The 121,896-nt window shown below is 37.5% G+C and overlaps 5 protein-coding genes and 1 long non-coding RNA gene across 8 annotated transcripts; 3 read left to right on the top strand and 3 right to left on the bottom strand.

Moving 5' to 3' along the window:
- Positions 1 to 262: 262 nt before the first annotated feature.
- Positions 263 to 40,954, top strand: LOC131435515 (epidermal growth factor-like protein 7). Its single transcript, XM_058603501.1, has 8 exons — positions 263 to 1,267; positions 25,431 to 25,541; positions 25,676 to 25,776; positions 25,844 to 26,065; positions 26,123 to 26,214; positions 26,315 to 26,425; positions 26,508 to 26,678; positions 40,602 to 40,954. The coding sequence occupies exons 1-7, from the start codon at positions 738 to 740 to the stop codon at positions 26,553 to 26,555; spliced, it is 1,215 nt and encodes a 404-aa protein (XP_058459484.1). The 5' UTR covers positions 263 to 737; the 3' UTR covers positions 26,556 to 26,678; positions 40,602 to 40,954.
- LOC131435514 (uncharacterized) lies at positions 40,768 to 43,032 on the bottom strand. 3 transcript variants are annotated; one of them, XM_058603498.1, is made up of 3 exons: positions 42,938 to 43,032; positions 42,653 to 42,870; positions 40,768 to 42,109 (listed from the first exon to the last, which is right to left on the bottom strand). In XM_058603498.1, exons 2-3 carry the CDS (start codon positions 42,820 to 42,822, stop codon positions 40,960 to 40,962), a joined length of 1,320 nt encoding a protein of 439 aa, XP_058459481.1. In that variant the 5' UTR covers positions 42,823 to 42,870; positions 42,938 to 43,032; the 3' UTR covers positions 40,768 to 40,959. The 3 variants fall into 3 exon arrangements, with proteins under 3 accessions (XP_058459481.1, XP_058459483.1, XP_058459482.1); XM_058603500.1 differs by lacking the exons at positions 42,653 to 42,870; positions 42,938 to 43,032 and adding an exon at positions 42,254 to 42,538; XM_058603499.1 differs by lacking the exons at positions 42,653 to 42,870; positions 42,938 to 43,032 and adding an exon at positions 42,312 to 42,537.
- Positions 43,033 to 47,128: 4,096 nt separating this feature from the next.
- LOC131436629 (syntaxin-17) lies at positions 47,129 to 48,976 on the top strand. The gene is made up of 2 exons (XM_058605457.1): positions 47,129 to 47,711; positions 47,836 to 48,976. The coding sequence occupies exons 1-2, from the start codon at positions 47,387 to 47,389 to the stop codon at positions 48,441 to 48,443; spliced, it is 933 nt and encodes a 310-aa protein (XP_058461440.1). The 5' UTR covers positions 47,129 to 47,386; the 3' UTR covers positions 48,444 to 48,976.
- Positions 48,780 to 49,572, bottom strand: LOC131436630 (protein LLP homolog). The gene is made up of 2 exons (XM_058605459.1): positions 49,278 to 49,572; positions 48,780 to 49,213 (listed from the first exon to the last, which is right to left on the bottom strand). Exons 1-2 carry the CDS (start codon positions 49,446 to 49,448, stop codon positions 48,920 to 48,922), a joined length of 465 nt encoding a protein of 154 aa, XP_058461442.1. The 5' UTR covers positions 49,449 to 49,572; the 3' UTR covers positions 48,780 to 48,919.
- Positions 49,573 to 52,122: 2,550 nt separating this feature from the next.
- On the bottom strand, positions 52,123 to 53,639 carry LOC131438743 (uncharacterized). Its single transcript, XR_009230981.1, has 3 exons — positions 53,300 to 53,639; positions 53,020 to 53,210; positions 52,123 to 52,959 (listed from the first exon to the last, which is right to left on the bottom strand). It is a non-coding gene; the product is annotated as an uncharacterized LOC131438743 (long non-coding RNA).
- Positions 53,640 to 114,700: 61,061 nt separating this feature from the next.
- Positions 114,701 to 116,770, top strand: LOC131438946 (uncharacterized). Its single transcript, XM_058609360.1, has 3 exons — positions 114,701 to 115,426; positions 115,489 to 115,644; positions 115,704 to 116,770. The coding sequence occupies exons 1-3, from the start codon at positions 115,349 to 115,351 to the stop codon at positions 115,998 to 116,000; spliced, it is 531 nt and encodes a 176-aa protein (XP_058465343.1). The 5' UTR covers positions 114,701 to 115,348; the 3' UTR covers positions 116,001 to 116,770.
- Positions 116,771 to 121,896: the final 5,126 nt, after the last annotated feature.

Raw genomic sequence — 121,896 nt, 5'->3', positions numbered from 1 at the left:
ATTTGATGCTGCTGTGCATCACGAGGATCCTAAGCAATCCCATCGTGTGCGTAGGTACAATATCACTGTAGAGCATCGCATGCCTGCATGAGAGCCAGTGCGAGGTGGAGAGTCCGTTCGAGGTTGCTGGTTGAGAGAATTCCGCAAAAGGAACAACAAAACAGCATAAAGCCGATACACGTTCCACGGCAGAAAGGCGTCCACGGTTCAGACAAGAAAAATAAATGTTGAAAATTGCACACTGTACATTATTAAATTCTCAGATTACGTCTCTGCTCGGGTTTAGTAAGGTAGAGACTCTCGGTCTGACCGGATAAGCGTGTGTGCCAGTCGCGATCTGAAGGGTCTGCTTAGGGATCAACACGCGCTATAAACACGATCGTACCAATCGGACTGTGATGCTGTGTTCTTCTGCTGGCAAGGGCTCGATTTAGATGTTGAAATAAAGCAAAGAGTTGGTTGAAATCGGCGTCTTCCGTGTTTTAACTTGAGTGCGAGCAAATTACATGGTTTCAAAATCAGTAGCAGCTACAAAATTGCCAAACCCAGTGCACTTATTGTGAATTCTTGCGGGTCAGTGAGTCAATCTGAAGGGAGATTTTTTGTTGTTGTGTTCTGATTGAGTGCTGATTGCGAAGTGTTTAGAGATAATTATAAGTTGTTTGATTTTCATTCGTTGTCTATCGCCGGTGATCTTGGAAGTCTGGGCCAGGGGCAGCTTTCATTGCAATTGCAAAATGGGCAAATTGCGGAATAAATCGTTACTAGCAGTGATGGCGGTGGTGGTGATTAGTACGATTGGTTGTCAAGCGTATCAGCATTCCGGTAGTGATTATAGTGAAACCCTGACTCAGCAGCCGGAAAAGCGGTTAGTGCATCGTCATCACAGTCATCACCAGCGTCAACATCAGCAGCACCGATTGAACTCGATATCCTTAGGTCACAGAAATTCCTCTCGCTATTCGCTAATTGGACCCTCAAGTACCGGAAACGATTACCCAGCAGCTCAACTGATACATAATTATCACCTACATCAGTCAGCTGGCAACATTGGCCATCAACAGAATGGTTGGCATCACCACAGGACATCGGCATCGGATCATTCCAATCATCCACCAAGTAATAGTAATCAAGGTTTTCGGTGGAAACCTGCGGCTGTAGCTACCACAACAAGCCGTCCGATCAATTCCGCTGGCAACACGGCTGGTGTGCGACACGTGAAGCGCATGCTAAAGCATAACAACCATCACCACAGGAATATGACCGGGTAAGGATGTTTCTCACAACCCTTCAGTATGGTTTTGTTGTTTTCGATAGCATCGTTGTTAAACAGTGCACAGAAGCTGCACACACCTAAGAAGAAGAAGACCTGTTTCACGTGTTTTTTTTTGCGGAACACCAACCAGCATTTCGGACGTTTTGTTTTGACATTGAGTTTCTGGCTCGCCAGGCAAGTTTTTCCTTCCTCCGCCCATCCGCAGAAGATTAGCGGCGGAATGTAGCTGAGCTAAGCGTACCCAGGAACATTGTGTACATTATCCGACGAACTGTCGGTGTCCCGCCGACATATTAATGTTGTTTGATTGGACAAGAATGTTTATTTGCTTGAGGCTGAACAGACTACATTCCGAACCTGCATCTGCATCTCGTTGCAGTTTCGCTGGTATTAAGATTACCAGTGGTGTTTGGCTAAAATTTGCTGCTAGGTTCCAATCTATTGCTTTACTGTTTGGTAGGTCATTGGTTACCTGACAGACTGAGTCATTTGATGTTTTTGGTACTCCAGTAAAAATGAACATTAGTTGAATCTAAAACTTAATTGAAATCCATTGATCTTCAAATGAAAAAGACTGCATTCAAAAAATAAACTCAACTCTGTTTCTAAATATATTGAAAAAAGAAGAGTTGTGAAGTTCAATTTCTCGTTCCAAATATGTGCATGAAATTAGCTGTAAATTATCGAAATATTTCTATCTGTGTAGATAACCAATTTGTTCGTGTTAACTCACAGAATGTGTGAAAATTATTTAAGCCAAAATCGAGTTACAATGAGAAAAAAAATTTAGCTGCCGAAAAAGTTTTTTTTTAACTATTTACTCTCGATCATGTTTCGGAGGTCATTACATTTTTTGAGCTTTTCTTGACAATATTTATTTTTCCCAGTCCTGTGTTTAATTCTTGCGAATCCTATGCGTTTATTGCATTGTGTGAAGCTTCTAGAAAGTTTGTTGGTTATGTTCGTGAGGATTGGAATTCGGGTAGAAAATTAAGGTGGTGTGGCGTCTATCCCTTACAATTGGTATAAACGCCACAAGCAATTCAGGGTGAGATTCATAAATTCATTTTTTTTAGAAAAGCCATGAAGTAAAAATTACTTCATTAACAATCTCACGATCATGACGTTTGTCTTATGTTTGCTTAGTGATTATAGTTGCCTATGAGTTGAAACACAACAATAAACGATAACCTTTTCGTACAAATATATCGAATAATAATTTTAAAATAACATCAAAAATGTAAAAAGTTTTTTTTTCTCTAACAAATTTTATTTTATGACCCAAAATAACTTTTCGGTATGTGGTTGTATCCTTCAACTTTTAATAACAATAAGTTAGGTTCTAATTCAGCAAATAGTTTTGAAGAAAAGTCGATTTTTAAAAAGGCAGGTGGGTAATACCACAGACATAACTGGAGGACGTGAGTACGTAAAGGGTGATTTTTTAAGTGGTATAAGATTTGATTTTCAAGTAAAAAAACAACAAATTTGAGAAAATTTGTGAAATCTTTATTGGAATCGATAGAACGATTAATATAATTTAATGTTTGAAGACGATTTTATGCAGCACCGGCACCGCTTTAGATGGCCCATGTGCAAGGTCCAATTTTCGCACACTTTCTCCCCCTCTGGGAAATTTTTTTAACCCTCCCCCCCCCTGGGAAATTTTTCAACAGTAAGTTTAATGAACAATGGAGTACTTTTTATATAAAAGTGCAAATAATTTGACTTTTCTTTCAGATTTTCGCACGTTCTCCGCCCCCTCTCTGCTTTGAATGCACACCCCCTCTAGAATCCCCCCCTCCTCTTGAATGATTCCTGCGCACGAGCCTGCCAATTGTGTTTATACGATTGTAAAAAGAACCGATTTGCGGAGTTTATCCGTGGGGTGGGGTGATGATAAGCTCGAATACATATTAATCCACAAGCCGAAATGCATTTGCACAGATTTAGTGCTGTAGGTCCTGACTCCGAGGAACACAAATTGACAAAATGCTCTAGTTGATATTGTTTTTGAGCGGTAAATGGTCCCTGTTCCAATCACGAGATACAAATTCGAGTTGTCTGCATAAATATATTTGATTTGAAATCGTTTCCTAAAATCTTATGAAACACAATTAGAACATAATTTAAAGAGACAGGGTCTCAAATTATTGCCTTGTGGTAGCTGTGATTAGATGAGAAGAATAATGTGAATAGCAAAAATTCCTAATTACTATCTTGCGGAACCCCTGATTAGCTCGAAAAATGTGATGATACAACTTTCTTCATTTTCACTCACAAAAATTTTCCTGAAAGATACGGATTTAATCAGGACACAACTCGTGCAGTCGAGTCGCAATAGTTTGAACAGAAGTATTCTGTGATGGATTATATCAAACGCTGCTCTAAGGTCAACGTAGACGGCATCCATCTGAGTCTTAGCCTTCGTGCAAGCGATAAACTTGGACGAAATAGTTCTTAAATTTGTTGTAATTTTCAACGGATATTTCTTGCAGAACCACAAGTTGGTAGAATAAGTCTCAATATAGCACCACAAAAAAAAACTCAATAAGATACGAACTTTCGATAATTTGTCATGTTCCACCGATTGTCATTCTAGAATAAGAGTTACATGAACGATCTGAAATTTTGCTAACCTAAATGATCGACTGAAAATAATACTCAATAAACGAACTAAAAGCAGCAATACAACTAAGCTGTGATATTGGAAAATATTCATATTGGACCATAATTCAGCATCTGCAAGAGTGCAAAATGCTTTGCTTGCGACAAATCTGATGACATTTAATCTAAGCATGAGACTAAAGGAAATACAACTACTAAAATCTCTTAAGAAATGTGTTAATTCATTAATTAATTAATTAATGAAATAATTGAAATTACTACTGTTCTATTGCTAAAGGATACTAAAAATATCACAAGGTACATTTCATACGTCCAAGGACGTGTAGTTTCCAACAACTTGCGGCTTCGTTGTGAAAAATACAGGTTTCATGAGACCTGTTCAAATCATTGTTCATCATGAACTAAAACGTTTTCTTACCTTTCCAAAACTTTAGGAATTTCAGAACGAAAATTCTCGACTCTTGAGCTCAAGAACAAATCGAACTATTCCTCGATTATCTCGACCGGAGCAAAAAGTTTTCCTGTAAGAGTTCAGATATTGGTAGTCGGATAGCGCCAAGTCTAGATGATAAAGTGAGTGGGACAGAATTACCCTTCAATGATAATTCGAACATGTTTAGATTGGAACCGCACCATCAGCGTCATCAAAAATCTTTCTTCATGCCATCAGAATTAGCATTTCTCGATCAAATTTTCAATCAAATAAAATGTATCAGAACTTGAGTTTTCGGAAAAAACTCATAACGTTGGTTTACTTTTTTATCATTTCTTTTTGCGCGTTAGACGAAAAAGATGGTAACGACCGCGTTTTCTCACAAAGAGCTGCTAGCTATTGCAGCGGAATATCATCATCGCTAAGAATTGATCGGCGAAATTCCAAATTGGATCTATGGTTCAACGGATATGCTATTATGGCACTACAGTAAACCGCCAAGTGAGGGAAAACTACAGGGGGCATAAGAAAATTAGTTTTAATTATTCGGTTCTTTTAAGGACCAGTAAATCGATCTCAGAGATCTGATTACGATATTTTATTCCGTTGAAATAATAGAATCAGTAGTGAAATAAATATTCAAAATAATGACAAACGCATTTTTGCTCTTGTTAGGCCCACAAATATTAATGAAAAAGAACGGTGATGCTGATATTTGAGCAGAACCTTTCTACGCAACCATAATTAAATCGGAAAAATCATCAATCAATATTGAACAAAATAATTGATCGGTTCTCTTAGGGTCCAGTGAATCGATCACAAAGAACTTAAAATAAAATAAATACGTCGATAATAATTGCTGGAGATACAAATTTGCACTCTTCAAAGCAAGATAATACTAAATTTATTGATTCCTTGAGCAACTACAGGTAGATACAATACTTCGTACATTGATTTTAAATTTTATAGATCTATTATATCTTTGATCTAACTAACAGATTAAGGCTACACTTATTCTCACTGCCAATGACAGATAGTCATATAGTGTAATAAAAGTGATTTGACTAGGCCACATGAAATGCTTCATGCATGCATACTTGAAAGCAGTAGTATTGATATACTGTCAAAATTCGTGTACAATTTTTTTCGTGGTCTACAATTTAAAAAAGTTCAGAAAATACTTTTGAAGAGTTCTGTTGCACAATACTACTACATTGATACGCAACATTAGATTTTTGGAATATTCTACAATATTTTAGATAAACTCAAATTGAATAACTTTGCCGAATATATAAACTCTCTATCTCTCATAGTTGAGAAGATATAGATGGTACTATTTTATGCAAACAAAAACAAAATTTACATGACTTTTTGTGTTTTTACAGTAAGGTTTGGAACGTGGTTTGTCACTTGAAAATAATCTTTATACTCTGCTGAGTAACTATCGTGAAGACATCAGACAACTCGAATCAACCGTTATAGCACATCAAAAGGATGTCACATCATATTACTTTCACTAGCAGCAGTGGTGCTAGATATATTAAGAAATGAGCCATTGTTCGGATCTTGTGCCGCTTTTCCAATAACTTTTTCTACAAACGTTGGATTGTTTCGCAGTCAAACTTAGATTCAGACTCACTAGATTCACAGGTCCCATAGTCCCATATTTTGCTATTGAATTTTATGTTTGTCCTACTTTCGGTTCCGGAATTACATGGTTCCAAAAATGGAACTCACTTCTCTGCAACAGTTGAACCGATTTACACAAATCATGATTCAAATTAAAACTCTCATTGTCTTAAAAGATACTGTGCAATTTCATCCAGAACCGACTTCCGGTTCCGAAATTACAGGTCGATAAGTGGCAAAGCTTTCTAACTGTCATACAAAATGATGCAAAACGGGTACGCATCGGTACGTCCTGGCACGGAATAAGAAAACACCACCGTCTAGCACACAGAGTGTTTTGTTTAATTTTGTATAGCGTGCAGAGTTGCCACATTTGAATCTATATCAACTTGACAAAACTGTTTAAAATTTGAAAAGGTTATGGTACTTTATACGCAAAGAAAGTTTTTGATTTTATTCAAGTTTGACAAAAAAATACTTGACAGAATTTTCTAGTGATGTTATTGAAAATATAGTAATATGAGAAAGGCATTATTACACAACTAGGTGGATTGAAAAAAGGTTTTTCATAGCAAATATCACTTCAACACATTTATGTCTTTCAATGCCTTCCCTAATATGAAACCTTCTCAGCTATCAATCACCGATCTCACCATCATTGCTTACTGCGACTCGTAACACTTCCTTGTTTACCAAAGCAACCTGACGAGTGAAAAAGCTACTTGAAGTAGCATAAAGTATAGACATTGAGAGAGACCCTGCTGTATAATTTAATCGGTGAGCTGTCAGTGACAGCGAAAATGCTATCCGATAGGAAATGGTTGTGGAAATTTGTCCAAAAATGTATGTATGAAGTGGTTTGCTCATTTCACATAACTACAGTAGCTTGGAGCAAGTTTTCATAGAGACCTCAGTATACGGAAACATTGAATCAGTTGGTATTGGCTGAAGTAAATTCATTTCTCACCTGATGCACTGATTCCGCACAGTGAAGTCTATAAGATCAATTGCCTTATACCTGAGTTTAGTCACTTTTTCCACATAAATAATTTTCCATTCTGATTTCAATGGATGAGACAACATGTCAAATACGATGGGAAACGAATCGCTTCGGTAAAAGATCAACGAAGAACGGGACCATGGACGACGAACTGTGACAGGACTGTAAAAATATCGTAACCGATCTAGTACTCATTTGTCGGCATAGCCGAAGCTAGCCAAGACACGTGTATGTCATTAGCAATATATCAAACCAACCAATTGAAAGTGCCAGGTTGAACCCATCGCAGAGCCACTAATTCGTTCCAACTGGTTCCCGAATTCGTAGCGAGCAACGTGTGAAGTGAAGCGAACGGAGTGGGCAATGACTCACCGCACCGTAGATCAAGTTGAGGTCGGCCAAACAAAACATTGTTCGATAGTGTTTTGAAGTTGTTGAGAGCTGGGTTCAAATTAGTAGAAACTAATGAGGGTGTTCAACGATGGTGTAGAATCCTCGCTCAAATTAATGGAGTGAAAAAACAACCAGTACAGAAATAGGATTATCTTTTAGCACTAGAAGACATGTTCCGGCAGTTGGCATGTTTTCGTTCGCTAAATTATGTGGTCTGGTCGCTATACGTTACAGCATAGTACTAAACTGTTTTTGCTTCAATTAGCTGCGAACTAGTTTAGTGATGTTTAAAAAAAGAGGTGAGTTGCGCAGAAAAAAACACGTCAGCACCTTCTGAGCTAATGTCGTCGATAGCTAGTTAAGCAAAACTGGTTAGCGGTTCTGTTTGTTGCATTTCGTCTTCCACTCAACAATGCAAAGCAGTTTAAATTGATCTGCTAGAGTCAGGCCCGTACCCAGGATTTCGTTCCGGGAGGGGCCAGCTGACTTCAACAGTTCCGGAGGCATCAGAAAAAGCGACCAAAAACGTCGAAATGGCACTCACATCGATTTTTCAGATATTTATTGGCCTATATTGGCCTGTATTGACATTTATTCGAGATCCAACTTCCAGGTCCGTGAAGAGTGTTGAAAATTTTAGAAGTAACGATGAAATCATCCTAACGAAAAATGTGTGTTTTACTGAGACTGAATGACTAGAGAAAGTCATTCTCACACCACTAGGTGGATTAAGAAACGACTTTTTTTCTATTTGGTTAGCTATACAGGGACGGCAATTCACGTTACAAATTGTAAGACACAAAAAATATTCAAATGCAGCTTTTTAAACGAACGGTACAAATTTCATATCTGAGTTTTACTTAACAAAATATTACTGATATGAAACATTTCAAACTTTCTATGATGTTCGATAAGTAGCATACTTGTTACCGGAATTATTTTCAAAATATGGGACTTGTTGCATATCATGGAGCGCATCGACTCAGCTTGAAGAGGTCGGAAAAAGTTTTAATGTGTGCGAACCTCTCAACGCACCTCAATTTTATCGAATATGGCCGAACCGATTTTTACAATATAAACCTTTTTTAAAAAATTCTATCGGGTCATTGATAAATATCGGAGATCAAAAGGCAGACACTTCTAGTTCCGGGAATATAAGGTTGTAAGTGACGTAACCGACAAATCGAACGTTTGTTCTATTCGATCTATTTTCTCAAAGATGGCTCAACTAATTTCATTGTTTAAGAAAACACTTTCACTTCATTGATGAAGTTTGAAGACCAAATTGAAGATACTTTCCGGCGAGATGTGTACAAGTAACCTAACCGACAAACCGACGATTTTAGCCGGCTCGCTTGAAAACTATACACTATGAAAAAGTCATGTTATTTTATATCTTGTAAGATGCACATAAATGGAGCGTCGCAGTTCACGCAAATTTACATGCAAGAACATGTAGGGTAAAGTGTTATAATATGCCCCCTTTAAGAAAACATTGTGATATTTCTAAATGTACTGATATATTTTCTTCTAAAATGTAGGTATTTGTTTGCAATACGCCTGAGGAACATAATTTTCAATGATTCCGGTAGAAGTGATGAGAATTGATTGATACAAACACACATTTTCTAAAACGACCACATTCTCAGTTTTTTCGCTTGTCGTGGGCATAATGCCGCAGCAACCGTATAATATGCCTCACAACAAATCAGTGGCATGCCACACAACAATGATGCAATATGCAATATGCAATATGGGCATATTATATGCCCCTTGAAATGTCGATATAGAAGAAAAGCAGATAAAGAAGTTATTCTTTGCATCAGAAATCAAGTGCAAAATCAATTAATTACAATTGGAAACCAACATATTAGATCCTCCCAACGCTACTTTTTGTTTGAATAACAGTTATAAATCTTCAAAACAATATTTTAACTCGAAGCACACTGTTGAATCGAAGGTTGGTCATAATGTCCGTAGGGTGACTGTTATGAGAAAATTCGAATATAAAAGAAATAGTTTTGTTTCTCTGGATTTTTATACTGTAAATAGAGACATTAGCACTGCTAAAAGTTAATTACAAAGTAGCAACCGGCCATTCGACGTTTTCTACGGTTAAAATGCTTGTTTAATCGAAACAAAACCTTGCATCGAAAAGCTGCCTAATGATATTTTCAGTTTTTTCATATTTTCCAGCAAACGACAACTGACAATCTTGCATAGCAGAAAGATCTTACGAAAAGATAGTGTTAGTGATGAAATTTTTGTTTAGAAAAATTTTGAATACTTTAAAAAGGAATGGGGCTCGGGTTCGGGTCTGGTACGAGTATTTTTTATCATATTCGATCAAGTACCGGTCGGTTTCGGGTTCAAGAAATTGCTTACCCGTCAATCTCTAGTGTTGACATCTTTTATTTCTGATATGGGCGGTCAGATCCCACATGACGATCTACACATCCGTATATAGACAGCAGTCAAACTTTTACTCTAGTTTCGCCTAAAATGCTTCCTTCTACGCATGTTTCTCTCACTTCACACATCTTATCGCCGGAAAATATGAAGCCAGCAGTTAGTTATAATTCTTTTCAACCCCAGTTTTAACCACTATGATCTTTCGCCGAGGCATTGAACTAGTATCCAGCTTGTAGTTGGCTTCACCGCTCGAGATGGTCTTCAAAGTATGGTTCTTCCAGTCTCTCTCTCAGCGCATCTTCAGCATTGCTACCTGTGCGGTGAAACTTTATTTCAATCGAATAATTTTAGAAGAAAATGAAAATTATAGCCGTTGACTGTCAGCATATCGCTTCTCATTCATTTTACTTTTGTTGCCGAAGCTCCCAGAAACCATCGTCAATTGGATAACTGTACCTAGTTACTTGATGTTTTGCTTGCTCAGTTTGTAGTGCCAAGTTGTCTACCTGGTTCATTGTCGTCCTTGTCTTCACTGTGGGTAATGAGCAAGTGCGAATGAGTTAGCATAAACAGAGGGCTCTCATTAGAGTTTTCAATTATCACCAGCAAGTTAAAATCGATAATTTCGCCTGTTTGAAATGTATTAAGATGTGTTTCGAAATATTAAAAATGAAAACTAAAAGAGGGAACAATTAATTTATGTTTTTTTTTGTAATTGATATTTCAGTTATCATGACTGGCTTACCTTTCATCCATTATCTTCAACTAATTTGAATGTTTACATAAACCTCACATGAAGGTCGCTCTCTCATTCAATTGTAAGAGATATTTTGTTACTTTAGGAGATAAACTGACGGTGGTTAAACTGAGCTTCGGTGGGAAGAGAAACGAATGAAGGATGAAGCCCATTCTGGTGCGACAGCGAAGGTTGTGTGTTAGAATGTGATGTTTACAGCAGTAATGCTACAACGTCGAAGTTCGTTCAGCAGAGCGAACTCGAACCACCCATCTAAACGTAACGATCTAATCTAGCATATTCCGAGTTTCCAATCGGAGTTTTCATCATAACTAGATCTATACCGTGTGTTTCGGACCTTTTTTTCCTTTGTTTAATAGACAGCCATATTCTGGCGACTCTACCTAGTCTCGTAGTGGAGCTACCACCTTGAAGCTACTGAGATCCAGTTTCGGTTGTCTCGCGACATCGTATCGGGAACTTAGTTGGGCATAAATCATTTCAACATTACAATTAAAATTAAATAATTATTTGCAAATCTTGCGTATGAGCAGTTGAAATGCAAATGGCAGCAGTCATCTAAAAATGATACAAACGTTTCATTATTTTATTCCTCCTGAGAAAAAATAAAGTATTCACGATTCAGTGCGAAACAGAGAACTCATCAATTTACAACTGATTCGATCGAAAAGCATAGAAGGCGGGATCAAAGCCCTCAGGCTGACCAATCGTTGGGATATCACATGTACTGAAACAAATGCACTACTGCATCAGATAACGGAGAATGATGAGTAAATATGACTTTAATATTTGCATCCACTTCCAGATGAGATAATTGGTTTGTTGATTATTCAAACATTCAACATTGTATATCACAAGTCCAACTGGTGTCATCAACATTCGGCGGCGCATGACTTTTCTATTTCGAGCATCCCCGTGTACGTACAACTTTTGGTAAGGATTACACATGTCTAGCAGAGTAACGAATAACGATCAAACGATGAAGGAACTAAGATGAATGTCTAGACTGTCGTGGATATGCTAAGAAAAAAAAAACGAGATAAATAATGTAAAATAATTCATTTGGGAACGAACCATCAGTGATTGAGACCGTGTAATTACGTGGTGGTAGATTTTACCAATTAGTTACATAAAGATTGGAGCATCACATCGGAATTAATCAGCCTCAGGCCGGTGATTCTCAACAAGAATCATCCCACAAATGTGTGAAATCGTAACCAACCGAGATACCATCTCGCAAAACAAATAACAAACTGCTTGTACTAAAAAAAGTGAAGAACACATCAACGCAAGATCGTTTATTGTTGTTTGCAGGATAAAGATTGCTCCGGGGTAGAATTAAATGTAAATAACCAAGAATAGGTGTTTAAGAGGAAACAACATGAACCCTGGAGATGCTTATTGATCGAAAGAATTGCATTTTGCAGTTAAGTGCTGTTAAGTATGGGAAAATAAAACATGCACAAATGATGTGTGGGTAGATCGATTTTTCCGAGTACGCTGGAGTATAGCATTTCTAGCAGTGAGAAATAAAGTGGGATGTTTTTGTCCCTATCATATACAACCGGTTCCAACAGCTGCATGTTCACACATTGACACGACGTTTTTAATATATTTCCAACTTTGATAGTCATACTGAAAGTATCACTTTTTTTTTTAAACATACTTCGTTCGATGGGTAATATATTTCTAAGGCATGCGGCATCAATCAATCTATCTCACACCTCCTGTCACATCAACTCACGAGAAGCGGCGAATTTGCATACATATAATGCTTACCGTATGCCTCGGGCAGTAGATTTCTGCATCATTACCTCGTGGCACACGTTCATCAGTCATGTAAAAGAGCATTTGTTGATGCAATTGCAACTGCGCTTAGGCGCTAGCGCATACCACTTAAACATTCAGCGTTGATCAGACGAATGGCGCACGCAAGGAAACCAACCACCCGGTCGAGGGGAGGATTGCAGAAAATCTACGGCCGATGCGTATGCTACTTCTCAAGATCAAGTTCTTAAAATAATCCTGACGCTCATAGACAATAGCACGTGAGTTTCTAGTACCACTTGGAGAATCCATGCAGTAAACTCAGCCCTGATAACAGCCGCTTGGTCTCAACGAATAGTGAATAACCGTTCAACCCTATTGCGGGTGGGATTGAATTTTCACGGTCCATTGGGAAAGTTATGATGTGATAACGGATCGATAGAATGGATTTTCATTATTTTTCTCTCGTTCGGCATCTGCTTGCCGAGTCAGTAAAGGCGGTCCTCTAGAGTGACGGCTTTTTTCTAATGTTATTGTGGGCTAATATGAAAAACCGTTGAATGAGTAATATATTTCATATCTCTTTGGAACACATTTTTCGAATATTTTTTAAGTCATCAAACAGAATATTTTTGGAGATACACTGATTAGAAAAAAGAGGTGACTGTTTTGATTTTCTGAAATCTTAAAAGCCGGGTGGGTAATGTCAGAGACATAATCGGATTGACGTGAATACGAATAATTTCCTCTAATGTAATGAACAGTAACATATCTGACACCACTTTCATATTCGCCATAGTTTCCAAACCGCATTGAAATCACACAATGCATTTTTCTCGAACTCAATGCAGCTAAATGTTGGTTTTATTTCCACTCGTTCGGTGCGAAGCTCGCACTGCGAACGGTTCGATTATTTTCACTTCCAAATTTCATATTTCAACAGTTGAATGATTCTTATAGCTCTCCTGTAAACGTATAGAAGTGCCAATTTGTATTTTTTTCTTTCGTTGCTCACTTTTCGATGTGTTTTGCTCCAATGCAATATAATACTTTGCGATGAACCTATTTATTAAGTCACTTCGATGCTCCACAATATTGATGTCATTTCCCTCAAAAGTACAACGCAGAAACAGCAGAATATTTCTTCTTCAATCGAAACTGAAAGCTGGGATTAGATACTGAATCTGGCACTGAAATCTGAACCTAGCACTGGAACTATACTTACTATACTTGCACTAGATTCTGGAACTGAGTTCTGGACCTTAACCAATCGAAATGAGCCAACTGCGCAGTGTCACTTACTACCTCAAAACCGTCGTTGAGAGTACGATAAAGGCAAATACGCGTCATGAGTTTTCCTCTTCGACACTCGTTGATACCATACATTTAAGAAAACTTTAATTTTGAATTTTTTGTGGTTATGTCATACAACTGAAAGTTTTATCATAAATTGGTGATCATATTTCCTATGGCATGTAGCAATACTTATTTTGATACGTTTAATGCAGCAAGAGATATTCACGATCAAAAACTGATCACTTTCCCAGAGACTCAATTTTGAAATGGCGTCCCATAGTAAAGTAAGATGTATTTTTGTCAAAAATTATAATTCATCATTTTATTTGCAACATTTGGGAATCGGCACGGAACTGAACTAAAGAAAAATTTTTTTTTTCCAAACTTTTTAAGAAAAGAATCCACTTTAGTAGGGTGCAGGGCCGCAGAAAAAGTTTTTCACTTAGTTAGGGGCACACAAACAAGTGTTGACCCCGGGCCCATTAATAAGTAAGAGCAGTTCTGGTTGGATGCCAAATAAAAAAGTGTTATCTCTATTTTCGAAAATCGGTAGTGCTCAAGTGATTAAGCATCTACAAAAAATTGGGCTAAATCAAATAGAAGTGGTAAGTTGAGCCGTTGGTAAGATTGAATATTCTCGATCTTGAAAAACCACATGAAATCATTTTTGAAATTTTTTCACCAGAGCTCGATTTTTTGATTCCGGAAATTTCATGCCTTTGCCCCCTTTGATTATTTTTCAAGGCCGAAAATGATGAAACTTTGACCGCCGGGCGGCAGGATTTGCCACTTACTTATATCCGTTTTAGCTCAAATTTAGCATTGAGACATAGTATTTGTTAAAATAATTGCAACCAGTTTATCACAATCACGTAACTCTACATTAAGGACTGAGGTCAGTGTGTTTTAGGGTGTTTTAGAGGACTATCTATTTTCACGCTTCAAATCTGATTTTCTAAGAAACGGTGACGAATTTCTAAAAAACCCAACTGACAATCGCTTAGAAAATTAGTTTTATTCTGTGAAAACTACAGAATGAATCATTCGGCTTTAGCGGTCGGGAAAGTTTTTTTTTCTGAAGGAAGAATAACATAGCTGAAAATGCCTTCTTTCAATTTGTTCATTGAATATCTCACCTTCAAAAGCATGGATCAAAAATCAATCCTGACAATGTCTAGATAATTTAACATATATGTTGTCGCGATAAAAGCGAAGTGATTGTTATATTTGTGAAGAAAAGTCGATTTCTATGGCGGCGCCATTGTTTTCTGCTCCAGTTCCCTGGTAACGTAACGAAACATGAGAGAGAAATGAAATCGGCTCAAAAAGGCTGCCAAACAAGCGGTAGCTTTATTGGATTTTATGTGACTTGTAACCGAAAATATTAAAACTTTCTTGCCCGGCCACATCGAGAGTCATTTTGCACATTTGCGAGAGAGCATGGATGGAAATGTAATGCGCAGAGCGAGCCACGTGGTTATACGCGACCTACTGACCTCAGCCCTTTGGTTGAGGCCATTGTTCTTCTGGCTAGCAAATAACATTACCTACAAATTGAAACAGTTTTGAGCTAAGTTTAGAAGAATTTTCTCTTATTTGGCATTGTTACACGAAATGACGGATAGCAATTTCACCCTATAATTCCGAAACCGGCAACCGTATCCAAAAAAATATTCTACACAAACTTCGTGACTATCAGACTTGAAGTACTTTTGGTACTTCCGGGATCGATACTGAAGTCCAGTATACCACAAATCAAAGTAGGCCTGCATAACTGAAGAATCACACCGCTAATTGAAAGTACTGCGCTTGATTTTCCAGTGTCATGTAGAGAAAAACTTTCTTGAAATTGACATTTATATACTTCTCAATTCCGGATCCGAAAGTCGTATCCGAAGAAAATTCGATAGTGTACTAGGGAGCTGTAAGACCTTCTATTGAACCCTAAACTTGTGAAAAATAGTCCGGAAAATCAAGTGCACTTTTTTCATTTTTTTTTGCTCATTTTACGCTTATTTTACTTCGGAGTTGGAAGTCGGATTTGGATGAAATTCAATCGCAGGCTTTGTTCAAGAAAATCTGTTAAGCGGTATCTGAGGAAATCAAATGCACTTTTTTAATTTTTTTTAAAATTTGACCCGAACTCCCGAACTAAAAGTGCGATCCGGATAAAAATCAGCAGCCGGTTATGGGACCAGTGATGGAACTCACTCACACACAGACATTTCGCTATCTCGACGAACTGAGTCGAATGGTATACCGTTTCACAAAATTTAGGATGGCACTTTTTTATTGGCGTACTATAGCGTAGCTTTCGAAGTGCTGTTCTGACAACTCAATGGTAGTCGTATAGAGCACTGTTCGACGAACTTCCCGTTTTCAAGTATCGTCCATCGTTTACTACCAATGTTGCTCGAATGTCAAAAATGCAACGAACGCCAATGATCATCGTTCGCTTCCCTTCGCCTTTGTTCGATAATCGCTCTGATATTCGGACTTGTCCGTATATTCGGGCGCGAACGAAGCCAACGCTGCTTCGTTGCTCGCATGAAGATCTATTCCTTGCAGTTGTTATTGGCATGACTTAACGCGAATATGGAACGAATATTCATGCAGCGATCATCGTAAAAACCTAATTCGCGATGATCGTTCGTGCTGTCTTTGGAACAAGCTAATTAAGACGTGTATTAGTATATTCGGGTTCACTACGATTATTGCTTATTTATTTTCACCGTTCTCTCTTTCGTGCAGTGAATAAATCAACGTTATTCGAGACGTGCGTAAGTAATAGAAGAATATTCGCGGCGAAGATCGATGAATGAGTTAGTTACACGAAGAATATGTGCAACATTGTTTACTACCAGTAATCAGAAGGAGCATTGTCAAGAGAATATGGCGGGTGCGGCAAAATGTTCCACTTGAGCGCTTCCAAATATTTTTTCAAAACTTTTGCGACATGAACCCGAGCGTTGTCATGCAGGAGAATAATTTTATCATGTCTTGTATTCCGGCCGTGCATCTCGTAATGCACGGCTCGAATGCATCAATCGCAAATCTTGAATTTTGGAACCATCTCAAACGACGTTTTCCAACATATACTCATCATACCTGTTCCGAAAATACGCAAATTGTATGGGTTTCAATGGAACCCCAATGAACCGGAAGTGGTTATTTTGGTTTTCTTAACCACCTCAAACATCGTTTTTCGGTACCTACGCATCAATCCGTTCACAAATACAAAATACACATATTGAAGTGGTTTTCAGGAAATATCAATAAACCGGAAGCGGTCATGTTGGATTTTGAAACGACTCCAAACATCATTTTCTTGCACTTTCCCTTCACATACATTCCGAAAAGATCCATATGATCTCCATTTTTGAGGTTTCCACATGCATTACACAAAACTTTTTTACCAAATTTAATTTCAAATAACGTAAACTTTTTCCACGAACTGACTTGTATGTATTCAAAGTTAAGAACGGGACAAAATAAACGATATAGTTAACTTATTTTCAACACAAACACTATATTGTTGTGCTCGCTGTGTGCCATCTCATCTGGTTGAAAAACAAAATTTATCTGGACCACTTTTGAGGAATTTCTAGCAACAATAAGTATTAACCAACTTTGATTACCTCATCAGGTATGAACATGAATGGCCCAACACTAACAAAAACATTTCATTTGAACAACGTGAACAGGATACTGGCTATTGTTTTCGAACTGCTACTGACTGGTGTTCGAGAAAAAGGCGGGTGGGTAATGTCAGAAACATAACAGAAGTACCTGACAATGGCTCCGCAAAAATTCTGGTTCGGAATCCAGTTCTAAAGAACTTAGTTCATGAATTTCGCTCTATAATTCTGGAACTCATTCAGGAATTAAATTATGAAATTAAATTAAGTAATTATATTATGGTTTATAAGTCAGTTCAGTCAGTTGATGACAGAAAACACGAATGGTTCGACATTCCGCATGATTCAAAACTTCCCTCATTCCCCTACAATATAGGTCTAATAGCACTATTTCTGTTACCATCTGATCCGAAAGTGTACAAATGTCGTCCGGGAAGAAACTAAGAGTCAAATATTTTTATAAGTCATGGATACCATCCCTGAAAACTTTTCTTTCTGGCGTGTCTAACCATCCGACGAGCCCTTTTTCCTGCTGAGCGGAAAATAAGTGTTCCATCGCCGACGCAAAGCGTCGATAGTCGGCCGGGGCTGGATCTGGAGAGTACTTTGGGAGCGGAAATGTTATCCTGTTTAGTTCTTCTAATGTGTTCTTAATTAGTTTGGACCTAACTTTCAAGCTATGAGACGGCACATCGTCGATTTTCGCATTACAAATGTTCAAATATTTGTATCCCATTAGAATGTTTCTTTCTCATTTTTTATCACCTATTCAAAAAAAATCTGGTTGGATAGTGGCGTTAGATGCCATTTTTCACCAATTTTGATTCAACAAATCGCTAAATATATGGTATGTATGTGATATGTGTACGTCTTTTATATGCATGAAGAAGAGCTTACCAAAGGCACGGGTTTCATACTTCTGTTGGCTGTTGCACCGTCAGGTTCACGATCCGTCTACAAGCCAAATTCTTTAACATATAAATAATTGAGCAAGCACCAATTAACTTATTTTTAACACATTATATTATGCACATTTTTCGTTTGTCGATGCTGCCAATGCATTATAGCTCCGATTCTATTATTGGCAATGATTCTATTTAGATTGAATTTGTGCATTGAAAAAGTGAATGGTGAATTTATTATTTGTCATTGACACTAGTTTCATTGGAATGGTGCATGTCGTAATTATAAATTTGCATTGGCCTGTTGAAATTTCTCCTCATTTATCAATGACGCATGCAGAACTATAAAACCGGCACTAGTTGGTTGATGGCCGTCATTTGGAATAACACTTCGATTTAACGATATCAGTTAACTTCCATCTCATGAAGTGGCATCCTACATCATGCTCGGCTGCACAACATGAACGAGATCTTGTTTTCGCACATAATATATAGCATTTTACCATAAAAACGAACCACCCATCGATCGTGACTCTCGTTAGACTAGGAGATTCCCGACGTATTAATCTCGTGCTATAACTGTTTCAATGGCTTTTATTAACATCAACCGCGGGCTTGACTATCTTCTCGAGATTGTCTTGTCGCACGCGTTTATCACACATGTCCTGCAAACAGCGCTCTTTTTCGCACCCTGTTTCACAAACGACCTCTCCCTCTCTCTCTCTGCCCTAGATGCCGGCTATAAATACTCGTCTCGCCGAAAATGACATTCCAGGAATTGCATAGGTCTTCTTCAACGAACTCGCAAACGCACTGCTGATAGTCGAGTATTGCAAATTGTTATTGCCACGGATGCACACATTGAACCGTTAGCCGTCGCATCTCAGCTGATTTCATTGTCACTTTACGAACGCTGCCACAAACGACGCTTTGCAGAATAACGAACCGCGGCATGTCGCGACGCTCAATTAGTCCAAAACATACTAAAAACTGATCGTATTAAACGGGCATCTCGCAGACCCGGTTTTTGAAATGTAGAAAAAACGAAAAACAATCAAGCATTGGATAGACGGACGCGTCGCGTCGTTTCATTCATTTTCCGTGCCATTGACGGTGGTTAAATATTGATCAAAAATTTCGTACCGATAGGGTTTGGAACCGAAAAAGCTTAATCATTTCTTGCTCCACAGTGTATTGCAACCTTCTATATTCAGCCAGAAAACACCAGCTAGCGGTTGAGGGTTCTTACGTCGTAACAGTTGCTTCCACTCTTCTGCCTCCTTGGTCCAATATCGCAAACACCGTGTCTGCCGAGACTCAAGTGCAAATAAATAAAATATCATTCGGACAGATACACCGCGTTAAACCAGCCACTCTACTGGACATCAGTGAAGTAAGGAAAGGATTTGGAATCTCCCGAAAATACAAAATTTAAAACAGACAGGAGAAATAGTGCACGGAGAGCTCACAGATCACGAAAATGCAATATTGAAATTGTTGTTTTTAGTTTTGACCAATATATCTGTTGTTTTTTTATAACCAGCTAGGTACACAAAATTGTTGTTTTCAAATGCTGTCAGTTGGCTGAAAATGAAGACATCAAAAAGCAAAAAATAAGTTTTCATAGTGCTATTTTGTCGTCGACTTACTTTACTATGGGGCACCTTTTCAAAACTAGCCACATGGAAGAATGGGTAGAACTTAATCGTGAATATCTCGACTTGTGTTAATGGCAGCAACATAATTCTTTCACTATATCATCACAAATATGATCACGAATTTAGGATATTTTTAACAGTGTGAGATAACCACAAACAAATCAAAAATTAAGTTTTCTCAAAATTTGAAAACAACGCGGAAAACTCTTTACTTTCGCTTGGGTTTTTCGCGCAAGGACGACGATTTTGAGGTAGTCAGGCACATATCTTCAACTGAACCTTATAAAAGGGGAACCGTGGTCGAAAATCGATCATTTTTTTTTTGTGCCTTGGATGGAAGCAGACATCGGGGCGAGAAGACGCATTCAAACAGCGGCATCGGAGAGCGCACCTTCTGCGTGGTTAAAAACCTCAAACGTTCAGGTCGTAGTTCTCATTTGCCTTCCGGTCGTCAAGGCGAGAAGACGCAATAAATCAGTTTCGCGTCATTTGACACTGCGAGCGGAATGCTATTGCATCATACAACAGAGCTGCACGTCGTTTGCATTCGAGAGAAAGAAAACGAAAAGTGGACAACATTATATCGAATCAGCCGTTCTAATTGCTCTTAATGTTATCTAAAGAACTATTAAGATTACTTCTTGGCAAATCGAAGGTAAAAATTATCAGTTTAGTGAAAATCCAAAATAATTTGATTTGCTTCGTGCACTTTTCTATGTGCGAAAATGGTTGGAGGAAAATGTTCCGAACTGTGCTAAATATGGTAGAGAATTCCACAATTTGGTCCTTCTAAAAGGCAGAAATAAATCCTGTACATAGTTTCTTCCAATGAAATATGGAAATCCAAAATGAGATAATCGACATTAAAAATCGTTCAAAATTCTAGAAGTGAAAAGGCGGAAAGTTTCACAATTCTCACAATCGATTCACTATCAATTCGAAAGTGTAAAGAAATCATGTCAGTTTTATTCGTATTCACGACTTCCAGTTATGTTTCTGACATTACACACCCGTACTTTTATTTTTATCGTTTTTAATGACAAGTAAACGTCACTTCCATGTGAATGCAAACAAAACATGATTTGATTCAATCGCGAAACGAGTTCATTTTGTTATGTTAAACAACAAACTTTTTAGCACTTGAAAATTGAAGCACTATTGATGGCAATGATAATGTTTTGATATTCTTGCAAATTGATCAGAAACGCTGCTCCATCATGTTTCGATCCATTTTGCGTGTGGAGTAAAAGATGACCTGTGAACATTATGCTTATAACATCTATCTCGGAAACTGCAAATTCTTGTTGTTTTTCCACCTAACCTCTTACCGTTTTCATTATATTCAATCACATTGGAACGTTGCTTTTATTTCAAGGTAGTAAAAATATATTTTTAAATATCCATTGCAATACAATTAACTTAATAATAGATAAAATGAAATAAGAGGGGCTTCTTTCTTCTACTCTGCTCGCAGCTGACATTCGTCACGCTGCTGCTGCGGAAAGGGCTAGTAAAGGGCTTCTTTCTTGTGGGGTTGAAATCATGTGATTTCCAAGAGAATTTTTTGACAGTTGTGTAAAAGGTACGCAGTTGAATTTCTACACTGTTAGTAAAAAGGGTTCATTGATAATACACTGAGGTCTTTTTAATGCGGTTTTTTAAGCGGCTTTTTACGCGTATTTCCGAAGCAACGTGGCTTTTTACGTGTATTTCCGAGGTTATGTGATTTTCTTAATTTAACTACAGATGAAATATAACAGCCACATTTTACATGGTCTTTACATGGTCACTCATGAAAACACACTCTTGAAATTGATAATTTCAAACTTATAACCCTGTTTTTCTAGAACCAGAATTCGAACTGAAATAAAAATCAAAAATTGTCTGCAAAATCTTAAGATCTTCTATTTGAACTCAGTGTATATGAATTGGGTCAGCCACGCTACGCTCGTTGTAAATCTCAAAAATGTTTTCAGGAAGCTCCGGCATTTTCCCTCCTAAAAGAAAAAAAAAAGTTCTACACTAACGAAACACGAATTTATGAGACTACACTCCTAGCAAAAATTGTTTAAATTCACGTCTTCTGAGACCGACAAATTTAATGTATTCTGATATAGTTTTTAGTGCTGAAACATATGAGTTTCCAATTCTACTTCAAAGGTGGGTCATGTTTAGCATATCATTAAATCATTCAGGTAAAACTTCATTTTATTAATTATGTTCTTGTGAATTTTGTCATATGTGGATTAGCGTCTCAAGCTAATTTATTAAATTTTAACTGTGTGTTGGCTTTGGTATGATCCACAATAATGTTTCGGTCTTCTTCCAGCTTTAAAAGCCTGAAGCTGTGTATTTCGCAGAGTAGTTCATCATAACTTGACTGTAATTACCATATTAACTCTGAACCATTATTACATCTCCCCGGATAGTCCGAAAACAATTAAATTTATACGCTAAATACATGAATATGATAAGAATCAACTATTTTACCTGAGAAAGATACAACCGAATCGTAACGATGTATTTAATGATAATTACCAAATCATACTTTATTATCGGTGCAACGTTATAATTCTGGAAGTAAAAAAACAAACCTTAAACAAATAGCACAATATATCAACTCGTGAGAACGATTTTAGATATTTAGGAGCGTGAAGTTTTATTCGTATTCACATCTTCTAGCTATGTCTTTGACATTACCCACCCATTTTTTTTGTTTGGATAAATTCTGTTATGAATTTGAACACAAACAAATTCATTCATATTACTAATTTTGAGCACAAATTCAAATTGTTTCGGTTATTTCAGATAAACCTGACCCAACGCTTACGTTGCAGCCAATTGATATTCAAACTTGTTTCACAACCCAATAGTAGCTTTCAAGCGAGCATAAGCTTGTTAAAATTGGTTCAGCCATCTCAGAGAACTTCTCAGCCATCTCAGAGAAATTGTGCGGAGAGAAAAGTCTTTAAAAATGTGCACACATAAACAGACATTTTTCGATCTCGTCGAGCTGAGTTTTGGTTCATGTGCTGTCCGACATCGCTACCGCTCGTTCGGACTAAATAAAGCAAAGAAATCTAGCTTTGAGTAGACCGGGCAAACGAGGCGGTTACAGGTTTGTATGCAAGAGGCCGCCTCTTCCGACGGCAGGTCGGCTCAGCGGCTTTGTGCCATCGAACCATCTTGGCTTCGGTTATGTGGCTGTGCCACATCAGTTATACAGGAGACATAACATACAGGAAACATGACTCTTTCGGCCAAATGATCCTTTCGGCGAAATGACCTATTCGGCGAAACGACTTTCGGTGAAATGGCATTCGGCGAAACGACTTTCGGCGAAATGGCTTTAGGCGAAATGACCCTTTAGGCGAAATGATCCTGTCGGCGAAACGACTTTCGGCGAAATGACCTTTTCTGCGAAACGACTTTCGGTGAAATGGCATTTGGCGAAACTACTTTCGGCAAAATGACCCGCTCCCAAATTTACGTGCTATGAGATTGCGAGATGGTAATGCATTTGACATATTCCATATACTTTGAAGACGTTTGGAAAAAAATTCAGTTGATTTGAGTTTAAACGACTAGAAAACCTTACAAATATGAAGAAAAAAAACCATATTCTTGCATTGTCATCAAGTGTATGATTGAAAACTGCCCAATATATTTGATAATTTTAGATAAAATTTTATATATTTTGTACACACACAAATTTTATTTGAATGATACTACCTGTACAAGCTGACAATTATGATCAATTTCAATCAAAATTTATTAATTAACTCTAAATCCAACCATTAAAATTAAGAATTTTGTTGTGTGAATAACACCCAAGCTCAATTCTACGAAACACATATATCATTTTAAAATTATTGGTTGATTAATATTAATCAAACATAGTGCAGAAAATCACAAAACAATTCTGAATTAAATCTAAGTTAAATAAAAAATTTAACCCACTTTCGTTCGCTTTTTCCCACAACTCGTTAGAGTAACATTTTCTGTTCACCGATTCCAGAAGTTTGATTAAAAACTACAGTTACTGGACATAGTTCAGTTTCGACTTACTTTTGTTATATTAATTAAATTACATGCATCTTTCAATTGACATGACTTTTAAACAGGATTATAAAAGGATTATCAGCGCTAATATGTTTACGAACATCGATAACTACCTTTAAATAAAAAGAAAAGTATTCGAAATTTCAAAGTCGATAGCAATAAAGCTTACTAATAATTTCTTATAGAGTTTGGTGGCTTTCGATCTCGCTTGCTTTGGTTTTATAATGCAAAACTTCTCGATAATCTAATACTTCTTCGAGTGAAGTCGAACGGGGTGGAAACGGATCTGTTATGTTAGTCTAATATCAACAGGCTATCTGATAAAAAATAAATATCCAACTCTTTTGTATTTTTTCCACTCTTTCGTATTTTTTAAATGCATACCCTACTTACACTAAAAATTGTTCAACAGGAACTCGTCCATATTGCATAAGAAATGCATGTTGGAAACTGGCTAATCTAATTTCAAAGCAAACTACATTCCAATGAACCGAAGTTATGTGGGTTAATCTTATTAAAATATCGAACAGTAAATTACATCCAACCCGAAATTAATATCCCCAACAGCTGACAACAAAATAGAAATACAGCCGGTCGAACAGATCGTCTCGTATACTCAATATACTCTCCATGTTTCAATATACATGCACCGCCCACTTCATTCAGATGTAGATACTTAGTTAATTCAGCGCAAACCATTTCGGTGCCAAATCCGAAAACAACTCCAAATGGTCTATTAATATGGATTCGATGTTTTGGCGCGCTGAGAAAAGGTGCTAACAAACCAACTTCAACGGTTTAGTGACAGTAAAATATGAATCACGTGACTGATTGGAATCCAATCTAGTTCAGAATTTAGACAGAACTTGCAGACGGTTAGAGTATAAACTCAAATAGCTGCTAGTAATCAAACAGTTCATTAAGTGTCAAGTAATAAACTCGTTACTAACTGACAACCGAGCGCCGGAACAATCATCGAGACAAATGTGACAGCTCAGTCTGAGGGAGTGGAAGTGGTACTGTTTGGGTTTTGTTTCGGTTTCCATCAGAGGCTGACAAATGGTACTATTACTGATTTTCTTAGTGACTGTTAGCCCTAGAGCCGTTTAGTTTATGATCATAAAGATCCAATCCTTTGCTTTATGGCCGATTCGTTATGCAAATCAGCTCCCATATAGGATTAGCATACGATTGTTTCCTGTGAGTAGTAAATTTCTTCGAGGCAACTGTGTGAATTTCAATGCAGCTCCATGTCTGAGCGTGAGATGAAATTTATTATTTTCTAGACCGCCGTCTGCTAGGCTATTTTAATTATTAGGAATCTTCCGTACCCGATGAGCAGCAGTATAGCCAGTGACATATTTGGTCAGACATGCCCTCATTTGTACGTTGCGATTGTGACCACAGGATGCTGTGGTTTGTTGCCTGGCAATGACGATGTGCGATCAAGTATGGCTAGTAGGAAATGTGCAACCAAAACATCAGTGTCCGATATATTTCTTCCAGATTTCACCAGCTCATGAACGGAGGGCCGATTTATCGATCACTAATCTTCTACCCGTATGTCTGCCAATTTCAGCAAAAACGTGTGCACCGAGAAGCGAATCGTCCAAGTGCCCGTCTACAGGAAATCGACCGTGAAACACTTTGTTCAGCCTTGTCTGGACCAGAAGCTGTGCACCGGCATCCGGTAATGTATCAATCACGATCCATCGGTTTCTATCCTATGCAATATGTTTGCAAAATTTGTAGGATAAATGAATCAGGATTATCATTGTCAAATGCTATTGAACTTGTCTGGTTCTAATCGAAATTTGCTTTTAGTACCAACTACGAACCTACCTATCATTCGGTCAAAAAGGAAATCTACATCTGCTGCTCCGGTTGGAAAACCACAACCACAATTGCCGATGGTTGTCTGAGTCGTAAGTTCGGTTTTCACACCTAGAGGACTAACAGTACGAAAAATACAGAATTCTGATTTCCCGATAGCCATCTGCCGATCCGAGTGCCGTAATGGTGGTCGTTGTACCGCTCCAGACACCTGTAGCTGTCCGGCGGGGTTCACGGGATCTCAGTGCGAGGAGGACATCAACGAATGCAAGCAGCACAAACCATGCGATCAAACGTGCTACAACACGGAAGGTTCGTACTATTGCACCTGCCGGGACGGTTTCATACTGCAAGCGGATCGCCAGAGCTGCAGGAGGGATGGTAAGCTTTTCGTCATTTTCAATCGATGGGATTCTACAAAATTTCCGTATGTCATAGAAACAATCAACGACGTTGCCATCGAGGCGAGGGATATGGAAAACGATGTCGATTATGACAGCCTGGATACCCGGTTAACGAAACTGGAGAAGGTATAATTCATGCAAGTTTTTTTTTGTAACATATAATTGAGCATTTTCAATAGAGTTCCCATTCGGTTCCACATGCTGTTAATCCCCATCCATTCCACAGATAATCTTTAGTGATGATCGTAGATCACAATCGGAGAATCATGAGCTCAACAAGAAGGTTCAGTACGCGCTCGATGCCGTTTCTGCGCTAAGATCGCAAATCTCTCGGCTGGTACGTACCACCCTACGGTATTAGTTTACATAAAACGCTTGACCAAACTGTCACGTATGTTTTCTCGTTTTCATGCTTATAGTCACAAAGGCTTTATCCGACGGTAAACTACGGGACTAGACTCAACTGATCGGACGGAGTGAGTGAACGCAATTTAAATGATTGCATATTGCATAGGTTGTTAGGCTCGCTACTCTCTGACGTAGGATGTATTTATTGTAATTATTTGTAGGCAGTTTCTCTTTTAAATAAGGTAAGTAGCTTCGATCGATCGGGTGTGATGCTTTTACGTACATGCATACTATAAGGTTTAATTTCGACTAGGACTTTACGAGTTCTTCTGAGAACATTCATGTTTCTTACTACCATAAGGGTTCTAGTTCAAGCGACCCAACCAAATTTTCAATGTAAAATGATCTTACTAAAAGAACGTTAAATAAAGACTGTCCCAGAAAGTATGTACGCAACCAAAAACCGCTGCCATTTCGCAATGGTTCAGAATCTGTCAATTTTTATGGCTGCGTCCTGTTGTTTACACCCTTCTCTAAGCACTTGTGCAGTTGTTTATTCGTTTTCATTAGTTTGTTTCGAAATGCGTGGACTTTCAGCAGAACAACGTCGAAAAATTGTGCACAAATGGTGCACAGAACGCGGACTGTCACTGAGAAAGATAGCAAAAATGGAAGGAGTAAGTGAAAAAGCCGTGCGAAATGCAATCAGGAAGTTCGGTGAGGATAACACCTTTGAGGATAAACCGAAAACGGGTCGAAAAAAAGGTTCTGCTAACCCTCAGTTGGATAAACGTATACTGAAAGCGTTCGAGAAAAAGAAGGAGGTTTCAGTTCGGGATGTGGCCAAAAAAGTGGGCACTTCGAAGTTAAATGTTCTTCGTGCTAATGAACGTTTGAATCTTCGAACCTATAAGAAGCAGAAACAACCAAAACGTAGTCCGAAACAAGAAGCATCGATCAGGCCGAGGGTTCGAAAGCTGTGCAATACGATTCTTGCTGGAAATTTGAACTGCATAATCATGGACGACGAAACCTACGTGAAACTCGATTACAAATCCTTGCCGGGACCACAATATTTTACGGTGCGAGAAGGGCAAGTGTTAAACCAGTCCGAGACATCGATTGAAGTCGAAAAATTTGGTAAGAAAGCTATGGTCTGGTAAGCAATTTGTAGCTGCGGTAAGATTTCGAAACCCTTCACCACCACTGCTTCAATAAACAGCGAAATATACATCAAGGAAAGTTTACAAAAACGACTGATACCCCTGATTCGCCACAAGAATCCTGTTGTATTCTGGCTAGATCTTGCTTCTTGCCACTACTCGAAATCAACGGTAGAACGGTATACTACCAAAAATGTAACTTTTGTCCCAAAGGCCATAAATCCACCAAATTGCCCACAACTTCGACTAATTGAGGAGTTTGAACATCTAACACTTGTGAATTGTTTACAGCGACATCAAAGTGCGTCCATACTTTATGGAACAGTCTTTATGAAATATCGGATAGATGAATCAGAAGTCCATTAGCAATTGTGCAGCTTTTCGATGTATTATGAAGGAAATCTCACTTTATATACATATACAAAACAATCTAACATGCTTCAGGGAATTGGATATTCTGAAATGAACATTGATGAATTGTTTAATTTTAAAGAATCTAAATGAGATCATGGGCACCCAAGAATTATCTGAAAAGAAAATATTGTAATATTGTATATAATCATATAATTCACAGAAAATTGACATACTATGATAAGATCTGCAGAAGAACTTGCACATCCAAAACCTCCTCGGAAAAGGTCTTAATGTCTACCAACGTCACCGATGATCCATCCAAAAACTACCTGAAGTTCAGGCCTCAAGATCTACCAGTGTAACGAAGTGCATTAACGAACTTGTCGTTCTCGGTTCATATTCGTGATGTCACATGCGATCAATAGGACAATTGTGATTGCTCTAGGCTATCCAAAAACTGTCTGGACTATAAAGACCTGCTCTCACTGAAATTCTCGAACGACTTTGAATGTTCCGAGTAAAGGTCAAAAAACACAAGTAAGCAGTATGTAGCTCTACGACTATGAGCAGCACTGAAAAACTATATATTGACTGCTAAATGCTCGAGTTGATCTTAAGACCTGTTTTCACCGAAATTCTTGGACGACTGAGAACCTACCTGGAATAGCTATAAATAGACAAGTAAACAATGTGCTGCTCTGAATGTATGAACCATAAACAAAAATTGCAGTTCTTGTTGTGACACAGTGTAGTCCCTAAGGACAATACTCCAAGTAGTTCTTGGACATTGTAACATCTCTTAAGCATTTCCATAGTCTTAGAACATACTCAGAGGCTCCTGAAGCATCGGACGTAGTAGAATTATTCATGTTATTTACACTAAAATCAAATGAAATTTGAAAAATCCTTTTTCACACGAGAAATTTTAAATAACGCGATGAAGTTCCAGTGTATAAACATGCAGAGAAACAAAACCATTTCTTTAATATACTAATTTTCTCAAAAGGGTCACTTCACGGACATTATGCTCCACCCAGGACCGGTGAAACATTTTAAGTCCCGGTGGGTAATTTTTCGTAACCGGGAGAACGACCCACTATTTTCAAGCACTACTGTGGGCAAAAAGTAGTAAGACTTTTGAATTATATTTCACGCGGAAAACTTATTCGTCGAAACTTTTGCCTTTCTCATATAGAAAGGTTATGCAATCACTATGAAAACCGACTTTTTAGCCTAGGCCCGGAGGGCCGAATGTCATATACCATTTGACTCAGCTCGACGATCTGAGCAAATGTCTGTGTGTTTCTGTATGTGTGTGTATGTAACAAAAATGTGCACTCGATTTTCTCGGAGATGGCTGGACCGATTTTGACAAACTTAAATTTAAATGAAAGGTCTTACAACCACATATAATCCTACCAAATTTCATTCGGATACGACTTCCGGTTCTGGAATTACAGATTACTGGGAATAAAATTTTTTTTCAGGTATGTGTTTTTATACATGACATGGAAAATTCAATCCAATACTTTCAATTAGCCGTATAAGTTGGACAGATTTGCTTAGTTGATGACCAAATGAATGGATTTTGGGTATACCGAATCTTCGTTCCAGATTCCGGAAATATCGAAAAAAAGTAATCGTGTACTATAAACCGGAAATTACTCCAATTTCTTAGAAACGGCTGAACCGGCTTTCATAATCTTAGATTCGAATGAAAACTCTCTTGGTCCCATAGCCTGTTATGAAATATGGTGCAGATCGAACTTTCGGCTTGGGAGTAACAGGGTAAAATGTGCAAAAATATGAAAAAGTGCACTCGAACACCTAGTGTGATATTCTCGATTACGCAGATATCCACTTACCGTCATTCCGCACTCTCACCCACTGCTACACGCTAACCCGATTATACTCATACTCAATGTGGATATCACATAATTCAGGACACCACACCTACACGCTCTTTGAACATAACTCATGGTTTGAGTTGCGATTACTCAAATTCATAAACTGGAACAATATGTCAAAATTTGAGTATGGATTTGAGTAAAGTAAACTCGTTGCCATGAGTTCTCTCGCATTTATTCATACATTAGAGTAAGCGTTGAGTTTTTAAATATTTGAGTGAAAAAATACTTCTTGCTGTTCAAAGCGTTTTCATTCTCGGAATATTCTTATCGAAATAAAGAATTCAAGAATACGTCGTTTTCCATTGCCGTCTCTAGATCCGGTTCTGAAAACATGAATCAACGTCAATCATCGATATTTTGTGGTTTCAATTATGCTTAGTGAAAAGCCCAACATAAGGATATTAAAATAATTCAATTTTGACTCCTAACCGTTCAATAGGAAACGGTTTTGAATCACTATTTTGCACATCCAAAAGAAAGATGAATATCTTTTTATATGAAAATAACGAAGAAAAGTTTCTTCATTTTGAGAGCAAGGAACTTAAATATTGAGTTGAACTTACTCATATTTTGAACAAAATATTTGTTTCTTATTTTAAATACAAATTACTCAAGTTTTGACAATTTCGTCCCTTAACTCAAAAATGAGTAGATAGGTGGTAACTCAAGTTTAGAGTAAGTGCACTTTTAATGAATTTGAGTGATGTATCACTCAATTTTGAGTTATGTTCAATGAGGGTGTAGGGGACAGGTCCACCGATTTTGTCGTGAATTACCATGGGGCGACTTTTCAAGATATACCCTCTGAAAAAATTCAATATTCAATTTTTGCTTTTCTCATATAAAAAGATATGCAATCTTTGTGAAACCCGACTTTTGTACTGAGGCCCGTATGACCGAGTGTCATACATTATTATGTCGTTTTTCATTGATTCCACTCGCTCGGTGCCCGTGTTTTGCCCTGACAGCCGATCAATGAAACGGTTTTGTAAAGTTTGGTTTGCACGCATGCTGCTCGGAAAAGAAAACACAGTGCACCTGTTTTGATTGCCCGACTGCACGAAAAGTGCACGAATCGAGCAAAACACTCCACGAGTGTTCTCAATGAAAAACGGCATTAGACTCAGTTCGTCGAGTAGCAAAATGTATGTGTGTGTGAGTGTGTACGTGTGTATGTAACGTTTTTTCGCACTCACTTTTCTCGGAGTTGGCTGAGCCGATTTTCGCAAGCTTAGATCCAAATAGGTCTTATGATCTCATACAATTTTTTTTGGATTTTGTTTGGATAGGACTTCCGGTTCCGGCCATCTGGAGGTTTGTTCTCAACAAAAACATACACGGTTCGAAACTATTCTCGTCTTTTCTGTGAGAGGCCTCGGACTTTTCACTCCATGTAGTATCAAAGAAGAAAATCAATTATAAGAGCATTCTGGTTATAAGTTGATGGACTAAATTGATCGTCGTGTCGATTTAGCCACGATACGCTTTGAGCGATGATACGTTTAATTCATGCGGTTGAAATTTTACACGGCTTATTTTGAACCTCAATTTCACCTTAATGCCCGTTCATACCAAACATTTTAGAAAACTTCAGTGTTGAGTTATTTGTAGTACTCTCATACTGTTTTCCACATATTTCCGATGGTATGGAGAACATGTTGCTGCCCTAAATACAAGAGATATTGACGATGGTGTTCTGCCCATTCTTGTACAGTGAATTTTGAAAAGCCGCCCCATGGTATGGACGTATTCACGTCAAAATAATTACGTCACTTGTACGATTAAATCTCCGAAACTTTTCGTGTCAGCCATATGATCTTCGAAATCGACCTAGAGCCCATTTGATTTTCGAATGGTTCAATAGTAACTTCAAAACGAGCATAAGTTTGTTGAAATCGGTTCTACCATCTCTGAGAAAAATCTTCGAAAAGTACACACAAACATTTTCCGATCCCGTCGAGCTGAGTCGGATGGTATATAACACTGAATTTCCGAGGCTCCGTTTGAAAGTCGGGTTTTCCAACAATTCTATCACCTTTTTATAGAGAAAGGCAGAACAGAAAATAATATTTGCCTACATGATGTGATTATAAATAATTATAATGATTATAATAACAAAATCTGTTTTAATCCACCTAGTGGTGTAATGATGTCATTCTCAGATTACTAATAACATCATAAATATTGCAGTGGAATTCTAAAAACAACTTTCCCTTGAATAGAAACAGGAAAGTTTCTTCGAACGGAATCTAGCAAAATCTACAAATCCACAACAAATTTATGGATTATGTATGAAACCGTGAGACTTTAAATATGTGAAAATCGATTAGACCATCTTGAAGGAAAATGAGTGATATCCTTTTTGCAGTTTTGACCACTATTTCCAATACTTCCGAATCCGAATTCCGAGGAACGGAATATCCGAAGTTGGCTCGTGCAGCGAGTAACAAATAAGACCTACAAATTGGAACAGTTCTGAACCTATAGTTAAAAGAATCTTCCCTCCTTTTACTTCGTAGCTTTAGGTGACGATATGAAAGTTTTAACGCGTAATCCAGTAGTTCCTGAATCAGAAGTCGGATCTAGATGAAATTCAGGAATTTCATATGGGGCCATGAGACCTTTAACTTGAACCTAAATTCGTGGAAAGCAGTCACACCATCTCTGAGAAAATAGACTGTAGTTTCAATTTGGAGCATATTAACCTTACGTAACAGCTATAGACCTAGAGTGTCCTTTGCTGTATCAAGAATACGTCTCCACATAACTCGGTCCATGGCTGCTCGTCGCCAGCCACTCAAGGCACGGATGCTTCTGAGATTATCCTCCACTTGATCGATCCACCTTGCTCGCTGCGCTCCTCTTCTTCTTGTACCAGTCGGATTAGATTCAAGAACCATTTTCACTGGGCTGTCGTCCGACATCCTTATGACATGCCCAGCCCATCGTAGACGTCCGATTTTAACTGTCCGTACGACGGGTGGTTCCCCTAGCAGCAGTTGCAATTCGTGATTCATACGCCGTCTCCACGTTCCGTCTACCATCTGCACTCCGCCATAGATGGTCCTCAGTACTTTTCTTTCGAAAACAGTGAGGGCGCGTTGGTCCTCTGCCAACATAGTCCAGGTCTCGTGGCAATAGAGAACAACCGGTCTAATGAGCGTTTTGTAGATGGTCAATTTCGTGCGGTGGCGTACTTTTCTCGATCGAAGGGTTTTTTTGAGTCCAAAGTATGCACGATTCCCTGCCCAAATACGTCTATGAATTTCTCTGCTGGTGTCATTATCGGCGGTCACCAGTGAGCCCAAACACACGAACTCGTCAACCACCTCGATACCGTCACCGTCTATCAATATTCGTGGTGGGAGGCTTAGTGTTTCTTCTCTAGAGCCTCTTCCTCTCATGTATTTTGTTTTTGACGCATTTATGGCCAGTCCGATACGACTAGCCTCAGCTTTCAGTCCGATGCAGGTTTCCGTGATCTTCTCAAGGTTACGTGTCACAATATCAATATCGTCAACAAAGCCAAAAAGTTGTACGGACTTTCGGAAGATCGTGCCACTCGTGTCGATCCTCGCTCTTCGAATCACACCTTCCAGGGCAATATTGAACAAGATACCAGAAAGTCCATCACCTTGACGTAGCCCTCAATTTGGAGCATTGAAAGCACCGAAAATAGTGTTCCAATGCTCAATTTGGAGCATTGGAACACTATTTTCGGTTCTCTCACTCTATATCGATTAAACCAACTAAATGAAATCTAACGAAATAAGCGAATACTCGTTTCTGTTACTTATTTATATGTAACTCAAGCTAAACAACATGAATCGGCAGCATGAAACACGTAGTAGGATTATTATTATTGTTATAATTATTATCATTTACAATGATTTTCATAACAGTATGTAGTTGAAAATGGTTCTGACAGTGTAAAGTGACGTCTCTACTCAGTATTGTTTGGCAAATCTGTCACGAACGCCATTTTGATGAGATAAAAATCGGAACTTCAAAATCAGCTGAATGCAACCTAAACAAACAATCAATCACTAATGCAATTGTTTTACGGTTCACCTTGTTTAGTGCACGAAAATTAGAGAATTTTGGGTCGACTCTCTCACAATAACTTGTCGGTTTACCTAAAATACAGTAGATAGTGTTTTGGGATATCAAACGGAAGTAATTTTCACAATTTGAGAGTCGCGATGAGTATCAAAACATCGCAGTGTTTGGGGCTCAAAACGTGAGGGGCTCAACGTAATCGGTGTTCTTTCAAATTGCTGGTGCTAATATACCGGTGTCAGATAACTGCCCAAAATTTCGATCTACATTCACTCTTTTGATGATAATGATGATGATTTGGCAATTTTTAAAGAACTATAAGATCTTTCATTTGAATCTTAGTTTGTGAAAATCGGTTAAGCCATTTTCGAGAAATTGCTTTTAGCACATTTTTCCCTTAATTTTCAAATATTATCCTGTAACTCCGGAACCGAAAGTTGGATCCAAATGAAATTCTACAGCAGTCTATGGGGTTATATCACCTTCATTTGAATCTAAGTTTGTGAGAAAAGTGATTGCGTATTTTCGTTACATACACCCTCATTGAACATAACTCAAAATTGAGTGACACATCACTCAAATTAATAAAAAGTGCACGTACTCTAAACTTGAGTTACCACCTATCTAATCAATTTTGGCTTAAGGGACGAAATTGTCAAAACTTGAGTAATTTTTACTCAAAATAAGAAAATAATATTTTGTTCAAAATTTGAGTAAGTTCAACTCAAAATTTGAGTTCTTTCCTCTCAAAATGAAGAAATTTTTTTTCGTAATTTTCATATACAAAGTTATTCTTCTTTCTTTTGAATGCGCAAAATAGTGATTCAAACCCGTTTCCTTTTGAACGGGTTGGAGTCAAAATTGAATTATTTTGATATCCTTATGTTGCGCTTTTCACTAAGCATAATTGAAACCACAAAACATCCATGATTGACGATGATTCATGTTTTCAAAACCGGCAATGGAAAACGACGTATTCTTGCATTCTTTATTTCGATAAGAGTATTCCGAGAATGAAAACGCACTGAACTGCAAGAAGTATTTTTTTCACTCAAATGTTTAAAACCTCAACGCTTACTCTAATGTATGAATAAATGCGAGAGAACGCATAGCAACAAGTTTATTTTACTCAAATCCATACTCAAATTTTGACATATTGTTTCAGTTTATGAATTTGAGTAATCGCAACTCAAACCATGAGTTATGTTCAAAGAGCGTGTACGTACACACATACTAGAGATGGTCGGGTATAGAAATTCTTATACCCGAACCCGACCCGTACCCGAGTGATCAGCAAAAAAAATTACCCGTACCCGACCCGTACCCGATTAAAAATTTAAAAAATTACCCGTACCCGACCCGTACCCGATCAATAATAAAAAAAAATTACCCGTACCCGACCCGTACCCGATAAAAAATAAAAAATTTTACCCGTACCCGACCCGTACCCGATTAAAAATTACCTGTACCCGTACCCGACCCGAATGAGTAGTAAAAAGTTTACCAAAATTCAGGATGGAAAAAATAAAGTGTTTTAGATAGCGAGCTAGATAGAGCGTATCAGGCTCTAGTTTGTCAGTAAAATACATTAAAATGCTTGTTTACATTTAAACATATAAACAAAGACAAATAATAAAGACATGTATGTGCTTACAAATCTATATATATAAAAATGGATGTAAGTTTGTATGTTTGTAACGCGATAACTTCGGAACTACTGAACGGATTGCCACCAAACTTGGCACAGGTACTTCTTGTATTTCAGAGATGGTTTAGGGAGTATATTTATATGGGAGGGAGCGTAGCACGTGTCATTACCAAGGGCGGTCATGAAAAAATTCATATAACTTGACAAGAGTCGATACGTTTTGAAGACCGTAGAAACATTTTGCATACCTTAGATATGACTATATGGGGGGTGGATGAAGCAAGTGTCTTTAAATAGGGGGGTGTAGTGTTTAAAACGGCATAATTCCGAAACTACTGAACGGATTGCCACCAAACGTGGCACAGATACTTCTTGCTCTTCTGAGATGGTCATAAGGATATTTTAATGGGGGAGAGAGCGTATTAAGTGTTCTTAACAGGGGGAGGTCATGAAAAAAATTGACTAATTTGACGAGAATAGATACTTTTTTAAGACCATAGAAACATTTTGCATGTATTAGATATGATTATATGGGGGGTGGATGTAGTAAGTGTCTTTAAAAAGGGGGGTGTAATGTTTGTAATGACATAACTCAGGAATTACTGAACGGATTGCTATCAAACTTGGCACATGTACTTCTTGCTCTTCAGAGATGGTCATAAGCGTATTTTTATGGGGAGATGGAGCGTAGCAAGTGTCATAACAAAGGAGGGGTCATGAAAAAATTCATGTAACTTGATGAAAACCGATATTTTTTGAAGATCTTAGAAACATTTTGAATACCGTAGATATAATTTAATGAGGGATGGATGCAGCAAGTGCCTTTAAAAGAAGGGTGTAATGTTTGTAATGGCATAACTTCAAAACTATTTAACGGATTGCTATCAAACCTGGTACATGTACTTCTTGCTCTTCAGAGATGGTCATAAAAATATTTCCATGGGGGAAGGGAGCGTGGGAAGTGTCCTTAACAAAGGTGGTCATTTAAATATTATCTAATTTGACAAAAATCGGTACTTTTTGAAGACACTTTTGCACAACTTAGATAAGATTATAAGGATATTCTGTGAAGAGAGGCTGTAGTAAGTGCCTCTAAAAAAGGAGTGTAATGTTTGTAACGGCATAATTCCGGAACTATTGCACGAATTGCTATAAAATTTGGTACAGTTATTTCTTGCTCTTCAGAAATAGTCATAAAGGTATTATTATAGGGGAGGAAGCGTAGCAATTATCATTAACAGGAGGAGGCATGAAAAAAATTCAAAAATTTGACAAGAATCGATAACATTTTCAATACCTTAGATATGATAGATATGGGGAGTGGATGTAGCAAGTGCATTTAAAAAGGGGGATGTAACGGCATAGCTCCGACACTACTTAACGGATTGCTATCACACTTGGCATAGGTGCTTTTTGCTCTTCAGAGATAGTTGTAAGGGTATTTTTAAGGGGGAGAGCGTAGCAACTATCCTTAACAGGGGTCATGAAAAAATTTATTTAATTTGACGAGAATCGATACTTTTTGAAGACCATAGATACTTTTTGCGCAACTTAGAGAATCGACATTTAGACTAGAAGGAGGGTTTTTGAAAATAAATTTTATTCTCCCATTTTTTATAAAACAAGAGAGTGGCAAGAATTTCAAGGTCGTATTTTTCTTTAAATAATTTTAAAAGTTCTGGTTCCATTTTGCGGGGAATTCAAAGAACTAAGGGAAAATAGTCTTTGTCTGTTTATGAACGTGAGTGTATTCAAGTCTCAGCATAACTACAAAACAACTAAACGAATCGCCATCAAGTTTGGCACATGTACCAAAGGTGGGAATCGATATTTTTTGAAAAGCATAGATACTTACTACACTACTCAGGGTAATCATGAAAGAGATCTGTAGTACGTTCACTGACAAATTTCTAGCAACTAAATGAGGTTTGTCGAGAAATGAAATTTATGATTATTGAGAGATCTGAGATGGGGCACTGATCATTCGCAATTTGAACATGAACGGAGTATTGTTCGATCGGGTTTCCGTCTAAGTTATGTTTCACTACAAGAGTATTTCACTAAGCAGGACAACTTCGAGAAGTTTTTTCGGTCTTCCCTTCACGAAACATTTCCGAGCAACGCCGGGTAATTCAGCTAGTATTAAATAAAAATCTGGTCCGTTCCCGGTCTTCTGAAATGACCGCACTCACCGCTTGGTGGAGCGCGAGATTAATTGCATTGTTATCATTTCGACCAAAGTGTGCCATGAAATCTCAATATATACAAATGAGCTAACGTATCGAAAGGGTTCTCACGGTTTGACATTGGCATTATGAATGCGATGATGGGAACTCAGCAGTGCAACCAATTTATCACCATTGGTGCCAGTTTCACGGAGGACCGTAGATGTGCGCCAAAAAAAGATCGTGACTGTCATGTCTGGAAATTCGTTTGTGATATAAATACACTGTGAAGCATGAATAGATTTCCAATGTCTTTGGTACTTTATACTCATTTACAAATGTCAACAAAAGGGAGTAATATCTACTCAAATTTTTCGAGAAGCATATTTATACAAAATGTCGTAATACCCATTCTATTCAATTTTTGGTAGGTATGGTTTTTACGAAACAGTGCGACTTTTGATCCAATTCTTTAGAACCACAAGTAAGCGTGCTCATTATCTTGACACACAAATAAAAATTCACATTAGAATCACTTGAAAAATCACGAACATCCCCTAAAATTGATAGAGTATCATCGGTTCGTTTACGTGAATTGACCAAACATCGAATAATTCACGTGTATTCCCGGTGTGAAAAATTCAATTTTGAAAATGGTGAACTGTGAGTCCTTCAAGTGTTAGTAGTTTGAACATTTGTAGGTACTTTGTAGGTACACGTGAAAATTAAGGAGATATTCACAAAAGAGAAAGTAAACAAAGAGAAACTCTCATTGGTTTATGTGCCCTTATGAAATGTTGACATCGAACTGGCAATATAGCTCAACTTGCTGTGCCATCAATCGGTGTCATTTCAAGTGAGGTGACACCACCCAGAAGTGAAGAATAAGAAGAACTTCTATGCAGATTTTCTGAAATAAATGTTCATGTTTTTATGGTTAGAATACTAATGATTTATATGTAAATTTTGAAAATCTCCAACCAATATTTAAAATAACAGTTTTCTGGTATCTGAATGTGATATGAGTACTACACTACATTTTATATATTAATCAAATAATTTTTACTGGATTGTGCATTAAACAGCTTTAAAATGGGAGCCCGCCTGGGTTCGATTCCCAACCCCGCACATAGGGTCAGAAAGTTTTTCTGGCCCGAAGAGGTGAATGACATTAATGTTAAAGCCTCTATAATTGAAACAAAAAAAAAATGGGAGTCCATTAAAACCTACGTGGAAAGTAGGGTCTGACCGCAACATCTTAGAGCTAAGGCAGTGTATCTTATCAAATATGTTATAAAAAAGTAGGGTGGAAAATATTCACATAACTTTTCACGTAACTATGATTGATCGTTTTTTTTAAAGGAAGAAAAGAAATGTTTTTTTCTGGAAAAAGATGCCAGTTTTCAGGTCTGGTTCTAGGCGCGAATGTCAAAACCCCTTGAATCAAATTGTTTATTTTTCGGAACAACTGTTTTGCAATAAAAAATTCTCGTCAACGTGTAAACATATTTATGTGAAGTACAAATGCTCGGGTAATCGATCAGAAAAAAAAATTTACCCGTACCCGACCCGTACCCGAGTGAGTAGTAAATTTTTTTACCCGACCCGACCCGTACCCGAGTAAGCAGTAAATTTTTTTTACCCGTACCCGACCCGTACCCGATCGAAAATAAAAATTTTTACCCGTACCCGACCAAAAACCCGTCGGGTACGGGTACGGGTCGGGTTTCGGGTAAAATACCCGATACCCGACCATCTCTAACACATACCCCCGCCTCGACTAAAAAGACTGCTAAGTGAATGCTAAGTGAAATCTAATCACAAAGCATGTGTAGGAATGCTGTTTGAAATATATTACTCCCTGTTTAACTTTTATTTCATATACAGTAGTATCAGTTCAATGGTGCATGAGAAGTAAATCAACCGGCTTCTATTCAAACAAAGTCTTTTTTTTTATAATAAACTTTTTGCTGAACTTTTTACATGTTGGTAAAAATGTTTAAGCGTCATATCATTTGAACTTGTAGGCATAGCTAATTTGATGGCCGGAAAAACGTTTTTACGACTGTGACGATCACCGGGTTCCGGCTGTGGAAACAGATTTTCAGAACAGAACTTCAATACGAAACTTGCATCGATTTCTCATGAAATAATAATGAGAAAGGCCGCCATCTCGGCCTGAACAAGTAACAGCCGGTTGAAAGTCCAGCAATCGCCAATTCAGCTCTGTTTGCATTGTTCAATAGAATTTCTTTCACTATTTGTTTGAACCGAAGTGCATTTGTCCTATTAGATCCAATTTAACTTTCAGTTACCGTGTTCAGAAACCTAGGAGGTCACAGAATCTCTGAGTCGATATCTTTTATTAGGGTTCCTCGTTCCAAAAGCTACATAACTGAAGCGTTTTTTTTATTTTGTTGACCGAGACGTTAGCCCGTTACTTATGGCTGTATCGGACGAGACAGGAAAACGAACTGAAATTTCTCTTCTCTAGGCTTGATTATTCCGAGCAACACTTTTCCGATTCTGTGCATTCAATTAGATTCAACTTTTTCTATATCTAACGGTTCAAGTTAAACTGCTAAGGTGCACTCGCAATTCAATTTGAACTGCTATGCACAGACGAGTTGGAGACAAACTTACAATTTAGTCAGAATATCTGCGATCTTTTCCCTTCATACACCCTGACTCTGTATTTCGTTTGAGTCTGATTATTTCGTTCGACGACGAAGTTTTGCATTTTGCATCTGGCTCATGTTCGAGTTTTCCAGACAAAAGTATTACTCGATCGAATAACAGAATAGCGAACTATGCTCTTTTTTATGTTGCTATCCCATAACTAAACGTATCTTTGTAATACTTTCAGATTATAACCAAATGTGTTTCGGCAATAAGAGTCCCACCGTGTGAGATAATAATGCTGCCATCGAACATTGAGCGATCGTGAACAGGAACCAAAAAGTGAGAAATGGATATCATAGTATGTCTGTAGGAAATCAATAACTGTAGTACCAGTGCAAACCGATCCGGGATTGAATATTTTCTTTAGACACTAAAGAAAAAAATACTATATTTATTGTCCTTACATATCTAAGAGCAGACGTGAGTAAAAGGAAAAATAAATGTAACGGTTCAAATGGAAAAAAAATCCGAAAAAATTTCCTCGAATTATCTTGACTACAAGCTAGTGATAAGTTTGTGTGAAGAAACGTAAAACAATCTCCTCACTCCGACCAACTGTTGAAGAGTTCCGGATACACTATGTTTTTCCAGTAGTCCATCGCTTTGTTTAGCTTGTTGACGGCAAAGTTGCGGTTCAAATTGAACGAGTGCATGAAGATTTCGTTGTTCGTTTCGAAGTTAGGATCGGCCACACACACCACACCCGCCGTTTTGCCGTGCATGTACATGTGAATCTGAATCTCCATGTAGTACTTCTCACATATCGAACCGTTTTCTGTGACGTACTTCTGCATATGATCCTGTGACTTTGGACATTTAATTTCAATCACGTGCGATTGGCAGATACCATCAGGGACGTCAAAAATGATTGGATAGTTGGGGTTCAGGGTGATCTTGCAGTTCTCGTACTTGGTTTTGGTATACTTTTCAAGCCTTTGTCGAACGGCCAACTTTTTGCGTTGGGTTACCGGATCGATCTCTTTGTGGCAGCCAAGGATAGTTTCATACAATACGGCTTGAGTGACATTCAGATTAATACAGTCCGATACCTTGGCGCTGGTGATTCGAGCGTAACGCAGTTCCAAGTACCAAGGATTGAATCTTGGCGTGAACTTGGTTTTGTCAGCTAACACGGCGTTCGATGAGGATATTATGCTGTGTGCGTACTCGAAGAACTGTGCCGTGTCGAATTTGTTCTTGACAGCCATCATGATCATTTCGTGCACGGATAAGTTCGCAAATTTTTTGTTCGTGGATGAGAAATTCCATCGCAGCGGACAATCGATATCTTCAGTCTGTAAAATACGAACTATCTCGCGAATAAAATTCTTCGCTTTAGTTTTGTTCAGCGGTGGTTTCGGTGGAATGTTTTCCAATTCAGCTGACAGTGGTCCCCGGAAGTAGCAAACCACTTCGCTGCAGTCGTCCGCTTCTCCCTTGCAATGCAACCAACTAAGGAAGCTGATTGCGTGGCGACAGTCACCAGTGTCGTCACATCCGGAACATTCAATCGACAGTATTCGATCTCCCTGCTCATCAACGACTACCGTTAGTTGGTAAGCTTTCGCTTCTTCGCCGTTCGTGCCCGTTATGATTTGACCCTTCACTGTGCACTGTCGATCATCTCGCTTCAACTGTACATAGCAAATCGAGTCCACCAAGTATTCCGGCTTGCTAGCTGCCATCGATTGTCTGAAAGGGTGGTTATTGTTTAGTTATCTATGAATGCAGAATAACATAAAAATATTCGTGTTTATTTTTAATTTGGGCTAGCTATATAACCTTCAACAATCGAACGAAACACATTAATTTAGCAGGTTCTAGCTATGAACTTACATCATTTTTGAAAAAGATATGCTGTGGGACTAGCATTCATTTCGTTTTTAACACTTACTTTCGATTCTCAAGCATTTGTTACATCATCTGTTGGTTAATCACAAATCTATTCGATCGCATCGAATGGTATATTACAATTAATAAAACAAAGCATAGAACATAATCAATAACAGATTTCTAAAATGATTCCGTCAGCGAAATCTGACTTCGCTGTCAACGCGACATCAGTCAAATGCAGCAAAAGCAACACAAACTTTGCAAAAATGGCATCCTTCAATAATCTGCCAGTCCAGCCGCTATGCGGACAAGATGTCAATTTTTGGATTGACGTCTTGTCTGACACAGAAAAGTTCGTTGGAACTCAAGACCGGTCATGTCGACGCTGAGGTGCATACTCACAGAATCTTTACGGCATTTGGATTTTCCGTGGCGGTCTGCATCAGTTGGACAAAGTAGTTCCACAGCATTTCACTGTTGACGCTCGGTAAATTGTTCGAGTAGGCTTTGGTGAAGCCATTTCCGAGTGCTAGGCAGGTGTCGTTCGTTTCGTAGCCGGTGTCCACCTCCATAGTTGCTAAGTTCTTGCGCAATTTATTCGCGTAGTTCACGAAAATATTCTGCCACAACAGAAGCAAGGTATGTTTTAAAGTTTCAGTGAAAATATTTTGTAAACAGTTTGTTTACCTGGACTCAGCAACGAGTGACGATGGCTTGATTTTTTTCTCGTCAACCAGATAGCTTTTTTGGGTGGGTCGTCTACAAATTACGAAACTTTTGAGCTTTGTTAAGGGATAACCTCGTACCGAAGCCCCGTACATGCTGCCGTAAAACTACTCAATACTAGGTGCTTTACATGAAATTTCCAAATTCTCGGTTAATTTTTCAAAAAAGCGTATAAGCAAGTGACAGTTTCTCTTTGTTTTCTTTCTCTTCTATTAATTACCAAGCGGTTTCCACGTTCATCACTCAACTCTTTGCATGAAATGATACCCGAAACTTTCGACTTTCAAACAGAATAGTGATATCAAAGGAAATCTTTTTAATCACATCACAATAATCGAAAGAAAGAGTGATTAAATAGAAACTGTCACTTGCTTATACGCCCTAATGAAAAATCAACCGAGAATTAAGTACGATTCGGACGGTACGTCATCTTCCGTAAGTACCCGTTAATGAATATTATACTACCCATATCGAACCAAACTGGGAAAACTCATTTAATGGCTAAAAGACTTTTGTTTAAAAGTGGGTGTCGTGACTTTTATTCTTCATTTCCGCCATCTTACACACACCACACAGATGAATACGTCCGTTCACCTCGAATAATATCCATGTATGTCAAAATAAGGGTAATTTATACTCAGATTTCAATAAAAGAAACTGGGTGAAAAAGTAGCAATAATTTAGAACATTTACAGGCAGTAGGTGGTTTAAAACATTTATCAATGTCAAATTTACGACAGATGCACGTTACACTGATTTTTCTGCATTTTACCTTTAAATGAACAAAGAACACGAGTTCAGAAGGGTAGAACGATTACTGTATGATTTAATTTTGTAGGCAAACGCGTCCAGAAAATTTGCATTTTTTTGATAAATTTGACGGGATTAGCAAATTAAACACTGCGACCAATTTAAAGGACGTATCGATATCGTTGACTGCTTTCTACAGGGAACAATGGTGCTAGGAGATGGATATTCAAATCTGGAATAATGATCAACGTTTCAAATAAGCGTGCTGATTGTGCATAAGACCTTTGGCGAATACTTTTTTTAAGTCAACTTCCTTATCGAAGCTGGTAGCATTGAAGCTGAATTGAAGCTCATCCATTTTTTCAAACGTAACCTTTGTTATTCAACTTTTAAGAAATTGCAAACAAACGCTTTTAAAGAATCTCAAGCCGCTAAAAACTTTTCAACGATTAAGGTCAAATGTAGCGTCATAAATTGCGCTCAAAATTTCATCCAAAGCCAAATTTTTCATATATCTCACTATGGCGCTGTTTCAATATCTCCATACAGTGAGGTCTTTATGATTGCTTTCTATATTACTAAACTCAAGGAGTTGAGAACGCAGAGTGCTACAAGAAACGCTTCAACGTTTACTGTATGAATGAATCATTTACCGTTTTTGTAGATTAACCGGTATTATCAACGAAAACATGTTTTACTTCATAAATATGTTTCGATTCTTATTTATCACATCCTAATTAGAGTTAAACAAAGTTTTGATTTACAATGTAACTATTTAATTCAATAGTTGCAAAACCTTGCGTTACAAAAAGTGGGTGAGTAATGTCACAGACTTAACTGGAGGACGTGAATAACTGTAAAACTGGCATGTTTCTTTCACACTTTCGAATACAGATAATTACAGAGAGCAACCTGAGCGTTTTAATGTTTTACACCACGCAGAAGATTTGTTGGGGCTGCTTTTTGTGGAATGTCATCAAGATGTCTAGTTCCGTCTAAAACTTGATTGATTTTCGATCATAGTTTACATTTTATATTTGCCCAGTTGTTACACTTTGGGACTAATATGTGCCTGACTACCAGAGCTAATAAAAGTCATTTTCATTGATTCAAAATAGACGAAAATGACAAGAAGTTACTGTCACTCTCAGCTTCGCTTGCGAACTATGAGAACGAAATCTATGTCCAGTCTATGACATAAGCGGAACAGTAGTTTCAAAATTGTATTTTTTTCTTTCTTTTGCTCTTTCAGACGTTTGCAGTTTTCAGTGAAAATCCCATAGTATAAAGTGTCGATATTCAATCGAAGCTATGAGAATCGAAAATGACAGAAAGAGGTTTCACAAGAACTTTCACCTGTTGGTGCTCGAATTTGTAGTAGTTTCGGTTTCCAAAGAGGTTCTGGGATGTAATTATTTCGATTTGTCATATTTAAGTCACTTTTTATAGCCAAGCTTCACAGATTTTCAAAACATCGATGAAGGAATGAGAATTGAATTTCCGCTGATGCTCCCTGAAGACGTTAGTTTGGTTTCGTTTTGTCATAGAGGAAAGGGTGACGTGGGCAATTGTACTCTCTCTTATTTTCAATGAGAAACGAGAATGATTCATCTCTCTCCATTTGTTTTGGTGTCGGTCATTTACGAGTGAGACAGTAAAATATTGAAAATGAGTTCGTTGGAATGGTTTCTTTCTTTGAGAATGCATGACAATTTTAAGCTCTGCTGACTACCAACCGTTGTCGTGGGTATGAGCAAACCAAGCAAGCGTAATGAGTTTTCTTCATTGTTTCGAAAAGTTTGAGATAACTTGACTTTTGAATTGTTTATGGTTATCTTACACTATAAAAATTTTTATCATAAATTGCTGACCATATTTCTGATAGCATGGGGACAGAATTGTGTAGTTGCGTCTAGTACCCATTTTCCACAAGCGAGTTTTGAGAAGGCGCCCCATAGTAAATCATGTTTGATCAGTGAAACGGTCACTGAATATTCGGCAACCCAATAAAACGAAAAAATGAAAATATAAATTACCGAATCATCAGTAATTGAAAATCTAGTCGATTAATTTTGTTTGTGATTTCTCAACATTATAAACACGCCATTTAGGATCAAAAATTCATTTTATTAACATTTAAAGGAGGCTTACAAATTTGTTGCCAGCATGTAGCTTACAAAAAAGTATTAAAAAAATTTGTCGGAAGGCTCGCATTTGATACCGAATACTGTAAAAACCATGCAGAGTTTTAAATGCTGACAGTATTTCCGGTCCTATGGGAATTATTACATCTCTCCAAACTAATGGCAGTCTCCTTCGCCAAATTCCTCAGACATCACTACCATCAGCGGCCTTTCCGGATGCCTTGAGTCGAGCTGGAAATATGAAAATAAATATACATATTGATTTCTGGTTTACACAAATTTTCAATATTTAATAATACGGTATACGGTATCGTTCAAATACGGTATTGTTCAAATATACGGTATTGTTCAAATAAACTTACTTTGATCCATTGAATTATTCCATGCATTGGGTTATTTTTTCGCATATCCCCCAAAGTTTTGTCTCAAGGACGCTTTAAGCCCCGAGTTGGGTGTTTTCCCTTATAATCGCGAGTGCTCTGATAAAGTCGCTTTTTATAAAGCGAAACATTCAAGCTATTTATTCAATATTTTTACTTGCAAGTGGTTCCACACTTCTTCGAAGATTATCCATTTTTTCATTAGAGAATTTCATCAGAAAATAATCGCGCAATGCGAAGCGAAAATGTTACGCGGCAATAAATGACAGCTGTTGTGCTGAATCTCGGCAACAGCTAGCGCATATTCCGAAATCTCGGCAAACGTCTCTGCTGATGTCGGCATATCTGTTGTTTACTGATAAATTCAGCAAGCAATTATGCCAAGTTTCGGCAAAGTGAAGCATTTTACCGAAATATCAGTGAATGCATTTAACAAAGCTCAGAAACATGCGTATTGATTACTGAGCAATCAGCAAATTTACGTGTTGCTGATCAGTTTCGGCATTTTATTATGCCGAGCTCAAGAAATGGTTTTAAGTGTGTACTGTAAATAAACCGTGTTTGAAATGATCGGTAGAATAACATTCAATGTTGTAATATTACGCGAAATAGATTATAGAATTATGCTCTTTTAGTGTTGGATTTTTGATATGTTTCTCAAAATATCTAAAATAAATTATGATTTTACGTTGTCCATCTACGTGCGTCGATTTTGCTAATATGTCACTGCATATTCCAAAGGCGATAATTACGATTTTATTTGCTGTGTAGATTAAAAAAATCTAATATAGTTGCTATTTTTCAAGGGACGTGTAGGTTTGAATTGGTGGGTGAACGTAGCTCATTGAAATCGTCCCCTCTTTTAAAGGCGACTATGAGCGAATGTCAGTGAGATTTTTAATATTTCTCAGAAAGAGAAAAATATAAACAAATAAATCTGCTAGAACAAAAGAAAACTGTGATCGCAGTGAAACTTGAGCAAAAACAAATTCGAAACATCGCTTTCGTCATTCAGACTAATTGCGCGATTTGAACCTTTGTGTTATGTTTGAAACGGAAATCGATAGCTTGTATGAAATTTGTGTTTACTGAGTCAAACAAGTGAAAATCAGGCGAAACAAACACAAGCTCCAATAATGGACTCCGTCACAGATGAAAACGACAAAATTTCGCTAAAACTTGCCGAAATATCAATCGAAAAGTTCAACCAGTCTATTCCGCAGTATTTGAGTTTACTGAAAAATCACAAATGCAACATCGAAAAAGCAGGTTCGCTGAAAGATTGGGATCGAATCAAACGAGAGCAAATCAACGCGACGCGTGTGATCAAGCAGATGAAATACTTGATACTGGAAATTGATAAGGTGCGCAGTAGGGTCAAGGAAAATGAATTGGATCGTTTCGACGAGGGTATCGACGGGGCCAAAAAGATGGCTTTCGCTGGGATGGGGGAGTATTTAGGTGAGTAATGCCTTGACAAATGCGGGAAACTGATGAATGACCTTGTACGTTTCACGTTGTTTATTTGACTCTCATTGAATTACGTTGCAACTGTAATAGTTGATACTTGGAATGTTTTTTCTAGATATGCAGCAAAAATTTGCCTCCCGGTCGCAATCTCTGAACAGTTTTCATGATGATGATCACGGACATTTAGAAGAGCAGGACAATCGATACGGAAATCAATTGGCACAAGTTTCTAAAATAACCAGCAGTTATGACCGTGAAGAGGACGAACTGCGGCAACGGGCTGAATGTTTGAAAGAGATGGAAAAACTCCAGCAAGAAATTGTCGACATTCAAGATTTATACCAGGCAGTTCACACGATGGCTCATGGTCAGGCGCAGTTTGTCGATGCGGTGGAGGAAAATGTTGAGGTAACACAGGTCCACGTAGAAGCAGGAGAAACTGCTCTTAGGAAAGCTCTCCGCTACAAAAAAGCCATCTATCCTATGTGTGGCGCATTGCTGGGATCTTGCATAGGCGGTCCAATTGGTTTGTTCGTGGGACTCAAAGCTGGAGGGTTGGCAGCGATCGGTGGTGGGTTAGTGGGATTCGCGGGGGGAAAGTTTGTCAAAAACGAAGACGAACTGGATTGCTCCGATACCGAGGATAAAGCGGTTGAAGTGGAAGCAAATGGAGTTGCAGTGACTCAACAGGAATTGTCGCCGATATGTGAACCGAATGAATGACGACTGGGACGTTTTTGTACCGTTCAGTAGATTGACTAAATGTTGGTTATTCATTGGCTGTTAGAATTGCTATTCCCTGATAGGAAAGCAATGTTAAACATTATTGTTAATTGATGCTTAGTGTCTAAAAAGTGTCTCTCTATGGTTCAGACGATGACCTGGAGATTCATCGCTTTACTGGATTTCAGATTTATTTAACGACAGTAACATTAATAGAAAAACGACCTACATCACTTCGATGTTATTCAGTTGGAACTTTCGAAACTTCAACTGCCGTGAAAACAAGAACCTATTCATCATGAGAGCTGACAATAGAAGTTTGCTTGTAGAGAATGGTTATTTTGTGTTAATTATTTCATTCATAAACTTTATTTCTGATTTTCTTGTCCGGTCTGGAGACAAGAAATGAATAGAGTAGTATAATCCAAACATTTATGAATATAAGCAAGTATTGAAACGAAATGGGAATAAATTCCTTAAACGATATTCCTCCAGTTGCAAGTTTCATCAATAAAATGCATCTTTCTACCCGGTCGGCCGCGTTTCTTTTTGATTTTACCTTCCCGAATAAGTTTCTTCCTGCGTTCCTTTTTAGCGTTGTACCAAACTGGGTACTGGCCGAACTGATCTTGCTTCGTTTTAGCATTATATCGATGTTTAATCTTCGACTGTTGATTTTCGACCTCGACATAATCTTCCGTATCGATCAAGTTTTTTGTTTCTTGTTTGAAAATATCTTCTAAGGTCTCAGATTTGATTTTTTCTTCTTCCTGAAAGTTCAGAATGAGTTTTAAAAAACTGCAAGAAATCAAAGTTTCGCAGCACAGTACAAACCTGTTTACGCTTCTGTTGTTCAGTGATCTCCTTCACCTTCTCCATCAGATCCATGCCATCTTCATCAATGAGGCCTAGTGTTTTCTTCAATTTTTTCAGCTCTTTTTGTTTGTTCTTCACGCGGCGGATCCGGTTATTTTTATCCCGCCGGGATTTCGAGCGTGCCGTCATGATTATGCTTGTGAGTTCAGCCGAAAATCAAAGAAAGGAATAACTTTTTATTAACATTTAAGAATTACGACTCAAAAACGTGTTTTGAATCGACTGCTGCATGCAGCGAAAAGAAAGACAGAAATTGATACTGTCAAATGACAGCTCGTTTGTAACCAAAATGATTGTCAAACGCGCAGGGTTTGTGGATATACGCTAAAACAGTACCATTAAAAATGACCTTCTTCCGTCGTTAATTTACTACCCAATATTTGATTGAAATATTTCAAAGCAGATCGATGAAATCAACCAGATGCATCATTTTGATACACAGCCAGAGCCATCTATTGATAAATAGCACAAATCTGCATGATTTTTCCATGGCATTTTGAATCTTGGCCTTTAGAGTGAAATAATTCTCGTTGATAGATCACGGCAGATGTTCAAATTCGAGATAATTAAACCAGAAATAGAATATTTACCAAATCGCAAGATTCCTCTCTATATATGTTAGCACAATCTAAACGGAACTGATAAAATGGAGCGAAATAGACGAATTGAACGGCAGAAGAAATACGACGGAGTTTCTCACATTCGCGTGTAGGGATGTTGGAATATCGATCGATTGGTAGGGTAAACGATTAATAACTCCGTAGGTAGACTGGAATTTAAGTTTATTGAGAATATCATTCGATTATAAAAATAATCGAATATTTCGAAAAATCCTAATTTTTAATTATCGAACGATCAATTGATTAATATTAAATCGATTGGCTTGAGAATTTTATTCGGCTGTTAAATTATCGAGTTGTACGAAAAATCTGACATCCTTTCCCGCTTGATAGAAATTCAGGTAGCCGACAGAACACTAGAATCGGTCGAAATGGCATTGACAGAACATTTCAAAAGGTCATAAAAGCAGATGAGAGTTATACAAATGTTAGAAAATTATTTAATTAGGCTTTATGACAGTTCATCAAAAAATGTCAGCATTAAATACGAACCAACTTCGGTCGATACCAGGATTAATTTAAGAATTTCTTTAGTCAGATATTATTCCGCACCGGACGTCAGAATTTTCCGTGACGTTGACGTTGAGTGTCTCCATAACTGCAAATGGTGCTCTTGATTTAAAATTGAAAAAAAACTTGACCTTGTGTCGGCATTAGGTTTGACTTTCTAGAAGTGTGAAAATAAAAAATTAAAACGAAGTGTACTGCTAAATTTTGCAAAATAATTTTTGTTTTGATAAAACACTTATCGCTAATTGTTAGTTTTTCTAATTTGCTTGAAAAGCAAATATTCGAATGATGCTTTGCATTGTGCAAAAAAATTGAATTTATTTTTTTGAACGATAGTTCTGAACAAAAGTCCCATAAATTGTATTTTTTCATCCGTTAAACCCTCATCCAGGGCATTAGTCAACGAACAATAAACGAGTTTTGACGAAATCAATTGACCAAAAAGCCATCTTTTGATTTGAAATAATTTGTATATGACACCCAAGTAATGAGCAAGTCCCATATTAACCCTAAATATATATATATATATATATATATATATATATATATATATATATATATATATATATATATATATATATATATATATATATATATATATATATATATATATATATATATATAAATATATATAAATATATATAAATAAATCCATTGTCATACATTCGCTCTGTTCGCACAGCTAATAAAAGCCATGTTCAATGACTCAAAATAGACGAAAATAACAAGAAATAAATATCACTTTCAGCACCGTTTGCCGATTATTAGAACGAGATTCACGTTCAAATCGGTTTCTGGGGTGTAATTACTTCGATTTATCATGTTTTAGACATTCTTTATAGTCAAACGTTGCATATTTTCATGAAAAATGAGAATTGAAATTCGACTGATTCTATCTGCAGACCAGAGATGCCATTTATAAAGATTTTTCTGTATTATACAGATTTTTACATGCTCATACAGATTTAATAAAGAGTACAGATTTTATACAGATTTCCTCAATTTAATACAGATTTATTCAGATCTCACAGAAAGTTAGAAAGAACAACTTAAACTGTTCTGTTTGAGCTATCTTTTAGTATTTGATTCCAGTGACGAGATAAACGTCTGTCAATCAATGGACAAATCACAAATTGATATGGAAATCTGTTGTGAAATCCATTTATATTATAATTTGAAACAAATTTGAACTGATATTCAAGGAAGTAATGACATCATGAAACTTTACCGTCAAACTGAGAGCTGTATGACCGGACTTGACGTTGCATATTGGGCGTTGAAATTTTATGTCAAATAATGAAGTCAACAATTTATAAAATAAAAACAAAAAACTAAGAATAAACGTTGAATATTCTTGTGAGCGCGGCAATGACTGATTGAATCTACCATCCTACAACCACGTTATATTGGAATAACATCTTTTGGCACCATTTTGTGATAAGAATTTCATTTTATTAGTGAATACAGATTAATACAGATTTTTATACAAAGCAATACAGATTTTCTATAAAAATATCTGGCATCTCTGCTGCAGACGTTAATTTGTTAGCGGAACGAGTGACGTTAGCATTGATACTCTCTTTTGTTGCAATGAGAGATGAAAATGCTACTGCTCTCTTCGTTTGTTTTGAAGGTGATAATTTACGAATAGCGGCCCTTAAGCGGCCCTTTCACGTGACAATATTATTGTCAATCCAGGTATTGTCAATATCGTCAATCCAAATGGCTTGGTACCTTGAGTCCGCGTTTTTCGAAAAAATCAAGGGTTTGGAACTTTAATATTGCAACTGAATATTGAAACATATGAGAGAAAAGGTCATTGTACATATTTAACTGTTTCCTCTCTGGAGAGAAAATATTGTAGGATTGATGAACAGTTTTGATTTTTTGACAATATTTTCGTCAATCCAATGAAGTTTCCACTACACGATCAAAAGTATTGTCAATACTCCTTGAATTGACAATAGTATTGTCTCGTGTAAGGGCCGCAAATGAGACGGTAATAAACCGAATATGGATTGGATCCTTTCATTGATAATACGTGACAATGTTAAATTCTGAGGCACATATAAGGCTCGGTAGTTATTGGAAAACAAAAGCCAATAGTTTAGTTGAGTTTTATTTTCGAAAACATCTTAGCAGGGTAGTTTTATAGATTGTATGTACTGCACTATTGCCATCTTTTTCAATCAGGACTTAAATCCAAACAAAATTTTATGTGTATTGAACGTACGATTTCAATTTAACTTTGCACGAAACACTGCATAGAATTCGGATTGAAAAAGACTCCTGCGCAGATAAATGACTTACTGATTAGAAGCAAGTGTTCGTTCGTACATCAATAAGTACATAATTTATCGTAATTACCTTATACTCAGGGCGCCATATTAAAACTAACCGCATCCCCATTATTCTATCCGTCAATCAAAATGCCACAATAACCTATCAATTTATTGGTTTGCCGATTGATTTGTGGGGGTTTGGTTCGATTGGCCTCATATATCTGTGAGCTAAAAATGACAAGAGAGATAGTAAAACCACAGTTAAACCAATATTATCATATGTATTACGTTTAGGTTTAAAAAATGTTCATGCGGTTAGAGAATATCAACACTCCAACCGGCAATTAGTTTAGCCATTGTGCCTCTTTGAATCGATTTGACGAGACAGCGATTAGAGCCCATAAATATCATCACTCTGGCCATTATCGTTTTCATCAAGCGGCCATCAGCAACCACGGGCAACAATTTCGCAACAATTCCTACAAATGAGTATTATTTGTGAACATTTATTATAACATATTTAATTACAATGCTCGAAAACCGAGACATTGAACAAAAAAAAAACTACCACCGCATTTGGAAGCGATCAGGATGTTCTTGAGCTCACGTCCCCGTTAGTAAGCAGAAAAAAACTCCAACACACCGGCTAATAGCGTGTACGCATGGACGATTTTTTTCGCAATAAAAAAAAATTCGCATGCGTCCTCAAGTGGCCGCACCTGGGACGATTTATTTCTTCACTGCTGCCGAAGAATTCTTCTTTCCATCGGAGCTTCCAGCTAAACGGATGGAAGGAAACGTCGCAATCCATGGCGAACAAAAAAATCTACACAAGAGGCCATCGAAATGCCGGGGCTCCTTGCTGCCCGGTCGAAGGACGACCACGACTTGCACGGCAGCCGTGCAGTTTGACCTCATTTCGAAGGAGTGAATATGAATGTACGCATGCATGGCTACCGTTGGAATGTGCTTCAACGGTGCTGAGATGTACCAGGAATTGGCATGACGGAAAATTTCAGTTCGATTTCAGTTAACTTGGTACGTCACTTTTTGCATTGTTTTTTTTCTTCTGTCGGTGCAGTTTGTCGGCTTTGTTCATTTGGATTGCTGCTAGTTTCATTGAAATGAATTGAACAATTTTCAGGTGTTCTCCATTTTCTATAATTGATCTCGAATTGTAGCATAAAAAACGTAGTATAGATAAACAAATGATGGCTAAGCCCCCTGGTAGGTTTTGTTTAGCTTTGGGTTTCATTAAAAATTTCTTAGTTTTCATTGATTGGTTAATTTCAGGAGAATTTTTATCGGAACAGCCGGAATTACAGCAGCAGTGGAGCATCTCGGTTTTATACTCGTTCCAGTTGATCGCCGTATCTCCGAAAATGTTCCGTGCAATGACTTCAAAAAAAATCCAAATGTGTCCAAAAAAGATGTGATATTCGGAAATCCGTGAAACTTTGTTTTTGGAAAGCTTTGCAGATTTCCATTAAAAAATTGCACACAAAATCCGCCTGAAAAAGAACTCAATGTATTACCTGGATTCCACTTCCGATTCCAGGATTATAGGAGTGACGAGTACGCGAAAAAAGTGTAAATTAGGCTTAAGATTACTTCAATTTTTAGGTCAAGTTAGTTGTTAATCATACGAACCGACTTTTGCCATTTCGGACCACTGCCGGAAATAGTGGTCAGGAACTACAAAAAGGACCCACGTTGGCGGTTCAATGCATACGGCGCGGGCCTTACAAGTCAGTTGTCAAGAAGGATTCATAGTGTCAGTAGGATCGTAGTGCGCTAAGAATCGGCTGCGCGAAGTCTGTTTAAACAGAAAGGCCAAATTCCACAAAAGGAATGTAATGCCACGACTTTGCTTTGCTAGTTTCAAAAAGGAATTCGAAAAAAATTGAAAGGTTATCAAATTCTTGGAAAACATTCAATTTTCCTTTAACTCTAGTTCTTGAACACCATGTACTTGTACAGGAAACTATTTTCGAGTTACAACGGAGAAAGTGCATGCACAAAATTATTAAAAGAACGATGAAAAACCTTTCTCAAATTTGTGAAAATTTCTTTCTCTTACCATTTAAATAGTCTCATTGAAACTTCCGTAACAGTTTATCCTCGGCCATTAGTATTGTGAGCTTATCAAATTAACAATTCCATTGCACAGAGCTACACCAAACTTTTGATGAGTGCTACACCAGAAAAAGTGTAGCACTGCACAGTGGGTAAAATACCCAGCAAACCCGCAAAAAAAACGGGAACCATGGAAAAAGGCAACAAACAAGAGTGTTTCTTATGTAAAAAAATCCAAGAAATTCAATGGAATGGTTTTTAATGGCCGCACGAACCGCCATCCTGCTCGTTTTACCCAAAATGCCCAGAAGTTTTAGGGGTTTCTGTAGTATTTGTTCTGTAACTTGTAAAGAAATAGAGTGCGGTCTACTGAAATAGCTTGATTTTATGTAAAAATGTCTGGAAAATCGAATGGAAGAATGTACACTGGCCGCACAGAACGTTTTGGTGGCTATTTTAGCGTAATTCCTCCAATATGTGGAATTTTCATCTAAATCACCCTTAAGTCTTAAGCGAACTACGTTGAAAGCATACGAAAACTATCTTATATTATGTAAAAAAGTCTCCAGAATCGAATGCCAGAATTTATACTGGCCGCACGAAACGTTTTGGTGACTATTTTACCCCAATTCCTCTATTTCATGATTTCTTATTGTAAATCGTCCTTAAATCTCGGTAAAACTTATTGCAATTTTACTAAATCTAGCTTATCTTAAAGAAAAAAGTCTGTAGAACCGAAAGGAAGAACCTACACTGGCCGCACGAAACGTTTTGATGACTATTTTACCCCATTTCTCCATTTTATGGTATTTTATTGTAAATCGATCTTAAATCAAGGCAAATCTTATTGGAAGTTTACTAAATCTAGCTTATCTTATAGAAAAAAGTCTGTAGAATCGAATGGAAGAACCTACACTGGCCGCACGAAACGTTTTGATGACTATTTTACCGAGATTTAAGGACGATTTACAATAAGATATCATGAAATTTCGTTTCGTGCGGCCAGTGTAGGTTCTTCCGTTCGATTCTCCAGACTTTTTGACATAATATAAGACAGTTTTCGTATGCATTCAACGTGGTTCGCTAAGGACTTAAGGGTGATTTAGATGAAAATTTCACATATTGGAGGAATTGAGGTAAAATAGCCACCAAAGCGCTTCGTGCGGCCAGTGTGGGTTTTTCTAATCGATTCTCCAGACTTTTTTTTACATGAAAGTAGGCTATTCCAGAATACCGCACTTGACTTCTTTTCAAGTTACAGAGCGAATGTTATAGGAAACCCTAAAACTGCAGTACATTTGGGGTAAAACGAGCAGGATTGCGATTCGTGCGGCCATTGTAAACCATTCCATTGAATTCCTTGGACATTTTTACATAACAAACGCTTTAGTTTGTTGACCTATCTCAATTAGTTCATGAGTTATAGAATTCTTTGCGGGTTTTCATAGATTTTTTTCCCACTGTGCACTGGTGTAAAGTGTAATTGGTAAAAACGAAAACGACATTAGATGCAGGAAATCGGTTCAGCCATCTACGAGACAATTGAGTGACACTATTTTATTTTCGTTACACATATCATGCTGTACTTCCGGAACCAGAAGTCAAATCTAAATGAAATTCAGGAACTGAATGTAAGAGATTATATGACCTTTTATATGAATCTAAATTTGTTGAGATCGGTTAAGTCTCCGAGAAAATTGAATGTCACACACTTACTAATCTCGACGAACTTTTTGTTTTGTTCTTGTTTTATTGAAAAATTTGCGTTCTTTCATAAAATCGAGCCGAAACACTTAAAAAATATAAATGTCAAACATTTTTTGTAAATCCTGAGCATTTTTGTGAAAAAACTTTTTTGTTTATTATTTTCCCATTTTCACTCATACTTGAATAAACTTCATCAGTTGTAAGTTGCAACATATCAACAGATACTATAATAATCCCTCTTCGATATTCCTGGTAAACGACCAAAATTGTTAAAGGGGTAAAATAAATGATATAAAAAATCCCTCTTCGAGAAAATTTATATTTTCAAGACAGAATAAAATAGTATTTTTTAGTGTATACATTTTTCTCATAGCTTCAATCATTATCTATTGGGACCGTGCTCGATAACAAGTAGCGCCATTAGTGGCGGATAGACGAAAAAACTCAACCATAGCTTGTCACTGTTACCATATGTTCACGCTGAATAAAATAGTCAAAAACCTGTTTTAATACAACAAAGTGGTGTAATGATCGTTTTCTGACATCATTCATATTCTCATATATAATACTGTGGTATACTATTAAAAATATTTCTCTTCGATTCTTAAAATAAACCATAGAGATTGTTTGTGCATCAACTAGTATAACCTACAGAATGAAACAGTTCTCTGACATCGATGAGAAAACGAAGTGAGTTCCACTATTGTAGGTATTTCGGGCACTAGAACCCGAGAACGTATAATCGAAGTTTGTTCGTATGGCCATCAACTAGCATGATTTTAATTGCATCCGAAAAATATGCATCATTTTCGGTAGGAACATAAGATCTTTAATTTGAACCTAAGATTAGGAATACCGGACTAAGTGTAAAAGTAGGTGAGATCCTTTTTTGAGTGTTTGACTATTATCTGCCGTCGTTATTCGAAAACCGGGAATACTTTCGAGACCAATTTAGAAAACTTTTTACTTTTTTCCTTTCGACTCTTCAAGTGACGGTACACAATTCGGATCCGGATGAAATTCAAGAATTCCGTGTAAAACCATGAGACCTTTCATTTGAATCTAAGTTGGTCAACATCGGTTAAGTCATTTTCGAGAAACAAACACACACACACATATATATTGCTCAGCTCGACGAACTGAGTGGAATGGCATATGACACTAGGCCAATTTTTACTAGTCGATTTTCAAGTGATTGTATAACCTTTCTATATGAGAAAGGCAAAACAGTTCAGCGTTTCAATAAAATGATTATTTGTTGTTAGCTTCGTGACTCGTTTTTTCAATATACCTCAAACTGTCTACTCGTGAGATTGCTTGCATTTTTACGATTGCAATTTATTTTCTTCCTCCATTCTAAGAGTATGGACCATCCTGCGAATTATTTGAACTTTTAGTTAAAATTTGACAGTCGGGCAGTTATTTTTTATCGAGTACTTAAATTTATCTAAAACTGTGGCCCATATCAAAGTTTGACGGATGGAAAATTATTTGGGTCTATTTTTCTCTGAAGATAAAGTAATAGCAAGTGGTGTAATAATCGCAATTCAGCGAAAGTATGAATAACTTCGAGATAAACTTACTTCATTTAAAAAATATCTAAACTTTTTATTGGGGTTTTCTTTAAGTGAAAGTATAAAAAGAAATTACACAGAAGCAATTTTTACTAAAGATCTGAAATTAGAATGTTTAAGCAAGATATTTTTCAGTGTTTCTGGTCAAGCCGATTAAAAATCATTAAATGTGCTGAAAATATCGTTTGAGTGTTTGAGTTTGAGTGAATATGATAAATATTATATACAAATCCAACTGCAATGACAGAAAATGACGTGGCCGTATTTAGATACAGAATGAATAATTCGATTCAAAATTTAATAGTCAGTCGATGTTGAGCAATCGTTCGCACCACACGCGAATAGTTCCATAGGGTTCGGAAAAAAATCCGCAGAGAAAAGACGCTAGAAAGTATTTTCAAACTCAGTTTACAAGTTTTGCTATGGTAGCATTATTTTTTCCACTCGCCGCCTCGTGCGCTGTCGTCGCCGGGCCACTAAACCACGCCCTCTTGCACGGTCCCTATAACATTACTGAATTTCGTTGAAGTCACAAAAATTCTGTGTGTGTAATATGATTATGTGCAGGATTTTTGTGCATATTCTGGATTTACATAAACAATGAGAGGTCCCAGTAATCCAGATCCAGATAGAGCTCGGCAATTTCTAAACTTTATCTGGATTCGACGATCGGTTCTCGAATTACAGAATTATTAGAGCACAGGCTCGTGAGCAGGGGGGAGTATGGGGGTTTTAATCCCCCCACCCATGGAAGATTTTTCAACAGTAAGTTCCATGAACAATAGAGTACTTTTTATATAAAAGTGCAAATAATTTGACTTTTCTTTCAAATTTTTGCAACTTCCATACCCCCTCTCTCCCTTGAATCCTCACACCCCTTGAACCCCCCCCCCCCCCATTTTGACCGCTCCCTTGAACTCTCCATTGAACCCTCCCTCGGATGATGTGTTTTCTATTGACTGGAACTACATGTGTTAAATACTTCATTTTCAAGTGGAAATGAGTACAGTACAAATGTATGTGCAAAACTCTTGATTCGGTCAAATGTGTTTCAATTGAAATCTATATGAAAAACAATGCGACATTCATATGAAATTCATACAGAATCTAGAGGCGACCATATATCTTATCATTTTGATGTGCATTACAGATAAATGAAACATGATTTCCACTAAATATCAACAGGTTTTACAGTTATTTTCAGTGTAGGTCTACATTATTATTAAGTTTTATCCGGATCCGATTAAGCAAAAATGGGTAAATGAGAGTTCAAAATTTCATGTCTTTATTCAGAATTTATTAAAAATATGCAAAACACGTGGAAAACTATCAAAACTTATCCAATATAAACTCGTTAGATGATGGCCCTACAAACTTGCTTCGACTTAGGACTTTTGGTTAAAATCTGACACTCGAGCGGTTAATTTGATGTCAAAAACAGCCCTGCTCGAGAGCATGGTTATTTTTGACAGATCGATGGTTATTTTCCGACATTGAAAAAATTCTCGCAAAGAAAATTCTAATATCAATTCTTACGTCAGAATTATTTCCAGTGCAAAATAAAACCAAATAACTTTCCATCCGTCAAACTTTGAAATGGGCCGCAGTTTTAGTTAAATTTAACTACTCGACACAAAGTAACCACTCAAGTGTCAGATTTTAACCAAAAGTTAAAATTAACCGCGAAATGATTCACAGCCTTAGCCCGCATCGGACTTAAATTACGGAAATACCGAAAATAGTGATCAAAATAAAAAAAACGAAACTTGCTTCGATTTCTCATATCGCTGAAATATTGAAAACTTTTTCGAAGCTAGGACCAACCCAGATTGCTTTCGTATTTGATGTAGATGGGCTTCATGATGTTTATATACTTGATGATAGCATGCAAGAAGATTATTCGCTCGACTTGGCATCTCCTTGTATATCTGCTGTCCATCCTGCTCGTTTGCATGCAGAGTTGAAACTAGACACGGAAACCGGGCGGATCTCGTGACTACACAGTAAATAATTATAAAATTTTACCGATGATGAAATTTTTCATGAAATCAAGTGGATTTTACGTGAGTGAATGAAAAATGGGATACTAATATTAATGTAATATTTACTTGTCAAGTTACGCAAGCCGTAAAATAAATTTAGCATCAAAGCAACCATAGAAACAACTCATCGTTTGATGCAAATTTGTATGATTTTTTCCAAGTGTGTAGTTTGTTTATCGTCAGGGGGTCTATCCTTTCGGAAGCATTCACGCACCATCGCCGTTTCCCTTCAGCGTCCCGACCAGAAAATGTATTTGTTTGTTGAAGTAAATTATGAAAACATCGTGCCTAAATAGCGACGGCTATCATCGGCACGGAAGAGAAAAAAACTAGTCCTCACGTCAGCTCTTGGTTCGCTTCAGTATCCACCACTCGGGGATAACTGGTTGGATGGACGGAGCAAAACGGTGGGATTGCATTGGACCATCGAACTGTTCGCATGCTCGTCCTGTTGGTGGTGTCCGTTGCACCGGCTGCTGAAGGTTGTTAATTTCATTAAAAGGATGAATGAATTTTTAATTTGATATTCCAGCCGAGTTTGCCCATCACGAGTAGTTTCCCTTTCACGCGTTCGGTCGCACGGCATCGTTTTTGTCCGTCTCTCCGGGGGGATCAGCTGGTTGCGATCCGGGTGCAAACTGCATCGGATCATCAACTGGGTGCTGGGATGCGGCTGCTGCTGTTGCTTCAGGTCTGGCTTCGGCTTAGAAATGATGAAAAGTAAAAGTGAACGCGAACGAAGGAAGGCTCCCAGCTTGGCTTCGGTGTGAACTGGGCGGCTGCACTACGGGCCATGTGGAACTGATGATCGCAACCCGACCGCGTACTGCACATCTGGTGCATGATGGGAATGGATCAAGCCGATATGCGAGTTGCGAAACAGAACTGTTAATTGTAAGAAGAAAAACTGCTGTACGATGGGACGCAGATGATAGTTATTATCGTTTCACATACAAACTTATTTTGCATTCATTAATTATTTTTCTATTATTTTTTATGACGTCCATTATGCAGAGTATTACCAGGAAAATGTTTATGTTTGTGCACACCATTCTTCAGTGGATGCAATAAAAATTAAATAAATTAACGTATTCTGGGCAGTTTTTTTTGCAACATTGTGGTTCAACATAATAAAGTGTTTTACTAGCCGGAGGACGAAAATTACAGCTTTTATTCAAATTGTTACGATGCCAATTTTTTTTAGCACATATTGAAGGCACCCTTCGTTGCACTAGACACGTTCATTTATTCGTTACATGTTTATGGTTGACTTTTTGTCAGTCAGCTATTTCTTTTTATATGAATTCAGATTAAGAAAACTCGTTGAGGAATTGAAAATCTGAAAGCATCATCTTAAAATAGTTGAAAAGAAACTGTAATTTTCATGGATTCTAGAGTAAACATTGGTTTGATTTTGTTAGAATTCTCCTTTTTTACTTCATATTCTATAGATTCTCAAGTAAACTATTATACAGAAATAAAAGTGCATTGTATCGGATATAAAGACGAATTCTAAGGGAATCCTCAACTTTCTATAGAAACCTGTGGATTTGCCTATCAACAAACTCAATGAATTCCAATCATGAGAAGAAACGAAAGGTCTTGGCACGAATCATGATTTTTGTGGATTTTTTCAGCTTCCATTGGATTCATAATTAGGAATCTTTCTTTTAGTTCAACATTACAATTTACAATTTACGAAAAGGTTTGTTTCAGTAAAACAAGTTGCTCTATATTATAGACAAAGGGACATATATAATGGGTGTAATAACGTAATTTTGGATACAGAAGTTTCCGCAAATCTTTGGTGAGATAACTAAGTGCCCACAAGTTCCAATCTCATGCCACCCCGTACGGCGTCGACTGGGTGCTATTATTAATAGCAGAATGAACCGTCTGCAGCATTTCTTGCATCTCATACGTTAGTATTTTGCATATTATCCTCGTATAAGTTGACGCATAAAGCAAAATAAGTTTTATACGTAAGAATAACTTATTGTGTATAGATAATAATTCTATTCTTATTATTAGTGTTTTATGCAGGAGCGTCCATAGAAAAAATATTCAGAAGTGTGCAATCTCGTACTATGTTCCAAAGGTGTAATTGGCAGGTTTAGAATACTAAAGGTTTGGAATATTTCGATACGGTAAGAAATTAAATATTGAATGCAAACTCGAGTATTTGTAAGATTAGAAATTTGCTAAATACACATCGATTGCTTGCCAATTGCAAGCGATCGAAAGCCTTTCTTTAAAGGTTGAATCCATTTGATGCAAACATTTTATTTAGGCTGGGCTGGTCCCGGGTTGGCGGTTCAATGCATAGGACACTGGTCTTAAAAGCCAGCTGTCGTATGTTCACGGAACCACCCGCAATCCCATTTCAACCAGAATATTAGTTGATTTTCTGAATTCTATTGGTTAAAATTTGGTACAACTAATCGATTGTTGTTTTAACTAAACTGTCATTTCTGTTTTTCGATTAGTAGAAACGATGGTTGAAACAACTAATTTAACTGTTTGAAAAAAAAAATGCTGTCAATTAGTGAGGACACATACCTTTCAATTTCAACAAATATTTCAGTTGAAATAACTGGCGTTGTTATTGAAACAAAATTCTGATAGTTGAAAAATAAATCGGTTTTATTTGTTTTAGACATTGCAAGTAGTTGAATCAACTCGAACAATGTTATTGATTTGCGAAAATAATCAAAATATACTTACTGATGCATGTTATGATCTATTTGAAATAAGTTCGGTAAGTTGAGATTCATGAAATAAATATAGTTGTTAAAATATAAACAGTATTTTATATTGACATGTAATATCATTAGGGCTGGGAAAATCACCGATCACTGCTAATTTCAAGTGATCTTAACCAAGGAAAAAATTATCATTACGAAATCAGAACTGATCTGATCTCTAAGTGATTTTGATTTTTGTATGATCATGATCATGTCAAGTCGAGATCAGTAAAGATCTAAATTCTAATAAAATACTTCTGATTCGATCGGAAGTTATGCACTGATAATTTTAGTAAATTCATATGAGCTCGGGTGCATCAACCGCTGGGAATTGGAATTTGGCGACGGCAATTTAAAGGCGCCATTCAATCGCAGCGCGTTTTGTGTGTTTGAAACCCTTCGCTCCTGTTACTTTTATAAATTAAATTAATGTCAAAAAGCGTTTTATTGCTAATGCATGAACATCATCATCGATATCAAACAGCTGGAAGTAAAACAGTCTGCTGGAAGTAAATCAATGATCGAATTTGAAGCATAAAATTTTTGCGGATACCTGAAAGATTACGAGATGATCAATCATTAACCTTTTTTTAATTTGTCACCAAATCTTTTTCAACTTAAACAAGGTTAACTTTATCACAACACCGCTGTTAGATAAACACTTGTTATCATAAATTTCTCAAATCGAATGAACACAATTTCACCAAACGCTTTAACCATCGATGTTGTTTTCATTGACATTTTGAAGCGACGCGAACAGATTTCAACTAAAAAAGTTGTTGATTTTGCATTGCGATTATTGTTTTGCTTACAACTGTCTCCGGCATGTGACTGCATTCAAAACAACATATTTTTCAACTACTTGAATATATGCAAATCAAAAACCATATTGGTTGAATCAAAAAGAAATTAGTTAAATCAACTATCGCAAAAATCAAAAACTGCGATATCGCATTTTTATGATCGAAGGGTTCTCCGTGTTCGAACCCCGACCTGGAAGGATTCTTAGTATCAGTAGGATCCATAGTACTAGCCATGCAATGATTCTGTACGCTAAGAATCGGCTGCGAAGTCTGTTGAAACAGAAAAGCCAAATTCCACGAAAGGAATGTAATGCCAAGGCTTTGCTTTGCTTGGTCGAGGAACGATAGGACATGATTTGCTCTGTATACGAAAAGAGTCATTCGAATTAGAATGAGTCAACATCTTCCTGAGCCCTGGACTAAAGTTATTTGCATGTATAAACAAAACATATGGAAATAACTTTTTTCTGTAAACCATTGCCAGACAGTAGAGATGAAGAAAGGTTGAACACACAAACACACCCAAAGGTTTCCAAAAATCTTTTATAACCTGAATTCTTTTCAAATCTTCTGGAATGTACTAGAGTAGCCTAACAAATGTAACAAATTTTTTTGGTGTCATATGTAATCCTCGTAAATACTGGATATATAAATTTACTTTTAGACTAATAGTCCCGGGTTTCCGCTTTCGAACGCACCGGTAATAGTAAAGAAAAGCTCCAAAACGAAACTTACTTCAATTTCTCAGCAACGGTAACCGGTTTTCCCAAATCATGATTCAAATTCAAGCTCTCAGTGTTTTAAAAGACACAGTGCAATTTCACCCAAATCCGACTTTCCGTTCCGAAATTATAGGGCGATGAGCGTCAAAACTTTTAAACTTCCAAACAAAATGATGTAAAACCGGTACGCATCGGTGCGTGCTGATATGGAAGAAGAAAACACCACCGTCTAGCTCGAGTATTACAAAAAGCTGACTAATTATCAGTCTTGAAAACGATTATTAGTGTTGTATAAATCATTGAAAAGGCTGTCTGTCTCGTAACCAGAAATGTCAGTGGCTTTGTGTCTGTGAGACAAAAATACCCAGTTAACTCGTTTGGAATTTGATTCGGAATTCAGTATCGTTTCCAATTGGATTCCGAGTCAGATGCAACAACCGATTCAGAACCGATCCAAATCGGAATCGGTTGTTGTATCTCACTCGGAATTCGATTTTATTTAATTAGGGGTTGAATTTTAGGAATTTCTGAAAGAACCAGAAATAATATTTCAAAACGTCAAGTTACAGTATTTCATAAGTGAAATTTTTCGCTCAAACTGTTGGCAAAAGTGAACTGTGTAAGACTTAGTTCTAACTCCAACTGCTTCCATTAGTTCAACCAATAGCTAAATTTGAATAGAAATGATGAACTGATACAAACAAACTCGAGATAGTTTATGAAATTATCAACAAAAAATGTATAAAAATAACAGCTTATTTTATAATTTATAGCAGTTAATCGTTTTGTTCAAATAGTATTCTCGAGTAGATTTTATAATAAATGACGGAACACCTAATTTTGTATTTAAAATAAAAGAGTAATTTGTTTGAATAAATTCAAATCTTTGTGACTATAGTAGAATTATATTAGGATAAGAATATTATTTAAAAGTGATGCTAGGGCGAAGAAAAATTTATGTAAATTGCCTTAAGTAATTTCGAATGACTCGGTACTCACTGAGAGTAAGTCATAATAGTGAACGGCAGAGGAAAGCTTTCTCTTTCGTCTGGTGTTCAATTTAATACTCTATCTCTAGCTCGCTTGCAATTTCTTTCGAAAGTGGAAGTTGACAGGTGGCTTATTCTAAAAAAACGCGTGAATTATAGAAATAAAACGTTGTTTTCAACCAACATAAATGGTTGAATTGGCTTCTGCAATTTGCAGCTATATGGCGCATTGTCACCAGAGATGCCATTTATACAGATTTATCTGTATTAAGTACGATTCAGACTATCCGGCTTCTTCCGTCACCGTCACCGGAACGTCAACGTCCGTCACCGTCATTCTGATTCACACGATCCGGTTTCCGATCCGTGTCCGTCATGTCATTTTCTTACACGCAGAATTTGAAGAACTTAGTTTCGCACAATTTTATTCCACTAATACAAAATCTGGGAGCTTTTGAAACCAATCGATCTGTTGTTTTCCTATCTTTTAATCGAATAAATTACTTTCAAAATTAACTAGAAAGAGGAAAAAACAAAACAATCAGTTCCACTCAACAACGTAACGTACTTTGCAAATCTACTGATAAGTTTAATTACTTATATGTGGTATATTTCGTTTAAGAGTGAGATCTTGACACCGAATACATACATAACAAACGTCAGAACAATACCGTAATCATATGAATCGTACATGTGTGCGATAATCACAGTCCGTCAAATATTCTTTCGGAGAAATGTTGACGGAGCTTGCCGTTGACGGACGTTGACGTTCCGGATCTCTGCTGGATCGTGTGAATGCGCAAAGGGAAGACTCATTTGACTTATTTTGACGGAGGCTGACGTTCCGGTGACGGTGACGGCAGAAGCCGGATCGTCTGAATCGTACATTATACAGATTTTTACATGCTCATACAGATTTAATACAGAATACAGATTTTATACAGATTTCCTCAATTTAATACAGATTCATTCAGATCTCACAAAAAGTAAGAAAGAAAAAATTAAACTTTTCTGTCTGAGCTATCTTTTAGTATTTGATTTCAGTGATGAGATAAAAGTCTGTCAATCAATGGACAAATCACAAATTGATATGGAAATCTGTTGTGAAATTCATTTATATTATAATTTGAAACCAATTTAAACTGATATTCAAGGAAGTAATGGCATCATGAAACTTTACCGTCAAACTGAGAGCTGTATGACCCGACTTGACGTTGCATATTGGGTGATGAAATTTTATGTCAAATAATGAAGTCAACAATTTCCAACTAGATAAATATCTCGGTTGATTATTCAGAAGGCAATAAGAGCAAATGACAGTTTCTCTTTGTTCACTTTCTCTTCTATAAATTACAAGCGGTTTACACGTTTATCACTTAACTCTTTGCATAGAATGATGCCCGAAACTTTCGACTTTCAAACCACTGTGAAATCCAAGAAAATCTTTTTAATCATATCACAATAATCGAAAGAGAGAGTAAACAAAGAGAAACTGTCACTTGCTCTTACGGCTTTCTGCAAAATTAACCGAGATATATGGAATTACAATTCAATTGTTGTGGATAAAAAAATAAAAAGAAACTATGAAATTTCGTCGTTGAATATTCTTGTGACAATGACTGATTGAATCTACCATCCTACAACCACGTTATATTGGAATAACATCTTTTGGCATCATTTTGTGGTAAGAATTTCATTTTATTAGTGAATACAGATTAATACAGATTTTTTATACAAAGCAATACAGATTTTCTATGAAAATATTTGGCATGATTGTCACAAAAAAAACGTTAACACCGTAATGACTACTAGCCACTAGATGGCACACTACTACAGAAAAGAATTTCTAAGTCGCGGTCAGGGATGCCAGGTTCAAAGATTAATCTGTGTTTCACAGATTTTCAACTTTCTGCACAGATTTTAAAATGGCACAGATTTTCCAGATTTCTGAAAATAATCACAGATTTTCACAGATTCTGCAATCGATCACAGATTTTAGATAATCGATCAAAGTTGAGCACCAAAAAAAGAACAGAGCGGTTGGAAAGAGTGAGATCTTTTTTTTTGCTCATCAAGATGATTCTGCTCAGCTACTATGGAATTATAGTACGGAAAACGTGCTCCAGATTTTGCACAGACAGGTTCTTGGCTTGGAAAAATGACCTTGCATTCCTGGCCGCGGTTGTCTTTTCTATATTGGCAGGTATAAATACGATGTTGTATTGGAGGAAAAGACATAAACGAAACATAAACTTCTTCTTAAAATTATTCTTCTAAATAGCTGTTTTCTTCATTCGACTTCGCGAAATCGACTCTCTTACTGAAAACTTTGAGCACTCGGAAAGCAAAAACCGAACACAATAGTTCATCGGACGGCGTAGCCCCGGAAGGTGGGGAAAAAAACAAAAAACTTCGTTCGACATATTCAAATAAAGTGCAACATTCGAAACTTACTTCACTGTTCCACGTGAAAACAACATTACGCACAATCGCATCAAACATTAAATATAAATACATCGTAACAAATGCGAAAAACATCAAAACTATTTGCAAGCAGTTTCAACAAGTCAATCCTTTTTAGCTTTTTAATGGATTGCTTTGCTTTTACACTTCTCATGGATTTTTGACTAATAACCTTGCTAATAGAACCAATTTCATTTTTGTTTTCTTTGTGCGTTCTTCCAGCAATGATGGTGATAGATAAATATAGTCAAATTTTCTGATATTAATCACAAAATTAGTTGTCAATGACAATTTCGTGTTGGATTGAAATTTTGCTGTTTTGTGTCCAGGATATTCGTCAACTAAACACATTCTCTAAAAACAAGAAATTTTTCCAGCAAAGTAAATTCTGAATATCAACTAATTTAATAGTTATTTTGGAAATTTTGTTTTTAAAATCAACTAATTCAAAAACAGTAATACGAATTAGGTGCAGAGCTATTTTCGGTCGTTCCGTTGTAAAAAAAGTGAAATTAGGATAAATAGGATATCAAAAACCAAACATGTCAGCTTTAATTTGAACTTAATAAATAAGAGGAATTTACTTTTCCTTTACGTTTCGTCTTAGACTCGTCAGTGCAGAGCAGTTCAAATTGAACTGCTTAGTGCAATTTGCAAAACATAAGTAAAGACGGTTTTGTGCCCTAAGCATAAACTTAGGTTAACCAGGAATTTGAAAAATGATGAGGTTGGCAATTAGTTTTGCCTAACAGTGTATATTATAAAACAAATTATAGAAAATATTTCGACTAAAACTGCTAATTGAAGATCTTTTTTTAAAAAAATTGTACCGAGTATCGTACGTATTTTGTTTACAAAAGCTCAATGAAAACGAAAGGAAGCCAGTTTGAACAAGGCTTCCCTCTTTTTTGCGACGCTACACTGCTGCTCTTAACTTGAGCCCAACCTACCATGTGGCGAATTATAGTTACTCTGTGGTTAAAAAGGTTATTATCAACTCATTCAGTAGCGTAGTCAGGATAATTGCGTATACACGAAATATAGAATAAGCAATCGAAAAATAAATACAAAAGTATACATAGTATAACGTTTCATATTGAACGATTTTAGTTACGAAACCTACCTCCACAGAAACTCTGACTAAGCCACTGAGCTTGACTTGCTGAACACTAAATTCCATGTATGCTACAAACTGACTAGTTGCGACTCGTAGCCGTACTTTGCCAAAGACTAAACTCTATGATTATTACGCTGCATAGCATCCCGGTTACATTGAGCCTGATGTTTAGCGAGGTTTTGCATGAGCACCGAACATCAACGAAACGTTGTCGGTGGATATAATTGAATATGATGCTGATATCTTCCCGTTCCAGACCGCAAGTGCGAGCTCTAGGATTACCATTGGCTGTTCGTTGGTTCGATGCTCGCTCGATGGCGTCGTCGTCGTCGTAGTCGTGGTGCTGAGGGTGTCGGTGTTTGGTTGCCGCGAGCCATAATAAACCGATCCGTCGCCTGTGAAGTCAAGACTCTCACACGGCCCCAGAGGAGTGGCGGATGATGTTTTTCAATCTACCACTTTATCATAAATTGTTGGGTGGAAAAACGGCTGCCGCTGCATTCTGCTGCCTAGAGATGCAATGGCATCATCACAGGGTATTTTGGTAACAGTGAACATTTGCTGTGCCGATCTGTTTGAATAATGTTTGTGTTTGCCAATTTGAAGGAAAATTGTACGGCAAGTTGTTTCCTGTACACTTACGAATGGGCAATTTTCTCGCTGGTCGCCAGGCTGTAGGCACCTTGTTTGCGGAGTTAAATTGTGCAATTTGCTGAAACCTGCGCTGAAAGGAATTGGTATAGACGACTCAATCATAGGGTATGAATTACATTCAAGTACGTTGAATATTGTGCAACTTTGAACATGTGATTAATAATACCGAAAATGTTGAATATTATTGAATGATTATATTCGTAATCCGTATCGAAATACTATACCAATACCCTTCAATTAGAGATACAACTGCAAACATTGTTGTTTAAAATTTAAATTAATAGCTACGTTTCACCGGCAATCAGATCACGTTTCAGTTTCAAAATGTGAAAGTCCACTGTTTGCCAATCAACTCCAACATTATAACTGCAGGCTCGGTTCGATTACTTGTTCGAAACATTGCCAAATTCGAATGGTAACAACACTCCAATTTTGCGATCGCTTGCAGAGGTTCAACGGACCGAAACCAGATCTGTAGCAGGTTCAGATTGAACTAATTAACAAACGATAATTTTCTCGTCATCTTTCCGGAGGGTTATCAAAAATCGAGAAATAACTTTCGAAAATTGCCTCTTCAATAAAAGGAATCACAAAGAAAAAACCCGAAAAAAAGAACATGCACTTAATTTGCGGAAGAGAAGCGAAATTACATCACTCTGGTTTTTTTTTGTCGAAGAGAGAGAGGCTACAAGAAAAAAATAATAAACAAGATCAGGGCGGTCTCGGCAAACAATTGGCAAGAATCCGCCCGGACATCGGTCTCTCGGATTGGACAATTGGACCACCCTGGTGGAGGTACCGCTCCACATATCACAGCTCAACTACGGATCGGCATCATCATCATCATCATCGTCGCCTGCATCGTCATGGTCGGCAAGGAACGCGGGAGGTAAGTAGCTTGTGGTCCATTCTCCACATGGTTTCATACATGACGAGAGATATTGCGATGTGCAAAATATGGTACATAAAAAACGAACATCACAACATGCAATTTGATACTGTGACCATCTGTCACTTTCTGTATTCGCGGTCGCTGTTGTTCCTGTGGGACCACTGGAAACTCTTCGGGCGGATGGAGGCCGGTGGCTGACGTGGCAAGAATTTTGCTTGGTTCCGAGATTTTTATTGATACTGTACACGCGAATCATGTTCTGATTTGCTTTACGGTTATAGATTATGAAAATAAAACAAAATAAGACAGACAAGACGGACAAGATGGACAAGACAGACAAAAAGCAGAAAAAGGTTTCAAAAGGCAGACAAAAGATGGACAAAAGAGAGAAAAAAAGGGAGGCAAAAGACAGACAGAAGACAGACAAAAGACAGACAAAAGACAGACAAAAGACAGACAAAAGACAGACAAAAGACAGACAAAAGACAGACAAAAAACGAACAAAAGGAAAAAGGTAGACACAAGGCAGACAAATGGTAGACAAAAGGCCAAAAAAAGGCAGACAAAAGGCAGATGAAAGACGGACCAAAGAAAGACAAAAATCAGACAAAAGACAGATAAAAGCCAAACAAAAGGAAAAAGGCATACGAAAGGCATACAAATGATAGACAAATGGTAGGCAAAAGGCCAACAATAGGCCAACAAAAGACAGACCGAAGATAGACAAAAGACAGACAAGAGACAGACAAAAGACAGACCGAAGATAGACAAAAGACAGACAAAAGACAGACAAAAGACAGACAAAATTCAAACAAAAGGTCGACGAAAGTGAGACAAAAGGCAGTCAAAAGGCAAACTAAAGGCAGACAAAAGGCAGACAAAAGGTAGACGAAAGACAGACAAAATACTGACAAAATACAGATTCAAACAAAAGGCCGACTAAAGTGAGACAAAAGGCAGACAAAAGGCAAACTAAAGGCAGACAAAAGGCAGACAAAAGGTAGACGAAAGACAGACAAAATACTGACAAAATACAGACAAAAGACAGATAAAAGACAGATAAAAGACAGATAAAAGATAACAAAAAATAGATAAAAGAGGTAAAAGTCAGACAAAAGACGGAGAACAGATAGATAAGACAGACAAAAGATCGGCAATAGAATCGACAAAAGACAGACCAAAGACAGACAAAAAACAGGCAAAAGATAGACAGAAGATAGACAAAAGTCAGGCAAAAGACAGACAAATGGTAGACACAAATGGTAGACAAAAGGCCAACAAAAGGCAGACAAAAAGCAAACAAAAGACTGACAAAAGACAGACAAAAGACAGACAAAAGACAGACAAAAGACAGACCGAAGATAGACAAAAGACAGACAAATGACAGACCAAAGACAGACAAAAGCCAGGTGAAAGATAGACAAAAGACAGACAAAAGCCGGGCAAAGTGCAGACAAAATGCAGATAAAATGTAGACAAAATGCAGACAAAAGGCAGACAAAATTCAAACAAATTTCAAACAAAAGGCCGACGAAAGATAGACTAAAGTGAGACAAAAGGCAGACAGAAGGCAGACAAAAGGCAGACGAAAGACAGACAAAATACGGACAAAATACAGACAAAAGACAGATAAAAGATAAACAAAGGACAACAAAAAATAGATAAAATAAGTAAAAGTCAGACAAAAGACGGAGAAAAGATAGACAAGACCAGAAATGTCCATCTTCTCTGTGTGACGAAGAGCAAGCAAATTTTCTCCCCTCGCACTGACAGCTTCAACGAGAGCTCTTCTCTTTCACATATAACAGATCGGCTGAAAAGTTCGTATCGTTTCTATGAGAGGGCGCCACTAGAATTAAATCCATACAATTTTCAGTTAGTACCAACCTTCAAAAGATACGTGTATAAATTTGACAGCTGTCTGATTATTAGTTTGTGAGATATTGCATTTTGAGTGAAGCTACTTTTGTTATTGTGAAAAAAATGGAAAAAAAGAAATTTCGTGTGTTGATGAAACACTACTTTTTGATGAAAAAAAGTGCCGCCGATACCAAAAAATGGCTTGATGAGTGTTATCCAGACTCTGCACCGGCGAAGCAACAATTCGTAAGTGGTTTGCAAAATTTCGTACTGATCATATGAGCACCGAAGACGATGAACGCAGTGGACGTCCAAAAGAGGCTGTTACCGATGAAAACGTGAAAAAATCCACAAAATGATTTTCAATGACCGTAAAGTGAAGTTGATCGAGATAGCTGACACCCTAAAGATATCAAAGGAACGTGTTGGACATATTATTCACGAATATTTGGATATGAGAAAGCTTTGTGCAAAATGGGTGCCGCGTGAGCTCACAATCGATCAAAACCAACAACGAATTGATGATTCTGAGCAGTGTTTGGAGCTGTTATATCGAAATAAAACCGATTTTTTTCGTCGATATATAACAATGGACGAAACATGGCTCCATCACTTCACTCCGGAGTCCAATCGACAGTCAGCTGAGTGGACTGCACGCGATTAACCGAACCCAAAGCGTGGAAAGACTCAACAATCGGCCGGTAAGGTTATGGCGTCTTTTTTTATGGATTCGCATGGTATAATTTTCATCGACTACCTTGAAAAGGGAAAAACCATCAACAGTGACTATTATATAGCGTTATTAGAGCGTTTGAAGGACGAAATTTAAAAAAACGGCCTCATTTGAAGAAGAAAAAAGTTTTGTTTCATCAAGACAATGCACCGTGTCACAAGTCGATGAAAACCATGCTGAAATTGAACGAATTGGGCTTCGAATTGCTCCCTCATCCACCGTATTCTCCAGATTTGGCCGCCAGTGACTTTTTCCTGTTCTCAGACCTCAAGAGAATACTCGCTGGTAAAAAAATTTAGAAGCAATGAAGAGGTAATCGCTGAAACTGAGACCTATTTTGAGGCAAAGGACAAATCGTACTACAAAAATGGTATCGAAAAGTTGGAAGATCGCTATAATCGCTGTATCGCCTCTGATGGCAATTATGTTGAATAATAAAAACGAATTTCGGCAAAAAAATATGTGTTTCTATTAAACGATACGAACTTTTCAGCCGAACTGTTATACACCACTGTTGTATAAAGTGTGCACGCATCATGAGTGCGTTTGTTTATTTCCTTTTACCTCTTCCACTGAATCGCACCAAAGTGCTAGAGCTAATAAATTCTCTGAGGTGGATGCAGATACTTTCACAGAGGTGTACACGCCGGTGAGCACTCTGCTGTATGGTTTGCGTAGAAGAAGCGTGGACACGCAAAATCAGCAAAATAAAACAATTTGTCGTAAAATTTTCGGTTTTCCTTGCAAATTTTCCATAGCAGATCTACTCTTTATTAATTGAAGTTCACAGAAGTGTTCGCTCACCATCACGCGCCTTGGGTGTATTAAGACGTGAGCGCGTGAGAGCGATTCATGCGAAGAGAATGTGTTTCACTCGTGCCAGCACACACTCAAATGCTGTCTATTCGACACTGAGAAGAAGTGCGCTTTCCTTTTTGTGCGAACCTTCGTTTTTTGAATCCTCGGTGTGGACAAGAATCTGACGCCAGCGTGTATCACTCTGGTGAAATGCCATCACTGGACAAGACAGAAAAAAGATCGGCAATAGATCGACAATAGATCGGCAAAAGATCGACAAAAGATTAACAAAAGATCAACAAAAGAGCGACAAAAGAAAGGCAGACGAACGACAAAAGAACGACTAAAGATCGACAAAAGGAAGACAAAAGGCAGCAAAAGGCAGACAAAAGGCAGACAAATGGCAGATAAAAGGCAGACAAATGGCAGACAAAAGGCAGACAAAAGAAAGACAAAAAATAGGAGAGAGGCAGACAATAAACACACAAAAGGCGAATAAAAGGCAGCCGAAAGGCAGACAAAAAGCAGACAAAATTAGGACAGAAGTCGGACGAAATGCAGACAAAAGGCAAACAAAAAGCAGAAAAAACGTAGACAAAGGGCAGACAAAAAGCAGACAAAAGACAAACGAAAGGCAGACGAAAGACAGACAAAAGACAACAATAAATAGATAAAAAAGGCAAAAGTCAGACAGAAGAGTAAGAAAAGATAGACAAGATAGATCGACAAAAGATCGACATAAGATCGACAAAAGATCAACAAAACATCGAAAAAAGATCGACAAAAGATCAACAAAAGATCGACAAAAGATAAAAAAGAAATAGAACAAAGTTTGACAAAAGATCGACAAAAGATCTACAAAACATCGACTAAAGATCGACAAAAGATCCACAAAAGATCGAAAAAGGATAGAAAAAAGATCGACTAAAGATCGACAGAAGTTCGACAGAAGATCAACAAAAGATTAACAAAAGATCGACAAAAGATCAACAGAAGGTCGACCAATGATCGACAAAAGATGAATAAAAGATCAACAAAAGGTCGACAAAAGAACGACAAAAGATCGACTAAAGCAAGACAAAAGGCATCAAAAGGTAGACAAATGGCGGACAAAAGGCAGACAAAAGGAAGACAAAAAGTAGGCGAAAGGCTGATTAAAGGCAGACAAAAAGCAAACAAAAGTCGGACAGAAGTCAGACAAAATGCAGACAAAAAGTAGACAAAAGGCAGATAAAAGGCAAACAAAAGACTGGGAAAAGATTGATAAGACAGACAAAGGATCGACAGTAGAGCGACAAAAGATCGAAAAAATGTCGACAGCAAAAGATCAACAAAAGATCAACAAAAGATCAACAAAAGATCAACAAAAGATCAACAAAAGATCAACAAAAGATCAACAAAAGATCAACAAAAGATCAACAAAAGATCAACAAAAGATCAACAAAAGATCAACAAAAGATCAACAAAAGATCAACAAAAGATCGACAAAAAATCGACAAGAGATAAATAAGAGATCGAAAAAAGTTCGACAAAAGATCGACAAAAGATAGACAAGAAAGCGACAAAAGATAAAAAAGAAATCGAAAAAAGTTTAACAAAAGATCGAAGACAGAAGACAGAAGACAGAAGACAGAAGACAGAAGACAGAAGACAGAAGACAGAAGACAGAAGACAGAAGACAGAAGACAGAAGACAGAAGACAGAAGACAGAAGACAGAAGACAGAAGACAGAAGACAGAAGACAGAAGACAGAAGACAGAAGACAGAAGACAGAAGACAGAAGACAGAAGACAGAAGACAGAAGACAGAAGACAGAAGACAGAAGACAGAAGACAGAAGACAGAAGACAGAAGACAGAAGACAGAAGACAGAAGACAGAAGACAGAAGACAGAAGACAGAAGACAGAAGACAGAAGACAGAAGACAGAAGACAGAAGACAGAAGACAGAAGACAGAAGACAGAAGACAGAAGACAGAAGACAGAAGACAGAAGACAGAAGACAGAAGACAGAAGACAGAAGACAGAAGACAGAAGACAGAAGACAGAAGACAGAAGACAGAAGACAGAAGACAGAAGACAGAAGACAGAAGACAGAAGACAGAAGACAGAAGACAGAAGACAGAAGACAGAAGACAGAAGACAGAAGACAGAAGACAGAAGACAGAAGACAGAAGACAGAAGACAGAAGACAGAAGACAGAAGACAGAAGACAGAAGACAGAAGACAGAAGACAGAAGACAGAAGACAGAAGACAGAAGACAGAAGACAGAAGACAGAAGACAGAAGACAGAAGACAGAAGACAGAAGACAGAAGACAGAAGACAGAAGACAGAAGACAGAAGACAGAAGACAGAAGACAGAAGACAGAAGACAGAAGACAGAAGACAGAAGACAGAAGACAGAAGACAGAAGACAGAAGACAGAAGACAGAAGACAGAAGACAGAAGACAGAAGACAGAAGACAGGAGACAGAAGACAGAAGACAGAAGACAGAATACAGAAGACAGAAGACAGAAGACAGAAGACAGAAGACAGAAGACAGAAGACAGAAGACAGAAGACAGAAGACAGAAGACAGAAGACAGAAGACAGAAGACAGAAGACAGAAGACAGAAGACAGAAGACAGAAGACAGAAGACAGAAGACAGAAGACAGAAGACAGAAGACAGAAGACAGAAGACAGAAGACAGAAGACAGAAGACAGAAGACAGAAGACAGAAGACAGAAGACAGAAGACAGAAGACAGAAGACAGAAGACAGAAGACAGAAGACAGAAGACAGAAGACAGAAGACAGAAGACAGAAGACAGAAGACAGAAGACAGAAGACAGAAGACAGAAGACAGAAGACAGAAGACAGAAGACAGAAGACAGAAGACAGAAGACAGAAGACAGAAGACAGAAGACAGAAGACAGAAGACAGAAGACAGAAGACAGAAGACAGAAGACAGAAGACAGAAGACAGAAGACAGAAGACAGAAGACAGAAGACAGAAGACAGAAGACAGAAGACAGAAGACAGAAGACAGAAGACAGAAGACAGTGCTACACATTAGAGATGATCGAAACAATTTCATAAACCTGTTTCCGACCAGTACGCGAAATCGAAAATCAAACCGCATCCGACCGAACCCGAGAACAGGTTTTCTTTCAAACCCGAACCCGATGGAAAATAAAAATCTTCACCCGTACCCGACCCGAACTCGAAAAGTTTTGAGTATTTTCAAACGAATACCTGAAACTCGGCCAAATTTTTCAGTCCGTACCGAACCCAAACAAGACAAACATATTTTTTCTGAACCCGAACCCGTCGGTTTTGGGTTCGAGTCGAGTTTCGGGAACAAATACTCGAAAGCCGATTATCTCTAATATACATGAATGCATACTTCCATTCAATACTGCTAACTAGTGAATGGAGTAAGCTAGTTGTGTAATTCCATAAATATAGTACACAATAAAGCCATAAAATTACTACAGCTTCACAATTCACTTGTTCGTATCCGTGATCCTACTGCATCGATGGCGAAGGTGCTATATTTCAATCAAGCACACGGCTTTCAGAAAGTCACTCATCTTTTATAGTGTAGATACGAGAAATAATCATAGTTCGTCTGTTTGCATCAGACATCTGACGATGGAATTACTTCCTACATTGGACTAAACGTAGAAACGATGATTTGAAGGAAAAATGAATGCGCCGTTATAAATATTTTATTGCAGCAATGTCTGCACTGAGATGTGCCATTGATGAACACGCATAGTGAGTACGATGGCGTCGGCTGTTGATTTTGTCGCTGGTGGAGCCCGCAGTGAGAGGAATTTCAAGGCAGCCATGTCAGAGGCTGCAGCAACAAGTGCAGAAGGTATTATGTGATGCAACGAATGCACCTTCTACAATTGACCCCTGTAAGGTTATGCTTACTGTCCGCAGATGTAAATTACTCCTGATGTTTATATAATCGCCAATAATTAAGAGTAAATCTATATTTGTTTATGTGCATATTAAAAATATAAACCGGAACATTTTTTTTGGAAAACATGAGTCTTCCACAAGTAAAATTTACGATATCTGAATGCTGTAGTTATAAAATATGATATCCGAATCCGAATGGCTATAAATGCCAATGCTTTGAAATCATATATCATAGTTATATGGTTGGGACGATTTCTCCAAAAATATCGGCTTAACCTAGGGAAAGTTTCATACTGAAGTAGAATTTGACCTTTTCATTTGCTTGGCGATTTCTGTCGACCTACTAAGTGGCGTAACAATTCAACATAACTGTTATGCACTGATGAGTTGATGATGAAACTTAAAGAAAACCGCTAATCTCAAACCAGAAAACAAAATTTATTCATTTCATCCTAGAGCCGTCGGCTCTTCAGTTCCAATTGGAAATCTTCAAATAAAACATTCATCAAACTTTTCTACAAATCAGAATCGGTTCGAGTTCAGGATCGCTTTGGTTTTATCAAACAGACAAAGTCGTAGTCAGTTCCGCTTTCGTATCTAGAGTGACAGAAACAGCAAACAATGGACAGTTACGTTTGTCGAGGGAATTAAAATCATGGTCAGTGAATGTAACTTGATTACTCGAATTACTACTCTCGTGTTTGCTTGATCAATGCAAAATACTGTCAACGCTTGTCTACCGAGAGAGCAAATTAATTAGATTCCGCAGTTCCGCGTGACTTTTATCAATAATCACCTCGTTGAGTACGCGCTAGAATCGAAACAGCGAACAATGAAAATGAAAATAGCATTTTGTTCGATATTGTTTGCGAGAAATTAGTTCAGCTGTAAATTAATCATAAATAACAGTAATAATTTAATTTAATTGCTTGATGCAGACTGCACGAAATTTAAAAGAGGACTGATGCGAAATATGAAACCATTGTTCATCTATGTCAAATATGTAATATAATTTAATAGGTTTTCAATTACTGATAAAAAAATTGTTGCTGTGGGTTATCCATAACAGTTGTGCACAGCAATTAATTAATTTTAGATGTTCTCGATAAATTGCCGCCTATTAGCAATTCAATCATTAATCATTTAATCATTTTCAATCGAATAGGTTTTTATAATCTTTATTCAGTATTTCGAAGTTGGATTCCAACTGCCAGACTGCGATTATATTCAATTCATAGAGTGTTTTTTGTTTCGATTATAGAAGTTTTAGTTTACTGATTTGCCATCATATATTCTTAAGTCGTAAATAAGTCCTACTTTACTATGAAGTGCCCCGGGCCTTTTTAAAACTTTTCAGATGGGAGAGTTATAAGTTTTTGATCGCAAGTAGTTCGAGTTTTACCAAAGATAACAACATCATTAATTCTTTGATGCACTCGGTAATCGGTCAGAATTCGTAAAACCGCAAAAATAAATTATTATTCTTATTTTTTGTTCAAGTGTTGATTATTTTGGTTCTATTGGATCATTAAAATGACTTTTTGTGAAGGAATGTTGGAAATTTTTTTCTCGAAAGCTATTGTAAAAGTGATGCCATTCTTTAACAAATAAACATATTGAATGAAACTTCCACAGATCGTAGATAATACAATGAACATGAACTTATTGTGTAAAAATTACAACATTTTTTTCATATATTCCGATTCAAATTTCGAATGAGTTTACCGAGTGTACACACCAAGAGCCTTCTCAGTTTGCTTAAACGCAGATCTCATAGGTCATGGCAATTAAAGGCACTCTTCAGTCCCACAGATCATCATGAAGAATTATTTGAATTTTCTTTATTTCTTACCAAAATAAAAATGTCTTTATTTGGAGCCGAGACAAGGATGTCAAGTATTCAAAATAAAAATCTGCACATTTCGAAAATTAACACTGACGAATCTTGGTGCCCTATGAAGAGGTGAAATTTAATTTCACTTAAGAAACACTGCAATCGCACTCTGGCGCAATATCTTGGATGGATGCTAACACACTGCAAGTGATCATCTCAATCATATTAGACTATAAAACAATTACAAGGTTGTGAACAAGAAACGACCGATCGCGATGACAATAAAAATGCAGTAATTGAATCATTAATGAAGTCATATTAACGGTAGATATCACGAGTCCAGGTTCTAGATACATGGAACAATATTCTAACAATTCTAGTGTTATCATATTTGATATTGAACTCGTTATTAGTATGTATGTATTATATCAACAATTTTTGACCTGTTGATATCGTGCTTTATAAGGACATAGTCTGAGTTTCAGCTAGCCATTGTTATTCGTATTCACGTCAATCCGGTTATGTCTTTGACATTACCCACCTTTTTTTATTATTCGCAATAAATGTATGTAACGTTTTTTGCACTAACTTTTCTCGGAGATAGCTGAACCGATTATCACAAACTTAGATTCAAATGAAAGGTTTTGAGGTCCCATAAAAGATTCCTGAATATTATTTGGATTCGACTTCCGGTTCGGGAGTTATGGGGTAAAATGTGCAAAAAAAATAAAATATATGTTCTAACTTTTCTCATAGATGGCGCGACCGATTTTCACAAACTTAGATTCAAATGAAAGGTCCTGTAGTCCCGTACGTAATTCCTGAATTTCATGTGGATCCGACTTCCGGATCCGGAAATATAGGGTAAAGTGGGTTAAAAATTGTATACCATCACTGAAAATGCGGATAAACCTTAAAAAATTTTCTAAATCGACCTCAAAAACATGCTTTGGAAGTGGAATTTTAGTTCTGACAACTTGAATTTATGTTGTTGGAATTCAATTTTTTTTCGTTTTCCTTTGCCCTATCGAATTGTACTCAAAATTGTCTAATGTTTTAGCAAATAAAATTCGCACAAATCACTAATCACTAAGAAGAGTATGAACGGGGTGTGACCAAGTGGAGTAGTGTTTATAGTGTTTATATAAGAATACCAAAATGATTCTAGGCACACAAAAATACCATTCATTCATTCCGATTTCAGAAACCACAATCGTCACAAGACTGTATTCGAATGACGATGCACGTAGTACTCATTCAATTTTCAAAAATTTAAAACCTTAAATATGATTAAGAATTCTTCATGTACATGTAATAATTGTAGATATAGCAAGCAAAGAAACAATTCATGGAAATATAAAAAATGGTGTTATAATTAAATATCCAAGTATCTCAAGAACAACTACTTTTAGAAGAAAGGATATCATGAACAAATTTATTGCCTTTGACCTGTAGAATAATATTCTACTCAGTTTTGCAATGACTGAGCGGAAACATATATTGGAGAAGTCAAATGAATGAAAAACTAACAGAAAAGATGATTTATTGGAAAAAGATACGCTCAGAGACAGGACTCGAACCTGCGTTCTTATGCATTCCGTGCATACGCGCTACCATTTCGCCACTCTGAATCTTGTTTTAGCCACTCTAAAACGCCAGTCAGACACAGTAGAACGTACATCGAACATGGTCTACATTCTGGCTGTCACCCGACCGATACCTTACATCCAAACATCTTCTCTGTCCATCAAACACTAGTCATCTCGCTTATACCTATTTCTCCGATCAAGCATTGCGTAGGAGAGTGTATTTATAACCGCTTGTCACCTTCTTTAATGGTGCCAGTTGCTGGCTGGACATCGCTTGAACGCCATTTCTGTACAATTAAAGGTTTCCGAGTTACAACGATTTGAAAAAGGTAATATTTGTGAAATGAAAAAATACATACGCCGTTTTTAAAATCAGCCGTGAGTCGGATTGATCTCTCAATCGGTTCAAAACTTATGGTTTGCCATACTGAAGCCATGTGCAAAGTTTCATCCAAAGCGGAGAAGGTCGATTCTGATTTTGTCACTTTTTCGTCTACTCATTCCTGGAATTGCTCTATTGCAATAAATCTCGATGAACATTAGAGAAGATCCCAAGTGAAAATGACATTTTCTCTTTGGTTACTTTCTCTTTCAATTATTACGGCATATTCTTGTATTTCTCAACAAATTCATGAGTGCCGATCGAAAGTTGATGGTTTCGGTCATTATTCTATACATAAAGTGTTAGAGAGAGGGATTGCCGATAGGGCCGTAATAATCGACATGGAGAGAGTAAACAAAGAGAAACTGTCATTTGCCCTTAGGACCTTTTCTAGTTTCTTCGGGGGAAGCAGTTAATCGAAGGTAAAAATCATCAGTTTAGTGCAAATCTAGAATAATTTGATTAGCTTTGTGCACTTTTTGCTGTACGAAATTCGCACCATACGAGAGCGAATAAAGCTAGCATTTGACTGAATCTCTCTTGAGAAAAATGTTTCGAGCAGTGTTTCATATCGTAGAAAGTTCCACAATTGGGCCCTCCTGAAAGACGGAAATGAATCCCGTACAGCATTTTGATAGTTTCTCTTACTCAAATATTGTGATGTATGAAATATTGAATTATATGAGCGATTGTACGACTTGGGCTACGATAACATTTATGTAATGATTTCTTCTAGGTCAAGGCTCAAACTTACAAAAGACTTGGAATGGCGCCCTACTTCCTGGAATTGTATCGTATTTCAAGTTTATCGGTATTTTTTTTCGCAGAGATGAAATTTAGGTTTTAAGTGTGTACTTTCACAACAAATCCACTCGCCATTTTCTTATTGTGCCGATTTGTTCAACTTGTGAATTCTTGAAAGCTTTCAAACATTTCGATACAATTTACACACTTACATTTTTTGCTCAGCCGAGTGCTCAGTAATCATCTCGAAAAAATCTATATTTACTGAGAATCTCGGCAATCCAAATTTTGGTTCGAACTCACAATTATTGCCGAACTTGTTAATAACAATTTTGCTGTAAGCTAGTAATGAATGGCTGCAGTATTTCAATTGGCATGGATGAGGCAAAGACAAATTCATTGTTTATAAATACGATGCAGGGTTTCTAAATCAATTGAAGGTTATAAAATTCACAAAAAAATCAGATGCTCACAAACTAGAAGCGTTTAGGAACATCTAACCTAGGAAGATTTGGATGTTCGGTTATTGACACCCAAATAGAGCAGACCTATTTTTGATCTTTGGTAAGATAAATTTATAAGAGTGACAAATACGTCATACTTTAAATAATTTTAGAAGCATTTATCAAAAAGCATCACTAGTCAATTGTCTTTAATAGGATTGTTGACCAGGGTAATTTCCTGAAACAACTTTCAGTGGACTGCAAAAACTGCTTACAAAAAAAAATAATAAAATTACTGGAATATAATCTTGGTAACACTTACTTTGATAAGATTAGTAGACGCTAAACATTGAGGGCGCCAACATTCAGGGGGCGCTAAAACATGATGGAACTGGTAAAAATTTGTTGTACAATTAGTTTATGAACACATTAATTTCTGGTGTTTTTTTTTCGGGAAAACTATTTAAATTTGATTAAGTCTTAGATTAATATTATTCTGCTTTCAAAATCCGATGAAATGTCGTCGTAATCATTATCATTGATATACAAGGAAATGTAATTCGACAGTTATTTAGAACATAGAACCTCAATTCAGCGCGACCGTAATATTTTTTTTCATTAACAACGAACGTTCTCTTTTCGATTGTGGATGTACACTTGGACCTACCAAAGATCTAATTTTCAGAGAGCAAAAATTAGATTTTCTGAAAGCCATTGGGATTCTTCCCTGAAAGGGATTTCCATTCCCGAGAATTGGCTATTAGTAGATCCAAATTCAATCAAATGTGCATAAATATCTTTACTACTATTCACTGCGTTGATATCGCAAGTTTTGACGTAGGACTGCTCTTTGAATTCTATATAGGAATTCGAATTCAAAATACGAAAAGAAAACGTGGAAACAGTGGTCATGTCGTATTGATTCGAATAGATAAAACTATATATTTGAGATAGTTGGTGGTCGAAACTTTAATAAATTAAGAACAATGCATATTTTGCCATGTTTACCAAGCCGTATTCATAGCCTTCCCTAACAGAGACGACGATTTCGTTTACATTAAACCTCTTTGCATTTCGCATAGAATGGACGCGACTTTTTAAACTGAGCCTAATCACACAATCGAAATTACTATTGAATCGATTTGAATTCTGTGCGGTCCGTTTGTGCTGTGGAAAACGATTCTATGCTCATTAGCTTTTTGTGCATTTTTATACGCCGTTCGCCTTACATGAGAGGCAATGATTTTTTCCATTCGAGATGCTGAACGACCCTAATCATCGAGTGCTGGATGATTACATTATGCATCCAAGTAGAAGCAAGGCAAAGTCATGGAATCACATTCCTTTTGTGGAATTTGGCCTTCTCGATTCAACAGGCTTCGCCACCGATTCCTAGGATTCAGAATCATTGCTTGACTAAGAATGCTTACCGGTCGAGGTTCAAGCGTACGACAACTGGTTTGTTAGACCAGCACCAACCCTTGTCCGTACAAGGACTCGTACAAAAAATGTTTCGTTTTCAATTGAATTATGTTCATACAGCACCTGTCATCACCAACATAAAATAACGGTACTTTTTAGGAAATCAAAAATTCTGAAAAAAAACATCGAAAATAAATTTCACTGTGATATTAAAAAGAATATGAGGAACACAAAAGATAACTGCTTGCTAAATGTTCAAAACAGAAATTAACAGTGATTTTGACAATAGTTGTGTAGTCCTACGTCAACAGTTCGAAAGGACTATTCCTTGTAGTGTTCCATGCTATGTACATTAAGCTGCAAATATTTTTATTTTGAGATTTCCTAGATCGTAAATTTATTTTTGATATCAAATATCTTAAAATTGCCTTAATTAATCCAGAGTCGATTTAAAAAACATAGTTTTGAAATTTTAGATCTCGAAGTTTCAGGTAATTCTATGGCATTTGGCATCAACATTTTTTTCGATTTCGGAAATTTCATGGACCCCCCCCCCCTATGGTTTCACGATAGCTATAAAAAATTCCTCTTTGTACAAGTAATATAATAGTTTTTAGGTCGTTTTGAAGCTTTCATAAAACCGTATGCATGGTCTAACAACTCACCAAAAATAAAATAACTAGAGCGAGAATTAAACAATTAAACATTGTTAATTGAATTCTCTCACAAAACTACTTTCGTGTCAATGTGTAGTTTAAAGTATATCTATGACATATTTGTTGTTAGCTATAGGATTTATTACTTTTTAGGTTAAGTGTAATTTGCATTATGGAAAATTTCATGCCCACCATTTTGATGTTCTACCGGTGCGATTATTGACATCAAATAAATTTCAGAATACAAAAAGAGGAGGATTCTTACTTACTTACTTACTAATTTTTATTTTTTTCATTCTTATTATGGAATTTACCCGAGTAATTCAAATGTTGATCGTAAAGACGGTTTTAAAACTTTCATGAATTTTGATTCATTTCGAAACAGATTTAACGCAGGGATATGCTGGTACTTCATTTCGATTAATAAACCTTATGAAGACTGTTCATTTGGCTGCAATATGTTCTTATGAAGTTTTAAGAAGGCTTTTGTGGAGTTTATAGATTCAATGCGAGATTTATGATGTAACACTCAAGAGAGCTACAAGTATTTACTAAAATTGATAATGTTACTTGAGACCTTACAGAAAATGGAAAAATGAAAGTTCTTCTTCATAATGCTTGTTAAGAAATTTGCGGGGGAGACTAATTTTTAGGTCGTCTCGGGCACCAGAAATGCTCACTACGGCTCTGATGATATTGATACCATTCCCGAAACCGCATGTATTAGGTTACTAATTAGGACAAGCAAACGCTATTCAACCAAGCTAGAGCCACGCTAAATGACCAGTTTATTGTCAGGTTAGAAGTAATGAGCACTATTTCACCGCCCATTGGCCGACAGCGCTGAATGCTGTAAGATGAAAAGCAAGATTTTCTGTCACGCTGGCTTTAACCCATTTGCACGCTCGTCGACTAATTTTCGCCCATTCAGTGATGTCGTTTGTGTGAAGACCAGCCTACTCAGTTTACCGCCATGGCAGCGAATCGAACGAACGCTCAATAACAGCCTTAATTTTCCGATCAACGCGAAGCCGAAGACGAATCGATTAGCAAATAAATCATCAAACATGCAGTACATTTTTTTTTCAAATTTATGACCACCATCGGCGGTCGGCGGCAAGATCCCCACGGGAAAGCCGTGCGGTGAGACTTTGAATATCTATTGACACAATCCGTCGGCGTCGCCATCGACATTATCATCGTTGTCGTTGTGGTCAAACCCACAGCTAATCCGTTGTTGTCGGTTTTATGTGCCAATCCGATCACGTAGGTCTTCGATGTTGCATTAAGAGCACACGACCGCCCCGTACGGGACAGGTAAATCAGCAACGCCCGCAGATTGAAACTTGGTGTAATAAATTTGTGTACACAAAGTGGAAATTGTCATTCAACGCATTCGGTGGTGGTTTGCCAGTCCTATGAAAAGCTGTTTGTGCATAACATCTCTAGACAGTGTCGTCGATAGAAGATGCTTCAAAGGTGCATGATACAAACATGCAAAATCATTTTGAAGAATTCTCACGAACCGTCGGATTTACGTGATTCCGAACAATCCCAGGCCCAATCGTTAATACCGTGCCCGTTATCACATCACAGCATCCGAACCATCTCTGCAATAGCATCTTCAATACAGCATCAATTTGAAAAAAAAAAACTTGCAATGTAAGCATGGGTCAGTACAATCGCAGGAGCGCTTGTAATGAAATTTTTGTATTAGACCTCACCGCGGGGTACGAAATTCCGACGACGTCGCCAATCAACCGTCGCATCACCACCAGCATTGCGACGGTTGATCGCTTGGTTGGTTTCAATAAAAATCATTAGCTCTTCCTCACCCACGCGGCCATTCTTTCCAACATTCCACTTGCTCTCTCTTTCTCTCGGTAAGGAGAGTTATCTAAATTGTGTTTAAATAATCAACCTCTAGGCTTGGAGCTGACCCCAGCAAACTGACCTCTAAGCGATCCGTTCAAAACGGCCAGAATCGGAGACCAAAGCGAAGCGAAAACGTCGCTTCTTTTAGCATATTCATGCTAATACCAATTGACACCATTCAATGTGCGATCGGTTCATGGCTTACAGACTGTAAGTTGTGTTTTATATGTGAACTTGTACATTTTTATAGTGGGTACGAACATTATATTCGGAAGAGTCTAAAACATTCAATTCCGTGAATTTCAATTAATTTCAAAAATATTTCTTTATCCAGCGAAATATTATTTTACCTAAAACAATGCGAGCCCGGTTCTGATATGTTCAACACAAGATTCCCCTTTTTTTATTTTCGATTGAACGTTATTGTGACATGCACAATAGTCCATCCTAAATATGTATTCACTAAAAGGCGGGTGGATAATGTTTGAGGCATAACCGGATTGCGACACCAACTTACACATCCTGAAGTCACCAAAACGCATTCAAACCAATATGCATGGTGCATTTTTTTTCAAACGCAAAGCAGCCGAATGATGGTTATAATTGCACTCGTTTGATGCGAAGTTCACACTGCAAACGGTTCACCAAACTTGTTATTATTTTGTCTTCCGACTTGTATATTTCAACAGTTGAATAATTCTTGTAGCTCTTTTGCACGAAAACCCATTGATTTTCGCCTAAACTGTTTCAACTAAAACATTTCTGTTGAGTTTTCATAATCAGATTACTAAAATGATAGTTGTTGTTTTCAATAAATAAAAAAAGGAAAATAGATAACAAATATTATTTTGGTTGAATCAGCAAAGTGTCCAACCTAATTTTTTAAATCACAATCAGCCACGTACCCAAAAGGTTTGATACCTACTATTTATTCATTCATTGTACTATTTCTTCCGGTACTTCTGGAACAAGAATCTGAGAACCGGTATAGCAAAAACCACTTAGTTTGGCCATCAACTGATCAAGTTTTATAATTCCAAAATCGGAAGTCGAAAGTAATCTATGGGATGATTTTTTTTTTTTCATAAATACGTTTATTTCATAGGCAATATACATAAGTTTTTCTTCGCCGTGGCATCCACAATACATAGTAGTTTAAACCTAATACATTTCGAATATCATATTAGTATGTTGGTACTCATTAGTTAATCTAAACACTGTTTTTATCAAGCGAGTTGCTATTTTAATTACATTAAATAAAATACATTTATTTTGTACATGATCTTATAACTATTTCAGGATTGTTTGTATCAGTTCACCACTTATATTCAATATCCTATAGTTGGCTATTGGTTGAACTCATGGAAGAGAAAACAGTTTAACATAAAATAAAATTTAAATTGGAACTCCAATGGATTTAATGAAATGATAAAGAAGTTTCATGTATGGAAGGTCACGACAAGCAAGAATGTCGCGAACTGGGACATTGGATAGTCTACCTTGGGTACGCAAGGAATTTATTAGTTGAGATCTGACATCACGAAACTCCACGCATGTCCAAACAACATGGTCAATATCGCGGTAACCTTCGCCGCAAGCACAATGATTAGTCTCGGAAAGTCCAATTCGAAGGAGATGTGCATCTAACGTGTAGTGATTGGACATGAGTCTGGACATCACACGAATGAAATCTCTACTCACATCTAGTCCCCTGAACCATGCCTTTGTCGATATTTTAGGAATAATTGAGTGCATCCACCGACCCAGATCATCTTTATCCCAAGAAGCTTGCCAGCTGGCAAGTGTTCTTTGGCGAGACGCGCTATAGAATTCGTTGAAAGCAATCGGTCTCTCATAAATTTCACCCTCAATAGCACCACGTTTGGCTAAAATATCGGCTCTTTCATTGCCTGGAATGGAGCAATGAGCCGGAACCCAAACTATTGTGATTAGATAATTATTATTCAATATGTCGTTCAGACACTGTTTTATTTTACCCAAGAAAAACGGTTCATTTTTGCCAGCAGCGTTTGAGCGAATGGCTTCAATTGCACTCAGACTATCTGTGAAGAGGAAATAATGGTTTGGAGATAATGTGACGATTACATTCAAGCTATAATGAACTGCTGCTAACTCTGCTATATAAACAGATGCAGGTTCTTGAAGCTTGAATGAGGCCGAAACATTATTGTTGAACATACCAAACCCTGTCGCTTCTTCCATTCGCGATCCGTCCGTGTAAAACATTTTCTCAGAGTTAATATGCCTGAACTTACTTGAAAATATTTTTGGGATTTCCATAGAGCGTAGGTGGTCCGGGATTCCACGCACTTCGCGCTGCATGGATGTGTCGAAAAATAAAGTTGAGTCAGGTACATTTAGGAGGCTGACACGGATAGGAATATATCTTGAAGGGTTGATTTCCTGTGACATATGGTTAAAATATACTGTCATGAATTTTGTTTGAGATCGAAGCTCGACTAGTCGTTCGAAATTATTAATTACCATGGGATTCAGCACATCACATCTTATTAGCAGGCGTGATGAAAGCTCCCAAAATCGATCTTTTAATGGAAGAACTCCCGCCAGAACTTCAAGACTCATTGTATGTGTCGAATGCATGCAGCCTAAAGCAATTCGCAAACAACGGTACTGAATTCGCTCAAGTTTGATAATATGAGAATTTGCAGCGGAACGAAAACAAACGCATCCATATTCCATCACTGAAAGTATCGTTGTCTGATACAATTTTATTAGATCTTGCGGATGAGCACCCCACCAAGACCCTGTTATTGTTCGAAGAAAATTTACTCTTTGTTGGCATTTCGTTATCAGATACCTAATGTGTCCTCCCCACGTGCATTTGGAATCAAACCACACCCCGAGGTATTTGAAAGTCAAAACCTGTTCGATTATTCTTCCCATCATATGAAGCTGAAGTTGCGCGGGATCATGCTTTTTTGAAAAGACGACCAGCTCTGTTTTCTCCGCAGAGAGTTCGATACCAAGATGAACAGCCCAAACGGACAATTTATCTAAGGTATCTTGCAATGGTTTTTGCAGATCAATAGCTTTGGATCCAGTAACTGAAACCACGCCATCATCTGCCAATTGTCTTAGTGTACATGGGGTTACTAGACAGCTGTCAATGTCATTCACGTAAAAATTATAGAGGAGCGGACTGAGGCATGAGCCTTGCGGGAGACCCATGTAGCTAATTCTGATTGTTGCCAAATCGCCATGTGAAAAATGCATGCGTTTCTCTGACAAAAGGTTGTGCAAATAATTATTTATAACCGCTGGGAGTCCATGTTGGTGGAGCTTGTCTGAAAGAACATCAATGGAAACTGAATCAAATGCTCCTTTAATGTCTAAAAATACAGATGCCATTTGTTGCTTTTGAGCGAAGGCAATTTGGATGTCAGACGAAAGTAATGCAAGGCAATCATTCGTCCCTTTATTTCTACGGAAGCCAAACTGAGTATCTGACAACAAACCGTTCGTCTCGACCCAAGTGTCGAGACGTCGTAGAATAATTTTTTCGAACAATTTTCTGATGCAGGACAACATCGCAATGGGTCTATATGAGTTGTGATTGGAAGCTGGTTTCCCCGGCTTTTGAATGGCGATAACTTTCACTTGTCTCCAGTCAGGTGGAACAATATTTTGCTCAAGAAACTTGTTGAACAATTCCAACAAACGTCTTTTTGCGAGGTCGGGCAGATTCTTCACCAAGTTGAATTTAATTCTGTCCAATCCAGGAGCGTTATTGTTACAAGACATGAGTGCTATGGAAAATTCCATCATTGAAAAGGGGCTATCAATGGAATCATCATTTGAAGAAGACTCCCTAACAATGCTATGCGTAGGAACGGAATCTGGACAAACTTTCCTCGCAAAATCAAATATCCATCGATTCGAGTACTCCTCACTCTCATTTCCTACGTTACGATTCCTCATTCGTCTGGCCGTATTCCAAAGAGTGCTCATTGAGGTTTCTCTTGACAAACCTTCCACAAAATGTCTCCAATAGCTGCATTTCTTAACCCGAAGTATGTTCTTGTACTTGGTTTCTAAAACCAAGAATTTTTCAAAATTCTGAGGAGTTCCTCCTCCTCGTTTTAAAAACGTCTTGAAAGCATTTTGTTTCGCGTGTTTAGCATCTGAGCACTCTTTGTCCCACCAAGGATTTGGAGGTCTTCTGTTAGACGATGGACCAAGAAATCGTTTGGTTTGGGCTTGTTCTGCGGCCTCCAGAATCGAACAAACGAGGAAGTCATATTCTTCAAGTGGGGGAAGCTCTTCCATTGAAGTTAAGACACTTGAAATATTACTTTGGTATTTAATCCAGTCAATATTTTTTGTCAAATCATATGGAATATTAACTGAATTAGCAATGCCTTTGTTACTGCTAATTGAGATGATGATTGGTAAATGATCGCTACCATGTAAATCAGGAAATACTTTCCAGGTGCAATCTAGTCGAATTGAAGTCGAACAAAGAGATAAATCTAATGCACTTGGACGTGCAGGAGGTCTTGGGATCCGTGTCATGCTACCCATATTTAGTATCGTCATGCTAAAATTGTCGCAAATATTATATATTAGAGATGATCTGCTATCATTGTAAACGGAACCCCACATCATTCCGTGCGAATTGAAATCTCCTAAAATCAAACGTGGAGCAGGAAGGGCTTCGACAATTTCATTAAGCTGTCGTTGTCCAACTTGAGCTCTTGGAGGAATATATACCGAAGCAATGCAAATGTCCTTTCCTTTAATGTTTATTTGACAAGCAACAACTTCTATACTAGAAGTCGAAGGAATGTTTAATCTATAAAAGGAATAACATTTCTTAATTCCTAAAAGCACTCCACCATACGGGGAGTCTCTGTCGAGACGTATAATGTTAAAGTCATTAAAATTTAAGGCTATGTTTGATGTAAGCCATGTTTCGCACAAAGCAAATACATCACATTTTTGACTATGCAACAAAACTTTAAATGAATCAAGTTTTGGCATGATGCTTCGACAATTCCACTGCAGGACAGTGATTGAATCATTTGCGGCGGATGATAAATTATCCATCAAATGATACAAAACCTGAAAGAGCTGGCCATTGAGCTGATAACTGTTTCAAAAAAGTTCTAGCTATTGGAAGGAATGCTGTTATGATGGTCTTTAGAGGTTCAGAAATATTGAATGCAGCGAAAATCCATTCTACAATTTCCGAAAATTTCAGTAATCCTGTTGGTGAATGTGAAATGGAGCCCACTGGATTATTGTCTTTTCTTGAGCTAGTTCCTGGATTGGTTTGTGAATTTGACAAACCAGGAGGCACAGTTTTTGGTTTTAAATTTGGCTTTTTAGCTTTAACACGGGGATCTTTTTTTGAAGGTATAATTTTAGGTGTCTTTTTTGGTATTTTGTGGTTTGTTAATCTCCTCTTAACAGACCCTTGAGGAGTGACAAACGAGGTATCTTCACTATTTCCGTCAGAGTCAGATTCCTCTGGCTCCGCAAGATTTGAAAAACCGTTTTCGGTTTCCAAAGGGGAGACATGTATGACCGTTTTGAGCATTTCTGCATATGTGCGCTTAGACCGTGCTTTTAAAGAAAGCTTCATTTTGTCTTTACGCAGCTTAAATGCAGCGCACACTGAAAAATCATCATGAGGGCTTTCCCCACAATAAACACATTTTTCAACATCTTTATCGCAAAGATTATCCTTATGAGGCCCTTGACATTTGATACATTTGGACTTATTACTACAGTAAGTAGCTGTATGTCCGAATTTTTTACAGTTCGTGCAATTCATAACATGCGGTACGAAAAGCCGAACAGGAAGACGAATTTTATCGATATAGACATGGCTAGGCAATGCAGATCCGGCAAATGTTACGCGAAACGAATCTGAGGGACGATAAGACTTTTTTCCATCGACAATAGATGCTGAGTACAATTGTTTGCACTCGAGTATCTTAACTCCCTCAAGCATGGAGTTTTTAAAACGGCCAACTCCATTTTTAAGTAAATCATCTGCTGTCAGACTTGCTTCAGTCACAACACCGTCAATTTCTACCTCCTTCGATGGAATGTAAACTCGATATTCAATAGCAAATAATTTACAGGTTACAATATCGTTTGCCTGTTTCAAGTCGTTAACTACAACTCGAATTTTATCTCTATTAACCTTACAGATTTCTTTAACTTCAGAGAAATGTGATGTCAAATCCTTTGTAATTTGCATCAAGTTTAAAATCTTTTCTTTTTTTCGAAGATAGACTATCCATGGCCCAGTGGTACCCTGTGGATAATGTTTAGCCCTCGGAGTATTTAAACTTTTACTAGTATCCGGAATCGGATTCGGATGATCTTCCATGAGATCATCCATTACATTAAATTTTTTTTGTAAATTAATAATACCAAAATAAAAACTTATGTTTAGTAAAATTTCAGATATAAGAAATAAAAAATAAATTAAATTAAATCTACCTTGTAGCTGATGTCTCTGTTCCTTTATCGTGAAGAACGACGTGAAGCTCTTCCAACGATTTCCAATTGGCAGTCTTTTGCTGTTTCCAATTGGCAGTCTTCTGTCGTTTACTGCTATCTCAGTTGCTCTGCCGTCGTTGTGAACACCACTGCACTTGCTGTACCTGACCCCAGGTACAGTGCTTTTGCTCTTGGTGGCGATCAAATGCGATGCTTGCAGTGTAGCACCTCGCGATATATGCCGTCTCTTTTGATCCTACGCAGCGTACAAATTCTGGTACCTGGTAGATCAGCACTGGGTTGCTTTAGCACCTCTGTGCCTTTGCACCCCTTCGTCTTCGCACCTTTATGCGATGGCACCTCTGTGACTCGTCACTTCTATGCTCTCGCACCTCTGTGTCTCTACACCTCTGTGCGTATGAACGGGATGGCCTTCGTTGCTAGCTTTCCAGTCGGGAAACGCCCCGAATATTGCGTTTGCTATGGGCAGTTTAACTACCTGAAGCTTAGAATTGTCTCGGTAGCAGCCGTTAACTCACGAGCCAGTACAATCGAAACACAACCTCTTCGCTTGAATGGTTTTTACTGAATGAATCTATGGGATGATATAATCTTTCTTTTGAATCTATAGTTTATAAAAACCGGTCGTACAGTCTTCGAAAAATTGAAGTAAAGTAATTTCCATATTTGGGATTTTTTTTTCATTTAAAAGATATTTTTTATTCAGGCCTATTTGCGTACAAGCTTTACATAGCCGATTGAGCCGATTTTTTAAATAAACTTTTTTTGTCACCCTTTTTCTAGGGAGAGAGGAGCTTCCATTTCCCTCCTGCGAGGATTGAGGGGCACTTCGTTCGTGGTTCGTCTCGTCATCTATTGCCGCATCGATGGTATTGTTGTCGATTTCCGTCTTCTTTTCGTTGCTAGTTGCTCTAGATGCACCTTGTTGTATATTGGTTGCAATTGCTGGTTGGTTGGAGAGTAAGCTGTTAACTGCAGCTGGTGTACTTTGTTCTATAGGGGATGATGATGGATTCGTTGAAGGGGATGCTTCATTGTTGTTGGTGGCTTTCACAGGTGTACTGGGGTTGCTTGGGGTTGGTGTGAAGGAAGCACCGTTGTACTTTGGTGTGGTTGCCTCCTTGTCCTTTTTTGGCAATATTGATATGTGGTCATCTGATTGTCATAAGTAACAAGTGATTTGCACGGAATTCTTGTATCCTGACTGAAAATCACATAAGAAGGTATAGCCCTCTTCAAGTGTATGCGTAATAAACGTACGCCATTTAGAATACCGGGGAAAAAAATCTTCTACTTTTCTTTTTCTATAGAGAGAATCTATCCGTATTGGGACATAATTTTGCGAATATATGAATCGGTGACGCTTGAGGGAAGATCATGCACACGCACTTCTATAGCACTATCTTCCATATATACTGGAATGTTATACTTAATGTTCTCGTGCTCCACATAGTGCACATTGTTATTGTCTTTTGCGAATTGAATTGCATTAAGCAAACCTTCAAGTTCTCGTATCGAAGGTCGAATTTTGCACTGCCTGAAGTCAATAACAATTGTATTTTTTCGTGTCGGCGGTAGCTTTTGTTCGTTTGGTTCACTCATTTCGAGGTCGTTCTATTGTTCACTACACAATACTATACTGGGTTTCTTCTGTCCCGAACGTAAGCGGTTGTGTTTTATCGACTGACTTGGATGAGATGTGAAAGTGAACTGACCATTTTGGGATTGGTAATCATCATTTACGGAATCGGTAACAGATATGAAATTTGGTTTATCTCGACGGACTTATTCGAATTGTACGTGGAATTCAAAAGTCTCAAAAGTCAAGTTTTCATAGTGATTACAAAATTAAAGGAAATGGTATTGGGTGACCAGAGAGTGCCATAAGGTTTAATACTGAGCAAACATATCATAGTTTTGGCAGGATTCCGTGAATGAAAAATTTGTCCTAAAGCACTTGCATGCTTAGGATTAAAAACAGGAACGCGAGCACACTTCGGAAGCATGTTCACCTAAGCTGATTCAAATTGGTGTCCGTTAGTTACTGTTGACGAAGCCTAGATCCATTATTATACGCCAGAGAACAGAATGATCAACCGACAATGGACTGAAATTAGGCGGAATGGTTATGGAGTCGGTTCGTTGGGTTGGGTTGGGTCACAGTATAATTTTCGTGTATTTCGTTTATTTCGAAAATAAACACCATCGACAACAAGTACAAGTGTGCATTATTGGAGCCTGATTGTGCCTGATTTTCAAAAGTCTACAAAATAGTCCGCAACTAGAACATGTCTGCTGCTTATTTAAGAAATTTTCTAATTTACAAACAAATCTGCAGGTCTGATATCGCTGATCCAGACCCGGAAGTTTACTCGATAAAATAAAATAGGATTATAAGGCACTTCATTTGGATATGAATTTGTTCAAATCGACCTTCAACACAGTTCGACAAATAATCAAAGAACTTTGCAAACTAGAAGAGCTTACTGAATAGTTTCAAAATATTTGCTCTTTTTTACGTCTTCACTTATAAGACCGAACCCTTGGAAGTGTAGGTTTTAATACTTTCGCTCAGTTTTCACGAAACCAGAAGTCGAATCCGAACTATGGAAATATATGACAAATAAAAAGTAAAAAATCGATCCCTCCCCTCTGACACATAGAACTTCTTGCTTCAATCTTTCGTTGTCCAGTTCAAAATATGTGAGTATTTACTTATTTACTAATTACTTGCCCTCACTCTTTAGAAAAAAATAGATACTAGAGGCAAACCTAGAACTAGACACATAAAGAATCATCAGTTAGATGCATCAATTCTTACTTGTGGGCCCCTCCCGAAACGAAATCCTGGGTAAGGGTCTGATCACTATTAAATTTCAGTGTTTTTGGGTGATAAAAGCAACAAATTTCTATGGTGTTTACTATAGCTTTTAACTAAGTTCAAATGCAAGTACTGTGTTTTTTTTTTGTTTGAAATAAAGTTCAATTTAACTTTATTTCTTTCATTTAACCCTGGTTACATATTTTTCTCTTAAGTGATACAGTATGACACTTTTCATCTTTGGTAGATTTTTCTTGTCTTGCTCATGTTACAATATTTCCAATTGTTATTGGATTTGTTACGGATTACCGATTTGTCGGGATTGTTTCGTTACTGTGTTTTAGAACAAATTAAGAAAGTGAATTGAGTTTTGTTTTTGAAAGTGCTACGTGTTGAACATATCAGCAATTGACGTGCCGAATGCTTAAAATCGTCTTATTCTCCCAAAAATAAGTTATTTTTTTCTGAATTCAGTTAGTTATTATTTGAAACAATTTAAAAAATCACATTTGATTCCAGGTCATTGTTTCAAAAATCTGTGATGGTGACCTGTGACCAAAACGCAGATTGTTCAAAATTTCCCATAACGTCATTGCAGCTTGAAACCATTCTGGTGAACAAATAAAGAGGCTTCTGCGAGCAAAAAAAAAAAGTCTCACTTCTTACAAACGCTTAGTCGGGTTAACTTTTACACTGGGTTTTATTAGCAAATTGAAGGCTCTTTGTCAGTCTTTGATCGATGTCAGATGAAATCTGTGTTATTTTTCAAATCTGTGCAGTATATTGTAGATCAGTGAAACAAAGATTAATCTGTGAACCTGGCATCTCTGCTGTTTGGTAAAGAGCACACGGAACCGGAAAACAACCTAATTTTAAGTACATTCCACCTAATTTGGGGGCTCCGTTCAATAACCTAATTTTAGGTAAAGTTGCTCTAGGTAGTTTCCGTAAGGTACGTGTAAAAATATTTAATGGTGAGCTATATTTACTCTTCAGTTGACTCGTATTGATTCAATTGCAGGTTTATACGGTTTACTTAATTTTAGCTTATTGAACGAAACTCTCGCTGTTGAGTTGTTTTGCTGCTTGTATTTTGACAACAATGGAAAGAGCGAATGAAAGAGAATATTCAAAAGGGCTCAAAATTAAGTAAAAACAAGTGAAATAATAGGTAGTTTTTATTTTCCGTGCAAGTTCAATATCTCCCCTCGCTCTGACAACACCCTCTAAGAAAAAAAAAAGTCCAACGGAAACCCTCCATTTATCTGACAAATGCCAGATTTTTCTCACTTCGACAGACATTCAAACTAACCAGATCTTTTTCCAGATTTTCCAGATTTCACCAGGTTTTGTCAGACCTCACCAGATCTTCACGCTTCTGACCTCTAGGCGATAGGTGCTAAGACCTTTTTTTTGCTCACTGAAAATTAAACCCGGTCAAAATTTCCTTGTACATAGTTGGACACAGACAAATCCAGATAAATTTTTAAGTCAGAGACAGGTAACTCTGCTGACGCGTCAAACGCTCTGGTCGTGCTCTCATTTATACTTCGGACCAGCGCTGCCAACTATACCGATATATCGGTATTTATACCGATTTTTGGACTCGAAACAGGAATATAGATATGCTCTCTTAAAATACTGATAATTCAATTTTCATATATCAGGTGTACAACTTTGCTTCCGCCGTTTTCCGATAGGTGGCTGTAGCGGCTGAGGCTGGTCAAAATACATAGAAGATAACATAATGCCTTTAAAGTGAGTATATACAGTGCCTAACAAATTGTCATCGCCGTTTCAGTGACAGTTGTTCTTGTTTTCGTATTATTCACGCTCGAAAATGTCCATTTTAAAACGTCTCAAGGCCCTGGGCATGATTCAGAAAGAAGGGAACTGGGTGCCGTACGAGTTGAAACCGAGGGACATCGAGCGCCGTCTATTTGTATGTCAGCAACTGCTTCAAAGACAAAATCGTAAGAGATTGTACATCGAATCGTAACCGGTGATGAAAAATGGGTTCGATACGATAATCCTAAACGCAGAAAATCATGGGAAGTCTCCGAGTATGCTACTTCGTCGAAGGCAAAACCGAATATTCACGACGCCAAGGTTATGATTTGTATTTGGTGGGATCAGCTCGGTGTGATTTACTACGAGCTCTTAAAACCGGGTGAAACCATCACAAGAGATCGCTATCGAACGCGTCTTAGTCGCGCGCTAAAAGAAAAGCGGCAGTTTTTGTGTTTGGTTTCATAGGGGTAAATCAGGTCGAACGACCTTTTTTTTGCTCGCAAAATCAGTATCCTCACTAAATCGATTTTTGATTTTTCAAGATAGATATTGTACATTAAAAAAAACAGTTGGCAGCTCTGCTTCGGACGTCGAGACGAGCAGTCGCTATCAGATAGCAGCAGCGAAAGCAGACCTTTGGAACTTAATTTCACACTTACAATTCAGCATCAAAATTTAGTTTTAAAATTCAGTTTTAGAATTTAGCATGCATGCTGGAACTGAATTCTGGAATTAGATTCTGAAATTACATTTCGGAGCTAAATTCAGTTTCGGAATTTAAGTTCGGAACTCAACTCTGGAACTACATTGTAACGGAATTTTGAGCCTGTTTAGTTCTTGAATTCTGGTCTAGTTCCTGAACTCTATGAATCGATTCTTAATAGAACTATTAATATGTTCAGCGTTTTTACAGATTTTTTGGAAAAAGATGCATTCAGAGACTGGACGATATCCATACAGTGACTGGCACCAGTAGAGAAGGTGACAAGCGATTATAAAATACACTCTCCTACTCAGTGCTTGAGCGGAAAATAGATTTAGAGCGAGAAGATTAGAAAGAACGGAGAAGATGTTTGGATGTATGGTACCGGTCGGGAGACGGTATGTTCGATGTACGCTTTATCATGCCTAGTCGTGTGTTAGAGTAGTGTCTATCACGAGGCTTAGGGTGGCGAAATGGTAGCGATTATGCTTGTGCAGCGCATCTTTTTCCAGAAAATCATCTTTTCTGTTTAGTTTTTCGTTCAATTGGTTTCTCTAATATATGTTTCCACTCAATCATTGCAAAAACTAAACTTAGTTATGGTGACTTTACGTCAAACCAACTAAAAATTAATAAATCGTTTTTGATATGTTTCCAAAGAACTATACGAAGTTTTCCTAGTATGTGAATCTTCATAAGGGGCTGTCCATAAAAGACGTCACGCTTTTTTTGACGATTTTTGACTCCCCATCCCCCCTTTTCACAAATTGTCACATAAGCAAAGACCCCCCACCCCCTTATGTCACATGTCACGAATTCAAAATAAATAAAATTCATCTCAATACATTCTCAATATGTATGACAATCCATACAAATATGACGGAAAAAGCGACTTATTACATGCTGTCATTATATTAAAAAATATCCCTAAAACTACAAAATCATCGGAATTATTTTATTATTATCAAGTATATAAATTAACAAAAGTATTTGGTTGGAATTGTTTTAGGTAAAGAATAATATTTCCTTAGTGTAGCATACAGGGCTGACAAAATAAAGACCAAAACCTCCTCAAAACGAGATCACTGCCGGAGAATTTTTTCATGATCAGTTGATCAGTGAATTTTAAATCACATCGATCAATATCGGTACTGATTCTGGGTCCCGGCTCATTGCTCCATTCCAGGCAATGAAAGAGCCGATAATTTAGCCAAACGTGGTGCTATTGAGGGTGAAATTTATGAGCGACCGATTGCTTTCAACGAATTCTATAGTTCGTCTCGCCAAAGAACACTTGCCAGCTGGCAAGCATCTTGGGATAGAGATGATCTGGGTCGGTGGATGCACTCAATTATTCCGAAAATATCGACAAAGGCATGGTTCTGGGGACTGGATGTGAGTAGGGATTTAATTCGTGTGATGTCCAGACTCATGTCCAATCACTACACGTTAGATGCACATCTCCTTCGAATTGGGCTCTCCGAGACTAATCATTGTGCTTGCGGAGAAGGTTATCGGGATATTGATCATGTCGTTTGGACATGCGTGGAGTATCGTGATGTCAGATCTCAACTAATAAATTCTTTGCGTACCCAAGGTAGACTATCCAATATCCCAGTTCGAGACATTCTTGCTTGTCGTGACCTTTCATACATGAAACTTATTTATCATTTCATAAAGAAAATTGGAGTTTCAATTTAATAAAGGCCCCTTTTAAGACTTAGTTCTGATCCCAGCTGCGTCCATGAGTTCAACCAATAGCTAAATTAGAATAAAAATTATGTAATGATACAAACAAACTCGAAACAGTTTATGAAATTATCAACAAAATGTCTGAAAATAACAGCTTATTTTATAATTTATAGAAGTTAATCGTTTGGTTCAAATAATATTTCCGAGTAGATTTCATAATTAATGACGAGTTACCTAAGATGATATTTAAGCTATAAGAGAATATGTTTTAATAAATTCAAAACGTTGTGACTATGTTAGAATTAAATTAGGATAAGAATATTATGTAAAAGTGATGCTACGGCGAAGAAAAACTTATGTAAACTGCCTAAAGAAATAAACGTATTTATGGAAAAAAAAAATATCGGTACTGATCTTCCGTCACACGATGGGTAGTCATGTTGAGCTAAAATGATTCTTGATTTATGTAAGTTCAATCATTGGATTATTCGATAAGCTTTGATGTTGGTGGAGGAAAATCACATATGATCAAGATAAGACATGACATGATCTACGTTTGAAATCGTTGATCACCCGCCCTTTTTAAATTGAGTACAATTGAATAAACTGCATCAGAATCAGATAAGAGAAATTCTTATGATGTACTATTATCAATGCTAGAAAATCAAGTTACTGAAAAAATTGTCAGTGCATAAATGAAGTTAAACCGTTTGAAGGCATCTTTTTCTTTTTTACTCATATTAGGCAAAATTTATTAATTTCGCTAATTTCGTCGCTCCTCCGTGCATTTTTGTTGATTTCCTGCATCATTCATTTCCTAATTTACAAGAAGAAGCTTTTACATCAACAAATACACGTTTTCCTAAAGAATGTAAACGTTTATTGTGGAGATTTTTTCAGGAAATAGGGCAAAGCAGTAATATTATTAGGTATTTCAAAAATGCGCTCATTGAAAATATTGAACGTCACATTCCAAAAACCTCCCTCCCTTCCGCCTGTCACAAAAGGTCACGTTTTATGAAACACCCCCCTCCCCCTTGCGGCGTGACGTCTTTTATGGACAGTCCCTAAAACAACTGAAACATTGTTGTATTTTACTGATGTTTGGATAGTGCTTTTGACGTGAACAGATATTACTTTACTATAAGGCGCCTTTTCAAAATTCGCCCGGTAGAAGAATGGGTAGAACTTAGTCGTAAAAATTTCGAGTTGCACTAAATGCAACAACATAATCCTTTTTCGCACTTGGACGAGCATTAGAATTTAGTTTCAAAAGTTAAAACTAAAACTCGGAAACTGAATCCTAATTCTTGATTCTGGAGCTAGATTTTTGGAACTGTTTTCTTGACTAGATTTTGTGACTGAAATTAGAGCCTTAATTTGAGCTCGGAATTCGAATCGAAAATTCTCATACTGAAACAAAAATTCAGAATTCCGAAACAAAGTTTAGGATTTAAATTCTAGATCAGGATTTTGGGAACAAAATTTTAGATCTGAACCAGAATTTACTGACTTCTAAACCTGAATTTAGTTCTTGATTCCAGTTTCTGAGTTCATTCCCATAATTCAGATTAGGCAAGCTGGAATTGAATTCGGAACTTGGGTTCTAGATTTTGGGCCTGGATTCAGTGCTTTAAGTCAGGTTTGGAATTCAAGTTCAGTATTCAGTTCTTGAATTAAATTTGGATCCTGAATTCTGAAAATGAGTTCCAGAATTCTAAAAATAAAACAATGATCTGAATTCTGAGCCAGTCCCATGTTCCGAATTTAGTTCCAGTCATACTTCAATACAGATGCTCCAGTACAATTCTAGAAGCGAAGTAGTAAAAGTTTTAAAATTCACACAATCAATCAACAAATATGAACTATTATTGATATTCGACGGTTTGAAAGAAGCATGTCAGTTTTGTTCGTATTCACGTCCTCCAGCTAAGTCTCTGGAATATAGCATCCAGATTTTGCTTTTTAGATAATACTGTTACTTTTCTAGAGTAAAGTAATACATTGGAATATATGCGATTTTTTATAAAAACTTATTTTTTATCCACCTAGTGGTGTGATAATGACTTTCTCTTGTCATAGACATAGTCTCATCAAAATATTATATCTCCGGATCCAGGAGTGATAGCCATTTAATCTTCTAACAAAATCAATTAGTCAATAATAGCATTCAAACGACCTTAAGTTTGTTGAAATTGGTTAAACCATATCCGAGAAAATTGAACGGAGAGAAAAAAATACGGTTTGTCGGTTACGTCACTTTTACCATTCTATCTCCGGAACCGGTAGTGACAGCCACTTGATTTTCGTACGTAAACTTTTATTCAAATGAAACTTGTTATATTTTCAAAGAATTGAATTGATTTATTTTAATCCGAATTCCGATCCCGGAGTTACACGGTGATGAGTGTTAAAAATTCGAATCGTTTTATAGGGTAACAGAGGTATTTTGGCCACTTCATATATGTTGGGCCACCTAACAATCTTTGTGGATTTAAGCGATGTTAAGTAACCCAAAAAAGCAAAGTCTTGGCATTAAATTCCTTTGGTGGAATTTGGCCTTTCTGTTTCAGCAGACTTCGCAGTCGATTTTTAGTGTACAGAATCATTGCATAGCTAGTACTATGGATCCTACTGACACTAAGAATCCTTCCAGGTCGGGGCATGTTGCATCAATTTGAAGCTAATCACATTAAATTACCTATTGCGGAAGGGTTTTTCAAAGATATTACAACATTTGCTGGATATTTTTACAAAGTGGGTCAAAATAAAATCCATCCTAAACTGGTCCAAAATACCTCTGTTACCCTAATTGACGACACAAAAAACAGTGACAGCACTGGCTTGGAAACCATTTCACTCAACAAGTCTTGTTAGTTGAACATACAACTATTTTTTCGTTTGTATGGGTCTAAACTTTTCGGTTCCGGAAACACCTAAAAGAATGGTCAAAAATTCTAAATTGAATCTTGCAATATTTTTTTTATGTAACTTGATCACAGACTATATGTCTCATTTGTCTCAAATCTTTAGTATCGCAATTTTGAAACGAATCGTTACTGCATCTACGTTTCTCTCCACCGTTGCTTCAATATGGCAAATTTCCCAGGGTTTGCACTTGCACCATACACATCACCTGCTCCGGTTACGTCCTACGCATGAAACACCAACCATACCACTTCGGTTCGGTTCGGTTCGTGTCTGGCTGACCTACATTTAGCCAATGTGGCGCCAAACCATGACAGATTTTTTTCATAATGCCGGAAAAATTGACCCAGCTTTGTTTACCGACCACCAGCAACCGGCTGCTACTTTTATGGAGCGTTAGTGTGGTTTCGGAACCTACCCGAACAAAGAGCGTTGATTAATGTATACATTAATTATACAGGAGCAGTTTTTCCCATCGACTCGCCTCATGCACTTTCCTATGGTAAAACGCCAGAAAAAGGATCGAATTAATCAGTCACGTTCACTTCACGACATCGATGCTTCTTTCCAGCCAGAAACTGAGCTGTAGAAATGCAGGTGGCCTCGCAGTATTTTTTTTCGTCGTTCAAACCGTGGGTTTTAGCGGCAGAATAACTAATTTTCCGTTTGCATAGCAGATAAGATGTGCGGCGTCATAATTTATCATCGCTTTTTCCTACTTTCGATGGGGCGCGACAGTTTTATGCTTGCATGCGACGTGTAAAACTGAACGACAAAAGTGCACTCGGACTCTGGCATTGAGTTCTGAGTGATCGAATCGTACCTGTCCGTATATTGGCGGCAGGAGGTTTTGTTCGTGCGTCATCCGGACTCATGAATTACCGGACCAACAATAACTACCATCGATGGTTGGGTGCAGTCAGCCGTGGGCGATCTGGGTGACCTTAAAACACATCCGAACAAGATACGGTTGCAGGACAATGATCAGAGGTGTGTTCGGTTAATGGCAGCTTATCCGAACCCAGTAATACGATGCCCGATCATATGTGAGCTACAACCGTTATCGCCTTTTTCTTTTTCGATTCATCAATTAATCATGAATTACTGTTAAAACAAATTGCCGTTTGACGGGTTTCTCCGAGCAGTTCTGGTGGATAATTTAAGAGAGCCTGGCCGAGAACGGGTTACGAGCATACTATATTCTTATTGTTTTATTGAACAGTTCGAGTGTGACAATTCGAACGCACACAGCAGCTGAGCTAAAGTGATGATGTCAGTAATGATTGCGTAAGTAGTTTCATTCAGTTTAGTCCAGATGGAGCATTTGGCATGTTTCTTCAATTTATTAAGTGTTTCTCGTATTGTAGAATTACAGATCCGAGTGCAAACAGCATCAGTATCGTTTATAGCAGTTGGAGATTAGATATGACGCAAAGGTAAAGTTTGCTGTTTTTATTATGACTTATGATGCCTCATGCATGGTATGTGTTTCAGGAGTGGCTCAGAGTTACATTTTTGTAACCAAGAACATTCAATATAATGTGATAACATTTTCACATAAAAAAGGTGGTTGGGTAATATCAAAGACATAACCGGATTTATGTGAACACGAATAACATTGGCTCGCTGAAACTATGGGCACAGCTTCAGATCGATTTCAACTCCGGCAAATGACAAATACAGGTTAAAGTTGGAGCACAGTAAGACCAATATCAAATATGATAACACACCACGAAATTTTAGGAAATAATTCAAATCATAAACAACTAGTAATGTAAGTATACATAAATTCTCAAAAACTTCTTCACTATCCAAACAGAATGTGTTTGAAATTTTGGTCGATCGCATGAAAAGTCCAGCAGACATAATTCTTGGAACCGAAAGTAGCAGGGATGACTGCGTTAGAAACGTTAGAAATTTTTTGGAAGTCGATTTAATGTATTTCGGCACGAGCGTAGTTTATCTCTTTGTCAGAAAAATCAGAAGAAATTATTATTCTCACACATGAAGAATTTGAACATGTATGGGCCAAACCCTCAATATCGAGAGAGATTCATAATTTCTGTTCAGTCTATTCACCCCCCCCCCCCCCCCCCGAAAAATCTAACTAATCATCATTTGAATTATTTTTTCAATCCTTAGACACAATCACCTCAAATATGCAACCTGTAGTAAAGTTCCACATTTTCGACGATTTGAATCAACGAAACGCGGACTTTATTCCTGACACTGAAATTGAATCCATTTTACTTCCAGTCATAGGAGAGAAAACGAAACATTGCATTACTGTTTCGACCAAATTTCTAACTTTGGACTGCATCAATTAAACTACATAAGAAATCAACAAAACGCATATTTAGACCTTGTTTTCACAAATTGCACAGAAGACTTTTGTGGGAATGCATCAAGCATGCCTTTATGGAAAAATGAAGCATTTCACAATACTGAATATTCATTATTTTCACACAATATTTACCTTTCCTGCGCGACTTGGAGTATGAAGAAGTCAAGCGTAGACTGAATGTAATAATTTGCTAAAGTGTGTTGAATGTGGAAGGAGTGTTGACGAAAAAGTGGACAAATTTGATCAAATTATAAGTAGCGTAATATCAGAAACTCTGTCAATGAAATAAGAAAAAATCACAATTGAAATTACCGGTGTGGTTTGATCCACTACTCAAACACCTGAAAAATAGAAAACAGAAAGCACAAAACTGCAAAATTGAAAACGAAAAAAATCAAATCAAAATCAAATCCTAAAAACCTTTCCAACTATACTAACACGAAACTAAAAAGCAGCAATCTTCCATCACAAATGCATCTCGATGGACAAGTAGGAAAAAACAATATCGAAATCTGCAATCAATTTGCAAATTTTTTTCATGTAGTATTTATATCTTATTCTGAATCTGACCGTGACCATGAATTTCAAACCGTTCATACCTGAATTTTCAAATCACATCTCTGTAAACTGTCTATCAGAACATGACATTTTGGCCGCACTGAAAAACCTAGACGCTTAAAAAGGACCTGGGCCTGATGGAATACCACCTAATATTCCTAAAAAAAATCTTGCAGAGGAACTTTCACAACCATTTTTACAACTTTTCAATTTATCATTAAAAAATGTGTTTTTCCTGGAACATGGAAATCATTTTTTTTTGTAACAATATTCAAATCAGGCTCGAAATCTGATATTTGAAACTACCGTGGAATAGTTATTATATCAAGTATTCCTAAATTATTTGGAAAAATTGTAAACGAAAAACTTTTCCAACAACTGAAAAATGTAATAACAAACAGCATGGGTTTTTAAAAGGTCACTCAACCACAACGAATCTTCTAGAATTTATCATTTTTACTCTGAATGCCATGGATTCCGGCAACCACGTAGAAACTCTATACACCGACTTTAGTGAAGCTTTCGACCGTATCAACATACCATTAAATCCGTCCATTTTTAACGAAGATATCGATATTTTTATGTAAGCGAACTTTCGCCTTATTCCAGTAGTAGGAGTTCTACGCGTTTGATGATTGTTAAGGCGCTGTTTCGGAGCCAAATGAAACACGATTGTTTATACTGTTACATACAATTGTTTCTAAGTACCCAAAAGACTGTGTACAGTATTTTTTTTTAGCACGGTTTGGCAACATAACATTTTCAATTTGAAAGTAATTCCATAATTATTTTGATTTAGACTACTTACATTAATAAATGCTAGAAGAACATAACTCCCATATACCATTCGACTCAGTTTGTCGAGATCAGTAAATGCGTTTGTGACAAATAACTTCACTCAATTTTCTCGGAGATGGCTAAACCGTTTTCTATAAACTCAGATTCATATAAAAAGTAATATAATCCCAAACAAGGTTCCTGAATTACGTATTTATATGTATCAATTCAATTTAGTCTAGTAACCGATGTGCTTATGATCTAGTGTTTCCCTGTTCAAGTTGCGCTGTTGCTATCAATCATTTTTTTTTATTTCATTCGAATTGAAGCCATGTATTTTTCAAATCACGCAATATTACATGTTCTTGAATATGAATTTGTGTGAAATACAATGCTCCATTTATGTGCATCTTATAAGATGTAAAATCACAAGATATTTTCGAACTGTGTTTTTTTGATTCAATGCCAACTATGCGAAAGATGTGACGAAAGCAAGCACGTGGTTTTAAGTTTTATTTGGCTTGCTGAAGCAAAGGTAATTGTACTAACACAAAAGAGTTATGTTTGCCCCATCTGTTTCTACCACATTGGATCAAGATGCGGTTTTACTCTCTATATCTCCCCTTGGACACTGCATATAACTCAACTAAGAACATTCCTATCAGTACGGTTGTGTTATTTTCTTTGGGAGACATTTTGCCACTTTATCTCAAAAGATTGGACAATTAGTTCAAATATTTTCGAATGTTTTTGTGGAAATTATTTTTTTTTGTAGTGAATAAAGAAAAACATTGCACAATAATGATATCGTTTCGACCTCGAAAACCTCAAATCCTTGCTAACATAGAACCAGGATGCGGACGGGTTGTAAATTCCACTAACGGCCATTGGAATGCGAATGGTTTCAAACTTGTACATTATGTGTTCGAAAAACAAAAATTCTTCACCCTTTTGAACCCGCTTGCTCTCAGCAGGCAGTGGAGATCAACTTAACGGACAACTGAATAGAACGGGAGTAATATTGAATTTCTGGCGGTGCTCTGTTAGTGCCCAATTAGCGGAAAGGGTTGTAGTGAGGCGTTCGGTCCGCTAGTCCGAGGAGACTGTATGTAAATAAACTAACCAGCTGATTTTGGTGTGCATCATAATGGAACAACAAAAAAAAATCAGGACGACCAGCTGGCCCCGTCTGGTAGCATAATTACCCCTTTTTTTGCTCACGCGGATCGACCGACGGTTCGGACCACGTGACCCTTTTCAACATTCGGTATAGATTAATCCTTTCGGCCGTTATCTTTATTATAATATAAAATAGGGACCATCGGGATAGTTTCGTGCGCATAGCTGCAATCCGATGTGTGATTTGTTATGCAATCGACTCGCGACACGAATAGCTCTGGACCGTCAGCAGCTGTGTGATCCGTTCCGTATTGATAGCCAGCTTGTTACCTGCTCCGTTGAAACACGCAAACATCATAGGTTATAGCGAGTGCTCTCGGGTCAGCCGTTACTTGCCTAGATGCTGTAGGCGCAAACGGCAGCTGTCGTCACACCAAAGACCTTGATAAGTGATCCAAGAACAGCTGTTTCATGACTCCCTCGCCGATTGGAGCCCACAATTGCCAGTACGACAGAGCACCTTTCCTGCTGCCAATAGAGCAAATACGTGATGTGAGGTGACGCGGTGACGTGACGCGCGGTTCGCGTTGCCATTCTAGAAGATCGGTTCTAGTATGATGTAGAAGTGAACGTTCGCTATTTTTCAGAATGAAATATCATGCCTGTAGCTCAACCCTTCCTTCGAGCTGTAGCTCATAAACAAATCGTGAACTTGCCGAAGGGAGAAAAAAAAAGCTATTATGTTTTGCAACTCTTCCAAGTGAATGAAGTCACGTTCTGCGATCTTATAGAACATATGTTGCGAAAATCTTGCGATCGGTTCAAAAACATATCTTCTATTTAGGGTAAAGGGTTTCGGTATCTATGCGAGTAGGTCGCATAATAACGTGTTCGACGGGTAACCTCGAATCGAGATAGAACATGTGGTTTGCCGGTTAGGTCAGTTGAGGCGTCCTGCCCCTCCACTGGCCGGTGCAATCCGTCGGCCGGAGAGAATGTTTAACGAACCGGGTGACCTTCAAAATAACCGCAGTCGTAATTGTTTTTGGTTTGAATCCATTTAACGCGTAGCTTGAGTTATGTGTGGCGCTACGGCAATGTCGTGACGAAAGGTGGGAAAAGCCGTACGGCCACCGCAGACGAGCTGGGAAAATTAGCATTACATTTACTATTTTGACCTTTATGGGGCAGCTGGGAGACAGCGTATGCTAGAAGCATAGGTCGGGGAAACGCTTTTAAGGGCAATTGTAAGGACCTATTATTTTGTATGCACGTATGTGCCAATTATGAATGCATACTCTAGAACTACATAATTAGGCTTACGTTTGAGAAACAGTTGATTGAGCATGACCAATAAAGGAAGTGAATGTATTATTCGAGATATAATAGAATTTATGTTGTTAGTTTATTCTATTTTTTGCTTTTGTTACAAATAGCATACAATTATTTTAAGGGTATGTACCTCTACTATAACTAGGGAAATGATCGTCAAAAGGTGAGATAACTAAATGCTCATAAGTTCCTGACATTTGATCAATAGAGCGGGATCAACTAGGTGCTATCGCCTTCTGCATTAGTAGCAGAATGAGAGGGAGTGAATTGGTTTGTATGTAATATCTCCTATGAAATGTAATTTTTTTTTAAATCCTTCAGATGGAGTAACTATTTCGGCTTGCATCCTGTTGCTGATTTGAGTTTGAACACCTTAATGTGGTTTCAAAAAAAAAAATTCATGAATTAGCATTTTCATTACATCCATAAGTTATTCGCCGTAAAACAAAATACGTTTTATGAGTAACAGTAACTGTTTGGGTGTAAATAATTTTTCTATTCTTATTATTAGTTTCTAAGTAGGGGTATCTATAGAAAGAATTTTCAGATGTGTACAATACCATACTATGTCCCAAGAGTGTAATTGGCTTGTTCCGAAGACTGAATATTTGGAAACGATTGGTAAGAAATAGGACATTGGATTCAAACTTTAGTATTGTTTAAGATCTGAAAATGGTAGCTAATTATACAAAACTAAATACGCGTCGATTACTTGCCAATTGCAAGGGATCGAAAGTCTCTCTGTAATGTTTGAATCCATTTGATGCAAACATTTCATTAAGGCGGGGCTGGTCGATGGAACGGTGACTTCGGAACATGATTTACTCTGGATACGAAATGTGTCATCGGAGTTCGATTGAGTCAACACCTGAGTCCTGAGTCCTAGACTAAAGTTATTGTCGTGAATACGACTTACTTCACTATGGGATGCCTTTTCAAAATTAGTCATATGGGAGAATGGGTAGAACTCGACTTGTATTAACGGTAGAAACATAATTCTTTCACCATTTCATCAAAAATATGATCAGGAATTTAGGTTAATATATTGAACAGGGTGAGATAACTACAAACAACACAAAAATTGAGTTTTCTCAAACTTTGAAAACAACGCGGATAACTCTTTATTTTTGCTTGGCTTTTTCGCGCAAGGACGATGAATTTGAGGTAGTCAGGCACATATCTTCAACTGAATGCGTATAAAAGGGGAACCGTGGTCGAAAATCGATCATCATTCGTCATCTAACACTCGATGCGGATAGAGGAATAACCTACTACAACTAGTTTCGATTTTGTTTTATCTTTTATTCGCAGTTTCTACCTACCCAAGCTATGGGTAAAACGCGCCATAGATCCGAGAAGGATCCAAAGGATGCTAAGCGTCTGAAGCCAAGTGATGTACAGGTAAACGACCGTTTGCTAAGTAACAACCAATACGCTGATCTGCCAGTTGATGTCGAAGAGGAACTGCAGAAGAAGGAAAAAATGCCGCCTTTCTACCTGAAGGGCTTCCCACCAACTCTACGCTCGGATTTCAACACGCTGATCAGCAAAGGACTACAGGCAACAACCCGTTTAAGTACTGAAGGCTACAAAATAACTGTTCCGGCTTTGAACCACTACAAAGGAGTGGAATGTTACCTGAAGCAGACGAAAGCGGAATACTTCACACACGATATTGCCGCCAACAAACCCATGAAGGTTGTACTTCAAGGACTACCCGATATGATGGAAGCCGAACTAAAGCAGGCACTGTCGGAGGCTGGACTAAAGCCTATGATGGTCTTCAAAATGAAACGACATAATACGGACAAAAAGTTTAGAGATCAACTGTACCTGATTCATCTGGAGAAGGGCACCATCACCATGAGTCAACTGAAAACGATTAAATCGTTATTTCACATAATCATCGAATGGCAAAAGTATAAACCGGTACATCGGGATGTCACACAGTGCACGAACTGTTTGAGCTACGGCCATGGAGCGAGGAATTGCCACATGAAAAGTCGGTGCGGGAAATGTGCCGAATCACACAATACCAACGATTGCCTTCTAGATGACATCGCTGTAAAATGTGTGAACTGTGATGGCGACCATCCATCTACTAGCAAATCGTGTCCCAAACGTGCTGAGTTTAAAAAAAATGACAACAGGCGTCCCGTAAACAATCAACGCGCAAGAATGTTCCACAGAAGGATGAAGTTAATTTCCCACGGCTCCCACCGAAGAGGGATATTCCGAATTTGCCGCCACTTCCTCGTAGCAATCCAAAAGATTCAACCGCTGGATCACAGAAAGAATCTTCCTCAAAAATCCCTCCTGGATGGGGCAATAATCAACCACAAGCAAAGAATGACTCTGGTGATTTATTCTCTGCTGAACAACTGATCGTCATTTTTGAAACAATGACAACAAAACTACGAAACAGCAGAACGCGGTTAGATCAAATCAACGCCTTAAGCAAATTCATCATCGAATATGCAATATAATGAGTTGGTTATAGTAAAGTGGAATGCTTGCTCACTCAGGAGCAAAACTGCTGAATTGTCCGACTTTCTTCAAGAGAAGAATGCCGATATTGCTATTTTAACTGAAACTCATCCTAAACCTGAAATTTCTATTTTTATTTCCAATTACAGGATTCACAGGCTCGACAGGACAACTACCAGAGGAGGGGGAGTTTCCATTGCCGTTAAACGATCCATTCAGCACAGGCTTCTGTCAGCCTTTAAATTGCAACTCATAGAAGCCATCGGAATTGAGATTACAACGACGATGGGACCCATCATCATCATTGCAGCGTACTGCCCCAAACAAACCAATCTTCGAGATGGTACGTGTGCATCATTGAAGCGAGATCTGGCTATGCTCACTCGACGACAGAACAAATTCATCATTGCTGGGGACCTGAACGCACGTCATGAGCTGTGGGGAAACAAAAGACAGAATCGAAACGGATTCGTACTTGCCGAAGATTACGAAGCTGGACAGTAAAACATCCTCGCTCCGGATCAACCAACGCGACTTTCCAGATCGGGAGTTCATTCCATTTTGGATATATTCATCAGCAACATCGCCATAGACAGCTCTCCGGTTGTCTTCAACGAGCTCTCTTCCGACCACTTTCCAGTAATATTGACGTTGGGATCTTCACCAGAAACATTGCCTATTCGACCTCGGAGGAACTATTATCGCACCGATTGGGTCCAATTTCAACAAATCGCCGACCAACATATTAATATCGATCTGCCACTTGATTCCCCGATGGAAATCGATGCGGCCCTATCTTCCTTCCAGCATTCAATCACAGTCGCTCGTGATAGGACAGTTCCAGTACAACATATGCCGAGTTCCTCTCTTCAAATCGACAGTGTCACCAAGAAACTCATCCGACTTCGAAATATCTACCGGAGGCCGTATCAACGAACTGGCATCCTAGATAGGAAGACTTCTTATGACAACTTAACTAGGATAATCCAGGAAAGGATATCTGAGCTTCGCAACAGGAACTTCCAGCAAAAGCTTCGAGAAATTCTCCCACATTCAAAGCCCTTCTGGTCCTTAACGAAGTTGCTTAAGAAAAAACCGAAACCTATTCCTCCTTTGCTGCCACCCCAGGACGCAGCTGAAGGAATACCTTTAATCACACCAGTAGAGAAGGCAAATGCGCTAGGCCAGCAGTTTGTGTGTTCTCACAATTTAGGACTCAACATTGTTAGTCCACATGAAAGAGCCGTTGCTGATAGCGTAGCTGAGGTTGACCAATCAGACAGCTTGGTTCCTGAGGAAAGTAGAGTCACTGCGAATGAGCTGATGACTATTGTGAAAAAATCCAAAAATATGAAAGCCCCCGGTTTCGACAACACATTCAACATTGAGCTGAAACATTTGAGTATTCGCTCATTTGTCTTCTTAGCTAAAATTTTTGACAGGTGCTGGGAGCTTGGTTAGTTCCCTTCAAAGTGGAAGTTAGCTAAAGTTATCCCAGTTTTGAAACCAGGGAAAGATCCTTCCTTTTCCAAGAGCTATCGGCCCATCAGCTTACTCTCTGTCCTATCCAAGCTGTTTGAAAAGTCAATACAAAGGCGAATTCTTGCTTTCGCAGATGAACAGGATATATTACTGGAAGAACAGTTTGGGTTCCGGAAAGGAAGATCCACCATCCACCAACTCACAAGGGTTAACAACGTCATCCAGCAAAACAAATCAGTGTCCAAAACGACTGTCATGGCAATATTGGATATTGAAAAGGCATTCGATAATGTTTGGCACGATGGCCTGGTGTTTAAACTGCATCGGTATAATTTTCCCATTTATCTTATAAAAAATTATCAAAAATTATCTTGCAGATAGAGCTTTCCAGGTTTCTCTGAATAATGCACTTTCAGAAAGATTTACTATTCCTGCTGGTGTACCCCAAGGAAGTATCCTAGGTCCCATTCTATACAACAGTTTTACATCAGACATCTCACCTCTTCCGGGTGGTGGTGTTCTGTCACAATTTGCTGATGATACTGCCATTCTTTACCTAGGTCGTGTCATTAATGCTCTGAAGAATAAACTACAGACAGGTCTGGACGCTCTAACTGAATATTTTACAAGCTGGAAAATTGTGATCAATGCAGCAAAAACTCAGGTCATCTTGTTTCCACATTCAAGATCTCCAAAACTTGTTCCATCAGACGAATGCCGAATACGATTCGGTCATTCAATGGTCTGACGAAGTTATCTATTTAGGACTCACCTTTGACAGACATCTGATATTCAGGTCACATGTTGACAAAATCGTTCAAAAATGAATTCCGTTTCCAGTATCGGATCGTTTCTCAAAACTCAATCGTTTTCTCAAAAAAAGTCAAATCGAATTTCAGAAACAAAAATTCAAATTAAAATAAATCCAATTTTATCCAATTCTGACTTCCGATTCTGGAATCACAGATGATGAGTTTTTAAAATTCATACCGATATAGAAGATATAAATTGTATGGCGTATTAATTTAGGATCATTCGAATCATTTTGGGTTATGCTATTTCCTGAATACCGGTTCTGGAAGTACCATAAATAATGACGAAAAACTCTAAAGTGGAACTTACTTCGACATCTCATGGAATGTCAATGATTGTCACACGTTAAGATTGAAATTCGATATGATTTGCAGTTTTGGTCGTACACGGTAATGAGTGATTAAAATCTCAATTTGCCGTTTAAAACGACGATAATTAAAATAATGTCATAAGAACTAAAACACCTAAGAATATCCATGCAAAAAACACATGCGGATTGATAAAAAAGGTATCATCTCACTGCTAGGTGGATTAATCACGTTTTTTAGATAACATTTAGAGCCATAAGAACGGCTGATATTCTATAATGTTACCCATCGTTGTCCACTTTTCGTTTTCTTTTTCTGCAATGCAAACGATCAGCAGCTGGATGGCGCAATTGCTTTTGTTTTGTGTTTGGACCTATTATTTTATTATTTAAACAATGTTTACGTAATAAACGAGGTATTAACAATAATCTTACACCTTCTTCCATTCGCTTCGCGAAAGAATTAGAGAAAATACTCAAACGGGGAAAAAGTTATTAAGCTATTAAATCTGGAGTAATTTTGTTCCACTTTTGTGTTGTGACATTTTGAAAATGGAATCACATGAGATTAGTAAAGAAAGACGTAGTCCTACGTCAAACGTTCGAACCTTTACAGCAGGTGTAGAAATCTTATCGTTGGGAAGTGAGATGCTAACGTGCAGTGCAGATAATTTGAGCTCCAAAAACTTTGCACCGGAAATGCCCCACATGCACACGTCATTAAAAATAGTATTAGTAACACATTTCAGTAATCTATAGGTGAGATTAATTAATTGTGTAATTAAACAAGTTTCAGACTCGTGCTTTCCAATGTAAACATGCACCAGATCAAAGTTAAACCTTGTCAAGATAGCAGCTTACAGAAATAAAGTTAAAATTAGTCAACGGTTGCATCAGTCGTACACTTCCATTGCAATCATGGGCCAAATAGTTCCTGTTTGCGTGATGGTGCTCTGTGCTGTCCTCTATCACTCGACCTTGGAGGCCAATGCATTGGTGCTGTACAATATCATTATTTCGGTGAAAGATTTTCTAATATTGTTCTGTTTTCTTTTTAGCGCTACGAGATTATAATCGATAGATTCGAACCATTTCCAAACACCGATTCAAGCTTACTAAGCTTCGGAACATTGCGACTTTCCAGGAAGGCCCGGAACGTGTTCGTTGTCACTGGAGCGTTCGAATTGTTCAAGAATGTGGATAACGACTATAAGGTTAGTAAGAAATAATCAATCGAAAAAAGGAATGATAATTTTACGATTGACCTTTGTAGATCTCAACTGAGCTTTTTTTCGCGCAATCGACATCACCTTTGTTCTCGAGCACATCCGGAGCTTGTGATACCATGAGCAGTGATAACGAATTGTTGAATAGATTACGAAATGTGTCAAATTTACCCCCGCCGGGAACATGTCCGATAAAAAAGGGCGTTTACCAAATTGACGATTATGTGCTGGATGAAAATCAACTTCCAGTGATGGCTTGGAAAGGAACTTACAAAATTGTTATAAAATATATTCACAATTCGGAAATTAAGGTTGGTTCAACATGGCATTTTTCTATAGTGTGAAGGAGTAAATGATTCAATATATTGGACGGAGTATCCAGGAGGTCCGAATCAGAATGTAAAATCGAAACAACTTTATTCACTAAATATTTCTATTTGCGTAGGAAAAAAACATATCTAAAAAAGCTATTTGTTGAGACGAAACATCGGAATGGACTTTTGTTGGCGATTGAGTTGAATAGAATCACACAACAATCCGTTTATATTGCACAGAAGCTGACAACCCGAATAAATCGGAACCATTTCTTTACGTCCACAGGAATGGAATTTCTAAAATAAATTATTCTCTTATTGTTTAGAAAACGATAAATCGACGTTTCCGATAATCTTATTGACCATTTCCCATATGGTCAGACCTGATTTTACGATATACCGAAAACGATGAAAGAAATGGTTCTAGCATTATTCTCACTCAGTGAACATCCCCACAGTTTCAATACCACAGTATTGTTTGTATAGTTGTAATTGTTTTTGGTTTGAATCCATCTAACGCGTAGTTTGAGTTATGTGTGGCGGTACGGCAATGTCGTGACGAAAGGTGGGAAAAGCCGTACGGCCACCGCAGACGAGCTGGGAAAATTAGCATTACATTTACTATTTTGACCTTTATGGGGCAGCTGGGAGACAGCGTATGCTAGAAGCATAGGTCGGGGAAACGCTTTTAAGAGCAATTGTAAGGACCTATTATTTTGTATGCACGTATGTGCCAATTATGAATGCATACTCTAGAACTACATAATTTGGCTTACGTTTGAGAAACAGTTGATTGAGAATGGCCAATAAAGGAAGTGAAGTTATCATTCGAGATATGATAAAATTTATGTTGTTTGTTTATATTCTTTTTGCTTTGTTTTCCCCTTTATAGGCTACTCTGGCCGAGGGGGGTGGTTACAACGATCCGCACTTTCCATACCGCACGAACTAGGCTATGGTGCCCAAATGAACACTAGTAACGAAGGAGGAAACCGGCCTATCATTGATAGATTCCCTCCAGCATGTAACCCAAGCGACAGATTCCTTTACGGTTATCAATTTGCAACGAAAGATACGAATATCTTCTATTGGAAGTTCACCAGAGAGTTTGTCACTTGGGCAGGAAGTGTGTGCTTCACCCTGTAACCAGTCAATCATTGAGTCGTGCGTCTGTATCGTATTAGTATTTTGTCATCCTACCAACTGCTTCTGTGTCTTAAATGTCCTCGTCGATGAGACTTTGGAAAATTTCGCTTTGTATCCGCTTCGGTCTTGGCCCTGCTTTCCTATATAGTATTTTATGTCTGAAGCGGTACAAACGATTATTACTTTAAAGTTCCTAAATAGATGTAGATATGTTTGGTCTACTAACACTATCCATTCTAATCTGCTCTAATTGTTTCTATCTTTGTCGAAGTTACGTTACATTTCCTTTTCCCCATTGCATCGCTTTTTTTACTATGCCGGAGAAACCTGTTAATATCTCAATGTGATAATTTATCAAGAATAAAGAAATAATAATAATTGCTATAACAATAATAATATTAATAAGAAATAATAATAATGACAATCACAACAATAATAATAACAATAATATTTATAATAATACAATAACAAAAACAATAATAATAATGATAATAATAAAAGTAATAATAAAAATAGAAATATTGTGACTTACCAAAAGTTAATATGTCATCAAATGAGTTATTACATGAAAATACCAATTTTTCATCGTTTTACTGGGGCTCTTGATTTGTTTTCAATTTCCTTTTGGTATTCCTGTGGCACCCTAGGATTTTTCCGCTCCATATCGTTTTTGTCTATAATCTTTTATTTTGATAGTTTCTCGTGATAAAAATAAAATAAAATCAGGTGTTAGTAAGCTTGTTAAATTATATAATGTAAGGATGCGCATTTAACACTAGATTGCTCAGGAAAGTCACAATATGTAAACAATGGAAGGATTGCTTGAAATTCTGTGAACTTTTCTAATTCTTTATTTAACGATATATGCACTTAGGCACACTGCACTAGCTTTTATTTATTCTGTCACAGTTTATATTATTGACTTTCTCTCTTTCAATCATTTTGACTGCTTTTGAGCAATTTAGGTCTGAACTAAGTTTTGGGCCTTCTAGTGTTGAGCACGCATCCAGGAAACAAGAACTACATGTATTTCGTGAAGAAATACTAGGTTTGATTGGATGAAATGGTCCACGTGAACCGTTCTCTTCCAGAAACACACATCTCACACTCTTAGTTAGAAGGTGACATCTGTGTCTAAGTTGGAGAAATCTAAGTACATTCAAACCTTTCCCGATTTGAGAGTGTATTTACACCTGATTAATCAGTTTCGCCGTCATTGCAATTTGTAAACATTACCGATACCGAGCCGGATCGGAAAGGTTTGAAAGTTCCTAAACGGTTCATAAGATATCAATTTACTCCTATTTCTGATAACACTAGTCCTCCTTTTAGAATTAAATTCACCAAGTTCAGAACGAATATGATATATTAATATTCATCCCAACTGGATCAAAATAATTCAAATTGGTGACCAATTCCAGGCATAAGAATGCTCGAAACCACCTAATGACCTATTGTCAATTTCAAGCATTATTAGTCCTGTCCACTCCGTGATCGATCCAGACAACATAATATTTTTCATCTTTTGCATTTATAAGCGAACGATCGATCTCGGTATGGTCCGACTTTGTCAATACGCGAAGTGTAAATTGACTCCCACCCCCATCCACCAAGCGGGGGTACGCGCCCTGTAGCTCATCATCCAAAGCCCAGGGTTGTTTATATTCTTTTTACTTTTGTTTCAAAAATCAAACAAATTATTTTAAGGGGTATATATAGATTATTGTAATTAGGGAAATGGTCGTCAAAAGGTTAGATAACTAAGTGCCCACAAGTTTCTATCTCATGACTTTCCGTGATGACATTTGGTCAATAGAACGGCATCGACTAGGTGCTATCGCCTTCTGCGTTAGTAGCAGTATGAGAGGGTTTGAATTGGTTTGTATGTAACAGTAGCCAGGAAAATGTGAAAAATTCTCGATAAGTTCCCGCTTAGGCTTGGCTGTGATACGGCTGCCAGCGAGTAAAATGTGGCTGGTAGCCATTCTGGGGTTCCGATGCCTCAGCGCTATCAAACATACACCTCAAATGAACGACTGAATGCAAAAGTCGGATAAGTGCAACTTAGTTTGGAAAACCCGTTTAAGTATTTTTGAATGCAAAAATCGGATAAAATCATTGAGAGCAGAAACCGGACATGGATTTTGCAATGCAAGAATCGTTTAACAATATCTTTCTGCAAGAATCGGACAAAATAACTTTGAATGCAAAAACCGGACAAAAACTTAGCAAATGTATTTATCCGGTTTTTGCATTCAAAGTTTTTACCGACTGTCACTGTGGACGAAGCATGGTTTGCTTGTTTATTAGAGGCAACTTGATCTATGCTGCGTTCCCACAGCGGCAGTTTGTAAAAACTTTGAATACAAAAACCGGATAAATACATATGTTTTGAAAGAACCGGCTAATTTTTGTCCGGTTTTTGCATTCAAAGTTATTTTGTCCAGTTTTTGCAGAAAAAATATTTTTAAACGATTCTTGCATTGCAAAATTTATGTTCGTTCAAACATTTTTAGCGAAGGTGAAAAGATGAGAACGCTCGGCTTACTAAGATACAGGCAACCAAGGATGGCTTTTATCGTATCAAAGAACGCTTTCTTCCAACTCTTCACACGATTTAATCAGTGCCATCAAAGAGAGACGGATATCATCTCAGCAACAAAAAACCGGCATGGTTCATTTAACATAGAATGGACAGTGCGAGAACGAATTTCTCTCGATGACCTGTCTGAGAATCAAAGGTTAGCTCGCTGCTGTGGGGATTCTCTCTTAAGCAATAAACAGTCGCTTATTCTCGTTTCGCGATCCGTTTCTATATGGGCAGTTGATAATTGCGATAGAATCATTTTACTATTGCCGCTTATTCTAACTATGTGCATATAACCTTTGTATAAGCTGTGTCTAGGAAAATGTATGTGAATGCTCCACACAAGGGTTTTGAAATATTGCAACCTAGTATGAGAACCATCAAGTCGAAACATCGATTCGATTTTTTGTGATAATTGTCAACTTGTGATTTTCTTTTGGTAAATTCCACACAACACCGATCATTATCAGACTGTAAATTTTTTTTAGGGGCCGTGAAATACTCAGAGTATGAAGTGGATCGAAGAAATGTAGAAAAATTCTCTCAGGGTTCATGCATTGCGAGGTACGAGTTCTTCTAGCATCTTCTACCGGAATGAACATGTTGTATGCAATGTAGAGAAATATCGAGCAGCTTCTGTCAAATTATCGGCAATCACCAACACTGCAGGCCATAGACCCAATGCAATGTTGTCCTGCATCAGAAAATTGTTCACATGGCGATTTGGCAACATTCATAATTAGTTACATGTGTCTCCCGCAAGGCTCATGCCTAAGTCCGCTTCTCTATAATTTTTACGTGAATGACATTGACTGCTGTCTTGTAACCCAATTGGCAATTGGCAGATGATGGCGTGGTTTCAGTTACTGGACCCAAAGCTATTGATCTGCATAAACCATTGCAAGATACCTCAGATAACTTGTCCGTTTGGGCTGTTCATCTGGGTATCGAATTCTATGCGGAGAAAACAGAGTTAGACGTCTTTTCAAGAAAGCATGATCCCGCGCAGCTTCAGCTCCATATGATGGAAAGAATGATCGCGCAGGTTTCAACTTTTAAATACCTCGGGGTGTGGTTCGATTCCAAATGCACGTGGGGAGGACACAATAGGTATCTGATAACAAAATGCCAACAAAGATTAAATTTTCTTCGAACAATAATAGGATCTTGGTGGGGCGCTCATCCGGAAGATCTAATAAAATTGTATCAGACAACGATACTTTCAGTGATGGAATATGGATGCGTTTGCTTTCGTTCCGCTGCAAACTCTCATATTATCAAATTAGAGCGAATTCAATATCGTTGTTTGCGAATTTCTTTATGCTGCATGCAATCGATACATACAATGAGTCTTGAAGTTCTGGCGGGAGTTCTTCATTTGAAGGATCGTTTTCGGGAGTTTTCGTCGCGACTGCTAATAAGATGTGGGGTACTGAATCCTCTAGTTATTAATAACTTCGAAAGGCTAGTTGAGCTTCAATCTCAAACAAGATTCATGACAGTATATTTTAACCATATGTCACAGGAAATCGACCCTTCAAGATATATTCCTATCCGTGACAGGCTCCTAAAAGTCCCTGACTCAGCTTTATTTTTCGACACATCCATGCAGCGCCGAGTGCGTGGAATCCCGGAAAACCTACGCTCGATGGAAATCCAAAAAATATCTACAAGTAAGTTCAGGCATATTGACTCTGAGAAAATATTTTACACAGACTTCACGAATTGAAGAGGCTACTGGGTTTGGTATGTTCAACAATAATGTTTCGGCTTCATTTAGGCTTCAAGAACCTGCATTTGTTTATATAGCAGAGTTAGCAGCAGTTCATTATAGTTTGAGTGTAATCGTCACATTATCTCCAAACCATTTTTTTCTCTTCTCATATAGTCTGAGTGCAATTGAAGTCATTCGCTTAAACGCTGCTGGCAAAATTGAATCGTTTTTCTTGGGCAAAATAAAATAGTGTCTGAAGGACATATTGAATAATAATTATCAAATCACAATAGTTTGGGTTTCGGCTCATTGCTCCATTCCAGGCCATGAAAGAGCCGATATTTTAGCCAAACGTGGTGCTATTGAGGGTGAAATTTATGAGAGACCAATTGCTTTCAACGAATTCTATAGCGCGTCTCGCCAAAGAACACTTGCCAGCTGGCAAGCTTCTTGGGATAGAGATGATCTGGGTCGATGGA

The sequence above is a fragment of the Malaya genurostris genome, chromosome 3 (genome assembly GCF_030247185.1).
Source record: "Malaya genurostris strain Urasoe2022 chromosome 3, Malgen_1.1, whole genome shotgun sequence".
Classification (NCBI taxonomy): domain Eukaryota; kingdom Metazoa; phylum Arthropoda; class Insecta; order Diptera; family Culicidae; genus Malaya; species Malaya genurostris.
The sequence above is the reverse complement of the archived record's forward strand: the minus strand, read 5'-3'. Positions and strand labels throughout refer to the sequence as shown.

Coding starts and splice junctions, on each gene's coding strand:
- LOC131435515 (XM_058603501.1), top strand. CDS start 738: ATGGGCAAATTGCGGAATAAATCGTTACTAGCAGTGATGGCGGTGGTG. Junction 25,542..25,675: donor AAGCTGTGCACCGGCATCCG/GTAATGTATCAA, acceptor ATTTGCTTTTAG/TACCAACTACGAACCTACCT. Junction 26,215..26,314: donor GGTTAACGAAACTGGAGAAG/GTATAATTCATG, acceptor TCCATTCCACAG/ATAATCTTTAGTGATGATCG.
- LOC131438946 (XM_058609360.1), top strand. CDS start 115,349: ATGGGCCAAATAGTTCCTGTTTGCGTGATGGTGCTCTGTGCTGTCCTC. Junction 115,427..115,488: donor CCTTGGAGGCCAATGCATTG/GTGCTGTACAAT, acceptor TTTTCTTTTTAG/CGCTACGAGATTATAATCGA. Junction 115,645..115,703: donor ATGTGGATAACGACTATAAG/GTTAGTAAGAAA, acceptor TGACCTTTGTAG/ATCTCAACTGAGCTTTTTTT.
- LOC131436629 (XM_058605457.1), top strand. CDS start 47,387: ATGGACTCCGTCACAGATGAAAACGACAAAATTTCGCTAAAACTTGCC. Junction 47,712..47,835: donor TGGGATGGGGGAGTATTTAG/GTGAGTAATGCC, acceptor TGTTTTTTCTAG/ATATGCAGCAAAAATTTGCC.
- LOC131436630 (XM_058605459.1), bottom strand. CDS start 49,448: ATGACGGCACGCTCGAAATCCCGGCGGGATAAAAATAACCGGATCCGC. Junction 49,214..49,277: donor AACAACAGAAGCGTAAACAG/GTTTGTACTGTG, acceptor CTGAACTTTCAG/GAAGAAGAAAAAATCAAATC.
- LOC131435514 (XM_058603498.1), bottom strand. CDS start 42,822: ATGGAGGTGGACACCGGCTACGAAACGAACGACACCTGCCTAGCACTC. Junction 42,110..42,652: donor CCAAATGCCGTAAAGATTCT/GTGAGTATGCAC, acceptor CCACCCTTTCAG/ACAATCGATGGCAGCTAGCA.